The 144,179-nt window shown below is 45.6% G+C and overlaps 4 protein-coding genes across 6 annotated transcripts; 2 read left to right on the top strand and 2 right to left on the bottom strand.

Moving 5' to 3' along the window:
* Nucleotides 1-26,536: 26,536 nt before the first annotated feature.
* smim20 (small integral membrane protein 20) lies at nt 26,537-34,548 on the bottom strand. The gene is made up of 3 exons (XM_084312986.1): nt 34,376-34,548; nt 32,844-32,900; nt 26,537-27,744 (listed from the first exon to the last, which is right to left on the bottom strand). Exons 1-3 carry the CDS (start codon nt 34,482-34,484, stop codon nt 27,704-27,706), a joined length of 207 nt encoding a protein of 68 aa, XP_084169112.1. The 5' UTR covers nt 34,485-34,548; the 3' UTR covers nt 26,537-27,703.
* A 177-nt stretch (nt 34,549-34,725) lies between these two features.
* man2b2 (mannosidase, alpha, class 2B, member 2) lies at nt 34,726-98,226 on the top strand. The gene is made up of 19 exons (XM_084312208.1): nt 34,726-34,917; nt 37,980-38,126; nt 38,230-38,335; nt 39,030-39,202; nt 41,275-41,390; nt 43,722-43,899; nt 58,368-58,566; nt 60,945-61,135; nt 64,419-64,584; nt 65,915-66,051; nt 73,761-74,038; nt 74,673-74,864; nt 80,190-80,433; nt 81,268-81,378; nt 82,535-82,727; nt 86,026-86,169; nt 88,301-88,413; nt 89,077-89,194; nt 97,878-98,226. Exons 1-19 carry the CDS (start codon nt 34,780-34,782, stop codon nt 97,976-97,978), a joined length of 3,045 nt encoding a protein of 1,014 aa, XP_084168334.1. The 5' UTR covers nt 34,726-34,779; the 3' UTR covers nt 97,979-98,226.
* A 365-nt stretch (nt 98,227-98,591) lies between these two features.
* Nucleotides 98,592-133,639, top strand: LOC311226806 (uncharacterized protein). Of its 3 annotated transcripts, XM_084312209.1 has the most exons (8): nt 98,592-98,859; nt 99,364-99,435; nt 99,526-99,597; nt 100,621-100,826; nt 105,771-105,834; nt 106,418-106,583; nt 130,098-130,295; nt 133,301-133,639. In XM_084312209.1, the coding sequence occupies exons 1-8, from the start codon at nt 98,770-98,772 to the stop codon at nt 133,423-133,425; spliced, it is 993 nt and encodes a 330-aa protein (XP_084168335.1). In that variant the 5' UTR covers nt 98,592-98,769; the 3' UTR covers nt 133,426-133,639. The 3 variants fall into 3 exon arrangements, with proteins under 3 accessions (XP_084168335.1, XP_084168336.1, XP_084168337.1); XM_084312210.1 differs by lacking the exon at nt 99,364-99,435; XM_084312211.1 differs by lacking the exon at nt 130,098-130,295.
* A 1,679-nt stretch (nt 133,640-135,318) lies between these two features.
* Nucleotides 135,319-142,505, bottom strand: LOC311227125 (low density lipoprotein receptor adapter protein 1). The gene is made up of 3 exons (XM_084312666.1): nt 142,128-142,505; nt 138,601-139,347; nt 135,319-138,190 (listed from the first exon to the last, which is right to left on the bottom strand). The coding sequence occupies exons 1-3, from the start codon at nt 142,141-142,143 to the stop codon at nt 138,108-138,110; spliced, it is 846 nt and encodes a 281-aa protein (XP_084168792.1). The 5' UTR covers nt 142,144-142,505; the 3' UTR covers nt 135,319-138,107.
* Nucleotides 142,506-144,179: the final 1,674 nt, after the last annotated feature.

The following is a 144,179-nucleotide window of genomic DNA, read 5'->3' as shown; positions in this document are numbered from 1 at the left end:
ACCATCCGTTACACATATATACACACACACTCACAAGGACAGAGAGACAGACACATACACAAGGACTCGTCTCATCGGTTGGGGACGGAGCCAACAGCGGACAGCCTGCGTTCCATCCAAAATTCCATGACTTTCCCAGAATCTCTGCCGGGGCCAAGTCATATATTCTGTTGTCATCCACCACCAGCCTCTAATGAAACCCTGCGAGTAACAGAGAGAGAGAGAGAAAGAGGAAGAGCATGTGTGTGTGTGTGTGCGCGGGCATACGCGAGATACACCATACCAGATACAAATATAGGCGACACGAAAGCGCGCACCACGGAATATCGAAGTTAAACATCCATTTAAGTCATTTCATCCCGTCCCGCCCAGTGGCGTGCGGCAGGATGCACTCTTGACTTATTATTGAATTAGGTCCGTTCTCAGCTCAGACCGCTAATAACAGGATACGCTCCGTGAGGAGGAGAGAGGAGCGGCCCGAGCCCTCCTTCGCTTTCAACATCGGGAACCGATGGCGCGCGGAGGTTCCAACTCAAACAAACCACGCGCGTCACTCACATTCTCCCAAAAGTCCGTTGATGTATTGGATCTCGCACCAGGGCGCTCTCTTCTCCAGTCCTCCGTTGTGTTAGCAAGTGTGTTTTTATTTTATTTTTTAATCTAGTTCAATTAAAGACGTCTATGTTTTTCACACGCAAAACGTATAGTATATAATCTTTCTTTAAAAGGTAACGTCTTGGGGTTTATTGTTTGTTTTTACACAGTGCCCGAGACCAAAGGGAAGGGGGGTGGGTTACCCCGTGCCAGGAAATATGAATACAAATTGGACAGAGAGGTGTATAAAAACTGTTTAAAAAGAGCTTTCCATGGCTTTTAACGGTTGGCGGACGGCTTTGTTAGGCTTCAGACTTTATTTTCACAAATGAACGTTTCAAGTATTAAGGTGCCTCGTAAATCAAGCCTCCCCTCTTTCACCCCCATATTTTCTTAACCCCGTTTCTTTTTTTTTAGATAATCTTTTTCTTGAAGGAACGGCAGGATGATTGCTTACAGTGCTTGGCTCTTTTCACGAGTAAAAAGTGGCTCGAGTCAACATTAGCCCCTGCTGTTTTTAGTGCATAATAGATATTAAAGATCATAATGGGCCTGTAAAAAAAAAATTAAACGGAACTCCGCTATTTAATTTGATTGACGGACAGTGCTGCTGGCGGAGTCCGACAGGGATGGTGTAGTGAGACAGTAATGTTTCATCGTCTACTGTGTGTGTCTCTGTGTGTGTGCTTGTATTGGTCTTCGTTATTAAAGATGCTGTAAGTGGTATTTTCTGGTTAAAACCAAAAGTGTTCAGTAACATGGGTCTCCCGGTCCCTCCGCTCTGCGCTAAATACCTTTCCTGGTATCCCTTCCCACTTTATCCAATCAGGAGAGAGAAATCCATAAAGGACGGTGACGAGAGGGAATACTGGGAACTGGTAGTGGACTTCGTCACATGGTGCGATAAAAACCACCTGCAGCTAAATGTGGCAAAGACGAAGGAACTGGTTGTGGAGCTGGGGAGGAGGAGGAGTGCACCTGTGACCCCTGTTTCCATCAGGGGAGTTGATGTGGACATGGTTGAGGTGTACAATATCTCGGTGTGCACATCGACGGGTCAAATCACGCAGAGGCACTGTATAAGAAGGGCCAGAGCCGACTCTACTTCCTCAGAAGGCTGAGATCCTTCAATGTCTGTACAAGGATGTTGAGGATGTTCTATGAGTCGGTGGTGGCGGGCGCCTTCTACGCTGTGACCTGCTGGGGCAGCGGACTGAGAGCAGGGGACACAACCAGGCTGGATAAGCTGGTCAGGAAGGCCAGTAGCGTGGTTGGGGTGGAGCTGGACTCCCTAGCGAGGGTTGCGGAGAGGAGGAGCCTTGCTAAGCTCCATGCCATCAGGGAAAACCCCTCCCACCCACTATACACAGACTTGGCTGACAGGCGGAGCATGTTCAGTGCTAGGCTCACACTACCCAAATGCAGCACTGAACGGCACAGGAAGTCCTTCATTCCAACAGCCATCAGACTATACAATGCATCACTGTGCCTCACTGCATCACTGAGCACAGAGTTGCAGGCTCCACAACAGGGGGCAGCAACTGCTGCCAGACATTGACCTAGGACTAATAGGAACCCAAGGAGGACAATAACACTACCTTAGGCATACTGCACCTTATGTGAATACTGTGATACTGTGAATAATGTATAGTTCAGTTAGTTCAGCAGAAATGGCCCACCGAGATCCTTTGTTATGCCGGCCACGGACAAGAAAAAAAGCTGCCGCGAAGACGAGGAAAGAGAGCCGGGGTCCGGAACAGACTGAGGTCCAAACGACACAGAACCACATTGCCCAGCATATTGTTGGCCAATGTGCAATCGATAGGAAACAAATTGGACGACATCAGAGCAAGGATCCAATTCCAGAGGGACATTCGGGATTGTAACGTCCTCTGTTTCACAGAAACTTGGCTGAGTCCAGATGTCCCGAATCATGCAATAGAACCGGCAGACCATTTCTTCGTTCTACGAAAAGACCGGACGGCATTAGAGTCACTAAAGAAGAAAGGAGGCGGCATCGCCTTCATGATAAACAAGGAGTGGTGCGATTTAGGCAACACAAAGGAAATGTCTAACCACTGTTCCCCAGACCTGGAGTTTATCACGATAAAATGTCGACCCTTCTTCCTCCCAAGAGAGTTAACGTCCATCATCCTCATCGGAGTGTACATTCCACCACACGCGAACACTGAGGTCGCACTTTCAAAACTTCACGACGAGGTAAACAAACTCCAGGCAGCTAACGTTGACGCGGCCATTTTGGTCTTGGGGGATTTCAACAGCGCGCGTCTTAAAAAGGTGCTGCCGAATTTCTATCAGCATGTGACCTGTCCCACCAGAGGCGAGAACATATTAGACCATGTATACTCGCAATTTAAGAATGGGTACAAGTCACAGGCTCTTAGTCCATTCGGTAAAAGCGATCACGTTGCAATTTTTCTTTTGCCTAAGTACAAACAGTGTCTCAAGCGAACGCCGGTGGTCTCGCGAGAGGTTAAACGTTGGACCGTGACGTCAGTAGAGTCACTCCAAGCAGTGCTGGGAAGCACAGAATGGAGTGTACTCCGTGATAACACAGCCAATATTAACGAATACACCGAAACGGTGATTGACTATGTCTGTACTCAGGTAGAAGTAATAATCCCCACCACCAAAATTAATATCTACCCAAACCAAAAGCCCTGGGTAGACAAATCCGTCCGTGAGGCTCTGAAAGTGCGCACATCAGCATACAACACCGGGCTGGTGACAGGCAACATGGAAGAACACAAGATGGCAAGATACAACGTCAGGAGAGCAGTAATAGAGGCAAAACGGCGTTACAGGGATAAAGTTGAACTTCAGTTTGAACAGGCTGACTCTAGAGGCATGTGGCAGGGCCTCAGAACAATGACAGACTACAAAGGAACCCCCCTCAAACTGAACAGTGACATCTCCTTAGCAAATGATCTCAACTCCTTCTATGCGAGGTTTGAGGCTGTGAATAACAACACCAGCCTACAAACCACGGCAATGGGGGGGGGGGGGTCTGCTGATGGAGACTCAGTGTTCAGGGTAACAGAGCATGAGGTGAGACGGATCTTTAAAAAAGTGGATATCAGGAAGGCAGCAGGACCGGACGGCATCCCCGGCCGCGTCCTAAAAGTCTGTGCCGACCAACTGGCCCCGGTATTCACTGACATCTTCAACCTGTCCTTGGAACAGGCCGTCATCCCCACCTGTCTGAAGAAGTCCACCATCATCCCTGTACCCAAAAAATCTACGCCCGCTTGCCTCAACGACTACCGCCCTGTAGCCCTCACCTCCATAGCCATGAAGTGCTTTGAGAAGCTAGTGAAGGGCTACATCTGTTCCTCCCTCCCCATCAACCTGGACCCTCTGCAATTTGCATATCGCCCCAACAGGTCCACGGAGGACGCCATAGCCCATGTGCTGCACACAGCAGCATCACATCTGGACAAGAGGAAGGGGAACTATGTGAGAATGCTGTTCATCGACTACAGCTCAGCATTCAATACCATAGTCCCCTCCAAACTCATAGCCAAGCTCAGGGACCTGGGCTTGAACTATGACCTGTGCCAGTGGGTCCTGGACTTCCTGACGGGCAGACCCCAGGTGGTAAGAGCCGGCAACTGCACCTCCTCATCCATCACGCTCAACATAGGGGCCCCCCAGGGCTGTGTTCTGAGCCCCCTCCTCTACTCCCTGTACACACATGACTGCGTAGCACAGCGGAACAACAACACCATCATCAAATTTGCTGATGACACAGTAGTGGTGGGCCTGATCTCTGCCAACGACGAAAGGGCCTACCTGGAAGAGGTAGAGAACCTGTCACAGTGGTGTCAGGAGAACTGCCTCTCCCTGAACGTCAGCAAAACAAAAGAGATGATTGTGGACTTCAGGAGGTCGGGGGTCAAGGACTACAGCCCCCTCAGCATCGACGGGGCACCAGTTGAGAGAGTGAACAGTTTCAAGTACCTCGGAGCCCACATATCCGAGGACTTGACATGGACCACACACATTGACAGTGTTGTGAAGAAGGCACGACAACGCCTCTACTTCCTCAGGCGCCTAAGGAAGTTCCAAGTCAGTCAGAAGATCCTTAGGAACTTCTACTCATGTACAATAGAGAGCATCCTGACCGGCAACATCACCTCCTGGTTTGGGAATAGCACTGCACAAGACCGTAGCAGACTACAAAGAGTGACACGTTCAGCCGAACGCACAATTAGAGGGGGGCTTCCCACCCTCCAGAACATTTACAACAAGCGGTGCAAGGGGAAGGCTAAGAGAATTATTAAGGACTCGAGCCACCCGAACAACTGCCTCTTTGAACTGCTGCCGTCAGGCAAGCGATACCGGAGTCTTATGGCGAGCACAGAAAGACTCAGAAGGAGCTTCTATCCCCAGGCCATCAGGCTGCTAAACGAACAATAATCGCTAAACGAACAATAATCACTATGCAACAACCATCAAATGCACACAGCACACACACCCACACGCACACACACACTCACTCAAACAAACAACACACTGCAGCACCCACTCTCCACACTTTAGATCACACAAACACACTTACACTTTATATTTATTGATAAAGGATTTGCACTACAACTCGTACACCTACTGTGAATTGTACCTAAACTGCACCTTGTCCATTTATGCCTTGCACTATATAGTATTGTATATTAGTACACTGCACAGTATTGTATATTGTATGGTAACTACGTCTACGAACATTGTACATATGTCTAAACTGAACACTGTGACCTCTTTTTTTTCTTCTAAATTTTACTATGTTTTTATTTCATACTTATCTTGTCATGCACAGTCTCTGGAGCGCAACAGTAAGAAGCATTTTGTACAAAAGTATTCTGTACTTCTGTATGACAACTATTAAAGAAACTTGAAACTTGAAACTAGTTAGATAGTAAATTATAACACTACCTGATGCATACTGCACCTTATGTGACACTGTGAATACTGTGAATATATATTTCAGTTAGTTAGATAGTAAATTATATTGACCTATTTGTTTACACTGCTTGTGTTGTTTTTACTACCTGTACCCCCCCCTTCCCCCATGCTGCTATGATGCCTCTCAGTATATTTGTACTGTATTTATTTACTGTATATTTTATTCCATTTTTATTCTATTTTACTCTACTCTTATCCTAGGCAACTTGATTTGATTTGTTTTATTATTCTAATTCGTGACCTGTTCTGTCTAAATGTTTAAATGTTGAGCGATTTGCAGTGTCAAATTTCCCACGGGATAATACAAGTATTTCTATTCTATTCTATTCATAGGGAGGTGTAGTGGTTACATCATTATTGTTTCCCGCGCGGTCCACCTGACTTGAAATTGCAATGTATTTCAATGTAATGTAAATGACATTTTCTAAATCGTCTCGTTTAAAACAAATAAAGCATGAACATTGGCATGGTGTACCTTTCTGTGTGTATTCATCCACAATCTATAGCTCAACATGAAACAATTAGCAATTAATCGTAAAAGTAGCAAAATAACAATGTTTACGTCTTCGTTCACTGAGGAACTACACTTCATTTTGGCGATGCTGACTGATGTCACCACAGCGTAGACTCCTGGCTTTAGTCGCAGACCTAGGATCAGATTTCCCTTACATTCCATAACCTTAATAATTCGTACAATGGGAAAATAACTGACCCTGAATCTGTGGCTAGTATCTGTTTCACCCAACACTACAACCATACCATATTTGTATTTATAATTTAAATCGTATTTCATTAATTTGCTGCATATTAAATACTGTAAATACTAATGTAAATCATTGTTTCATTGTACATATTGTGTATCTAGTTTATAACGTTATTGTTTTTTACGTTAGTATCTAGCTGCTTTGCCCCAGAGTGTTCTACCGACAGGCGTTCTACTGGTAAGTGTAGTTCTTTTTAAGGACAAATTAAACAACCTATTTTCAGAAATCTCGCCTAAAGGTACATGCCTAAGTAAATGGAAGATTGCTCCACTTCTACAAGGCCAATTTGCATGTTTGCAGGTATCTAGGAACATCTAGGGACCTGGGGGTATGCATTTCCAGTGTCAGAAATATTGTGTCTGTTACTAGGCTTGAGTAAATTGTAATGAAAAAAGGGAGAATATAAATTATGATTTATTTTTGCATCTGTGCCGGTGAATAACACCATGTTACAATTGTGAGAAAGCCTAGCTCGCTCACTGAGCTCATTCAGCACCTTCTTGAGATCAAGTGTAAAAAATATCTAAGCAAATGAATAAAGGGAAGATGATTAAACAGAAAAAAGATTTGTAGATACAGTAATAAATGATAATTGATTTTAATTATAAATTCATATTTGACCTTGAACTTGACCGTGACCTTATTATGTCCAAATCATACATCTATGGAGAGGGAAAAGGCTCCTCTTTCCAATGGCAGGGTTGAATCTGGATTTAGTCATTTCCTTGCGGTTTTACGATAAAAGAGATATAATTAGCATTTTTTCGATAAATTCGTATTTTCGGTAAATCGTATAAAACATCGGTAAAAATTCAAATATACACTTTGACTACTTTTTTGATAGGGTTATGGTATTTACTCTTGGCTACAATTTTTTTTTTAAACAGAACCTCTTAACATCCAAGGGGACGATTCGCAACGTGCCACTTTGCCGACCTCTATAGCGGCTTGGGTGTGCATTTCTTTTAATACAATATAATTGTCAATTGCCCCTTTCAGGTGACAAAATCCGTTCAGCGGTTCTCGAGTTACATGCTGATATGTGAGGTGTGCGCCAAAGTACACATTACCACCCCCGACCTCCGGGGGCTCTAGCTCCGTCAATCATTTGGCAATCTCGAAAAAAATTGGACAGGGTTGTAGCCAATGAGTGTGGCTTTCCAATGATACCCCATGATATGATAATTGGGGATCTAATACGGTCTCTATTGATCGATTTATGATAAAGAAAAGCAGGGTTCCCCTAAAGGGGGACCTACGGGCTTAACAGGTTATAACTAGGGATGTCCCGATCCGATCACGTGATTTTCACGGGATTGGGGGTGAAGGGGTGATAAAATTATAAATTATTTTTAAAATTTTATTCAACAAACATGACCATGTTCATGTCTTAAACTCATACTGAGGCCTTAGTTTTGGTTTTAAATTACATATCATTCATTTATTTATTGTCGCACAAAGCAGAAGAATTTGCCAAAACAAACGCATTTCCTTTGATTTACACCGTCGCACAACAGTGACGTATGCCGAAAATAGCAGACCTACAAGCTCACAATGCGTCAAATCAGTTACTAATGTGAAAGATCGGATCAGGAAAGATCGGTATCGGCAGATACTCAAAATCACATGATCGGGAGCAAAGAAATGCGATCGGGACATCTCTAGTATAACTAATTTTATTTCAAACAAAAATGCTTAAACAATAATGTTAGTGATAGAAGGGAACTAATTTTGTGCAAAAATGGAAAGCTTGCCAATGTTCATGAGGCAGAATTATTACAATAATACATTTTCCCCAATGATAAATCCCTATACGGGTGGACCGCGCGGGAAACTAAAGTGACGTCAGACTACACCTCCCTATAGCCGGAAAAACACAACGGCTTGCTCATAAACTTTTCCCCCCACCTACAGAGTTCACTAGGATATGTTTCTGACAACATTTTAGGCGATAAATAGGATATGCAACTGATGGATCTTAATTCATAATATTTGATCTGCAACGCCTAGTTTTACAGGAAGTTAGCCAAAATGCAGACACCACTTACAGCACCTTTAATTAAACAGTTCTGAGTGTAAAAGCACAAACTTCCCCTTGTTCTTCTTTTAGGAACACGCCAGCTTTTTGGGAAATTAGCTTATTTGCCATCTATCCTTTTCTTCTGTGCATGCATTAGGCTTAGGGAACAGCTGCACCGTTAACTCATTCACTGCCAACGACGATTATACTCGTTATTGGCCGCCAATCGTTGAACGCCAACAACGAGTATACTCGTTATTTTATCGTTATTTCTTTTATTAGATATTTCTATTAATTACAAGCCCACTGACTCGGGGTTAACATTGGGAATCACATTGAGAATGCCCAGGTGCAATACCGGTCGCATCACACTAGTCGGCGGTATCGAGCACCCTTTATTTTTTTTATTTTTCTCCGTTTTTCTGTTTTTCTCCCCGTCCAATTTAGTCGCCGTGCCAATTCCCCCCCTCCCCTACCTGGCTGTTGTATGCATGTTCTCCTACGAGTCGGTACAAGGGCGTCCCGAAGCCGACCGCACGCTTCCTCCGATGCGTGTGGCGACTGCCAGTGACGTCTTTTCACTTGGCAGCGAGGACTCTCATTGGTGAAGTGTAACGCGTGGGAGGGCACGCTATCTCCACCAAGTCCTGCCCTCGCTGAGCAAGCGCCTAGACCTGACCTGTAGGCGTCGCTGTCCACAACGCCAGATTCCCACCCACCAGCTTCCCACCCCCCTAATACTGCCAATTGTATTAGTATGAACGACCAGCCAAGCTGGTAGCAACGCCGAGAGCTGGGCTCGAACCCAGCATCTCCTGCGTTGGTGACGAGCGCAATCTCCGCTACGCCACCTGACCGCCCACCTCGAGCACCCTTTCTAACATTGTATCCTGGGCTGTGGGATGATCGGGTTACATTTTTTCTTGTCGGGCAAGACGACCGGTTCTGCCGGTTACATTGAAGCCCGTCAAATATGCCCGATCCATATGTTATGGTGGATTATTCCGTCGAGCAAATGGACATTGGATATACCAGATGGCGATCAAACAATTGGAATATTCTTTTTGGATTACTCCCGGACACAGGTAAGGGTGATTTGACGTCAATTTTTGCTTGATCCTGCAATGCTTTCATACTGATCGGGCTGATTTTAGTGTTCAATGCGAATGCCGTTACTGACAATCAAATAATCAGAAACGACCCCCCTCCTCCTTTTTTTTTTAATTTATTTTTTATTTTTTGTGTTTTATTTTTTTATTATTTTTTAAACATAACATCAAATTATACACACAAGCATTAACAGTAAACATCCAATGAAATCACCATTTGAATCATTATAAATGTAGTATACGAGATGTATAATACTTGCTATCTAATACCCTACATACATATGCTCTTGCTCGCTCACCCCCCCCGGACCCCCACTTGGATAATCCATCCATTTTCATTAGTTTCTAACCAGGCACTACAATTATAATAATAATGCAGGACCTCTTTAGGGGGGTCTTTATTCGGCATGCAACGAACTGGACATGCAATTGGAGCGGCACACACAAACCGGGATACACACACACACACACATGCATTGTCTTTCCTCAGTCGCCGATGCGATTGAGTCTCTGCGCTTGACCCATCCCGTCGTCCTTCCCCCCATGGGCAGCCGGGAGCAGATAGGACGTCAACGTGAGCCGCGCCCCGGGGACCAATCCAAGTGCTCCTGTCCATCTTCGTCAAGGACACCACAGCGTTAGCGATCTGTTGTTGTGCATGTTTTTCCATTGGGTTTATCTTATCGGGGGAAACCCTTGCGAGCATGGGGAGAACATGCAAACTCCACACAGAAAGGCCTGGGAGATACCCCACCTGGGTACCTGGCATCATGGAAACCTGGTCCCCAAGCGGGAATCGAACCCTGGACCTTCTTGCTGTGAGGTGACAGTGTTAACCACTACACCACCGTGCCGCTGATATGCTATCTTTTATTCTCTCCACCACTTCTAACCAGATTGCAATGTTGGTTTCACTGACACCTAAAATTCTTGCTGTAGAAATTTCTAGATAAATCACATCGAGATAGGTAAGAACCCATACCTTCCGGCACATTTTTTCCGGTTGAAACCATCGTGATGCTATCAGCTTTTTAGCCGCTGTGAGACCAGATAAAACTAGTCTCTTTAGCTGTATAGGGGCTGCTTACTGAAAAACATCATTCAACAGCAATACAGAGGGGTGTATAGGTATGTTCAGAAATAAGAATTCTGATAATTGCTGGGACACTTCTTTCCAGAATATCTTAACCGGTGGGCAATCCCAATACATGTGCATAAATGTACCCTCATCCCCATTTGTACATAAGGAACATCTGGAGTCTTGTTTAAGTCCCATTCTGTTCAATCTTATAGGAGTCAGGTATGTCCTATGAATGTAATTAAGATTAATTTGTTGATGGTCCGGGTTTCGTGACGCAATTCGAACGTTTGCCCAGACTGCTTGCCAATCAAAATCTATTTCCAAGTCTGGTATATCCCTCCTCCAGACTGAGTCTAGGGGGAGGATTCCATATGAGGACGTTAGTAGGTGATGATAAAAATCAGATACGAAGCCTCTCGATGTCTCTCTTTCATAGAAGAATTTGTGATATCTGTGGTGCTCAATTGGTATCCTTAATGGAACACCATGAGCCTTCAAACAATCCAATAACTGTGCGTAAAAATAATATGTGGAACTGGTGAGGTTACATTTTTTATGTATGTCTTGATAGCTACAAAAACCCCGTTTGTTGAAAACATCTCCCAATGTGTGTATGCCCTGTTTTTCCCATTTGGGGTATCTTATAGGTCGCTTTCCAATAAGGAGTGCATTGTTATTGAATAGGGGAGTATGACTATGCCATTTATGTTGGTTAGAATATTTTTTTTGTGTTTCACGCCATATCCCCTCCTCCTTTCACGCATTCATGATGGAACATAATAGCTATGATCTAGATTTGATTTCGGGATAATAGAGTATACAGGCAAGACATGGCAACGTGTATAGTGGAATCGACGTATACTGCCATAACTAAGCATTTCATGAATGACCCTAGACCGCTCTAAAACCATACTTATATTCACCACGGTATAACACAGGAACATATGGATGGAAAAATTATCTCTTTTTTGCATCTTGACCGGAAGAAACTCAATGTCAAATGACTATAGTATTGTATCCATGGCTATAATATAGAATATAGATTTAGCTCTACAAACAAGGTGACTAACTCCCATCGTTTACAGCGTGGCAGTAGCTACCACAGGATAAGGCTAATCCCCGGCGGTCAATGAGTTAATACACAGGTCACAACATCTTTACAGGAAAGTTTTGGAGTTGTATTTGGAGTTTATTTCGTGACTGTTGGGAACTAGGCTACACTGGCACACCTACTTCCAGTGAATGACGCTAAGCTAGGCTAACGGTGCGGCTGTTCCCTAAGCCTAATGCATGCATAGAGAAGAAACGGGTATGCATCTGCTTGTCTAACTCCAGGGTAGATGGCAAATAAGCTAATTTCCCAAAATGTTGGCGTGTTCCTTTAACACATTCAGAGCCACGCCCCTTTGACCATAATAGGGCTACCTTGCCAATAAGGAAGTCAATGGGAGGTCTGGGAAATTTGCGAAGGCTTAAACTATATCTTAAATTATGGCTATGGGTCTAAAACACCCCTCGCTTATCAATGACTTGCTTGCAGTCAACATGTACGAAACGGATAGTTTTTTCATTGGTACATTTCCGTTTTATACCCTTTTGAATAAGAGTATAGTTTTGGAGAGTTCTAGTAATTCCAGAGAAATTCCGCGATAATAGCCCTTTAGTGGAATACACAAAACACGTTGTAATTTTTCGGCTGATTTATGAATAGTTTTCAAATAAACGCTAGATTATCGATAGTATATGTGTACTTATGCACGCTAGAGAAGCGGGCTGCAAAATCAATTATCCATGCCGTGCTTAGCGCTAATGTTACGCACACACACACACGTTGTGATCGCTGTGAAAAAAACATCTGATTAACCCAAAACTGGTCAAATAGAGTCCTTACCTCACATCAGATGTTCTGCAAAAAGATTAATCCAATTCCTGATCGCCATTCCAAATATTGATCGCGTTTATTGATCCAACGTTATAGTCCAAAACACATAATCTCTGATGCACATGCCCACCCAATCCAATCCAATGATGTGCAATACCATCCGGGAGACGATAGGCGGCGGTATTTGCCCTTTTCGAGTTCAGACCCATTCCCAATGATAACGTCAGGCTGGATCAGAGCATGTGAGCGGCGCGGAGCGGCCGAGAAATCCGCTCTTCGCTCTGGACGGCTTAGTTCCGCTCTCATTCGCCCAAGCCGCTCTACGCTCGCTCAGCGCTCACCTTCATTTGCACATCAAGCACTCCGCGCTCCAGCCTGCTCAGCAGAAAAAAATTATTTTTTTGGAGCATGATGTCAATTAGCTTGATTTGACCAAACTACAACAGTCTGCACCCCCTGGGCCCCTTAACAATTGTTTGTATTGAGCCGTATTGTATTGTACCCATTCTGCAATCTGTTAAATAACATTTTCATCCATTCTACTAGCTTTACTATGCTAATGTACGCTAGCCTAGCCACAATGCTAACATTTATACTGGCAGATCCCATTCACGTTAGCATGTAAGCTAACAACATCAGTGCTCTTTTTGTGAGACTAAACTCTCAGCTCTTTATTCATCAATAAATGAGGCAGAACACAGTGAATGTATCCTTTTTTTTTATTGCACTTTGTTCGTTTCTTGCTGAAAATAAATGTTGCTAAATAGTTCAACCGAGGTGATTTAAAGATGGCGGATTTCTGTTTTGACTTAGCAGTTTTGACTCCCCTCAATGGGGAGCGACGACGCCTCTCTCGCGGACAAACTCAACTCTTTCTACGCTCGGTTTGGTGTAGACGGTGGCGTCGCTGGCTCAACGGCTAGTGACGTCACTGGCGTGCCGGCTGTTGTGGAGGGGGGGGCAACCGCGGGGGGGCGGGGACGCTCTCTCGTTGTCGGAACACAGTGTGAGAAGAGCATTTATGCAGGTGAACACCAGGAAAGCGGCTGGCCCAGATGGTATAACAGGACGCATACTTAAGTCCTGTGCCAACCAGCTAGCCCCGGTGTTCACCGCCATATTTAATCAATCCCTGGCGGAGTCAGTGGTCCCTGCCTGCTTCAAGATGTCTACCATCATCCCTGTACCGAAGAAACCCTCCCCAACATGTCTCAATGACTACAGACCGGTGGCACTCACCTCTGTGGTCATGAAATGTTTCGAGAGGCTGGTCAAGGATCACATTTGTGCCTCCCTCCCCAGTGATATGGACCCTAAGCCATTTGCAAACAGGACAAACAGGCGCCGTCTCCCAGGTACTGCACAGCACCCTCTCTCAACTTGACCGCCAGAAGGGGGGCTATGTGAGACTGTTGTTCATTGACTACAGCTCAGCGTTCAACACCATAGTCCCCACCAGACTGGTGGACAAGCTGATCGAGCTGGGTCTGAGCTCCACCCTGAGCGCCTGGGTACTGGACTTTCTGAGTGAAAGACCCCAGGCGGTCGGGGTGGGGGGTCAGACCTCCAACACCATCACCCTGAGCATCGGGTCCCCCCAGGGCTGTGTTCTGAGCCCCCTGCTGTACTCACTCTACACACACGATTGTGTGGCCAAGTTCAGCTCCAACTCCATAGTGAAGTTTGCAGACGATACGGTGGTGGTGGGGCTGATCTCGGACAACGACGAGAAGGCCTACCGGGAGGAGGTTGAGGTACTGGAACGCTGGTGCCAGGACAACAGCCTGCTCCTGAACATTGGTAAAACCAAGGAGCTGATCGTGGATTATAGGAGAGGACAGCAGGAGACACACACACCACTGATGATAAACGGGGCTACCGTGGACAGGGTGAGCAGCTTCAAGTACCTGGGGTCCACATCTCAGAGGATCTGACATGGTCAACACACATAGACACAGTCGTAAAAAAGGCGAAGCAGCGCCTCTACCACCTGAGACAGTTAAGGAAGTTCAGAGTATCGGGGAAGATACTCCAGTCCTTCTACTCCGGAGCTGTAGAGAGCATCTTGACTGGAAACATCACTGCCTGGTATGGAAACAGCACGGCACAGAACAAGAAGGCCCTACAGAGAGTGGTGCGCTCAGCCGAGCGTACCACAGGTATTGCACTACCTCCCCTGCAGGTTCTATACAACAAGAGGTGCAAATCCAGAGCCTGCAGAATAATGAAAGACCCCCACCACCCCAATAACAGTCTGTTCCAGCTGCTGAGGTCAGACAGATGCCTGCGAACCCCAGCTACTAGGACAGAGAGGCTTCGGCTCAGCTTCTTCCCCCAGGCCATCAGAGCCCTGAACAATGAACACTGAGTGCCACAGAGCACTGAACTTTACACACACAAGCACACATGAGCACACACACGACACGCACGCTGTGCACGCTCGCACACTAGCAGCCACTTTAACATGAGCAGGCACACACTCATGCCGCACACGCCCACACTTATGGCCAAAAAGGAAAGGTCACTTTAAAAATAGCATAGCAACAGTAACAGTGTATTGCACTACCAAAGGATCTAGCATGTCCTACATGCTATGTAAATAACTATGTACAGATACCGAGATGTCCCACCATGTTACCTGCTTGTTACCTGTTTATTGCACAATGTTGTTTTTTATTGGATTCTATTATATGTTGTACCACTGTATTGCACATCGTTGCGGGCAAGACCACCCGCATTTCATTTTATACTTGTATGCCGTGACAAATAAAACTCTTGACTTGACTTGCCTTGACTTGATGTGTAGTGGCGCGTTCACCAGGGGTGTTTTTAGGGTTAGAAAACATTGGGGGCTTCAGCAATTTTAGAGTAATTAGAGACGAATACTGAAGAACTAGATTAGAGGTTCTCAAAGTGAGGTCCAGGTCCATGAGAGGGATCTGGGCAGTCCTATAGAAAATTCAAAGTTAACAGGACCAAATCATCAGTTTCTTATTTATTTATTTAACCTTTATTTAGCCAGATAAAACATTGATCTGGTCCAAGAGGCCCCAACAGGAGTACAAATATACATACATACATATATAATATATATACATATACATACATACACACATATACACCAATAACAAAATAAAAACACAGATTATACACATAAACAAACAAACATATGCACAGCCTATGTACAAAAGAAATAAACAGTTAATCTCTAGTCTTTACAGTTTTCTTCGATTGCATAAACACTCAAATCAAAAGTATTACACAATTATCAAAACATTACACTCAAGGAGCAAAACATAGGCCCAGATTTGCACCCCTATAAGCACAATGTCAGCCTCACACTTTTTGCAAAACAATACACACCGTGATTTGCAAAACACTAAACACACTTGCATTACATTAGACACAGAATGTCAAATTACCACACATATGAGCCAATTGGTTAAACACAGCCATCAGATGCACAAACACACACCATTGCTTAATTGTAGATACACCAATCAGGTTTAAGCACTATAAAAATGCAGCAGGTGAGTTCACCTGTCTTCAACCAAAATGGAAGGAGAGTGAAGTACTGTACACAGAGAACGTGAAAATATACAATTCACCAAACACTACACAAGACAACCAATGATGCAGACTGATGAAAATATACATTTTCTCTCCATATACCCAAATCAGTCAACATGGCAACATGGAGAATCACAACAAAAAATTATCTTGCCAGATCCAGCTAGGCAAAGAGATAATGTCTAGTATTTTCTGTACTCTATTTAAGTTTTTGTTTTACTGTAATTTTAACCTGTACTGGATACAGTATTTTATGTTTGTCTGATATTTGCTGAGCTTACAATGTTATGCACACTGTAGTAGCATGAAAACTGGGACATGTTTTGTTGTGATTCTCCATGTTGAAATGTTGACTGATTTGGTTATATGGAGAGACAATTTTTATTTTTATCAGTCTGCATCATTGATTTGGGTATATGGAGAGAAAATGTTTTTTTTCATCAGTCTGCATCATTGATTTGGGTATATGGAGATAAATAAATTATATTTTCATCAGTCTACAGCATTGGTCTTGTGTAGTGTTTGGTGAATTTATTGTATATTTGCACATTCTCTGTGTACTTCACTTAAAGTATACTATAATCACTGAGAAGTAGAATTGCTAAATGTGTTTTAGGTTAAGCACAGCAGTATGTAACTGGTTCAAACAGAATTAAGTCATATGAAACGTGTGTTTCATATGGTAACAAAATGTAGTTTTTATAAATTAGTGTATAGTTTTGACAAGAGTGTTTAATTTAACAAAGGATCTGAGGTGTTCTGATAAGTGTGTGCGTGGTTGTGCGTGGTTGTGTGTAGTGTTTTGAAACACCGGGCCCTGTTTTCAAAATCAAAATGTTTCAGTCTTCTCATAAAAAAAAGATTCGATTTTGGGGTATTTTCCTGCCTTTGGTCCGCTTTGCATTCACATCTCAAATGAACCACAGCAGGGTTCACTTGCAAGAGTGAATGAGCTTTCACACCACCCCAAACCAACCGGACTATCCGAGGAAATAGGGTTAGATTAAAGCTTATTATAGTTTATCACAGTATCATGAGCATGTCTTTGTCAGTGGACACTGGACATGGGTATGGATGGCTCCAGGTGCTGCTGCGTTAAAGTGCACATCTTCAATACCTATCTCTGTACTATTTAAAAGCACAGTGCAGGACACACTCAAAGGTTATCGCACCTCAGAGATGGCAGTGGACATGTATGACAGGACAAAGGCCCTATGTAATGGCCTTGGGATTGAGGAACATACTACCAGCCAAAGGAGGAAGCAGAAAAGGATGGACGAGTATGTAGTTGAGTCATCTTGTGGCACAAGCTCAGACCTCAGCTCAGGATATCAGCTGAGACAGAGACTGTTCTATCCAGTCCTCGACAGAATGCTGCAAGAGCTTGAGAGCAGGTTCTCATGAGTTGGAGAACAACTTATGAGAGGCATACAGGCATGTCATCCAGCCTCAGACCAGTTTCTCTCAGTGGAATTGCTGCAACCCCTCGCCACACATAACAATATCCAACTACTGCCAGAGGAGATCAGGAAGTGTTTCCTGGCCAGGACAGGCAGAGATGCAGTCCCTACTATCCAAAGTTTCTTTTCCATCCTGGATGATGATGATGATGATAATAATAATAATAATAATAATAATAATAATAATAATAATAATAATAATAATAATAATAATAATAATAATAATAATAATAATAATGCATTTTATTTACAAGGTGCCTTTCAGGACACTAAAAAGAAAAGTCCACAAATCGGTGAATGAAAAAATTATAGGATCAAATGAAAACTACTACTTACTAAAAATGGATGTTTAAAAGTACTAAAAACCAACAGAAAATACCAAACACTAACAAACATTCAGCACAGACAATGAGGATGCTGCCACCAAAAAAAATATATATATATGTAAACAATTATTATTATTATTATTTTTTTTAAAGCTCCGGGGCTAGGAGAAAAACATCCGGGGCTAAAGCCCAGGAAGTCCAGGGCTAACAACGCCACTGGCGTTCACCCTTCTGATTGGTTGAAAATGGCCTTCATGTTTGAACTACATCGCCACCTATTGCTTTGGCATTGTACTACATGTATATTACGTAAGGGATAATGTATAGCTACGAGGTCATTGTCGCAAAATAATTGACCGACACAGAGTTTAAAATACAGAGGCGCCTCGCCGAGGTGTTTTAAACTTCAGTGAAGGTCAATTATTTTGCGACAATGATCGAGTATAGCTATACATTATCCCGCTTATTACATGGCTAACTTACTAACAATATACCTAATTCATTTTACATCGACTCGCAACACTGATTCTGGGCTTCTGGCTCGCTCGTCGCTCCTTCGCCGGCGGCAGCACTGATGTCAGTGGGCTTGATTGCGAACAGCTGCGCACAGCGGTCATTATTGTGGGCTTGATTGCGAACAGCTGCGCACAGCGGTCATTATTGTGTGATAATTGACCGCTGCTAGGGGTAACGGAGCGCTATTGACCAATCACAAGCAAGCATTTCAGCGAATGTGAAAACGCCATGTAATAAATCAGTTTAAACCACTGTGTGATCGTGTGCACTGAGCGGCTTGGAGCGGAGGAGAGCTCTCGCTCCGGAGTCACTCTGACCCATTTTAAAACCCACTCCGCGCTCACTTCAAAATCCACCCGCTCCGCGCACATGCTATGGATGAAAAATGAATGGATATTGCTAATAAAAGAAATAACGATTAAAAACTAGTTTTCTCGTTCCTTGGCACTCAACGCATGGCGAGTTAAAACGACTAATCTCGTCGTTGGCACTCAATGTGTTAAAGGCGTTGACAGACCGGTTCAGCACTCAGAACCAGAGGCGGATGGTATCCCGAGAGAGGAGTCGGTCTGCACTGAAACTCTTTTTGAAAACGTGATTTGAAGGCCCGTTCCGGCGATCCGAACGTAAACAAACGGCTCCCGCCAGGAAAAACAAGACGAGGAGATGTGTTTTCATTCTCTAGCTGAGCTCTGGATACAAGGACTAACACTAGTCGACAGGTCAATGTGAGTTATTGTGTTCGTTGTATAGTTTGTGGCTGTGAAAGGTTTGTACACATCTGTAATTTATATTGATGACGGAGTGAAACAGATCTATATTCTGATTCATGATGGATTAATAAAGCTCTGAGTAGTGTAACACTTCAGGAATGTAAGTGATAATAACACACCACATTCATATGGTCCAAAAAAAGGTTTAAAAGAAAAAACACATTTTGATGCTTTAGATAAACCCAAGTACTCTACTTTACATATGATTACATATGAATAGTACTCATTTATATATTTTATACCCAGTTTAATCACCTGTACATTGTATATATATAATATATACATGTATATTACAATTGCACTTTACTGTTACATTTCGTTAGCCTGATTCGTTAGCATATTTGCCTAAGTCATATTTTGGCTAAATTGTGATATCTGCCTAACTTTACTCTCCTAACACTGGTGCGTCACCCTGCCTTATTGCCTACGTCCTCAGCCTATCAGAACGCTTGTTACAGTCCAAAATCCTTATTGCCTATATCAGAACGCTTGTTACAGTCCAAAATCCGTATTGCCTATGTCCTCAGCCTATCAGAACGCTTGTAAGTCCAAAATCCTTATTGCCTATGTCCTCAGCCTATCAGAACGCTAGTTACGGTCCAAAATCCTTATTGCCTATGTCCTCAGCCTATCAGAACACTTGTTACAGTCCAAAATCCATACTTATGTGTAATACTTATGTGCTTGCTGAAAACGTTTTTTTCTTGTTTTCCGAAAACGTTCAATTATGACATAGGCAATTATGCTATGAGGCTAACGATTTTGCACTCTGGTTGGATGCCAAACCTTCTCGTTGTACTGTACTTGTGCTGTATGATGACAATACATTTTAATCTAATCTGATCTAAAACACTGCGGTTTTCTTACTCAGAAGCCTCAGGCTTAATTCGGGTCTACAAGACTTCAACGGCAATTACTCCACCAAGCATTGTCTTGTCTCGACCCCGAACCCAGACAAACCACTCAATCGTTCCCTCCTTAGGCGATCCATAGTCGGGACGTGAGCCAAGCGAGGTTTAGTCCACTTGAGAGAACACGTGTGTTCAAGACCTCCGACCCCCCCCCCCCCCCCCACCCTGCCTTCTTCGACTCGTTATCAAGTGTTTCTTAATAGCGTTCGGCGGCTTCCCTAAAGAGCCTTGAAGGTCCTTGCTACGGAGGAGCTGCCGTGCCTCCCACGAATACCACGAGAGAGGAGGGTTCAGGCCCTTAGCCTCGATTTGGGGAGTGAATGACCTCTCTGGAACAGAACACACTGCGTCGACTGAAAGGCCACTTTACGTGAGTGAGTGGTTCTTGAGCGCCTCGTGTCATCCTCTGCATTTGTCATTATAGGTGTGTAAAAGGGAGGAGGTGTGGGGGTATGAACCCTTATTTAAAGCCACAATCCGGGATTTAACCGAACGTCCACATCTTGGGAACAGTACAGTATATGCGCATTTGTTTGCTTGAGAGCTTGTCACAGCACTACCTGCCTTATTGCCTATGTCCTCAGCCTATCAGAATGCTTGTTACAGTCCAAAATCCTCTCAGGAGCAGAACAGGAAAAAGCATTTCATATAAAAGTATTCTGTATTTTTGTATGACAACTAATAACGAAACTTGAAACTTGAACTTGTAAATAAATAAAAAAAGCATTTTTATTTAATTTTTAATAACCCACCGTGACTGAAAATACAGGCCTGTTGTCTTTACAAAATGTAAACAAAACCTGTTTACAGCCTCAGAACTCACCCAAAAGCACACTGTGTTCAACAAACACACATGATCAGCTCCCCCCCCCCCCCCAAAAGAAACCGGCTAAGACGATGAATCTCAAAGCGATCAAATATTTTCCATCCAACAAATGACTATGTGAACGAAGCCAGTAGGGGTTTCAGCACAGGAGCGACATACTGCGATCACGGATTGTGCCTTTAACGGCTGTTGTTGTGTGCATAGGCGGCGCGTATATTAAGGCTAGGGGCGGCTATGCCTACCCAGAATATTATGCTCGGAATCTTGAAATGTATATAATATATATGCACAGGCTGCTGGCTAGTGTGTGTCTTGTGCTGCAGCCGGCTCGCTGGCCGAGGTGTCAACGACGAAGGTGTCAATCGGTGGCAGCTTTTAACATTCCAGGTATACAGGCAGTAACCAATCACGCATAGGCTCAGGTTAAATAATGTGGCCAATCACATCATTCACATGATCATCCTGAATCTGATCCCGCAGGCAGAGTAAAGCAAACATCTGTGTTCTGAATTTCAGCCCGCCGATCGCTTTGTAGAGAAGCGAGGAGAGGCATAACTAGCGATCACCTGAGGCTGTATGTTGTTTTATCTTGGCAAACAAGGGCTTGCTCTAAGAGGACATGATGAGAGTCCGAGTTCATCAAATCGTGGAAACCTTTTAGAGCTACTGTATGTACATTGTTTTCAAAGCATGATGAGATCTAAATTACGAAAAACTTTCACTTCATTGCAACTTGTGATTCAATTCTCACCAAGACGAAACGTCGCATTTATCTGCATTAAGGTAAGACAATGGTTCATATATTATTGGATGCCTTCATTTGAATACTTAATTTGCACTATATATAAATGAGTGGGGCTCGCTGTAGTATAGCCTAGTAGTGTGTGTGTATATGAAATCAGAACCTGGACAGTGCGTGCAACCAAAAATAAAAGGTCAAATTTTTCTCGTGCTGCGCGCGAGGGGCGTTCCCAATACAGCCTACCTCGAGCTGAAGCCCATCCGCCGCCTATGGTTGTGTGTGTAAGTGTGTGTGTGTGTGTAAGTGTGTGTGTGTGTGTGGTGAGGTAGAATTTGAAGTCAGATCATTAAAGGTGTCACCTATCAGAAGGGTGAGAGAGGCCCCCTCATTAGAGTAGGTAGCCAAATCTACACACAGGAACGCACAAATACATACACAGACACACACACACACATACGACACACACAAATACTCCCTCCATCTTATTAAATGTTAAACTCTGGCTTGTTTAAATGTACCCCCAAAACGACAACAATAACCAGGGAGAAGTGGGGTGAGGGGTGGGGGAATGAGGGGTGGGGGGGACTAACCACGGCTGCGTCATCCATCATTCATCCCCGGCTGCCGAGGCACGGCGCTTCAATTAGGACCGTGACTGAAACAAACAAAACCAACACACCGCAGAACAAAATGGTCTGCAACGTCTCCAGGGCCGAGCGACGCGGGGAGATGGGCAACCTACAAAACAAAAGCCCATAATGATGCATTATGTGGTCCCGTGTCATGGCAAATTTGAATATAATTAAATAAAAGGAGGTGCAGTACACACACACACACAACAACGGTTCTGATTTCCAGTAAGTTCCGGGGACCACAGTAACAGTCTCGGGGCGGAGAGGACCCAGCTCCTCCTTCTGCGAGAGGAAAGGCGCCTCTCTTTTATTTTCCTGACACACACGCACGCACACAGTGTAACATAAACTAGCTTCAGACCACATTGTCACCGGGGCAGTTTGCCTGCCTGTCTGTCTGCCTGCAGGGATAGTTGGCTTGTGTTTTTTCTTTCCAGACATTGCTTCAGACCTGCTTGCCTGCCTACCTGTCTGTCTGCCTGTCTGCAGGGATAGTTGGCTTGTTTTTTTTCAGACATTGCTGCCTGCCTGCCTGTCTGTCTGCCTGCCTGCAGGGCTAGTTGGCTTGTGTTTTATTCTTTTTAGACATTGCTTCAGACCCGCTTGCCTGCCTGCCCGTCTGCCTGCCTGTCTGCAGGGATAGTTGGCTTGTTTTTTTCCCCAGACATTGCCTCAGACTCACACTATCTGTTTCCACAGCGTTTAGCGTTGCTAACCCAAGAATGTGGAAGGAGCTCCAGTACATTGTTTTCAAGGTCAAGAGAGTGTACTTGAGACGCGGAATGTAGACCCTACTTAATTGTTTGCGGAGAGAGGGAACATTGGATGTGTGTGTGTGTGTGTGTGTGCGAGTGTGAGTGTAGTACGCAAGTATTTATTTGCGTCGTCAACAAACATGACATGACTACGCGTCTCTCAACAACGGAGCACTCAAGCCGGCGGCGGCGCACGGAAGCCGGGGACAAACCACCGCGTCGCCCCGCTGGCGCTTCAGCAGCCTCCACGGGCGAAATAACATATAACGTTACAGCGTACAGTTCCACACTGATGTACAGTGAGTGTCTAATATGGCTGTCGCGAAGTCATTGATAAGCGACAGCCATATTAGACACATAGCCATAATTTAAGATATAGTTTATGCATTCGCAAAATATGAGAGCGCTGTCATTGAAGGGCTTCTACAACGGATATGTGGTTTATGACGTTAATTAATAATAAACACTGTTAGGACTCTTAATAATAAACACTGTTAGGACTATCTGACTCTTAATAATAAACACTGTTAGGACTATCTGACTCTTACTAATAAACACTGTTAGGACCATAAACACTGTGCGGACTATCTGAATCTGACTCTTAATAATAAACACTGTTAGGACTATCGATTCACGCGTCACTACTGTAACTAGAAACTCTGCTGGGTGTCACTGTACATCAGTGTGGAACTGTACGCTGTAACGTTATATGTTATTTCGCCCGTGGAGGCTGCTGAAGCGCCAGCGGGGCGACACGGTGGTTTGTCCCCGGCTTCCGTGCGCCGCTGCTGCGTAGTTGGTTGTTAAAAACGCGAAACATAATAGCGTTACGTTTTCTAGTTCAGCGCATTTCATAACTGTATGGGTTTTGTTTATACTTCAGAAGTGATGTACAGTGATGAGTGAATCTGGTAGTTGGTTGTTAAAAACGGGAAACATAATAGCGTTACGCTTTCTAGATCAGCGCATTTCATAATCAGTCAGCAGCGCTGCCGCAGCTGAACACAAGTTGGTTGGTACACAAGTTGGTTGCCCGCGCTCAGGGGCGTAGCTGGGGGGGGGTAGCTTAGGATGATTCCAAGGGCCCAGCACTGAGGGGGGGCCCCACATTTTTTTTTTTTACTAGACATCACTCAGGTGTATTATTGATGCTCTCATTGATACTATGTTTGTTTCTGAAGTGTGTGTGTGTGTGTGTGTGTGTGTGAGATATATAGAGAGAGAGGGGGGGCTTTGGTAGACTATTGCATTGGTCCATTCATTGAAGATGAACGCAATGTGACATCCTTTACTAGGCTCACCCACCAACAGTGCAGGTGCTGAACTGCTGATCCGAATGTATAGGTAAAAACCATATTATGCGTTTTCACCAATAAAAAAATGGCCAAAAAAATTTCCGCTTACGCGAGCTCGCATTCACTGGGGGCCTACAAATACATTCTTTCATGGGGCCCAGAATCTGGAGCTACACCCCTGCCGCGCTGCCGCTTGCTCCTTGGATTTCATTTGGGACGTGGGACCGACGGCTGCCGGCTAGCGGCAAAAGGGGGCGGGGGGTCGCGGCCAATCAGAGAAAAGCTGAACACAAGTTGGTTGCCTTTAATATTCACGCATCACACACGTTACCGAGCATCCCAGCCTGACAGCTCCTTTGTCTTCATTCGCCGAGTGTTTGAATAGGAGTCTCTCAGCACATTCATCAGTTCTCGGGTTGTTTAGTCACTCTTGTTATTTTGTATATCTATCCTCCTCGCTCTCCTCCGCACACATGGCGGAGGAATGAATGAATGAATGAATGAATGAATGAATGAAAACTTTATTTAACAGATTGCAGAATGGGTACAATACAGTACGGCTCAATACATACAATTGTTAAGGGGATGCAGACCTGAGAAAGACATTTGTCTTGTTTCCATCAGGGTCCCCCATTTTCAATTCATATAGGAGTTTGGGCGAGAGATCAGCTCGTATTTTTGACGTCCGTCCAAACCCCGTCCCGAAGTCTGCCGTTCCTTCAAACCCCGAACGGCACTGTCAACCCCCCCCCCCCCAGTGTTCCCATGGCAATTAGTTAGAAACCTCAGGGCCAATTAGCCTGTCGCTCACGAGCCGCTCGAAGACTTTGTGAAAACTCTTCAATAGGTGGGAGGGGGGGGGTTGTGTGATAGGTTAATGGTCAGGTCGTAAAACTGCTGCCGGGGGAGGGGCGACAATGTCGAGTTCATGTTTGGTTTACGGTGGTTGGTGACCCTATTCAGCGCTTTATGGTCGCGAGTGTCTATCTACATATCCGGCTGAATGGGACGCCATCAAATGGGGACCATGAAAGGGGTCGTTATACATCCCGGGGGCCTTTTGTAAGCCAACGAGTACATGTACGCCATAAAAAAAAAGGAAAGGAAAATGCTTAGCGTTAATGGGAGGTGACCCACGTCCTGTACCGCGGCACTGAATCACCACGGGGCGTGGGGCTTGGCTAGAGAGCGGGACCCGTGTCTCTCGTACCGCTTCTTCCCCCGGGCAGAAGAGACACACGGTGGAATCGAGTGTCTCTGTGTTCTATGGAGTAGTACGGGTGACGCGTCCCCTCAAGAATGCGGTTCTCTTCCTCTGGCCTTTCACTTTTACCCCCCCCTGCCCGCCCCCCTTGGTTGCTTACTTCACTCACATTCAGAGAGAGCTGTCGCCTGAGGAATCTGGAAAACACCAGTGGGGAATGAGAGGAATTTCTGCTCTTCGCTTTTCCCTCAAACCCCCCCTCGACAACCCCTTTGCGCTCTTTACTTTGGACGCCGCTGCGCGGCCAGACTCTCCGGTTTTCCCTTGTTTCTGAGCGCGGCCCAACAATAACAAGCTCTCATAAACAATGGGGCTTGTTGATTGGGGGGTAGAGAGAGGTTGTTACTGGGCCCCGGCCGTCGGGGCTTTCGCTGGCAGCGGCTCCCTCTCTGACAGTTCCTCGGGAATACGAAAAGGGTTGGTTACACCGAGGACTAAAAGATTTAACAGCAGCTTTAAAATGCCCCATCTCTGTTGGAACAGACACCTCCTTTAAGTTATCCGCTGCTCGCTCTGTCTCTCCTCCTCTCTCCCTCCTCTTCTCTCTATATCCCGCTCCTCTTTCCCTCTCCCTCCCTCTTCCCCCCTCCCTCTTTCCTCCTCTCTCTCTCCCTTCTCCATCTGTTGGAACAGACACCTTTAAGTTATCCACTGCTCGCTCTGTCTCTCCTCCTCCTCCACTCTCCCCTCTTCTCTCCTCTCTATCTCCCACTCCTCTCCCCCTCCCATCTCTCTTCTCCTCTCTCTCTGTCCCTCTTTCCTCCTCTCTCTCTCCCTCCCTCTGTATCATTCTTCCAGACACTGGTAGACTCAGAGAACCCTGGAAGGCGATGCTGGTCAGTCAGGAAACCACACAAGGACACAGGGAAACATTTTATTCTGCGCTTTTACAACAGCCACGGACTCATAAAAGAAAGTCTGGATCACATCGGCTATGATTCTGACGGGGAGGAGCGTGGAGCGGTGTCCCACACTCTTCACCACCAGGCAGCCCTATGGACAAAACAGACCCAGTCATAACCCGCCGTTCCAATATTATTTTTCTTTCTTTCTACTTTTTCTCCCCCCTTTTTTCTGTGATTTTTCTCCCATCCCAATTTCCTCTCGTGCCAATTCTCCCTCCCCTGTCCTGATCGTTGCGCGCATGTGCCCCCCACTGGCCGGTCATAGGGAGGATGGAAGCCCATCACATGTCCCCTCCGATACATGTGGAGGCAGCCAGTCACATCTTTTCACCTGCCAGCGCGGTCTCTCATTGGCGAGGAGTAACGTGTAGGAGGCTCACACTGCCCCCGCCATTTTCCTGTCTTTGCTGTGCAGGCGCCCTGACCGACCTGTAGGAGTCGCTGTTTACAACGACCAGACTACCACCCTTCGACTCCCCTCCCGCTAACTCTGCCAATTGAGTCAGTATGACGGCCGGCCCAAGCCGGAGGCAACGCTGACAGCCGGATTCGAGACCGGTATCTCTTGCTTTTGTGACGTGCGCAATGTCCGCTGCGCCACCCAGCCGCCCGTTCCAATATTCGAACAGAAAAATCATAACCCAGTGTCAAAAAAAAAGAAAAGAAAGGGTGTCTAATAACAAAGCTTCAAGCAGGCCATCCTAGAAGCATCTGCCGATCTCCCCCGCTCGTATCACTTTGAGTTTGATACCGTTGCTGTGACATTAGTCATCGTACCTCACGAGGTGATCAAGTTGCATGACCCCTGAGGGAACGACTGATCTGAGTCAACGTGTCTGGAATGATGTATGTAAGAATGCGATGGTTTTTAGAAAACGGGGAAATTAAACACTGTTTTGAATTACCGGAACCCAAAAAGAGCCCTTGGAAATGTCCCCCCCCCCACAAAAAAAGACACCAAAGATAGGCAAACAAAGCATTATACAGTACAATGCCCTTCGGATTATCTAGTAGACGCAGAGCGCCCCGGTGTGGAGGCGAGGGGAACTGCACCCCACTGCATCCATGGCACTCACATTGGCACGAGTTACTACTTCTGATTCACAGCATAATATTAAAGTGGAGTCGATTTTAATTTAGTTGGGTTTCAAACTTTATTCATAGGATAAAGTGAATATGGAACAATCCAAAATCACACATTCTGGCAAGCATTCACTCACGCATACATCACGCATCCATCAAACAGGGATCCTCGTTCTCTCCTCATCGGTCTTCATCGGGTCAGCCGCCGGTGGTCATCACTTTGTGGGCTTGAAGGGATCAGACCACACCTTCACACCTATGACCAAACAGAAGAAATATATATCATAACCGTTAGCTATGTATGCAACACTCGTGCACTTATAGTACTTGTTTAGAATGATAATTGTACACCACTGTAACAATATGAAGGAGAGGAGAAGTTTGTGGGTTAATTTAATTTGTTGGTCAGTCTGTGCATGCAGACGTATGTGTGTGTGTGTCTGTATGTGTGTGTGCGCATGTGGTCAAGCTGCAACACTGGTTTCACTATCCACACACTTAGCGCTGGGTAGTATACTACAGTAGACAGTATATACAGTCTATTTTATGATCATTTTATGTCTATGTATATTTAATTGTATGTCCATTTATGTCTATTTTACTGCTGTGAAGCACTTTGGGCAGCAATTCTTGTATGAAAGGTGCTATACAAATAAAGTTTATTATTATTATATCATTTTAAAGTGGAGATGAAGCATAGCGATAAACACATAGTCATAGCATCAAATTAGTATTTAGATAAACCACAGAAAAAATCACGTTATAAAAATAAGGCGTTTCTAAGAAAAAACGATTTGTAATGTCCATTTATGTAGCATTTATGAACATGGGCGGCGCCATTTTGTTGCTGACGTCACGGTGTTGGTTTGGTGTATACACTGCTGGTTAGCTGCCTATAGTGAATGGGTCAGTCAGTAAATAAAATGTTGCCTACAAAACAACGGGACCGCGTGGTTCTTTTTGTATTGCTCCTGGCTGTTCAAAGTAATTTTACCGTGTGAAAGAGGAAAGTTGGTTAATTTCCACAAACTACCAGTGAAAAATGTTGTTGGCACGTTGGCTCAGGCTGGCTGCACTCAGGCGGCGCGACCAGCCTGTTGGACAGGGAAGGAGAATCTGCAGCGAACACTTCATTGCCTCGGATTATGTTGTTGGGGGTGGGAGGTTTGTCCAGAAGACCACTAATCAGCTGAAGCCTGCCGCGGTTCCCTCGGTCTTCGACAGACAGACCGGCCCAGGCAGTTCAGCGTCGCGGAGCATTTAGCCTGCTGGCTACCTAGCTCCACTTCAACCAGCGTCGCGGAGCATTTAGCCTGCTGGCTACCTAGCTCCACTTCAACCAGCGTCGCGGAGCATTCAGCCTGCTGGCTACCTAGCTCCACTTCAACCAGCGTCGCGGAGCATTCAGCCTGCTGGCTACCTAGCTCCACTTCAACCAGCGTCGCGGAGCATTCAGCCTGCTGGCTACCTAGCTCCACTTCAACCAGCGTCGCGGAGCATTCAGCCTGCTGGCTACCTAGCTCCACTTCAACCAGTCGAGCGTCGGGAGCTCCAGCAGCTTGTCGATGTGCTAATAGCCTGGAGCCAGCTACCGTTAGCTTGCCGAGGCTCCAGCACACCGACAAGCTGCTGGAGCCAGCTACCGTTAGCTTGCCGAGGCTATTAGCACACCGACAAGCTGCTGGAGCCAGCTACCGTTAGCTTGCCGAGGCTATTAGCACACCGACAAGCTGCTGGAGCTCCCGACGCTCGGCTGGTTGAAGTGGAGCTAGGTAGCCAGCAGGCTGAATGCTCCGCGACGCTGGTTGAAGTGGAGCTAGGTAGCCAGCAGGCTGAATGCTCCGCGACGCTGGTTGAAGTGGAGCTAGGTAGCCAGCAGGCTAAATGCTCCGCGACGCTGAAATTCCTGGGCCGGTCTGTCTGTCGAAGACCGAGGGAACCGCGTCAGGCTTCAGCTGATTAGTGGTCTTCTGGACAAACCTCCCACCCCCAACAACATAATCCGAGGCAATGAAGTGTTCGCTGCAGATCCTCCTTCCCTGTCCAACAGGCTGGTCGCGCCGCCTGAGTGCAGCCAGCCTGAGCCAACGTGCCAACAACACTGTTTTTTTCACTGGTAGTTTGTGGAAATTAACCAACTTTCCTCTCTTTCACACGGTAAAATTAGTTTGAACAGCCAGGAGCAATACAAAATGAACCACGCGGTCCCGTTGTTTTGTAGGCAACATTTTATTTACTGACTGACCCATTCACTATAGGCAGCTAACCAGCAGTGTATACACTCAAACATAAACATAAAGACGGACAACACGCTCATCACAGACAAGCTGGATGTAGCCAATTACTTAAACACTTTCTTCACAAACATAGCCACAACACTGGTAAACAAACTACCCTCCCACTCAGGGCAGTATGGGGTAGAACACATAGTAGCATACTACATGAACCTAGGCGTCCACAAAGACGACTTCAAACTGGAAATAGTAACTACAGATGAGGTACTCAAAAAACTGAGCGCCCTCCAACCAAACAAGGCCACTGGCCATGACAACATCCCCTCCAAATTCCTCAGAGACTCAGCAGCAGCCATCACCCCAGTCATCACACACATAATAAACCTCTCCATAAAACAGGGACACGTCCCCAAGGACTTCAAAATTGCGAGAGTAACACCCCTGCACAAAAAGGGCAGCAAATTAGACCCGGGTAACTACCGCCCTGTTTCTATCCTTACATCCATCTCGAAAGTCATGGAAAAAATAGTATACGAACAGATCGAAAAGTACCTCGCGGAAAAAAATCTAATCTACGAATTCCAATCTGGCTTCAGAACATCCCACTCCACTGACACATGCCTTCTCTACTTGAACGACCACATCAAACAAGAGGTGGACGCGGGCAAATACTGCGGCATGGTCATGCTGGACCTACAAAAGGCCTTCGACACTGTCAATCACACCATTCTGATTGACAAGCTAAAAGCAATTGGTTTTGATAGTTTATCAGTGAGCTGGATACAATCCTACCTGGAGGGGAGGGAACAGATGGTGGAAGTAAACGGTACCCTATCCCCCCCCCTCACAGTGAGCTGTGGTGTTCCACAAGGAAGCATACTAGGACCGCTACTATTCCTAATTTATGCAAATGACATGTCGTCAGCTTGTGACTGCAACTTGTTCCTGTTTGCGGACGACTCAGCCCTGCTGGTCTCTGACAAGAACAAGTTACAGGTTGAAAAAGCCCTCAGCTCGGAACTAGGCAAAATCTGCATATGGCTCGCCGACAACAAACTATCATTACACATGGGCAAAACAGAGTCCATTCTCTTCGGTTCAAATAACAAACTCAGCAAGACCGACGGCTTCTCGGTTACAGTGGGTGACAATATTATCACAAGGAAAGATGAAATTACCTACCTGGGTTCCATCCTAGAGGCTAATCTTTCCTGTGACAAAATGGCATCCAATGTAATAAAAAAAGTCAACCAACGAACGCGATTCTTGTACCGGATCTCCTCTCTGGTAAACAAGAATACCCTGAAGACTCTAGCAGGAGCACTCATTCAAGGGTACTACGACTATGCTTGCACCTCATGGTACCAAAGCACCTCAAAGGCACTAAAAAACAAATTACAAACATCTCAAAACAAGCTAGTCAGACTACTACTTGACCTGACTCCTAGAACCCACCTCACCCCTGCCCACTTTGACAACCTAGGATGGCTTAGAGTAGACGACAGAGTACAGCAACTTGCAATGGGCCTGGTCTACAAGATACACTACGCGACCAAGGTACCCATGTACATGTCAAAATACTTCCCAAAGGTCAGTGAATACCACGATCACAACACCAGAGGGAGCTCCACAAATCATGTAAAACCCAGATTCGGCTCAAACAAGGGACTAAACACGTTTCGCAATTATGCCACATCAATGTGGAACGCCCTGCCTAAAGCTGTAAAGGAATGTGAATCACTACCCACCTTCAAAAACACTCTCAAAAAACACCTACGTGAGACTGCAATTCGAAACTGGCCCCTACAAATGTCCTAACCTAGTTGTACAGTAAATGACCAAGTAAGGCTTTGTCAACATTCCAATGTACAGTGTAAAATGTGTGTGTGTCCCCTACCCAACCCCCCCCCCCCCCCCCCCCACCTCCAATGTACAGCCCTCACCCAACCCACCCAACCCCACCCCACCAACCTCCTCCAATGTACAGTTTCTACGCCAAATGTATATACACTCCTTTTCTGGACACTTTTGTATCACAAACAGTACTGTATTTGCAAATCTGATATGTCATAAATGTATAGATGTAGCAGTACTGTCTATCTGTATGTCATGTATGTCATATATGTTATGATGAATTGAAAATGGGGGACCCTGGTGGAAACAAGACGAAAGTCTTTCTCTGGTCTGCATCCCCTTAACAATTGTATGTATTGAGATGTACTGTACTGTACCCATTCTGCAATCTGTTAATAAACTTTTCAATCAATCAATCAAACCAAACCAACACCGTGACGTCAGCAACAAAATGGCGCCGCCCATGGCGAAAACAGGGAAATTATATTTGATTTTTCAGACAAATAAGCAGGATTTCACATTTTATTATAGGACCCTGTCTTACACAAGGTACACAACAAACAAACTAGGATCACATTGTTCACTGCTTCATCTCAAAAGAAAATCCTTGCAGTGGTATTAAAAGAAAAATAGAAAATAAATAGACCACTTTGAATTAAATTACAATAAAAAATGACACTATGACAATTATAATAAAGGATAAACACAGAAAATATGTCACATCACATTGTAAATTGTACTGGAAAAACGACACACCATCAAATACTGTGATATGATATTTTGGTCATATCACCCCCATGTCATACACCCCCCCCCCCCCCCCCCCCACACACACACACACACACACACAGTGCACTCAATATGTAACTATTAACATGAACACCTCTCTCCCAAAGCCAGGAAACCAGAGAAGAAAGACAACACATGCTATGCTCCAGGTCTTGTAGTGACTTTGGGAAATAATTCCCTGCCATATTCACTACAGATTAGAATATTCATGAATTCATAAATCGAGGCATTCCTCTCCTCTTTCGCTCCCCCTCAAATCGCTCCCTTAACTGCGGCTCAAGTCTGGTGGTTTGGCTGCAGTATGTAGTTAGCAGCACGGTGTTCCGTCCTGGAATAATAATACATCGGATTTATATAATTTAGCGTATTGAGCTGTACTGTACTGTACCCATTCTGCAATCTGTTAATAACGTTTTCAATCAATTCAATCAAGCGTTTTTCCAAATGCTCAAAGACGCTTGTCCTGTAGGCGTCTTACCGACTGGTTGCACATCTGCTTGGTTTATTTCTGCTCGATTTAATCTCTGGATTTGTTCTAAAAGAGAAAGGAGAAATGTATTATTTTCAGTTAAAATACGATCGCAACAACAACAACAACAACAACAACAACAACAATTATATATAGTGGTCCATCACTATAGGAAACCAGATCCCATAGTTTTACCTCTTACGTCTATATGAATGAATGAAAACTTTTGCAGAATGGGTACAGTACAGTAGGCCCTACAGCTCAATACACACAATTATTAAGGGCAAAATGGCATCCAATGTAATAAAAAAAGTCAACCAACGAACTTGATTCTTGTACCGGATCTCCTCTCTGGTAAACAAGAATACCCTGAAGACTCTGGCAGGAGCACTCATTCAAGGGTACTACGACTATGCTTGCACCTCATGGTACCAAAGCACCTCAAAGGCGCTAAAAACAAAATTACAAACATCTCAAAACAAACTGGTCAGACTACTTCTTGACCTTACTCCTAGAACCCACCTCACCCCTGCCCACTTTGACAACCTAGGATGGCTTAGAGTAGACGACAGAGTACAGCAACTTGCAATGGGCCTGGTCTACAAGATACACTACACGACCAAGGTACCCATGTACATGTCAAAATACTTCCCAAAGGTCAGTGAATACCACGATCACAACACCAGAGGAAGCTCCACAAATCATGTTAAACCCAGATTCGGCTCAAACAAGGGACTAAACACGTTTCGCAATTATGCCACATCAATGTGGAACGCCCTACCCAAAGCTGTAAAGGAATGTGAATCACTACCCACTTTCAAAAACACTCTCAAAAAACACCTACGGGAGACTGCAATTCGAAACTGGCCCCTGTAAATGTCCTAACACAACCCCCTCCAATGTACAGTAAATTACCAAGTATGGTCTTGTCAATATTCCAATGTACAGTTTTGTTTGTACAGTTGCACAGTGTAGATGTAGCAGTACTGTCTATCTGTATGTCATGTATGTCATATATGTTACGATGAATTGAAAATGGGGGACCCTGATGTAAACAAGACGAAAGTCTTTCTCTGGTCTGCATCCCCTTAACAATTGTATGTATTGAGCTGTACTGTACTGTACCCATTCTGCAATCTGTTAATAAAGTTTTCAATCAATCAATCAACCAAGGGGGTGCAGACCAGAGAAAGACTTTCGTCTTGTTTACATCAGGGTCCCCCATTTTCAATTCATAACATAACATTAGTCTACAGTAATATATACCTACGTTTAAGAGATAGTAAAAAAAATTCAGAGATATTAATTATTTATATAATATATGACCTTTGTGCAGGTTTAATAGAAAAGAAAGGTCAACAGTGCCCCAAAATTACGTGATTTTTTTTAAATCCACAAACCTTATTCACAGATGCACCGTTCTATTAAAGAAAGAAAGAAAACCTAATCCTAGTCTCTCCATTGCAAATTAAGGAAGCGCATAATAGTTCTTATCGGGAGGAATGCATTCACGTGCTAAGTAAGCCGGCTGAACTACTTACTGTAGTCCTCTGTGTGGGTGAGAGGGTAGATGAATATGGGGTAAAATGCGGCGGCAATCGCCGTTATAAAGCCCCCAAATACCAACGCTATATTAGCATTTCTTCCCATTTTTGATGTCTGAATCCACCTCTAAAACGTACAGTGTGTTGTTGTTTTTAAATTGGGTTCCGGGGTAAAGTTCACGCCAGATGCGATGCGAGTTCAACGAGAAACATCGTTCAACGACGTTTGTAGACAAGGAGCTGATGACGCGGCACCGGGCAAGTTTGACCTCTCTGGCTCTCCGTACTAAAGAGGGGCGTGTCCCGTGACCGTCACATGCTGCAGCACAACAATAATAAGGAAGTGCTCACAGCTCAGAGGGATTTGAGCTCCTTTCCCCCTGTTTTTAACAGACGAGAAAATGAAGATTTTCTCCTTTTTAGCACTTTCACTTTATTTGGCTTTCTCGCATGCTGCAAGAGAGGACCAGCAGCAGCCAATTCAGACGTTTGTGATTCCTCACAGTCACATGGATGTTGGCTGGGTGTACACTATTCAGGTAATAGAAGTTGGGTTTGTTAATAATAAGCCACACAAAGTGACAATGGTTGAACATTTGGGCAGCTTGTCAAGTTGTAAACGTTTCCATAGTCACTTCTGTCGGCTCATTTTAATTTAGTTATTAGAACATATAATAGACATTACCCTACAGTTTCAGTTGCATAAGTGCAGTTGGTTCACCCCTGATGCATGTTGATCATTGTCGTGTGTTTTCTATAGGAAAGTATGCACAATGCCATGTGTTTTATATAGGAAAGTATGCATAAAGCCATGTTTTTCCTATAGGAAAGTATACACAAAGCCACGTGTTTCCTATAGGAAAGTATACAAGTATACATAAAGCCATGTGTTTTCTATAGGAAAGTATGCACAAAGCAATGTGTTTCCTATAGGAAAGTATACATTGATTGATTGAAAACTTTATTAACAGATTGCAGAATGGGTACAATACAGTACGGCTCAATACACACAATTGTTAAGGGGATGCAGACCAGAGAATGACTTTCGTCTTGTTTACATCAGGGCCCCCCATTTTCAATTCATAATGACATTTATGACATACACAACATACAGATAATATCATGACATTTATGACATACATGACATACAGGTGTACAGTAGTGTTACATTTGTGACATACAAGATATGCAAATATACAGTACTGTTAAACAGAGATCCTAACAGAAAATATATACAATGGGGAGGAAACTGTACATTAGGAGGGGGTGGGTGGGAGGGGGGGTTTGGACATTTACGGTCGCCAGTTTCGAATTGCAGCCTCCCATAGGTGCTCTTTGAGAGCGGGTTTGAAGGTGGCTAGGGATTCAAAAAAAATACGGCTGTGGGTAGGGCGTTCCTCATTGGGTAGGGAGGGGTTGGGGGGGGGGGACACTGTACAACTGTACAAGCAAAACTGTACATTGGGATATTGACAACCATACTAGGTAATTTACATTGGAGGGGGTTGGGGGACACACACACACTGTACAAGCAAGCAAAACTATACATTGGACTATTGACAACCATTCTAGGTAAATTACTGTACATTGGAGGGGGTTGGGTTAGGACATTTACAGGGGCCAGTTTCGAATTGCAGTCTCCCGTAGGTGTTCCTTGAGAGTGGTTTTGAAAGTGGGTAGTGATTCACATTCCTTTACAGCTTTGGGTAGGGCGTTCCACATTGATGTGGCATAATTGCGAAACGTGTTTAGTCCCTTGTTTGAGCCGAATCTGGGTTTAACATGATTTGTGGAGCTCCCTCTGGTGTTGTGATCGTGGTATTCACTGACCTTTGAGACCGGGTCCTATAATAAAATGTGAAATCCTGCTTATTTGTCTGAAAAATCAAATATAATTTCCCTGTTTTCGCCATTTTAGATGGTGACGTCACTGTGTTGGTTTGGTGTATACACTGCTGGTTAGCTGCCTATAGTAAACATGGATTGTCGGGTCAGTCAGTAAATAAAATGTTGCCTACCAAACAACGGGACCGCGGTGGTTCTTTAACTTCTTTTTGTATTGCTCCTGGCTGTTCAAACTAATTTTACCGTGTGAAAGAGAGAGGAAAGTTGGTTCATTTCCACAAACTACCAGTGAAAAAAACAGTGTTGTTGGCACGTTGGCTGTCTGCACTCAGGCGGCGCGATCAGCCTGTTGGACAGGAAATAAAGATCTGCAGCGAACACTTCATTGCCTCGAGTCGGATTATGTTGTTGGGGGTGGGAGGTTTGTCCAGAAGACCACTAATCAGCTGAAGCCCGATGCGGTTCCCTCAGTCTTCGACAGACAGACCGGCGCAGGCAGTTCAGCGTCGCGGAGCATTTAGCCTGCTGGCTACCTAGCTCCAGTTCAACCAGCGTCCCGGGGCATTTAGCTACCTGGCTACCTAGCTCCAGTTCAACCAGCGTCGCAGAGCATTTAGCCTGCTGGCTACCTGTAAAATTTGTTTGAACAGCCAGGAGCAATACAAAAAGAACCACGCGGTCCCGTTGTTTGGTAGGCAACATTTTATTTACTGACTGACCCGACAATCCATGTTTACTATAGGCAGCTAACCAGCAGTGTATACACCAAACCAACACTGTGACGTCAGCAACAAAATGGCGGCGCACATGTTCATAAATGCTACATAAATGGACATAACAAATCGTTTTTTATTAGAAACGCCTTATTTTTATAACGTGATTTTTTTCTGTGGTTTATCTAAATACTAATTTGATGCTATGACTATGTTTATCGCTATGCTTCATCTCCCCTTTAATAGGATCTATGTCTCTAATTCTCATATTGGCGCATTCTTCCAATTCTCCTCTCACAATATTCACCCTCACTGAACTGAGTCATCTGAAAATGTGCATATCTGTGATGTCAGAGATTTCTCAGCTGCATAATAATGTGGCAGTTGATGTGGCAGTCGGCACCAGGCCACACAGTGGTTGGAGCCCAGCCTCAAAACGGCTTAAGATCTTGAGGTAGAAAAATGCTGTTTTTGAGTACTTGATTAGAAATAAAAAACAATTAATCTTTTTGAAAACAATCTTACAGAGGTGTTCCATAGACTCACAGGAATTGTGTAAAAGTGCCCAAATAGTGAAAGAAATGGTAAAATAGTTCGCCTTTAAACAAACACTTAACACTCACTTTACATTTACACTTTAACATTACATTATATTTATCTATTTATTATTTGCACTACATTCCTACCTCATTTGCATTTGCACCTTGCCTTAAAACAGTTTTTGTACCTCATTGTCTGCATTTTGTACCTCATTGTCTGCATTTTTACTCCATTGTACTTAGATTATATTTAGGTTGTACCTTAGTTTGTATATTGTATTGTATATTGTATAGTGTTATTCCTCTTTTAATGACTTTTTTTTACTGTATGAAGCACATTCTCAGGGGCTCATACAGAACCAAGCATTTCACTGTAATGTACATGTACCTTATACGTGACAAATAAAAACAAACTTGAAACAAAGCCATGTTTTATAGGAAAATATGCTCAAAGCCATGCGTTTCCTATAGGAAAATATGCTCAAAGCCATGTCTTTTCTATAGGAAAGTATGCACGCCTATGCAGCCAACGTGTACAGCAGCATAACCAAGGAGCTGTCGAAGGCTAAACACCGCAAGTTCATCGCGGTGGAGCAGGAGTTCTTCCGGCTGTGGTGGGGAAGCGTGGCCACAGACGCCCAGAAGAAAAATGTTAGTAGATCATAGATCTGTATCCTACGACTTACCAGGCGTTTCTGAAGAAAAGCATAATTTGTTTGACAGGTTTTGTCAAGTCCTGTCTTTCTTCTCCCAGGTGCGACAGCTGGTGAAAGAGGGTCGACTGGAGTTCATAATCGGGGGCCAAGTCATGCAGGACGAGGCGGTGACCGATCTAGACGATGACATACTGCAGCTGAGCGGTAGTGCATATATTTATTCTTTCCGTATATATATATCGGTATATATACAGTAGGGCTGCAACTGTATGATGACAATACATTTTAATCTAATCTGTAGATATTGCATCTTTCACTCGGAAAGACACAATATCTGTTCCTTGTAACACCTCTGTTCTTTAATGCTCTCTGTTCTTTAATGCTCTCTGTTCTTTAATGTTCTCTGTCCTTTAATGCTCTCTGTCCTTTAATGCTCTCTGTCCTTTAATGCTCTCTGTCCTTTAATGCTCTCTGTCCTTTAATGCTCTCTGTCCTTTAATGCTCTCTGTTCTATAATGCTCTCTGTCCTTTAATGCTCTCTGTCCTTTAATGCTCTCTGTTCTATAATGCTCTCTGTCCTTTAATGCTCTCTGTTCTATAATGCTCTCTGTCCTTTAATGCTCTCTGTCCTTTAATGCTCTCTGTTCTATAATGCTCTCTGTCCTTTAATGCTCTCTGTCCTTTAATGCTCTCTGTTCTATAATGCTCTCTGTCCTTTAATGCTCTCTGTCCTTTAATGCTCTCTTTCTTGATTGAATGAACAAATTCGTTTATTTGACAAGTATTCTTTAAGATATGGACAGCTCCACCACATAAATACAATAAAAAACAGAAGGATGGTACAATTCATCCATTCTTTCTCTCACTCTTTTCCGCACGTCACTCCGTTCTGTTCCAGAGGGCCACGGGTTCCTCTACGAGACGTTCGGGGTGCGTCCCCAGTTCTCCTGGCATGTGGACCCGTTCGGGGCGTCCTCCACCACCCCTGTCCTCTTCGCCCTGGCTGGGTTCAGTGCCCACCTCATCTCACGCATCGACTACGACCTCAAAGACTCCATGCAGAGGAATAAGGTCAACCGCTGACACCGCTCTGGCCCATAACACTCCCGTAGCATTTATTTATTATTATTATTATTATTATTATTATTATTATTATTATTATTATTATTATTATTATTATTATTATTATTATTATTATTATTATTATTATTATTATTATTATTTTTTTTTTTTTTTTTTAGTTAGTTATTTATTTATTTATTTATTATGTATTTATTTGTTTATTTATTTTATTAAAAAATTTAATTTTTTAAATACATTTATTGATTAATTAATTGATTGAATGGTTGATTGTAGTACATTTAAGAAACACCATCTTTAGCTGCTTTCTGTAGAGCATTTCAGACACTGAGGTTACCCTCATTTACAGCGATGATGAGCTTACAAGTTCAAGTTTCTTTATTAATTGTCATACAGAATACTTTGCATGAAATGTTTCTGCTTGTGTTGCTCCTGAGAGTGTGCTAGATAATAACAAGATAGTATAAAATAAGTATAATAAGTATAAAATAGACCGGCGGCTGGGTGACGTAGCGGAGATAGCGCTTGTCACCAATGCAAGAGGCTGCAGTCTCGACTCCTGGAGTCAGCATTGCCTGCGGCTTGGACCAGTCGTCATACTAGCTCAATTGGCAGAGCCAGCGGGTGGAAAGTCGATGGGTGGGGATTGGACGTTGTGGACAGCGACTCCTACAGGTCGGTTGGGTGACGCCTGTACAGCAGAGACAGGAAGTATCGGGGGCAGCGTGAGCCTCCCACGCGTTACTCCTCGCCACTGAGAGTCCCCGCTGTCTGGTGAAAAGATGCGACAGGCTGCCTCCTCGTGTACCGGAGGGGACACGTGATGCAAGGCTTCTGTCCTCACTACAGCCGACCAGTGGGAGGCATAGTCTAGCAACGTTCAAGACAGGGGAGGGGAGAATTGAAGGGGAGAATTGGCAATACGAAATTGGGATGGGAGAAAAATTGAAAATAAGGAGAAAAAGTGGATAAAAAAAAAATAAGTATAAAATAGAAAGTCAAGAAGTCAAGTACGTAAACAAGTGTAAACAACAAAATTGTTCAGTGTATCTATATATACAGTATGTACAGCTGGTACAAAAATGGTGAGGTATAGCTTAGCTTTTGGTGCCACCTTGTAGTGGTGAGGTGCAATAAGGAATGATAAAACAAGTTTATCAGCAATTTCATACATTATAGACACAATAAATAAGAATAAACAATAAAAAAAAATCAGCTAAGACAGTTATAAGTCGACACACAGTGGTTGGAGATCATACAGTACTTTTAAATGCAGCAAGAGAAGGAATAACCTTCAGCTTCAGAGTCAGTCGGAGGGCATTCCAGGCGTTGGAAGCATCAAAGGAAAACTGGAGGAACCTTACGGACCTATCTACATATGCATGGTAGATATCCATTAGATAGATAGATACTTTAAAAAGCCATAAACAAACAAACAATAAAAGTCAGCGCTGAAGTGAAAGAGTTCCAATGAATACATTTATAAATAAATAGTGAGCACGGTGTTAAGTAAAAATAATTGCAATATAAAATTGCACATTGTCCAATGGAGGAGGGCAGCCTGCAGCCCAGGTCATGAGAGACAGAGAGAGAGAGAGTGAGAGACAGATAGAGAGAGAGAGGGGGGGGGGGGTCATATGGTGTTGAACAGTCTGACGGCTGTGGGGACAATGGACGCCTTGTACCACTCAGCCCGCGAGCGCAATGATATGAGCCGTCCACTGCGACTGCTCCTCTGTCCTGCCAGGGTCTGGTGGAGAGGGTGGCTGTCATTGTACACGATGGACTGCAGCTTGCTCCGTGTGCGCCTCTCCACCACGGCCCCCAGTGAGTCCACACTCCTGCCAAGAACTGAACCAGCCTTCTTTACCAGCTTGTCCAGCTGCTTGGTGTTCTTGACTGACATGTTGCCTCCCCAGCAGACTGCAGCATAGAAGATAATGCTCGCCACCACTGACTGATAAAATGTGTATAGCATGGAAGCACCTGAGCCTCCTTAGGAAAAACACCCAGATATCCGTTGGCCGGTGTAAACGATCCCTTCTTCTGTGTGTTTGGAGCAGAGGTTGCAGTTTGTGTGGAGAGGTTCCCCCTCGCTGAGGGAACAGCAGGAGATCTTCACACACACCATGGACCAGTTCAGCTACTGCACCCCCTCCCACCTCCCGTTCTCCAACAGGTAGACCCCCACCCTCCCTGATCTTACACCCCACACCCCCTCCCGTTTTCTAACAGGTAGACCCCACACCCCCTGATCTTACACCCCACACCCCCTGATCTTACACCCCACCCCCCTCCCACCTTGTCATGTATTGGCAGAGAGGAGTGTGATTTTCTGTAAACAATCATCGGTTATATGGTGCATTTTGACAACATGCGTTATGTAACGCCACCGTATTGCCATTTACATTTAGCCATTTAGCTGACTCTTTTATCCAAAGTGCCGACCCTATTTCAAACAGTTTCAGGGGACGGTTTCCCAGATGCTTCTGTGTAACAACCGACCATCTGGCCGGTCAGGTTAGATCTATACATGAGATGCCTAGAATACTGACAAAATGTAAAAAAAATATATAAAGGAAAGGGCTAAACTGTTTGTCTTGCACTGTTTATCTATATTTACATTTACCGTCATTTAACTTACAACAAGTCAGCAGGAAGGGTACAACTCTGGCAGCTAAGAGTAAGTAACCTTGTTCGTCAAACAGTGTTGAACTTGAGTGCTACAGTCTTGAGTGCATAGTAGTAAAGACATACTAGTATAATAATAATAAACTTTATTTGTATAGCATCTTTCATACAAAAATTGCAGCTCAAAGTGCTTTACAACAGAAAGAGACAGGCATAAAATGAGCACATAAAGTGCAGACATATAAAATATTTTTTCACATTAGGATCTAACATCCCAATAGGCCGCCTTGTTTATGGTTTGATTCAGTTTAAAAAAGAGACAATAATAAAAAGAATAAGATAGAATATAGACAGAGTAAAATAGTGCAATCAAATAGTAGAATATAATAGACATAAAATGAGCAGAGTGCAGACATATAAAATCACAGTGTTTTACAGTGCAATAAAATAGTTCTGGATTACTGTTTAACAGTTTAAGTGTAAGTTTAAGTTTATTTGCAAAAGGGACAGTGCATATTAATCAACAATAAATGTAAATATGCCAGATTTAGCCAGAAGGCTAGATTTCATCTGTAGTTTAAAGTCGTCTTTACCTTCTGTTTGGTATCCACAGTTTATATAATATAATACCATAGTAGGTAGTATTATAGGCAGGTAGTATTATATTATAGTAGGTAGTATTATAGGCAAGGTAGATTACTTAGTAGCAGAGTGCATGATAGTAAAAGACAGTACGAAGGGACAACGTATTGTATAAGAGAGAGAGTGGCATATGGTCTGTATTGGAATGGGTGACCTGCAGACTTGAACTATAGCAACCTATTCCATCTCTATGTTTAGCAACAAACAAAAGTAACAGTGATGGTTTTTGGATAGAGAAAATGACAACTGCCACCCTAGCTGGTCAAGTTGAATCCAGATAAAGCCCCTGTTCATTTCCTATTGGCAAATGCAAAACAAGTTACCTTGCACTTTAACATCATGAACATTGCCAGAGCTACCAGTCTTTCATTTAATAACATTTAGAAGTTTACTTCTACAGTAATGTTGCCATTAAATCTAGTGGGGAGCAGTTTCCCTTTTAATGTAGAGCTCACTGTAATATAATTTTATGTTTTGGCTTCTCCTCGTTTGTAAAACTCCTGTTTTTCTATGTTCTGAATTCAACCAACAGGGGGCGACATAACACCTCTCCTTATTGGTGGTTCTCAGCCTTTTTGTATGTATAACCCCAAAAACAGAGGAATGCCTTTTCGTGACCCCTAGCGTGGCCAAGCAGAGACGGAGTGGTCAATTTTAACATCAAAGAATGATTATTAGTTCCACTTTTCAGCCTATTCCACTTGATTGATAATTGGAGGAGGGTTTTTAGACTTAAAATATTCATTATTTCACAAGAAAAAACAATCTGTACAGAAGATTACGAACATGTACAATGTATAGAAGCCGCCTATTGTCGGTCCTTGCCCCACAATGGTGGAACAAACTTCACACCACAGTCAGGACAGCTGAAACCCGACACATTTTTCGCCGTCGACTGAAGACCCACTTCTTCAATCAATATCTAAAAAAAAAAATTAAAAAGAAAATTCTTACTGTCATGCACTCTTCCTAAATATACTAACATACACTCAGCACTGTAGCACTCAAGTCTTACACTTTGATGAACATTGTTTCTCAGCTGATAGAGTTGTACCCTTCTCTTGTTGTACAAAACTTGAAAGTCGCTTTGGATAAAAGCGTCAGCTAAATGACCAAATGTAAATGTATTTGTATATCTTTTTGCAACCCCTCCCTGAAATCAACCTAACCTGGGAGAACCACTGGTACAGATGATGAGGATGAGGGAGTAAAACGTGCGTCTGCTCTTCCATCTTAGCTCTGGCTTCTACTGGAACGGTGTAGCCCTGTTCCCGGACCCCCCTAAAGACGGAGTGTACCCCAACATGAGCTTGCCCGTCACCAAGGCGACCATACAGGCGTATGCCAAGACAATGGTGGAGAACATCAAGCAGAGGGCTGGCTGGTTCAGGACCAACCATGTGCTCTGGCCATGGGTGAGTTCAAAGAAACCATCAGTCGCTTCTAACTACATGATGAACATTTCAACAATCAGAAACACTTAATTCACAAATACAATAGATGGTATCAGTGACACAAGTAAGCAGTATACACAAACGTAAAAGTGTATACTGTTTACTTTTCCTCTTACTCATAGTATATATTCAGGTTGAAATTCTTTATTGCCTATATTTATTGCAACTTATAATATAAAACGAAGGGCATACAAATGACTCACAACTTTGTTTACACTGTTTATCTTTCTCGTATTTTTATATTCCGAGTTAATTATATTGTTTACATCGTTTGTTTATTTCTTCCCATATTTTTATATTCAGATCTAATTTTATTGCCTATGTTTATGTCTTTCTACTGTTGCCCTGCCCATACCTGTACCTCTCCTATCTTATATCTAATCTCATCCTATCCTACGATAGACTAGGGTGACCAAACGTCCTCTTTTGCCCGGACATGTCCTCTTTTCACGCCCTGTCCGGGGCGTCCGGGGGGGGGGGGGTTTATAAATTCATGGAAATGTCCGGGGTTTCATTGTTTTTCAGTTTCAGTTTCACGGCCCTTTGCGAGCATCTGAAGGCTCGGGACTGCATTTATCGGCGAACATATAAATTACCGAATTAAAGCGCTATTCGTTGCCGTTCGAATGCCATCTGAATCGCCAAAATCCGTGCCTCGGTTCTCGAGTTACATGCCGATATGTCAGGTGTGCAACTTTTTACATGGCGCGCCGCGCGCCTGATTATCACCCCGACTCCCGGAGCTGCAGAGCCGCAGAGCCAGCGGCGCTCTCAGGGCCGCGCGCTGACGGCCGTGCTGTGAGGGCCGCTCAGCAGCGCCACCCACCCAACGGCTGAATTGCCAATGGCTGAATTGGAGTATTGCACTGTGCGGGCACAGCTGCGAGATCCGCGCGGGGCCAGACTCAAGGGAGTAAATTAACTATACTTTTGCTCACACAATATCTTGAATGAATGCGTTTATTTATTTCGAACATAAATTGAAAATAAATAATAATAAAAAACAAGTAATAAACAGATTAAAAAACAAACAAGCAGGAGTATAGAATGAAGTGTAAACGTATGTATTCCTACCCCCTTGATTGATTGATTGATTGATTGATTGATTGATTGATTGAAAACTTTATTAACAGATTGCAGAATGGGTACAATACAGTACGGCTCAATACACACAATTGTTAAGGGTATGCAGACCAGAGAAAGACTTTTTTCTTGTTTACATCAGGGTCCCCCATTTTCAATTCATCATAACATATGACATACATGACATACATATAGACGGTATTCAGTATACCTTCACACTCTATTATCTTATGCAACTCATATTCAGTCCACAAACTGAAATATACATACATTGTTGAATGAACAGCCTGTTTCTTGAAGTTAGACTCTCCTCTAAATTGTAACCCCCCTCAGAATTTTTGGATGTTACCCGGGTGTTCTGAAAGTCCAGATTAACACTGAAAGTCTGCGTTTATTATTTTGTATAACTTATATATTGTTTATATATATAAGATATATATCTTAACGTCATCTGTTTGCCTAAACGGTATTCTTCGTTCGCCTTATTGTGTCCCATTCTTGACGCTGTAGGCGCCAGGGCGCGCGCCCCCTAGACATGTTTTCTAGACATGTTCAGACATGCCCGGACAAGCCCAGAGCGAGCGCATTGATTCTGTACAGGTGAACAGGCTGGGTCCAACAGGGAACCAGATAGAGTATATTGGGTAGACGACGTGCGGCAGCAGCAGCAGCAGCAGCATAACAGGAAAACTAGCAGAGCGAGAGTGAAAGACGTCTGGTGCAGTTGTACACAGACCGATAGCGGTGTATCGTTATAGAGAGCTAATGGCTACTTAGATACAACTATAATATTGTCGAGCCATTATTGGCACAGTATAGTGACTTGTGTAAGCGAAGTAACGTGGAGAGACTTATAGTTAAACCCAGCGCCGTTTGGATATAACTACTCATTGGAGACCGTCTGCGGGTTCACGTACAAACGAAGCTAGCTAGCTACCATCTATGTCAACAGGCTTTTGGATTAATAGCTATTAACCCTGCCATCGGGCGCTAGGAATACAAGGACCGGTTCCGTACGAGACCCCTTCTCCCAGCGACGACAGGATTATCCGACCAGTCTACAGTTTCTCTGGAGCAGGAGCTCTAGAGAGAAACCATCGTCTCCAGCCACCATCTTGCTTTTCCCTGTATCGCCTCGCTTCGTCTCACTCCCTTCAGAGCTCCACCGGTCGAGTATCCATAGTCTAGGAACTATTCGTTACTGCTGACTTTGTTGCACTGACATTCTAGTATTAAAGGAGAACCGTGATAAATAATATGTATGTTTGCTATTGACATTAAATGATGCTTGTTCAACTTGTATCCCTGTCCCCGCGCAGTCAATGGAGTGTCCGCCATTTTGTCTAACTGTACTGTCTGGCTATTAATATTCTTTAGTAGTGGTTTAATCTAACATATCTCAATACAGTCAGGGTTGTGTAGCCCCTCAGCTACAATTGGTCCTTCGAGCCGGAGGGTATCAGTAATAATAATCATATTAGTGATAATATGGCCAGCGGCGGACACTCTCCAATCGGCTCTCCCCCATTAGAGCGCCCTAGGTGCCAGCGTCAGCCCCCTCCCCACTTGGAGAACTACGCTGTAGATTTACCTCCTAGCTTATCTACGAGGACGTTAAGCAAGGATAACATTAGTAGCTCAAGTATGCCCAACCTTATCGACCTGTCAACCCTAGAGGTAGAGACCCAAGCTAGTTTAAGTGAAACTGACTTAGCTTACGGGGGGGGGACAAGCGGGGCATGACTTGACTATACCCATAGAACGCCGCGCCCCCGAGATGGACCTCGGAGCGCAAGAAGGTAAAGAATGCGCCCCCGAGATGGACCTCGGAGCGCACCAGAGTAAAGAGCACCGCGCCCCCGAGATGGACCTCGGAGCGCGGGAGAAGACAGAGTACAGCGCCTCCGAGAGGGACCTCGGAGCGCGTGAGAAGACCAGGTCACCGCCAAGCCCTGCCAACTCCAAATCACCATCATCAGCGTCATCCCCAAGCGAGGCCGACCAGAGGCTAGCGCAAGTCCTGATCGCCACGATAACCGTTTCAGCGGAAAGAGATCGCCTCCAGGCGCAACGAGAAAGTGAGCGTGAACATTCCAGAGTGGAAGAGAGACGCCTCCAGGCGCAACGAGAGAGTGAGAGCGAACACCTCAGACTGGAAGAGAGTCGCCTCCAGGCTGACGCCACGATGACCATCAGACTGGAAGAGAGGCGCCTCCAGGCTGAAGAAAACATGGAGCGAGACCGCGTCAATGCGCAGCGCGAGGCAGAACGAGACCGCCTACAAGCACAAATGATGGAGCAAGCGCTTCAGAGGGTGACTCCCCACTCTTCCACCCGGAGCTCCCGGAGATCATCACGGCAAGGGTCGAGGGCACCTTCCCCTCCCCGACAAAGCTACACGGGACCCCGCCTGCGGGAAGAACCTGCTTACGTTGCAGAGCAGCTAGCCGAGCGACTACAAAGCCTGACGGAGGACGAGGGAGGACCGAAAGCCCACCCGCACTACTCCATCTCAGACCAGGAGGCTCAGCGCAGACCCGGTCTCAGTCCCGACACGCTGCGTTATGAACCCCCAACACGTCCCAGTGGGGAGTTCGAGCACCAGACGGCACCGAGGAATAGTGCCTGGGAACCCACCCCCTGGTTCCCGCCCAGCACGAACCAACGACCCCACGTACGGGGAGACTCGCCACGGATGCCTCTCCCCCCACGTGCGTCAGTGTCACAGCCATCCATGGCATCCTACATTGGGACACCCACATTCCCAGACTTCACAAGAGAAGACCGAGCGCAGTATACCGAGCTGCGTATGTGCCTAGAGACAATTATGTCCGGAGTACAGGACGAGTCATACAAGTATGCCATTCTCCTTAAGCACCTCAAGGTAACTAGAGCGCACAACATAGCGCTGGCATACTCCAATTCACAAACTCCCTATTCCGACGCCCTGGTTGCCCTCGACGCACGTTACGGACGTACATGGGACTATGTCATTCAGGAGATACGTGAGATCGAACGTCTCCCCCCAGCTAAAGACAACCGAGCCCTGGACGACCTATCCGTCAAAGTACAGTCCCTGGTAGGGATGTTCGGGTCCCAACGAGAGAAGGGGATGTACGAGTTGTACGCCAACTCCAACGTGGAGCGCATATTGGAGAAGCTCCCCCCATTCCGCCAAGAACGTTTTCGGCGGCAAAGAAACTACCGTGACCCGAATGGCCCAGAACAGTCACTCCTGGACCTTGCTGACTTCCTAGCCAGGGAGGTTAGCAGCCTAAGAATTGACACCTTCGCATGGGGTGGCTCGAACATTAAAGAGGGACCGAGGAGGTTTAAAGACCAAAGCAGGCCCATCACCGTGATGCACCAGACCGAGTCGGTGTCACGACAGAAGAGTCACAACCCCCCCGCCAAGGGGAAATGGAAGATCGCATGTCAATACTGCGACAACGAACACTGGCTGTCACAGTGCGACGCATTCAAGAAACTGACCACCGTCGAAGTAAGTCAGTGGATTAAAGCTAACCGCCGCTGCTTCCGCTGTGCGCGCGGCCACATGGCAGCAGAATGCAGCCTTAAGAAGAAGTGTGGCAAGTGTGACGGCGCTCACCTCGAAGCACTGCACGAGAGCAACAAGCGAAACCCAGCTCCACAAAGCAGCTCGAGAGCAGAAGTACTCTACATCGACCCCGCGAAGAGTGGGAGCTCCAGAGTGCTCCTCAAGGTGGTACGAGTACTCCTCAGTCACGGGGACAAGGTACTCGACACCTACGCCGTCCTCGACGACGGGTCGGAGAAGACCCTCCTCCTCGCCTCCGCCACGACCCAGTTGGACCTGCGGGGTCCAGAGGAGACCATGACCCTCCGTACCATTCGTCGAGACTTAAAGACAATCAAAGGTGAAAACGTCTCGTTCACCATTGCAGCGATCGACCAGCCCGAGAAGCGGTACAGCATCAGCAAGGCGTTCACAAGCTACGACATAGGTTTGTCACGCTATGATTACCCCATCCCACAGCTGAGGGAAAAGTACGACCACCTACGCCAACTGCCCATACCGCTCATTAGCGGCGCTACGCTGACCCTACTCATTGGCTCCGACCACGCGGACCTCATTGTCCCAACTGATGCGGTCCACATCGGACCCAGAGGATGCCCAGCCGCGGTCAAGACCCAACTGGGATGGACGCTCCAGGGCCCCCTCTCCGGGCCTTCCAGCCGACCAACGTCCACACGCTGCCTTTACACCAAGGTGAGCGACACAGACGATACCCTCCTACAGCATGTTGAGAGGCTATGGACACTAGACTCGCTGCCATTCAAGAACGAACGCAAGATGGTTCGATCCAAAGAGGACAAGTATGCCATAGCTCTACTCGAGCAGAAGACTACGAGGGTCGAGGTCGACGGAGTGCTAAGATACGCGACCCCACTCTTGAGGCGGGAAGGGATGCCCACTCTGCATGTGCCTAAGGGAGTGACGCACCACTACCTTCAGAGCACTGAGCGGCGCCTCGCCAAGGATCCCTCCCAAGCAACGATATATCGCACTGAGATCGAGAAGCTGGTAACAGCCGGCCACATAAAGAAAATCGATGACCACGAGGCAGAAAGGACGACAGAGTCATGGTACGTGCCCCACCACAAGGTCACCCACAACGGAAAGAACCGCATCGTGTTCAATTGCAGTTATCAGATTGGACAGCAGAATCTGAATAACCTACTCCTGCCCGGCCCGACACTCGGACCCTCCCTCCTCGGCGTCCTGATACGCTTTCGTCAGGACAAAGTGGCCATCAGCGGCGACATCAAGGGGATGTTCCTACAAGTTCGACTGATGGAGGAAGACAAGCCTCTACTGAGGTTTCTGTGGAGAGAGAGGCTCGACGACGAACAACCCTCGATATACCAATGGGAGGTACTCCCATTCGGCACCACCTGCAGCCCGTGCTGCGCCACGTTCGCGTTACAGAAGCACGTGGCCGAAGACCCCGGAGCCGACGATGATGTCCGACACAGCGTTGAAAGAAGTTTCTACGTGGACAACTGCTTACAGAGCGTATCCACGCCAGAAGAAGCAGAGAGCATCCTACTGAAGCTACGAGCTTCATTAGCCCAAGGTGGATTCGACCTCCGACAGTGGGCCAGTAGCGACCCTCAAGTTCTCCGGCGCCTCTCCCCAGAGACCAAGGCCGCGAGCAGCGAGACCTGGATGGCGCACACCCCAGGCGAAGCGCAAGAGATGACCCTGGGCCTCGTCTGGCACTTCAAGACGGACTCGCTTCACTACCGACACACACCTCTGAGGACGGATCAGGAGACGTCCACGACTAGACGGACCACTCGGCGGAGTGTGTACCGAACACTCGCCAGCCAGTACGACCCAATGGGATGTATCCTCCCCTACACCACCCGGGCAAAGATGCTGGTGAGAGAACTGTGGGACAAGGAGCAGGGCTGGGACGACCCCATACCCGAGCACCTGGCTACCACATGGAGAGAGTGGGAGGATGAACTTGTCTTACTCCGCGAGGTGGCCATCCCGCGGAGTTACTTCCCCCCTACAGTGTGGCTGGAGACGTGTCAGATAGACCTTCAGCGACGCCTCTGAAGTGGCGTACGGATCAGTGGCCTACCTGAGAGCCCAAGAAAAGGGAGAAGTCCACGTAGCCTTCGTCCTGGCCCGCTCGAGGATAGCTCCCCGCAAGCAGCAGTCGATCCCGCGAGTAGAGCTCTGCGCAGCTCTGGTAGGCGCGCAACTCGCAAAAATGGTGCAAAGTGAACTCACCATACCGGTGCGTGAGATCATCCTATGGTCAGACTCCATGACCGTGCTCACCTGGATCCAGTCTGCCTCCTGTCGGTACAAAGTTTTCGTCGGAGTCCGAGTAACCAAAATCCAAGACCTGGTAGGAGCGGCATGTTGGAGATATGTTGACACCAAGCAGAACCCGGCGGATGTCATCACACGGGGGATGTCCCTAGCCGACCTCACCCGTCCTAACCCATACAGTGATGGTCCAGAGTTCCTCAAGCTCCCGGAGGAGAAGTGGCCTATCTCCACACCACGGGAGGCGAACCAAGACGAGTCAGAAATAAAGAGGTCTATGTTCTGTGGGCTGAGCCAAGCCCCGGCTCCAACGGACCCGGACCTAGACGACTGTCCAACCCTGGAGAGTGCCCAGAAATGGACATTCCTATGGCACCACCCGGAGCTCCCCCCCACCACAGACCTCAACGCATCTGCCTACGAGGAAGCGGAACTTCTTCTGCTGCAGAGAGCACAAAGAGACTCTTTCCCAGAAGAAATAGATTGTCTGAAAGGGAAAAAGCCAGTCCCCTCAGACAGTCGACTCCTCACCTTAGCCCCAGAGATCGACGCCCAGGACCTCATCAGGGTGGGTGGTCGGTTGAGACGGGCCCCGGACTTGGCTGAGGATGTTAAGCATCCCATCGTCCTAAGCAGCCGACACAAGATAACAGATCTGATCATTCAGCAGTACGACAAGGTGGTGTGCCACGCGGGGGCCGAGCGAGTCTTTGCGGAGATCCGACGGCGCTTCTGGATACTCCAAGGGAGAGAAGCTGTACGTCGATTCCAACGGACTTGCCCGACCTGTCGCAAGTGGAGGGCACAGCCTATTATTCCGAAGATGGCAGACCTGCCTCCCTGCCGCCTCCGACTTGGCGAGCGGGCCTTCCATTCCACGGGCGTGGACTGCTTCGGCCCATTCAATGTCAAGAAGGGAAGAGGAACAGAGAAGAGGTGGGGCATCGTGTACAAGTGCATGACTACCCGAGCTGTTCACATTGAGCTCCTCCAGTCGATGAGTACAGACTCGTTCCTCATGTCATTCCGGAGGTTCCAAGCGAGGAGAGGGACCCCATCAGTGCTATTGTCAGACCAAGGGACAAATTTCCGAGGAGGAGACACAGAACTGAGAGCGAGCTTCCTGACCATGGGTGAAGAACTCAAGATCCGCCTCGCTCCTGCTCAGGTCACCTTCCAGTTCAACCCCCCGAATGCCCCCCATTTCGGGGGAACGTGGGAGAGAGAGGTCCGATCCATAAAGACTGCTATGTACACCGTACTTGGAGCCCAGACCGTGGGCGATGAAGTCCTGGCTACGGTCCTCACAGAAATCGAGGGAGTTCTGAACTCCAAGCCCCTCGGCTACGTTTCAAGCGACGTAGCTGACATCGACCCCATCACCCCAAACTACCTCTTGATGGGGCGGCTGGACCCTGCCCTTCCTCAGACGGTGTACAGACAGGACGAGATGAACAGACGGAGGGAGGATGTGGAGACACAGCCAAGTACTGGCCGACCAGTTTTGGGCCCGCTTCCTCCTACACTACCTACCCTCCCTTCAAGCCCGTCAGAAGTGGGTTAAAGACAGGGACAACCTGACCGTGGGTACCGTCGTGATGATAATAGACCAGTCACTACCCCGAGCTACGTGGCCAGCCGCCCGTGTGAGCAGAGTGATTAATGGTTCAGATGGGAAGGTCAGAGCGGCAGAAGTCATCGTCCAAGGGCGGACTTATACCAGACCAGTAGCCAAGTTGATAGAGCTTCCTGCGTTCCCTGACCCCCCTGACGACGACGATAACCCACCGACTTTGTAGATCACTTCCAACCCCCCCCCAGCCCATTATGGAGAAGTTGACTTGACCCTTAATATTAATCTGTGCCCCACATTTATTTACTAATTAGGTTCAGACTAATTAGGGGGCGGCTGTTCTGAAGGTCCAGATTAACACTGAAAGTCTGCGTTTATTATTTTGTATAACTTATATATTGTTTATATATTTAAGATATATATCTTAACGTCATCTGTTTGCCTAAACAGTATTCTTCGTTCGCCTTATTGTGTCTCATTCTTGACGCTGTAGGCGCCAGGGCGCGCGCCCCCTAGACATGTTTTCTAGACATGTTCAGACATGCCCGGACAAGCCCAGAGCGAGGGCATTGATTCTGTACAGGTGAACAGGCTGGGTCCAACAGGGAACCAGATAGAGTATATTGGGTAGACGACGTGCGGCAGCAGCAGCAGCATAACAGGAAAACTAGCAGAGCGAGAGTGAAAGACGTCTGGTGCAGTTGTACACAGACCGATAGCGGTGTATCGTTATAGAGAGCTAATGGCTACTTAGATACAACTATAATATTGTCGAGCCATTATTGGCACAGTATAGTGACTTGTGTAAGCGAAGTAACGTGGAGAGACTTATAGTTAAACCCAGCGCCGTTTGGATATAACTACTCATTGGAGACCGTCTGCGGGTTAGCTTCACGTACAAACGAAGCTAGCTAGCTACCATCTATGCCAACGGGCTTTTGGATTAATAGCTATTAACCCTGCCATCGGGCGCTAGGAATACAAGGACCGGTTCCGTACGAGACCCCTTCTCCCAGCGACGACAGGATTATCCGACCAGTCTACAGTTTCTCTGGAGCAGGAGCTCTAGAGAGAAACCATCGTCTCCAGCCACCATCTTGCTTTTCCCTGTATCGCCTCACTTCGTCTCACTCCCTTCAGAGCTCCACCGGTCGAGTATCCGTAGTCTAGGAACTATTCGTTACCGCTGACTTTGTTGCACTGACATTCTAGTATTAAAGGAGAACCGTGATAAATAATATGTATGTTTGCTATTGACATTAAATGATGCTTGTTCAACTTGTATCCCTGTCCCCGCGCAGTCAATGGAGTGTCCGCCATTTTGTCTAACTGTACTGTCTGGCTATTAATATTCTTTAGTAGTGGTTTAATCTAACATATCTCAATACAGTCAGGGTTGTGTAGCCCCTCAGCTACACCGGGAGTAAATAGTTTCGTGCTTTAAACATGATTTGTGCAGGTCCCAGAGTTTCATGTCATGTGATTTAAAAAATAGTGTGTTTGTGTGTTCCAGATATCCTACCTTATTGATAATCAAATCAAAATCAAATGTATTTGTAAGGCCCGACAACACACGTTAATGTCCCTTCAGGCCCATGTCCCTTCAGGCTATGGATTTGCGGTGTTTTCCAGCTTAAACAAAAAATATATATATTATTTTGGAATATTGCAACTATACTACACAAAAACGTGAGTACACAAGTTCAACTCATGTTCAGCCCTATGTTACTCATTAGCACTAAAAGTGATTTTTCTTTATTGTGTACGAAACTTCAGAATGTTATCTTTCAAAAGAGACCAGGCGTATGCATGTGCTATAAGCATAAAGTATAAAGATAAGCTTTGCAAAAAAAGTATGCAGTCCTCAAGTTCAAGTAAAAAAAAATTGCCACTTTTCTGGGCGCATGTTATGTGGTTAAATTTGGGATATTGCAACCACTGCAGAAAAATGTGAGTACACAAGTTCACGTTCAACTCAAGTTCAGACCTATATGCTACTCTATTTCATTAGCACTAAAAGTGATTTTCCTTTTTTGCATTAGTAACTTCAGAATGTTATCTTTCAAAAGAGACTAGGCTTATGCATGTGCTATAAGCATAATGTATAAAGATAAGCTTTGCAAAAAAGTATGCAGTCCTCAAGTTCAAGTAAAAAAAAATTGCCACTTTTCTGGGCGCATGTTATGTGGTTAAATTTGGGATATTGCAACCACTACAGAAAAATGTGAGTACACAAGTTCACGTTCAACTCAAGTTCAGACCTATATGCTACTCTATTTCATTAGCACTAAAAGTGATTTTCCTTTTTTGCATTAGTAACTTCAGAATGTTATCTTTCAAAAGAGACTAGGCTTATGCATGTGCTATAAGCATAATGTATAAAGATAAGCTTTGCAAAAAAAGTATGCAGTCCTCAAGTTCAAGTATAAAAAAAGGCCGCTTTTCTGGGTGCATGTTTCCAAGCATATGTTAAAAAATAAAGGCATCTTTGAGTAAACTTTGAGTAGAGATTCAAGATTCAAGAGGTTTATTCATCACATACAGTACAGTACACAAGACATAGTGAAATGAAGGTGGCCATGCGCGCTTCGATTGTGCAAAGTATCATTAAGTATCTTGAGGCTGGGGCCAGCATGTCCCTTTTTGGAAATCAAAATATGGTCACCCTACGATAGACGGTTTTAGTGACGACAATGATAACAATAGCATTACATATAGCATAATGCATATATGTAATAGCATAACAATTCAGTGATAACAATAGCATTCCAACGTGTATTTCCTGTTGTTTGCTAATGCATTAGTTGACAGGAAATATTTACCAAAAACATTTGGGTCCACATTGTTCCCTAGCAACAGGATTCCAGTGAAACCATTTACAAAGGGACAATGGGATCTCCTGGGATTTGTAGAGGTGGCAATGGTCTGGACACGCGTCAAAAACTTGCAGCTCTTCAGTACATAATAACGCACAACAACAGGACCTCACGGTGGTACAGTTTGCACAGCGATGGCAATACACGACAGACGGTAGACTATACATTCAGCATTCAGCTCTACAAATATCTCTATATATATATATCTCTATATATCTCTATATATATATATATATATATATATATATATATATATATATATATATATATATATATATATATATATTCTATACTATGTACAGGGCAACAGTGGATCAAGTGTTCCTTTATTAATCCCCTTGGGGACATTCAAGTGTCATGGCAGCACGGAGGGGGGGGGGGGGGGGTACAGGTAGGATAGGTACATAGAGGTAGGTACATAGGCTCAGGAGGTAGAGCAGTCGCCTGGTAATCGGAATGTTCCTGGTTTGATTCCGGCTCCACTAGGCAGCGTGTCAATGTGTCATTGAGCAATACACTTAACCCTTTCACTACCACACTACAGAAGGTTACCACTTTCACTACCACACTACAGAAGGTTAACCCTTTCACTAACACACTACAGGTTAACCCTTTCACTACCACACTACAGACTGTTAACCCTTTCACTACCGCACTACAGATGGTTAACACTTTAACTACCACACTACATAAGGTTACCCCTTTCACTACCACACTACATAAGGTTACCCCTTTCACTACCACACTACATAAGGTTACTAACCCTTTCACTACCACACTACAGACATGTACCCTTTCACTACCACACTACAGAGGATAACCCTTTCACTACCACACTACAGAAAGGTTGACCCTTTCACTACCACACTACCTTGCATGGTCGCTTCCACCGTCGGTGTGTGAGTGAATGTGTAAGATAAGATATTCCTTTATTGATCCCCTTGGGGAAATCCAGGCATCATAGCAGCATGGGGGAGGGGAGGGGAGGTACAGGTAGTAAAAACAAGCAGTGTAAACAATATAACAAATCAATATAATTAACTAACTGAAATATACAGTATTCACATAATGTGCAGTATGCATAAGGTAGTATTATTGTCCTTTTAGGTTCCTAGTAGTTGTAGTTGGATGTCTGGCAGCAGTCCCTGCCCACTGTTGTGGAGCCTGATGGCCGCTGGTATGAAGGACTGGCCAAGGCGATTAGTTGAGTGTCGGGGGGGTATGAGTCTGTGACTGAACACGTGCTTCTCATCTTGACTAGCTCGTCGAAGAGGGGTGTGAGTGAATGTGTGAGTGAATGGGTAAAATGTGTATGTAAAGCACTTTGGATAAAAGCACTATATTGAGTTTATTGAGTTTATTAGGACCCCCATTAGCTGTTGCATGACAACAACTAGTCTTCCTGGGTTCCACACAAAACATAAAACATTACATTCGACAAGACTTTTACAGAACAGTAAATAAAAAACAGATTTCTGAAGTCCATTTTCCTTCAAGCAGTGACTTCATATCTTCCATCATATACCACTTATTTCAGATTTTCATTTCATTGGAAAGAAAATAATGATATAATAATAATAATATAATAATAATAATAATAATAATAATAATAATAATAATAATAATAATAATAATAATAACGCACATACATATACACACCTGAGATATAACACTCACACATGTGGCAGAGACGTACATGGATACGAGACACACACAAAAGGTAGGATCACAGTCACGTACCTGAGAGATGCACACACACACGTATGAGACATACACACATACTTACGTGAGACACGTACCCACATACACATATCTGAGACACACATTCATACATGTTCTCACGCACACCTACATATATCTGAGACGCATCCTCTCACATGCACTATTGAGAAAGATGGCATCCTGATAGAAGATGCAGCACTACCTGCTCGCAGGTAGATCGGTCTACATGTAACGTATGTGCATCAGGAATATTTATGCACAATGTATAGTAATGTTTATTTTTTTTGTAAGTGCTTTTTTAATTCCATGTCAGTTGTTAATATGTCTTTTGTATGTTTTGTATGTTGTTACGAAAAAGAAAAAGACAAATCTTGGATGTTGCATATTATGCTGTGGAAAGATGTCTTGTGAATATTGAAAGATTTGTGCAAAAATATAAAAAGAGAAGAAGAAGAAGAAGAAGAAGAAGAAGAAGAAGAAGAAGAAGAAGAAGAAGAAGAAGAAGAAGAAGAAGAAGAAGAAGAAGAAGAAGAAAGAAGAAGAAGAAGAAGAAGAAGAAGAAGAAGAAGAAGAAGAAGAAGAAGAAGAAGAAGAAGAAGAAGAAGAAGAAGAGAAGAAGAAGAAGAAGAAGAAGAAGAAGAAGAAGAAGAAGAAGAAGAAGAAGAAGAAGAAGAAGAAGAAGAAGAAGAAGAAGAAGAAGAAGAAGAGAAGAAAGAAGAAGAAGAAGAAGAAAAGAAGAAGAAGAAGAAGAAGAAGAAGAAGAAGAAGAAGAAGAAGAAGAAGAAGAAGAAGAAGAAGAAGAAGAAGAAGAAGAAGAAGAAGAAGAAGAAGAAGAAGAAGAAGAAGAAGAAGAAGAAGAAGAAGAGAAGAAGAAAAGAAGAAGAAGAAGAAGAAGAAGAAGAAGAAGAAGAAGAAGAAGAAGAAGAAGAAGAAGAAGAAACAACTTATATCTGCATTTACAGATGCCAGCCTTCAATTCTCTTAAGGTACAATTCACTGAAATGAAAATAAAAGAAGAATGAATCACATTGATGAGGGCTCGCTCGTGTGTGTGTGCTAAATGTGCGCTGCTGTGCAGGCCATTTACATCATGGCTCACACTATGACGCAGCAGGGCCTCTAGAGGGCGACATTCCCGATAGTTCAGTCCAGTAGACTGAAGGCTGTCGGAGTAGAGTCGTCGCACCACGTCGGTTGTGAGTCAAGTTCTTTAATAGTTGTCGTACAGAATACTTTCATACAAAATGCTTCTTACTGTTACGCTCCAGAGACTGTGCTAGACAAGATAGTATCAAATAACATAATAACACACGAACCCACGTCTCTTGGCCACGTCTCTCTGCAGGGCTGCGACAAGCAGTTCTACAACTCATCGGTGCAGTTCGGCAACATGGACCCATTAATGGATTACATCAACCAGAACAGCAGAGAGCTGGGAGTGACCCTTCAGTACGCCACGCTCAGCGAGTACTTCCAGGCCATCCACCAGTCCAATCTCACCTGGGAGGTGAGGGGCAGTGAGGACTTCCTCCCTTATTCCTCTGGTGAGTGTCCTTCTCTGTGTCCTTCTCTGGTGAGTGTCCTTCTCTGTGTCCTTCTCTGGCGAGTGTCCTTCTATGTCCTTCTCTGTGTCCTTCTCTGGCCTTCTCTGGTGAGTGTCCTTCTCTGTGTCCTTCTCTGGTGAGTGTCCTTCTCTGTGTCCTTCTCTGGTGAGTGTCCTTCTCTGTGTCCTTCTCTGTGTCCTTCTCTGGCGAGTGTCCTTCTCTGTGTCCTTCTCTGTGTCCTTCTCTGGCGAGTGTCCTTCTCTGTGTCCTTCTCTGTGTCCTTCTCTGGCGAGTGTCCTTCTCTGTGTCCTTCTCTGGCAAGTGTCCTTCTCTGTGTCCTTCTCTGGTGAGTGTCCTTCTCTGATGAGTGTCCTTCTATGTGTCCTTCTCTGATGAGTGTCCTTCTATGTGTCCTTCTCTGGCGAGTGTCCTTCTCTGATGAGTGTCCTTCTATGTGTCCTTTTCTGGCGAGTGTCCTTCTCTGGCGAGTGTCCTATGTGTCCTTCTCTGGCGAGTGTCCTTCTCTGGCGAGTGGTATCTGCTGGTGAGTGTCCTTCTATGTCCTTCTCTGGCGAGTGTCCTTCTATGTCCTTCTCTGGCGAGTGTCCTATGTCCTTCTCTGGTTAGTGTCCTTCTCTGGTGAGTGTCTTTCTCTGGTGAGTGTCCTTCTCTGTGTCTTTCTCTGGTGAGTGTCCTTCTCTGGTGAGTGTCCTTCTCTGGCGAGTGGTATCTGCTGGTGAGTGTCCTTCTATGTCCTTCTCTGGTGAGTGTCCTTCTCTGGCGAGTGGTATCTGCTGGTGAGTGTCCTTCTATGTCCTTCTCTGGCGAGTGTCCTTCTCTGGTGAGTGTCTTTCTCTGGTGAGTGTCCTTCTCTGTGTCCTTCTCTGGTGAGTGTCCTTCTCTGTGTCCTTCTCTGTGTCCTTCTTTGTGTCCTTCTTTGTGTCCTTCTATGTGTCCTTCTCTGTGTCCTTCTCTGGTGAGTGTCCTTCTCTGTGTCCTTCTCTGGCGAGTGTCCTTCTCTGTGTCCTTCTCTGTGTCCTTCTCTGGTGAGTGTCCTTCTCTGGCGAGTGTCCTTCTCTGATGAGTGTCCTTCTATGTGTCCTTCTCTGGCGAGTGTCCTTCTCTGATGAGTGTCCTTCTATGTGTCCTTCTCTGGCGAGTGTCCTTCTCTGGCGAGTGTCCTTCTCTGGCGAGTGTCCTTCTCTGTGTCCTTCTATGTGTCCTTCTCTGGCGAGTGTCCTTCTCTGGCGAGTGTCCTTCTCTGGCGAGTGTCCTTCTCTGGCGAGTGTCCTTCTCTGTGTCCTTCTCTGGCGAGTGTCCTTCTCTGATGAGTGTCCTTCTATGTGTCCTTCTCTGATGAGTGTCCTTCTATGTGTCCTTCTCTGATGAGTGTTCTTCTATGTGTCCTTCTCTGGCGAGTGTCCTTCTCTGATGAGTGTCCTTCTATGTGTCCTTCTCTGGCGAGTGTCCTTCTCTGGCGAGTGTCCTTCTATGTGTCCTTCTCTGGCGAGTGTCCTTCTCTGGCGAGTGTCCTTCTATGTGTCCTTCTCTGGCGAGTGTCCTTCTCTGGCGAGTGTCCTTCTATGTGTCCTTCTCTGGCGAGTGTCCTTCTCTGGCGAGTGGTATCTGCTGGTGAGTGTCCTTCTATGTCCTTCTCTGGCGAGTGTCCTTCTATGTGTCCTTCTCTGGCGAGTGTCCTTCTCTGGCGAGTGTCCTTCTATGTGTCCTTCTCTGGCGAGTGTCCTTCTCTGGCGAGTGTCCTTCTATGTGTCCTTCTCTGGCGAGTGTCCTTCTCTGGCGAGTGGTATCTGCTGGTGAGTGTCCTTCTATGTCCTTCTCTGGCGAGTGTCCTTCTCTGGCGAGTGTTATCTGCTGGCGCGTGTCCTTCGTCCTTCTCTGGATACGCAAAGCTGTGTAGCGTCTACTCGTGCTGATCTGCAGGAATCTTTTGAATACTGAGAATAGGTATTCAGAAATACGCTTTTATAGTACAAAAGAAAACAAAAAGAAAATCTGTACCGTCGATTCAGATCAAACTGTCAAACTATTTGACGTTGTAGATTAAATATGACTCGAGATCCAGCAATATCATATCAAACTCGCCGTTAAAAATGTTGACAGATTTCGACGAGCGAGTCACCATTTTCCCAAGATCTCTTCACACGCACGTTATTAACTGTCTTGTTTCAAGAGGGAGGGTTCTTGTCACAGCTGAACTGTAGAAACGGCACTATGTACATATTTAACATGTTCTCAGTGTTGAGACAACCCCTCATTCTGTAAAAACAATGCAAAACACTGGAATATATATATATTTTTTTACAATAGGGGACCTTTAAAATCTATGTAAAATCAGTGCATAATCGTATGTTTCCCAGAACCTTACCAGGCATGGTCTGGATTCTACGCCTCCCGGAACGTTCTGAAAGGGGTGGCTCGACGGGCCGGCTCCCAACTGCATGCGGCCGAGACTATCTTCGCCCGGTACCGAGTGAACTTCCCAGACGGACCCGTGGCCAAAGAATGGGCCTTGGACAAACTGAGGGCCCTGCGCTGGGCCGTCTCTGAGGTGACAAGACCCCAATTATATAAAAAAAAAATATATATATATAATAATAATAATAATAATAATAATAATAATAATAATAATACAGGAATTAATGAGGAACTATATTTCATTAAGGCGTAGGAACAAACTTAATTTGACTGATGTTAACGTTTAGAAGCAGGTAGAAAATGGGGATTTGAGAGTCAAGTTGATAGTACTTTATGTCATTGGGAAGCAAGTTGGAAGCCTGTCTGGAAGGAGTTCCCTGCACCGAGACGTTGGGTCTCAGAGGCTTGAAGAACTGATGGTTGATCTTGTTAACATTTACTTCCTAGGTAACTTAATCATTGTTATTGTTCCACCTTAAAGGTACACACCAACATGGCGTAGTGGGCAAGGCGCTCGCCACGAATGACGGAGATGCTGGGCTTGCCTGTTCGAGCCCAGCGCTCCACATTGCTTTCAGTTTAGCTGGTCGTTCATACTAATACACATTGGCCGTATTAGGGGGTGGGAAACTGATGGGTGGGGATCGGGCGTTGTGGACAGCGACTCCTACAGGTCGGTTGGTGCGCCTGCGCAGTAGAATCAGGAAGTGTCGGGGGCAGCGTGAGCCTCCCACACGTTACTCCTCGCCACTGAGAGATCGAGCTGCGCAGGTGAAAAGATGTGACTGCTGTTACCTCAAGTACCGGAGGGGACTTGTGCTATGTATGACTTAGTCCACATTGCAGCCGGCTTGTGGGAGGCAAGAAACAGCGTTCGTGACAGGGGAGGGTTGAATTGGATGATACGAAATTGGGATGGGAGAAAATATAGAAAAATGGGAGAAAAAGTGGATAAAAAAAAAAAAAAAAAAGTACACACCAACATTATGGGAAATGCACTTTACCGTCTTCTCCAGAGTCAGACAAGAAGATAGATACCAGTTTCCTCTCTGTGTGTTCAGTAGAAAGCAGACCAGCTAGCCTCTCCTCTCTGTGTGTTCAGTAGAAAGCAGACCAGCTAGCCTCTCCTCTCTGTGTGTTCAGTAGAAAGCAGACCAGCTAGCCTCTCCTCTCTGTGTGTTCAGTAGAAAGCGGACCAGCTAGCCTCTCCTCTTGCTGTGTGTTCAGTAGAAAGCAGACCAGCTAGCCTCTCCTCTCTGTGTGTTCAGTAGAAAGCAGACCAGCTAGCCTCTCCTCTCTGTGTGTTCAGTAGAAAGCAGACCAGCTAGCCTCTCCTCTCTCTGTGTTCAGTAGAAAGCAGACCAGCTAGCCTCTCCTCTCTCTGTGTTCAGTAGAAAGCGGACCAGCTACCCTCTCCTCTCTGTGTGTTCAGTAGAAAGCGGACCAGCTAGCCTCTCCTCTTGCTGTGTGTTCAGTAGAAAGCGGACCAGCTAGCCTCTCCTCTCTCTGTGTTCAGTAGAAAGCAGACCAGCTAGCCTCTCCTCTCTGTGTGTTCAGTAGAAAGCGGACCAGCTACCCTCTCCTCTGTGTGTTCAGTAGAAAGCGGACCAGCTAGCCTCTCCTCTTGCTGTGTGTTCAGTAGAAAGCAGACCAGCTAGCCTCTCCTCTCTCTGTGTTCAGTAGAAAGCAGACCAGCTAGCCTCTCCTCTCTGTGTGTTCAGTAGAAAGCGGACCAGCTACCCTCTCCTCTCTCTGTGTGTTCAGTAGAAAGCAGACCAGCTAGCCTCTCCTCTCTGTGTGTTCAGTAGAAAGCAGACCAGCTACCCTCTCCTCTCTCTGTGTGTTCAGTAGAAAGCAGACCAGCTAGCCTCTCCTCTCTGTGTGTTCAGTAGAAAGCAGACCAGCTACCCTCTCCTCTCTCTGTGTGTTCAGTAGAAAGCAGACCAGCTAGCCTCTCCTCTCTGTGTGTTCAGTAGAAAGCAGACCAGCTAGCCTCTCCTCTCTGTGTGTTCAGTAGAAAGCGGACCAGCTAGCCTCTCCTCTCTGTGTGTTCAGTAGAAAGCAGACCAGCTAGCCTCTCCTCTCTGTGTGTTCAGTAGAAAGCAGACCAGCTAGCCTCTCCTCTCTCTGTGTGTTCAGTAGAAAGCGGACCAGCTAGCCTCTCCTCTCTCTGTGTGTTCAGTAGAAAGCGGACCAGCTAGCCTCTCCTCTCTCTGTGTTCAGTAGAAAGCGGACCAGCTAGCCTCTCCTCTCTCTGTGTGTTCAGTAGAAAGCGGACCAGCTAGCCTCTCCTCTCTCTGTGTGTTCAGTAGAAAGCGGACCAGCTAGCCTCTCCTCTCTGTGTGTTCAGTAGAAAGCAGACCAGCTAGCCTCTCCTCTCTCTGTGTGTTCAGTAGAAAGCGGACCAGCTAGCCTCTCCTCTCTCTGTGTGTTCAGTAGAAAGCGGACCAGCTAGCCTCTCCTCTCTCTGTGTGTTCAGTAGAAAGCGGACCAGCTAGCCTCTCCTCTCTCTGTGTTCAGTAGAAAGCGGACCAGCTAGCCTCTCCTCTCTCTGTGTGTTCATTAGAAAGCGGACCAGCTAGCCTCTCCTCTCTCTGTGTGTTCAGTAGAAAGCGGACCAGCTAGCCTCTCCTCTCTCTGTGTGTTCAGTAGAAAGCGGACCAGCTGAGTTTTAAATGGTCCGTATCCACTTCCATTAATTTTTGGCGTCCCATAATCTTGGCATGTTCTTTTTAAGTACATTTACATACAATTAGTCATTTAGCTGACGCTTTTATCCAAAGCGACTTACAAATTGTGAACAATAAGTCAACAGGAAGGGTACAACTCTGGCAGCTAAGGGTCAGTGGCGTTGTTCGTCAAATAAGTGTGTTACACTTGGTGAGTGCATAGTAGTATAGACATATTAGCATGATAGGTAGTAGTATAAGTATAGTAGCATAGTAGTATAGACATATTAGCATGATAGGTAGTAGTATAAGTATAGTAGCATAGTAGTATAGACATATTAGCATGATAGGTAGTAGTATAAGTATAGTAGCATAGTAGTATAGACATATTAGCATGATAGGTAGTAGTATAAGTATAGTAGCATAGTAGTATAGACATATTAGCATGATAGGTAGTAGTATAAGTATAGTAGCATAGTAGTATAGACATATTAGCATGATAGGTAGTAGTATAAGTATAGTAGTATAGACATATTAGCATGATTAGTAGTATAAGTATACAGTAGTAGCATAGTACTATAGACATATTATTTAGCATGATAGATAGTATTATACTGTAAGTATAGTAGCATAGTAGTAAGGTACATAATAGTAAAAAGTAAGAAGGTTATTTATTTATTTATTTTCAGATATTGTTTGAAGAGGTGTGTTTTACATAAATAAAGTGTCGTTTCGGTGCGTCTTCAGGTCCAGCACCATGACGGAATCACGGGCACAGAGTCTCCCAAGGTGGCGGCCATGTACGTGCAGCATCTCACCCAGGCCATGATGGACGTGGCGGAGGTCCTGGCCGCTCTCTTCCTCCTGCCCCACCGCCTCACCATCCCTGGCTCCCTGGAGTACCATAGAAAACGTACGCTGGGAACCTAGAGGCTCAGAGCCCAGCCTCGCAGGGCCAGTACCCAGCCTCACAGGGCCAGTACCCAGCCTCACAGGGCCAGTACCCAGCCTCACAGGGCCAGTACCCAGCCTCACAGGGCCAGTACCCAGCCCCGCAGGGCCAGTACCCAGCCTCACAGGGCCAGTACCCAGCCTCACAGGGCCAGTACCCAGCCTCACAGGGCCAGTACCCAGCCTCACATGGCCAGCCTCACAGGGCCAGTACCCAGCCTCACAGGGCCAGTACCCAGCCTCACAGGGCCAGTACCCAGCCTCACAGGGCCAGTACCCAGCATCACAGGGCCAGTACCCAGCCCCGCAGGGCCAGTACCAAGCCTTACAGGGCCAGTACCCAGCCTCACAGGGCCAGTACCCAGCCCCGCAGGGCCAGTACCCAGCCTCACAGGGCCAGTACCCAGCCTCACAGGGCCAGTACCCAGCCCCGCAGGGCCAGTACCCAGCCTCACAGGGCCAGTACCCAGCCTCACAGGGCCAGTACCCAGCCTTACAGGGCCAGTACCCAGCCTCACAGGGCCAGTACCCAGCCTCACAGGGCCAGTACCCAGCCCCGCAGGGCCAGTACCCAGCCTCACAGGGCCAGTACCCAGCCTCACAGGGCCAGTACCCAGCCTTACAGGGCCAGTACCCAGCCTCACAGGGCCAGTACCCAGCCTCACAGGGCCAGTACCCAGCCTCACAGGGCCAGTACCCAGCCCCACAGGGCCAGTACCCAGCCTCACAGGGTTTTATAGTTACTGCAATTCTTTACACCCCTTTTCTCTAAAACAGAGCAAGATTGAACTATAAAACAAGATAAAACGGATATTGAAAAGTTCAATTTCACTTATAACTAAAATTATCGTTTTATTGTAGTTACTGCGGTTAGCTTCTGCAGGGCAGTCTAGCTGTCGACTAGAGGCTATGTCAATCATTGTAACTTAATGGTAGAATCTGTAATACCGCCAAAGAGCCCGCTTGGTATTCATAGTATAATAAGTTACTATATTATATAGCTATATATATATTATATTATTAAAATATAATATAGCTATATACAGTAACTTATTATAATTTGAATGTCTCCAGACCTCTCTTTGCAGAGCCTGACGTCGCAGGCCCGTCCTCATATCCCCACTCATCTCCAACCCACTAACATCAGACCAAAACTAATAAATGTAAACAAAGTGGGGCTCTTTTGACCAGAGGTCGCCGTTTTGAAGGCATCGCAGATTCTACTTTAAAAAAATAATTAATTTATCAACTTAATTTACTCTGCCACTCGCTCGTTCGTCCTCCGTTGCCAGGCACTCACGAGACGCTGCAGCAACACATCATCGTCTACAACCCCCTGGCGTGGAACATCACCACCTTCATCAACCTCACGGTCACTTTCCCCATGGCGGTCGTCTTCGATGACAACGGGCTGCCAGTTTCGGCGCAGGTGGTGTATCTTTCTGTGCAGTTTGCCTCTTTATACGCTTTATACAATGTGATTTACATGTCTTTTCAGAAGTACAGTGTTAAAAACACAGAATTCAAGGACTGGACTTAAAGAAGTCTTCGTACCACACATTGAATTTGGCCAGGTCTTGCTCGAAAAAGAGATCTTTGATCTCAAGTGACTACCTGGTAAAATAAAGGTTAAAAAAAATCAAGAATCAAGAGGTTTATTTGTCGCATACATACCAGGGCATACAGTGAAATGCGGGTGGTCATGCCCGCATTGATTGTGCAATAATACAATAATAAAAATAGGCATAGAAAAAAAGAAAATAGATAAGACACAAGATATGCATGATAAAAAAAAAGACATGCTAAGTTCCTGAGAAACTGGTTCCTATGTACACTACTACCTGTATACAATATAGGGATGCACGATATAGGGATGCACGATAATTATCGGGTCGATAATTATCGGGCTGATATCTGCAATTATGACGTCATCCCGATAAACCCGATAAAATTATTTAAACTTTTTTCTTTTCATGTCAACGTTCACACGCACAATATATGCTTACTTAGGATTTGACTTGATTCAACAACAAAGCTGTCGGGGGCCGGGGCAATGGCAAGCCGAAAACGGTCGAAAATGTGGTTATTTAAGTTTGGATATTTTTTTTTATATATAACTGAGGTAGGTAGATTAAATTTTTAGAGACTAAAGTACCGAAAAAAGGTACCATTTACATTTACATTTACATTTAGTCATTTAGCTGACGCTTTTATCCAAAGCGACTTACAAGTTCTGTACGACAAGCCATCAGGAAGGGCACAACTCTATCAGCTGAGCAACAATGTTCATCAAAGTGTTGAGTGCTACAGTGTAGGTTAGTTTATTAGGACAAGTGCATGACAGTACGGTTAGTTAGGGTTAGATTTTTTTTTTTTTTTTTTTTTTTTTTTTTTTTTTTAATTCAGATAATGGTTGAAGAAGTGCGTCTTTAGTCGACGGCGAAAGATTGGACGTGATTCGGCTGTCCTAACTGGGGTGGGTAGTTCATTCCACCATTGTGGGGCAAGGACTGAGAATAGGCGACTTCTCTTTGATGACCCTCCCGGAGCTTGGATAGGAGTAGGTCTGAGGCGGCCAGAAGATGCAGAGCGTAGGGGTCTTGAGGGTGTGTAGTTAGAGACCATTGACCGGAGGTAGGCGGGAGCGGTTCCCTTTGCCGCACGGTATGCTAGGTCGAGGGCCTTGAAGCGGATTCGTGCAGCAATGGGGAGCCAGTGCAGGTCCCTAAGAAGTGGGGTGACATGGGCCGACTTCGGTAGGTTTGAGATCAGGCGGGCCGCTGCGTTCTGAATGAGTTGAAGAGGCTTAGTGGCAGTGGCCGGGAGGCCAGCGAGCAGTGCATTGCAGTAGTCGAGGCGGGAGATGACTGTTGATTGGACGAGGAGTTGGGTGGCTTCTTTTGTCAGGAAGGGGCGTATCCTTCTGACGTTGCTCAGGAGGAATCGGCAGGTTCTGGTCGTCGCTGCGATGTGAGCAGAGAAGTTCAACTGGTCGTCGAGGACAACACCAAGGTTCTTGGCGGTCGGGGACGCAGTCACAGCTGCATTCTCGACTGTGATTGAAAGGTCGGTTAGGGGGGAGGATTTGGCCGGCAGGTGGAGCAATTCTGTTTTGCTTAGGTTCAGTTTGAGGTGGTTGGACGTCATCCAGGCTGAGATGTCGGACAGACAGGCCGAGATCCGCACAGAGACGTGGATATCTGAGGGAGGGAAGGAGAGGAAGAGTTGAGTATCGTCGGCATAACAATGGTAGGAGAAGCCATGAGACGTGATAATGTTACCCAGTGATTTAGTGTAGAGGGAGAAGAGAAGGGGTCCTAAAACCGAGCCCTGGGGGACACCCGTCCGCAGGGGGCGGGTGGCCGACAGGGTCCCTCTCCATGACACTTGGTAGGAGCGGTCATTGAGGTATGATGACAGCCATGTCAGCGCAGAGCCAGCCACTCCCATTCCTGCGAGGGCCGCAAGGAGGATCTGGTGGTTGACTGTGTCGAAGGCTGCAGATAGATCTAGGAGAATCAGGACAGAGGAGAGGCCTTTCGCTTTTGCTAAGTGAAGTGCCTCTGTGACCGCAATGAGGGCTGTCTCTGTGGAGTGACCAGTCCTGAAGCCTGACTGATTAGGGTCTAGGAGGTCATTCTGTAAGAGATAAGTAGTAAGTTGGTTGGATACAGCACGTTCAAGTGTTTTAGAAAGGAAGGAGAGAAGAGAGACAGGACGGTAGTTGCCTATGACAGTAGGGTTCAGGGTTGGTTTTTTTATGAGCGGCGTGACTCTGGCTTGTTTTAGGGAGGTGGGGACCACCCCCGAGTTGAGTGAGGAGTTGATGGTTGCAGTTAGGAATGGGAGGATGTCTGGTGCTATGGTCTGGAGGAGTGGGGAGGGTAGCTGGTCCAGCTGGCAAGTAGTCGGACGGTTTGACGTTACCAGTGTCAGGGTCTCTGCTTCTGTAATGGGAGAGAAAGATGACAGAGTGAAGGATGAGGTTCTCGATTCAGCATTTGGAATGGGTGGGGGTTGGGAGAAGGAGCTGCGGATGTTCTCCACTTTTTCCTCAAAGAAGATCGCAAAGTCTTCGGCAGAGAAAGATGAGGGAGGGGGGGGTGGGGGAGGAGGGAGGACATGGTAGCATGCAGTTTGCGAAGATTCTTGGCAGAGGCCTCGATCCTATGGTGGAAGAAAGAAGCTTTGGCATTAGTGATGGTTTTGGAGAATGTTAACAAGAGGTTGTGATATGTGTCGATGTCAGCAGTGAGGCGTGACTTTCTATACTTCCTTTCAGCTGCTCTCAGGACCTGTCTTTGTTCTCTCACTGGATCTGTCAGCCATGGACTGGGTGGGGAACGGCGGGCAGGTTTCTCAACGAGGGGACAGAGCTTGTCGAAGGAGGTTGCCAGGGCTGAAAGGAGGGTGGAGGTTGCCATCTCTGTGGAGAGAGCAGAGAAGGTGTCACTCAAAGGTAGAGCGGATAGTATGTCAGAGGAGAGGGTGGAGGGGGATAGGGAGGGCAGGTTGCGTCTGAGTGAGACTGTTTGAGTTGGGGTGAAGACCTTTCGGTTAAGCATGAGAGTTAGTGAGAAGGATATGAAGGAATGGTCAGATACATGTAGGGGAGTTACCGTGGTGTTAATGATGCTGGAGTTACGGGAAAATATGAGATCCAAGGAGTTGCCTGCTTTGTGGGTGGGAGGCATGGCAGTGGGAGTCAGGTCAAACGATTGTAGGAGGGAGACTACTATGACTGACTGAGATGAGTCAGGCAGGTTGAAGTCGCCCAGTAGAAGGAGAGGGGTACCATCTTCCGGTAAGGAGCTAAGAAGCATGTCCAGCTCATCTGTGAAGTGATCGAGCGGACCTGGAGGGCGGTAGAGTGTAACAATGGTGAGATTGAAAGGATTAGAGACAGATACTGCATGATATTCGAGAGAGGAGAGTGACAGTTCTGGGAGTGGTGTTACGTTTGTAGCCCATGAAGGAGATGTCATGAGGGCAGTGCCTCCACCCCGTCTGGAAGGTCGAGGTGTGTGAGTGAAGTTATAGTTTGTAGATAATGCTGCAGGTGTTGATGAGTTATTGGGGGTTATCCAGGTCTCAGTTAGAGCCAGGAGCTGCAGATTTAGACTATGGGCGTAGGCAGTAATGAAGTCAGCTTTCTTGACTGCTGATTGACAATTCCATAAGCCTCCCCGTACTGTGACAGGTGTATTAGTGGCTGTAGGAGGGTAGGAGAGATTAGCCGGGTTACTAGCAAACTGTCGTGGATGGGTAGAGTCAGTTCTGGAGGAGCAGATTGTGGATATAGGTATGAGACACATTGTATTGTCGAGAGTGGCAGGGAGGAAGTAGAGAAATAGCAGTGTGGGAGGGAAATATAGGATTATGGTGTACTTAGCACTGGGTGGATCGGTGGATCCCTCGGCGGTGAACTCCAGGATAACTCCTCCTCTTTGTCCCTCTTCGTTTCTCGACGCTTCGCTGACGCTACACCAGCAAGCCTTTAAATCACTATCACTAATTAGTGCTGTCTTAACACCTGGCCCTTAATGGGGGCACTTAACTAAACAAAATGGCCGTTTTAAACACGCCCCTTTAATCAAGTCAGCTGGTTCCTCACTTTTAAGATTCACTAATAAACTTAAAATGGCTTACCCTAGTTTTCAGTATAAAGCAATGTTTCTCAGTGAGAGTGTCCTGTCCTTCCTTAACAGAGCCCAGTACAGAGTGACTTCAACACAGTGTGGACCTCTGCTTTTAAACAGGGCAGGCTCTTAATGGCTCACTCAGCAAATCAGATGCTACTAGTAAACAGGAAACAGTCCCTTAATGGGGGCACTTAACTAAACAAAATGGCCGTTTTAAACACGCCCCTTTAATCAAGTCAGCTGGTTCCTCACTTTTAAGATTCACTAATAAACTTAAAATGGCTTACCCTAGTTTTCAGTATAGAGCAATGTTTCTCAGTGAGAGTGTCCTGTCCTTCCTTAACAGAGCCCAGTACAGAGTGACTTCAACACAGTGTGGACCTCTGCTTTTAAACAGGGCAGGCTCTTAATGGCTCACTCAGCAAATCAGATGCTACTAGTAAACAGGAAACAGTCCCTTAATGGGGGCACTTAACTAAACAAAATGGCCGTTTTAAACACGCCCCTTTAATCAAGTCAGCTGGTTCCTCACTTTTAAGATTCACTAATAAACTTAAAATGGCTTACCCTAGTTTTCAGTATAAAGCAATGTTTCTCAGTGAGAGTGTCCTGTCCTTCCTTAACAGAGCCCAGTACAGAGTGACTTCAACACAGTGTGGACCTCTGCTTTTAAACAGGGCAGGCTCTTAATGGCTCACTCAGCAAATCAGATGCTACTAGTAAACAGGAAACAGTCCCTTAATGGGGGCACTTAACTAAACAAAATGGCCGTTTTAAACACGCCCCTTTAATCAAGTCAGCTGGTTCCTCACTTTTAAGATTCACTAATAAACTTAAAATGGCTTACCCTAGTTTTCAGTATAGAGCAATGTTTCTCAGTGAGAGTGTCCTGTCCTTCCTTAACAGAGCCCAGTACAGAGTGGGTACCGGTATCGATTCACAGGTACCGGTACCGTATCGGTTCAAATGTGAACGGTACCCATCCCTACTGACAAAGCACAATACCTGTTGGTTTTTAGTTCACTCATTGTTCAGGGAAACACATTGTTAATGACATTGACGGATTGTGAATTTTGTGATTGACTCAAATTATATTTATTTGGAAAAATAAATATAGTCACTTTATTTGAAGAGTCAAAACTGTTCTCTTGGCTTTGTTTTGTTCATAGTAGTAACGCTCATGTCATGATAAATCTGGTTAGGTCAACACTACAGGAATATACATAAAAAAAAAAAGTATAATACAAATAATTTTAATATAATTAATTAATTAATAATTAATATATATATATATCGGTTATCGGTATCGACCTTGAGGAGCAGAAAGTTATCGGTATCGATATCGGGGTCAAAAAAATCAATATCGTGCACCCCTAATTTGAACTCTAAACTATACTATACAATACCTCCTTCCTTTAAAGTGACTTTTCCATTTTTAAAGTGACGTTTTGTTTAAAGTGATTGTTTTAGCATTGCAATGTAGTCATGCAGCGAACACACACATGCGATGGCCGACACGTAGGAAACACACATGGATTTTTTGGTGGGTGCCGATGACATTTCCACTCTGCGCTTGACTCATCCCTGCAGCCGGGCGCAGACCAAGTGCTCCTGTCTGTCTTCGTCAGGGACGCAACCGTGTTAGCGATATGTTCTGCACGTTTTTCCATTGGGTTTATCTCTTTCTGGAGGGGAAACCCTTGCAAACATGAGGAGAAAATGCAAAGTCCACACAGAAAGGCCCGGGAGATACCCCACCTGGGTACCTGCCAAGGGAGGGGGTAGCCTGGGTGTTTTCTCCAGAGGGAGGGGGTAGCCTGGGTGTTTTCTCCAGAGGGAGGGGGTAGCCTGGGTGTTTTCTCCAGAGGGAGGGGGTAGCCTGGGTGTTTTCTCCAGAGGGAGGGGGCAGAAATGGACCCCTCAATGCTTTGTCCCCAAATACAAAACCATTGCATGTTCTTGCATGTGTTTAATGGCGGCTATGCAGTGACAAACAATACTACATTTTCCAGTTGTCCTTTTTTTAATTTATTGTTTTTCTTTTTTTTTTTTTTAAATCTTTTTCCCCCTCCTTTTTCCTCCGTTTTTCTCCCATCCCAATGTTAGTCGACTCGTTATGCCAATTCCCAATCCCCTTCCTGGTCGCTGCACACCTACCCCCCACAGTCGGTCTGGGAGAGTGGAGGCTATCACGTGCTTCCTCCGACACACGTGTAGCCAATCAACCGCTTCTTTTCACCTGGCAGCGCGGACTCTCACTGAGAGGGTGTAACGTGTGGAAGGATCACACTACCCCCCTTAGATCCTTTCCTCGCTGAGCAGGCGCCCCGACCGAACTGTAGGAGTCGCTGTTTACCACGACCAGGACCCATCCACCAGCTTTCCCACCCCTAACACTGCCAATTGTGTTAGTATGAACGACCAGCCAAGCTGGTAGCAATGCCGAGAGCTGGGCTCGAACCCAGCGTCTCCTGCATTGGTGGCGAGCGCCTTGCCCACTACACCACCTCGCCGCCCTTCCAGTTGTCCTTTTAACACTTTGTGCGCCATTCGCGTCGTACAACCGGTTTCAAGTTCATGTGAATTCTGCCAGATCACGGCGTACAACGTTATTGTGATCATATTTCATATGTATGCCTTGTATGATGCTGTGGGACTCAGCACAACTCTGCAACGCTTCAACACTGCCACCTGGTGGATGATCGGCGAGTTGCCAAACCGGATATGCCTGTTGCATATCGGTGCGTCTCCTACATCCGTCCGGCCACTCGCATATCATCCCAGGACTCTAGCCACACACAGTGGATATGGATCGCTGCCATAACTCAATAATCCACATGATTTGGGCGTGTATTAGTATTATACAAACCGGAAATGGATCGCCTCGATCCCCATCAAATAACTGGGATCTGTTTGCTCCAGTATCATCGCCCCAACGGTAAGAGGAGGCTGCCGTGACTTTCAGCGTTTTTGTTTATCATTATCGATGCAAACTGCTCTGATCTATATATCACCCATACTACATGAAGCATTTAACGACGATCACGGAATTATAAACGACCCCCCCCCCCCCCCCCCGTTCACCCGCGCATGATCAGTCATAACGTTTAGGACCATGTACAGTTGAAATTTTTAATATAGCTTGGATCGGTATCAAACGGCATTTGATAATCTATATAATGCATTTATGCCTATATCTCACGTTCTAGGAATTACTGCAGAAAACGATAAAAACATATTTATATTCTAGACGGTATTTTTGTATGAATGTGTGAATGAAAAAGTAAAACGTTCCGACATCCTGAACGATAGATAATCGATGTTGAATGGGCCATAGTAATGTATTAGCAATACAATTAAAAAAGTTATAGCCCTGCAAAGAAGGTAAACATCTCCATAGACTTAGACTGGTGGCAGTGATCAAACATTGATGGATATAAGCGTGGCAGTTAAAAAAAATAAAAAAATCCAAAGAAATCTCTTGTGTCCGTAACAGATTCAGAGGACGGCGGAATCCAACACCACCTACGACCTCTTCATCGTGGTGGACCTGGGGGGTCTCCAGCACAGGAGATACCTAATCAAGTTCTCCGAGAAGCCGTGCTCCGGGGGGTCCAGGTGCCGCCTCACCCACGCGGCCAAAGTGGTGCCGTTCGAGCGGCTCGGCGTCGGAAACTGGTCTAAACCGGGGAGGAGGCTCCTGCCTGTGATGAACGACTGTTACAAGCTCATGTTCGACCAGAACACCAATCTGCTGCACAGCATCACCGACAAGTAAGGTTTTAGACCCAGGAGACATCAAATCAGCTAGCGCTGTTTGTGACATTAGTCATTACAATCCAGAGAGGGTGTGTAGTTAAATGTAGTAAGTTGGGATGTTTGGGTCTATGCCAGGCTAGGACTGTTAGATATTGGGTCTATACCAGGTAGAACAGTCGTCTGGTAATCCGGAGGTTCCCGGTCCTCCTGGGCAGCGTGTCGAAGTGTCCTTGAGCAAGACACTTAACCCCTAATTGCATGGTCTGCCATCGGTGTGTGAATGTGTGAGTGAATGGGTCAAATGTGAGGAACATAAATGTAGCCATTTATATTGGGTCTATACCAAGCTATAATTGTTGGATATTGGTACTGCACAAGTACAGTACAACGAAAATAACTTTGGCATCCAACCAGAGTGCAAATGTAACAGTAAAGTGCAATAGTAATATACAATGTACATGTGATTAAACTGGGTATAACATATATAAATTAGTACTACTGAGTAATAGTGCTCATCAGATGTATGTACAGAGTTGTATTGATATGATACACTCAATACTAGACATCCTATTGTCTTTTCTATCGATATCATCTTGTCATCACTCACTGACATTGTGACCCTTTGACCTACTTGTGACCTCCTGACCAGATTTAAAAACAGGAAAGTGAAGATGACTCAGGACTTCTGGGAGTACCGGGCTAACGGAGACGTGAAAGCCGGCCCCATCTCGGACAACTACGTCTTCAGCGCCAACGGTTCGGCCACGAGGGCCTACAAGGCCGTGAGGATGGAGATCGTTCCCGGCAAGATCGTGTCCGAGATCCGACAATACTTCTACAGGTGAGGGAAGAGCGGCCTCAAGTTACTGTCCACGTTTCAGTGTTTCTCTTTGTGTTTGAAATCTGTAAGTGAAGGAGAGTGCTGTTTCATCAAGCTTGTTGTCCCCTTGTATCTCTCTTCCTTCCTTCCTTCCTTCCTAAATGGTGAATGGTGCATTTATATAGCAGCTTTTATTTAATAAATTTGTTTTACTATTTTAAAGGTGACATGCATTATAAATGTCATTTTTCAGTCTCTAGCATTGTATTATAGTTCAAGTTTCAAGTTCAAGTTTCTTTAATAGTTGTCATACAGAAGTACAGAATACTTTTGTACAAAATGCTTCTTACTGTTGCGCTCCAGAGACTGTGCATGACAAGATAAGTATGAAATAAAAACATAGTAAAAATTAGAAGAAAAAAAAGAGGTCACAGTGTTCAGTTTAGACATATGTACAATGTTCGTAGACGTAGTTACCATACAATATACAATACTGTGCAGTGTACTAATATACAATACTATATAGTGCAAGGCATAAATGGACGAGGTGCAGTTTAGGTACAATTCACAGTAGGTGTACGAGTTGTAGTGCAAATCCTTTATCAATAAATATAAAGTGTAAGTGTGTTTGTGTGATCTAAAGTGTGGAGAGTGGGTGCTGCAGTGTGTTGTTTGTTTGAGTGAGTGTGTGTGTGCGTGTGGGTGTGTGTGCTGTGTGCATTTGATGGTTGTTGCATAGTGATTATTGTTCGTTTAGCGATTATTGTTCGTTTAGCAGCCTGATGGCCTGGGGATAGAAGCTCCTTCTGAGTCTTTCTGTGCTCGCCATAAGACTCCGGTATCGCTTGCCTGACGGCAGCAGTTCAAAGAGGCAGTTGTTCGGGTGGCTCGAGTCCTTAATAATTCTCTTAGCCTTCCCCTTGCACCGCTTGTTGTAAATGTTCTGGAGGGTGGGAAGCCCCCCTCTAATTGTGCGTTCGGCTGAACGTGTCACTCTTTGTAGTCTGCTACGGTCTTGTGCAGTGCTATTCCCAAACCAGGAGGTGATGTTGCCGGTCAGGATGCTCTCTATTGTACATGAGTAGAAGTTCCTAAGGATCTTCTGACTGACTTGGAACTTCCTTAGGCTCCTGAGGAAGTAGAGGCGTTGTCGTGCCTTCTTCACAACACTGTCAATGTGTGTGGTCCATGTCAAGTCCTCGGATATGTGGGCTCCGAGGTACTTGAAACTGTTCACTCTCTCAACTGGTGCCCCGTCGATGCTGAGGGGGCTGTAGTCCTTGACCCCCGACCTCCTGAAGTCCACAATCATCTCTTTTGTTTTGCTGACGTTCAGGGAGAGGCAGTTCTCCTGACACCACTGTGACAGGTTCTCTACCTCTTCCAGGTAGGCCCTTTCGTCGTTGGCAGAGATCAGGCCCACCACTACTGTGTCATCAGCAAATTTGATGATGGTGTTGTTGTTCCGCTGTGCTACGCAGTCATGTGTGTACAGGGAGTAGAGGAGGGGGCTCAGAACACAGCCCTGGGGGGCCCCTATGTTGAGCGTGATGGATGAGGAGGTGCAGTTGCCGGCTCTTACCACCTGGGGTCTGCCCGTCAGGAAGTCCAGGACCCACTGGCACAGGTCATAGTTCAAGCCCAGGTCCCTGAGCTTGGCTATGAGTTTGGAGGGGACTATGGTATTGAATGCTGAGCTGTAGTCGATGAACAGCATTCTCACATAGTTCCCCTTCCTCTTGTCCAGATGTGATGCTGCTGTGTGCAGCACATGGGCTATGGCGTCCTCCGTGGACCTGTTGGGGCGATATGCAAATTGCAGAGGGTCCAGGTTGATGGGGAGGGAGGAACAGATGTAGCCCTTCACTAGCTTCTCAAAGCACTTCATGGCTATGGAGGTGAGGGCTACAGGGCGGTAGTCGTTGAGGCAAGCGGGCGTAGATTTTTTGGGTACAGGGATGATGGTGGACTTCTTCAGACAGGTGGGGATGACGGCCTGTTCCAAGGACAGGTTGAAGATGTCAGTGAATACCGGGGCCAGTTGGTCGGCACAGACTTTTAGGACGCGGCCGGGGATGCCGTCCGGTCCTGCTGCCTTCCTGATATCCACTTTTTTAAAGATCCGTCTCACCTCATGCTCTGTTACCCTGAACACTGAGTCTCCATCAGCAGACCCCCCCCCCCCCATTGCCGTGGTTTGTAGGCTGGTGTTGTTATTCACAGCCTCAAACCTCGCATAGAAGGAGTTGAGATCATTTGCTAAGGAGATGTCACTGTTCAGTTTTAGTAATAGGAGTTAGTATCAATGTGTTTTTGTGTCGAAATACCATATTGGTGGATTGCTCTGATTCAGCTCAGATCATTTCCTGCTCCAGTAAATTAGGCCATCCTGATTTGAAGGCCTGAGTGACGTCGCTCAGGCTCTGGGTAGCAGACAGTGATGTGATTGGCTCTGTGGTTGTAGCTAATGCCCGCCCACAATCTACCTAGACTAGACAGCGAGTGGAAACCACTTCCTCATACTGCGGCAGATTGAAACCCGACACCTCTGCATAGATAGAGAGAGAGGGAGAGACAGAGAGAGAGAGAGGGAGACAGAGAGAGAGAGAGAGAGAGAGGGAGAGAGAGAGACCACTGTGCAAACACACGCGCAGGCCCCCCCCCCCCATTCGGGAGCACAAGCTGCCGCGCGGTGAAAGAAAAAAAGAAGAAGGGAGAGAGGGAGGGAGGAATGGAGGGAGGGAGAGAGGGGGCCTTATCAATAACAGCCTGTCGTTTCTCTCTCTCTCTCTCTCTCATTCTCTATCATTCTCTCTCTCTCTTTCTCTATCATTCTGTGTGTCTCTCTCTCTCTCTCTCTCTCTCTCTCTCTCTCTCTCTCTCTCTGTCTACCAGTCGCAGACTGTGTGGGCTGACTGTCACTCAAAGTGGTTATGGGCGGAGCCAGGCCATAACAGCTTGAAATCCTGAGGCTGAAAAATTATGGTTTTGAGTACTTGATTAGAAATATAAAACAATGCATTTTTTGGAAAAAAAACCCTTACAGATGTCTTCAATAGACTCACAGGAATTGTGTAAAGTTGCCCAAATAGTGCTAGGAATAGCAACGCATGTCCCCTTTAATACATTGTGTACATTTTAATTTGTACTTTGTTAGCTGTGACCAGCAGCTCTATAGACCCATTCGCTGTATACGCACGCATCACCGGAGCAGAAAGGAACGTAATCCTGGTCAGAACAATGGGGCGTCGGGGCAGACTACAATATATTTGCATTTGTTAGCCATGCTAGCGATCTAAACAATCAATCCATTCCTAAGCTAGATATGTAAAAGGTGAAAGACTCACACTCACAGCCATGCTGATTTGGCAAAATGACATTCAGCCATTTTCGTTTGAAACTACTTTTAGTCGGGGGAGTGTCATGGTTTCTCCATAGAGCGGAGCCCCATGTATTCTTTTAGCGCAGCAGATCGCGCAGGTCCAGGGCAACTTAGTCACATGACTCGGTTGGTATTGCTGATTGGCTCGAACACGGTATGTTTGTATACAGCGAATTAATGAATGAATGAAAACTTTATTTAACAGATTGCAGAATGGGTACAATACAGTACGGCTCAATACACACAATTGTTTTTTGATCCACTTTTTCTCCCATTTTCTATATTTTTCTCCCATCCCAATTTCGTATCATCCAATTCAACCCTCCCCTGTCACGAACGCTGTTTCTTGCCTCCCACAAGCCGGCTGCAATGTGGACTAAGTCATACATAGCACAAGTCCCCTCCGATACTCGAGGTAACAGCAGTCGCATCTTTTCACCTGCGCAGCTCGATCTCTCAGTGTCGAGGAGTAACGCGTGGGAGGCTCACGCTGCCCCCGACACTTCCTGATTCTACTGCGCAGGCGCACCAACCGACTTGTAGGAGTCGCTTGTTCACAACGCCCGATCCCCACCCTTCAGTTTCCCTCCCCGTAATACGGCCAATGTGTATTACTGCGGACGACCAGCTAAACTGAAAACAATGTGGAGAGCTGGATTCGAACACGCGAACCCAGCGTCTCCACATTGGTGGCGAGTGCCTTGCCCACTACACCACCTAGCCGCCCCCAATACACACAATTGTTAAGGGCATGCAGACCAGAGAAACGTTTGTCTTGTTTACATCAGGGTCCCCCATTTTCAATTCATAGTGACATTTATGACATACACAACATACATGACATCATGACATTTATGGCATAGGGACATACATGACATACTGGTATATAGTACTGTTACATTTGTGACATATATGATACGCAAATATACAGTACTGTTACCCATAGATCCTGACAGAGAGTATATACATATGATGGGGAGGAGACTGTACATTAGGAGGGGGTGGGTGGGTGGGAGAGAAATATACATACGGTGGGGAGAGAATATATACATACGGTGGGGAGGAGACTGTACATTAGGAGGGGGTGGGTGGGAGAGAAATATACATACGGTGGGGAGAGAATATATACATACGGTGGGGAGGAGACTGTCTATTAGGAGGGGGTGGGGGGGTTTGGACATTTACGGTGGCCAGTTTCGAATTGCAGCCTCCCGTAGGTGCTCTTTTAGAGCGGTTTTGAATGTGGGTAGGGATTCACATTCCTTTACAGCTTTGGGTAGGGCGTTCCACATTGATGTGGCATAATTGCGAAACGTGTTTAGTCCCTTGTTTGAGCCGAATCTGGGTTTAACATTGTTGTGGTCGTGGTATTCACTGACCTTTGGGAAGTATTTTGACATGTACATGGGTACCTTAGTCGTATAGTGTATCTCGTAGACCAGGCCCATTGCAAGTTGCTGTACTCTGTTGTCTACTCTAAGCCATCCTAGGTAGTCAAAGTGGGCAGGGGTGAGGTGGGTTCTGGGGTTCAGGTCAAGTAGTAGTCTGACCAGTTTGTTTTGTGATGTTTGTAATCTTGTTTTTAGCAGTGGTTTTAGCAAACAGGTCTATAGATCAGTCGGTCGACAAACATTCCCCCACACTCTAGCGGCCACAGGTTTCACCCAAGGAGGCTGAAATTTGGCATGGTGGTCAAGTGTGTGTGTGTTCGTGTGTTCATGCCAATTGGCTAAAAGGGGTGTGGCAGTGGGAGTCGCAGTTATTGCGAATTCATACTTGTTTTTGTCAGACTACCATGTATTACCATTTTCTAAATCTTCTCATGTGCCAAAATAAAAATCCACTCTGGTGCTATTAAAGGTCTGTTCTAAACTTCTACTCACGTTGGCTTTACCCACTTTATCTCCTCCTCCTCCTCCTCCTCCTCGTCCTCCTCCTCCTCCTCCTTCTCCTCTCCACCCCAGGGAGGAAGGGGACAAGGACCACGCCTACTCCGTCACCACCCGCGTCCCCACGGGCTTCAGGGACTGGCTGCTGTGTCACCGTCTGGAGCAGCGCTATGCGCTGGGCCCCCTGTTGGTCAACAGCGAGGTCGTCCTCCGCACCAGCACCGCGCTGAGGAGCAACAGGACCCTGTACACCGATGACAACGGCTATCAGATGATGAAGAGGATGTACAGGGAGTTTGCCAATAACACCGTGGCTAGGGTAAGACCTGGGAGGAGTCCAGTTCACCATGACACCTTGGCTAGGGTAAGACCTGGGAGGAGTCCAGTTCACCCATGACACCGTGGCTATGGTAAGACCTGGGTGGAGTCGTTGTTAGTCGTTCTGCCAATTCCCAATCCCCTACCTGGTCGTTGTGTGCTCTGCCCCCTACCGTCGGTCTGGGAGGGCGGAGACTATCGCATGCTTCCTCCGACACATGTGTAGCCAATCCCCACTTCTTTTCACCTGGCAGCGCGGACTCTCACTGGGAGAGTGTAACGTGTGGAGGACACTACCTCCCCCAGGATCCGATCTCGCTGTGCAGGCGCCCCGACCGATCTGTAGGAGTCGCTGTTTTACAACGACCAGGACCCACCCTCGCCGGGTTTTCCCACCCTCTAACACTGCCAATTGTGTTAGTATGGACGGTCGGCCAACCCGGAAGCACCACAGCTGGATTCGATCCCATTGTCTCTGTGGTGGTGGGCAGACGCTTAGACCGCTGCGCCACCCGGCCGCCCTCCCTGTCACTACTTTTAAGGACTCTATTGCAGAGTTGTTTACACACACCTGCAACAACTGTCATCCAGCCTTTCAACTGTAATTTGTCTGTTCTGCTTCACGTATTCACGTGTTTGTTTTGATGTGTACCTCGTCTGTCTCTTTTCTATTTTATCTTATTTTTGTCCCCTTTCCCTGTTACCCTTCCAGAGTCATATAAAAACGACTAATCGACTAACGAAGTCTTGATTGACTAAAGACCAAACAGACTATATACGACATACTATGATTATAATATGACACATACGCTGTATCCTATGCTATCCTCTCCAGAACTACTACCCCATGGTTCGCACGGCCTACATCCAGGACGAGAACAGCAGACTGGTCCTCCTCAGCGACCGACCCCATGGCGTGTCCAGCCAGGCCAAAGGACAACTAGAGGTGGAACACACACACACACACACACACACACACACACACACACACACACACTTACACACACACACACACACACACACACACACACACACACACACACACACACACACACACACACACACACACACACAATGTTTGTTTATGTGAAATATGGGGACATTACATAGACATACATGCATTCTGTAACTAACCCTAACCTTATCCCTAACCATAACCTAATCATAAAAACCATAACCTAACCCTAACCATAACCTAATCATAGCGATAAACCTAACCATAACCTAATTTGTGTTATGGGGACACCCAAATTTGTGCCCATAATGTTTTTGGTACCCATTGCATGAGTGTGTAAACAGGTCAGTGTCCCCTGTAGTATAGAATTACAAGTACACACACACACACACACACACACACACACACACACACACACACACACACTTGCGTTTTACTATACTTGTGAGGACATGCATGAATTCCCCCGCCTCTTACCCTGACGTTAACCATACGGACTACATGCCTCACCCTAACTGTTACCCTAACCTATCCCCTAATTCTAGCTATATCATATACTGATAGGGTGTACAGACCCTCATCTGCACCTTGATTACACTGCTACTTTCTCATATTGTTATATTCAGAGTTAATTAGATTGTTTACACTGTTTGTTTTTCTATATTCATATCTATATTCTAACTTTATTGACTATTTATGTCTTTCTACTATTGACCTGCCCATACCTGTACCCCCCCCCCCCTCCTTTGCTGCTGTGACGTCCCGAATTTCCCCATATGGATACATTTTTAAAGATACATTTTTTAGCGTTTATCGCTTTTTACTACTGGGCAGTCCAGTAGAGAGAGAGAGAGGAGGAACGGGAGACAGAGTGGGGGGAAGACATTCGGCAAATAACGACGGGTCCGGGAATCTAACCCGGGTCGGCCGTGCCACGACTCAGCACGTTATGTGGTTCGCCACTGGGGCGCCCCCCATGTGGATCAATAAAGGAATATCTTATCCTATCCTATCTTACCCTTAACCCTAAAATCAGCAGGTGGACTCTCACAAGTATAGTAAAATGCGTTCACACACACACACCTCCAATCCTATCTTGGCATTACTGTGTTACCTGTTACCTCACAGAGCTCTCCCCCCCCCCCAGGTGATGCTCCACAGACGTCTCTGGAACAACGTCCCGATGAACCTCGGGTACAACCTGACGCTGAACGACAGCTCTGTGGTGCGTCCCACCCTGTGGATGCTGCTGGGCTCCGTCAACGGCACTGCCCGTATCTACCAGAGGGAGGCGCTGCTGCTCCAGCACAGGCCCGTGGTCATACCCATAGACCAGCCGCGTGAGTCCCCCTTCTGCCAAACAGCTCTCCTGGAAAACCCGTTTTTTTAAAACATTTAGTTTTACACTGGGAGAAGCCCGGTATGGTGACTGCAGGGAACCAAGCTGGTGTTGGAAGAGTAGTCCCTGATAAGTGATATGAGTAATGCTACCTGAGACCTAGTAGGTTTAGGTTTAGGTTTACTTTATTTGTTCAAGGGGGACGGTGTACATTAATAAAACATTTTACAGATGTAAATGCACCCAATTTTAGCCAAAAGGCAAATTTCCATTGGCAGTCCCCCTGCCAGAAGGTACAGGCAAAAATCCTGTGTAAAAAAAAAAAGGGTTAGTAATAAAAACAGAATAAAATCAAGATAAATAACATTAGAATAAAAACACAACAAAAGCACATAGACATAGTAGGGATACAGGTCACAATACAGTCATGGACACAAGGACAGAGCACATCATGACATATTAAGAGACCCAGACATAGACATACGCACCATATCCACACACACGCATACACACACAGACACCTCAGTGTTGACAGTTCTGGTTTTCAATGAGCCATTCCCTAACCCTGCACTTGAATGAATGGTATGATGTGGACACTCTAATTGTTTGAGGAATTGAGTTCCATTGGTTGGATGCTCTGTATGAGAAGACGGCCTGGCCAAATACACTTTTTTGGAAAGGGATTGTACAGTCCCCCCTTGCCGCACCTCTAGTGTTCCTGGTTGAGGCAGACTTGAGGTTGATCTCCTCACTGGTAAACAAGAATACCCTGAAGACTCTGGCAGGAGCACTCATTCAAGGGTACTACGACTATGCTTGCACCTCATGGTACCAAAGCACCTCAAAGGCGCTAAAAACAAAATTACAAACATCTCAAAACAAACTGGTCAGACTACTGCTTGACCTTACTCCTAGAACCCACCTCACCCCTGCCCACTTTGACAACCTAGGATGGCTTAGAGTAGACGACAGAGTACAGCAACTTGCAATGGGCCTGGGCTACAAGATACACTACACGACCAAGGTACCCATGTACATGTCAAAATACTTCCCAAAGGTCAGTGAATACCACGATCACAACACCAGAGGGAGCTCCACAAATCATGTTAAACCCAGATTAGGCTCAAACAAGGGACTAAACACGTTTAGCAATTATGCCACATCAATGTGGAACGCCCTACCCAAAGCTGTAAAGGAATGTGAATCACTACCCACTTTCAAAAACACTCTCAAAAAACACCTACGGGAGACTGCAATTCGAAACTGGCCCCTGTAAATGTCCTAACACAACCCCCTCCAATGTACAGTAAATTACCAAGTATGGTCTTGTCAATATTCCAATGTACAGTTTTGTTTGTACAGTTGCAGAGTGTCCCCCACCCACCCCTCCTACCCAACCCCCCCCCCCCCCCCCCCCCCACCAACCCAACCACCTCCAATGTACAGTCCCCCCCCCCCCCCCACCTACCCAATCCAATGTACAGTTTCTACGTCAAATGTATATACCCTTTTTTCTGGACTCTTTTTGTATCACAAACTACTGTATTTGCAAATCTGGTATGTCATAAATGTATAGATGTAGCAGTACTGTCTATCTGTATGTCATATATGTTACGATGAATTGAAAATGGGGGACCCTGATGTAAACAAGACGAAAGTCTTTCTCTGGTCTGCATCCCCTTAACAATTGTATGTATTGAGCTGTACTGTACTGTACCCATTCTGCAATCTGTTAATAAAGTTTTCAATCAATCAATCAATGAAACCGGACAAAGTAGGAGGAGCCAATCCACACTTTATTTTAAAAACTAGACAACTAGACAGTAAGCCTAAATATCACCTTTACCCAGGTGGCATTCCCCTTTGTTCAAGTTTCAAGTTTTGTTTTATTTGTCACATATAACACTTGGTTCTGTATGAGCCTCCTGAGATTGTGCTTCATACAGTAAACGAGTAAAAACAAGAATTAAAGTCCCTACAATATACAATATACAATATACCAACCAACTCTTTGGCTGGTTGGTTGTTGTTCCACTTTGGCCTGGAGACTCTTAGCTGGTGGAGTGTATTTGGATAATAGCATGCGTCTGAATCTGACCACGACTGCTCATTGCACATAACCGATAGGGCGTACAGACCCTCAACTGCACCTTTGTTTACAAAAGTAAACGTAAAAGTGTATACTGTTGGGGAGCTCCAGTAGCTCACCACGTACCGCGAGCGCTATTTCAGCGCCGTGGACAACCGTGCTCGTCACGGATCTGGGGCTTAGCGAGTTCGAATCCCGACTGCAGCCGTGCCTTTCCCAGAGTGTCTTCCCCCCCATCTGAACCCTTTCAGCCTGTTTCTGTCGGTCATCCTTGACCAGTATAAATGTGATAAACACATAAAAGAGCCAGGGGAATGGCCAAAGTTTAAAAAAAAATAAAAAGTGTATACTGTTTACTTTTACTCTTACTATTCAGATTCAAATTCTTTATTGCCTATATTTATTGTAACGTATAATATATCCGATAGGGCATACAGACCCTCATCTGCACCTTTTTTGTTTGCACTGTTTATTTGTCTCCTGTTTTTATATTCAGAGTTAATTATATTGTTTACATTGTTTATTTTTTCAAATTTTTTTTATTCAGATCACATCTTTTATTGCCTATATTTATGTCTTTCTACTATTACCCTAGTAAAACTATTACTCTTTTTTGGATGCAGGGTGACATGTATATATTTTAATACATTAATATAACAGCAGATATTCCTTTATTGATCCCCTTGGGGGAATTTGGGCGTCATAGCAGCATGGGCGAAGGGGGAGGGGAGGATCAATAAAGGAATATCTGCTCTTATATTAATGTATTAAAATATATACATGTCACCCTGCATCCAAAAAAGAAACCGATACAAAAATCTGAGAAATGTACATGTTCGTCGTGCACTCGTTCACCAACTCATTCACCAACTTTGATTGATTGATTGAAAATGTTATTAACAGATTGCAGAATGGGTACAATACAGTACAGCTCAATACACACAATTGTTAAGGATTGGAGACCAGAGAAAGACTTTCGTCTGGTTTACATCAGGGTCCTCCATTTTCAATTCATCATAAACTCATTCACCTACTGTCCTTATATTTGCGGTTTCATGCTCCTTCTCGCCGTCTATGGTTTCCTCGAGGACAGACCGCATAATTACGCCTCTCTGGCCGTTCTAAAAACGGATTTTTTTTCTTCTCTTCTTGAATCCATGTTTCTGTTTTTTTTAATGCTGTAAATAAATGGCCTGGTCCTCGTCTCCAGGGAGCGCCTGGCTGAAGAAGGAGCTCCAGGTGTCTCCGGTGCAGCCCGTGGTCCTGCCCGCCAACCTCCACCTGCTGACCCTCAGCATCCCCGGCTGGACGTACAGCTCCAACCACAGCCTGCACGTCAGCCACCTGGACGCAGGTCAGCTACACGGACACATGCACTATACATACTATACCTTTCTAGGCCTGTCCCCGACTAAGGATTTGTATAGTCAACTTCGATAGGCCGAAATTTGCCGATAATCGACTGGTAGTCGACTACGCCCCAGAATGCAAACAAATATAATAATTTTAATTTAAATTTTTTTCCATTTGGGCTGTGGGGGTGCTTAATGACTGAAGGCTTCTTGTCCTCTGCGAAAGCATGCAATTGGTCCACTGATGGATACATCTTGATATTTGTCTAGTGTGTGAAATCCTCTTTCAATCCAATCCAATCCACTTTATTTATAAAGCACATTTAAAAACAACAAAGTTGACCAAAGTGGTGTACAAGTCCCACAACATAAGATAAAAACATAAAAAATATAAAAGCACACAATAAAAACATATACAATATGTCACATAAAAAAGGCAGGTCTCTCAAAAACTGTTTAAAAACCAAAAGCCAGGGCAAATCAATGTGTTTTGAGGCGTGATTTAAACACCTGCAGAGTGGGGGCCTCCCTAACATGCAGTGGCAGCTCATTCCAGAGCTTTGGGGCTACCACAGCAAAAGCACGGTCCCCCCTAAGCTTCAGCCTGGACTTGGGAACAGCCAAGAGGAGCTCGTCAGAGGACCTGAGGGACCTTGGGGGAACATAAGGTTCCAGCAGGTCCGAGAGGTAGCCCGGTGCCAAGCCGTTCAAACATTTAAAAGCAAACGGTAAAACCTTAAAATCAATCTTAAAACGCACAGGAAGCCAGGGGAAATGTGCTCCCACTTACGTGTTCCCGTTAGCAGACGGGCAGCGGCGTTCTGAACTAGCTGCAAACGAGAGAGGGAGGCCTGACTGACGCCAACATATAAGGCATTACAATAGTCAAGGCGAGAGGTCATAAAAGCATGGATGACAGTTTCAAAAACACTACGGGATAAAAAAGGTTTGACCTTGGACAGCCTCCTAAGTTGGAAAAAGCTCTTTCCCACCACAGCATTGATCTGCTTGTCCAACTTAAGGTCACAATCGAACTTCACCCCTAGGTTGGTGACAGTTGGCTGCACAAAAAGTCCAAATCACCAGGAGGAGACACATGCACATTGCTGGGACCAAACACCATGACCTCCGTTTTACTGTCATTGAGACGTAGACAATTTAATGCCAACCATGCTTTGACATCATCAAGGCATGCTAACAATGGTTTCACCGGGTTGCTATTGTTCCTTTTCAATGGCAGTGCCTCTGTGCCAGTTTTCTTAGGCAGTTAGCCTCGCTGGTATGTGCGCCATTAGCGTTAGTCACGCTTCTATGCCTCTTTGCTTTTGGAAAGAATGATTAAAAAAAAAAAAAAAAAAAATGTTTTTTTTGCATTTGACTAAGAGGTTGGTAGTCGACTACGGCTCCTTTTGATCGATTAGTCGACGTCAGCCTTATACCTTTCCCATCATCATAATAAACTTTATTTGTATAGCACCTTTCATAGAAGTGCTTCACAGCAGTACAAAAAAGACGATGAGCACAAAATTGACAAAGGTGTAGACATAAAATAAGTATAAAATAGATAGCAGTAAAATAAGTCAAGGTAAGGCATATAAGATTAAATCAGATAGTTTTTCTTAAGATCTGACATCTTTATAGGCCTCTTTCCCATCACGTGTAGTGTATACACTTCTTCAATCAATATCTGAAATTTGAAAAGGATTTTACTAGTATGTACTGTGCTACTAAGTCATCTACCTTGCCTATATTACTACCTACTGTGCTAATATGTCTTTACTACTATGCACTCAAGACTGTAGCACTCAAGTTCAACACTGTTTGACGAACAATGTTACTTACCCTTAGCTGCCAGAGTTGTACCCTTCCTGCTTGTTGTACGTCAGCTAAATGACTAAATGTAAATCTAAATGTACATGTCAGGCCACACAGTAGAAGATTATGAGGTATTTTCTTTTAATGATATATATATATATATACAGTAATATATATATTTTTTTATGAGCCATGCAGGGCATTGATATTGTTTCATCTTCTGTGAGGAGAAAAATAATGCATTTGAAAAGCAGAAATGGTTGGAAATACAAAATACTAAAATGTGCCATCAATCGGTTTGACTGGTCTCTCCTGTAGGTGAAGAGTCGCCTTCAGAGCTGGACTATGATCGGATCCTGTTGAGAATCATGCATCTGTACGAGCAAGGAGAGGACCATGATCTATCTAAGCCAGTCACCATAAACATCAAGGTAATGTACACACACAAACACACACACACATGTCATAATTTAAGTTTTACAAATTGGTTTAGAAAATTAAAGGAACTCACCAACATTATGGGAAATGCACTTACCATCTTCTCCAGAGTCAGACAAGAAGATGGACACCAATTTCCTAGCCTAGTTTAGCACAAATGAATGGAAACGGCTATGGACCATGTATTCGCTTCTTCCTTTGTGCTAAGCTATCTATCTTCTTGTCTTTTAGAAGACGGTAAGTGCATTTCCTATAATGTTGGCGTGTTCCTTTAAATGAAGGTGGGTGATAGTGGCTCAGGAGGTAGAGTGGTTGTCTGGTAACCTGAAGGTTCCCGGTTCGATTCCGGCTCGTCCTGGCAGTATGTCGAAGTGTCCTTGAGCAAAGACACTTAACCCCTAACTGCTCCCGAGGCATGGTTGCCTCCTCCTTGGTGTGTGAATGTGTGAGTGAATAAGTGAAACACACAGGTTGTTAAGTGCTTTGGATAAAAAGCCCTATATAAATGTCAAAGGTGTCCCCTACATTTGAATGTTACTAAACAAACTGTGTTATACAATGGACCATATATTTGTTATTATGGTTGTAACGTAACATGTACTGGTCAATAGATAATGTTTGTTTTCTTCTTCGCTGGTGATTCCCTATGCGAACAGGAACTTCTGAAGGGCATGGGGGAAGTGAGTGTGCTGGAGGAGCGTTCGCTCACGGGAACCTGGGATATCGCTGACCTCCAGAAGTGGAAGTGGAACACTGCAGACGACTTAAAAACAGGTGACAGAGATATATATATTAGTGCTGTCAGGCGATTAAAAAAATTTATCTAATTAATTACAGGATTTGTAATTAATTAATCTAATTAATCGCATTTTAATCGCATAACCATTTTATGCCTGATATTCTATATTCTATAATCATATTTCAAATTGCATGTGTCCAGATGGCAGAATTCAGTACTGTATCTACAAAACCTTCTGTTTAATCATCTTTCATCTATTAATTTGCTTAGATTTTTCAGGTCTGGTCAATTTGAGCATAGTGTTATTCACAGTCAAAGATAAAAAAAAATTAAATTTATATTCTCATTTGGTTCATTACAATTTACTCAAGCCTAGTAACAGACACAGTATTTCTGACACTGGGAATACATTCCCTGAGATCCATAGATGTCCCTAGAATCAGATACCAAGAACATGCAAATGGACCATATAAAAAATAAGTCTGTAATGTGTATTCTACGTTCTTATGGAATGAATGAGATAAAAAAAAAAATGATTAAAAAAAGAAAGAAAAAAAAACTTTTTTTTTGTAATTAATTTTGAGTTAATTTTCATAACGCGATAATTTGCTGTGTAATTAATTAATCTAATTAACGCGATAAACTGACAGCCCTAATATATATATATATATATGTTCTGTAGTCTCTTTAATGTTTGTTACTTAAATAAAGGAATTAGAACGGCGCTCAGGGTTGCAATACTCCTGCTAAAAACAAGATTACAAACATCACAAAACAAACTGGTCAGACTACTACTTGACCTTACTCCTAGAACCCACCTCACCCCTGCCCACTTTGACAACCTAGGATGGCTTAGAGTAGACGACAGAGTACAGCAACTTGCAATGGGCCTGGTCTACAAGATACACTACACGACTAAGGTACCCATGTACATGTCAAAATACTTCCCAAAGGTCAGTGAATACCACGACCACAACACCAGAGGGAGCTCCACAAATCATGTTAAACCCAGATTCGGCTCAAACAAGGGACTAAACACGTTTAGCAATTATGCCACATCAATGTGGAACGCCCTACCCACAGCTGTAAAGGAATGTGAATCACTACCCACTTTCAAAACCACTCTCAAAGAACACCTACGGGAGACTGCAATTCGAAACTGGCCCCTGTAAATGTCCTAACCCAACCCCCTCCAATGTACAGTAAATGACCTAACCCAATAATACACGAGACCCTCTTCTTGGAACCAAGTATGGTTTCGTCGATATTCCAATGTACAGTTGTACAGTTTCCCCCACCCCGCCTACCCACTCCCACCCCACCTACCCAACCCCCCCCCCCCCACCCCACCTACCCAACCTCCTCCAATGTACAGTTTCTACGTCAAATGTATGTACTCTCTTTTTTAGACTCTTTTTGTATCACAAACAGTACTGTATTTGTAAATCTGGTATGTCATAAATGTATAGATGTAGCAGTACTGTATCTGTATGTCGTGTATGTCATATATGTTATGATGAATTGAAAATGGGGGACCCTGATGTAAACAAGATGAAAGTCTTTCTCTGGTCTGCATCCCCTTAACAATTGTGTGTATTGAGCTGTACTGTATTGTACCCATTCTGCAATCTGTTAATAAAGTTTTCAATCAATCAATCACAGCACGCGTTGACTTATAAACTCACCAATATTATGTAGTTCCTACTAGTCAATATTATGTAGTTCCTACTAGTCAATATTATGTAGTTCCTAGTCAATATTATGTTGTTCCTAGTGTAGCTAAGGGGCTACACAACCCTGACTGTATTGAAATGCTAGATTAACCACTACTAAAGAATATTAATTAGCCAGACAGTATAGGTACACAAAATGGCGGACACTCTATTAACTGCGAGGGGACAGTGATACAAAGTTGAATAATCACTTTAATAGTAATAGAAAGCATACATATTATACATAGCGCAGATCTCCTTTAATACGATAATGTCAATGCAACGATGTCAGAGGTAACGATAGTCCTGAACTACGAGTACTCGACCATTGATGCTTGGAATGGAGTGAGAAGAAGCAAGCAGCACGGGGAAAGCAAGATGGCGGGTGGAGACGGTAATTCTCTGGAGCTCCTACTCCAGAGAGCCGCAGACAAACTTGGGATAATCCTGTCGTCGTTGGTGAGGAGGGTCTCGTACGGACCGGGTTCCTGTATTCCTAGCGCCCGATGGCAGGATTAATAGCTATTAGTCCAAAAAGCCCGTTGGCATGGTTGCTAGCTAGTTAGCCCTTGTACACTTAGGCCAACCCGCATGTCGTCTTCAATAGGTAGTTAAATCCAGAACGCCGCTGGGTTCAGCTATAAGTCTCTCAATGTTACTTCGCTCGAACAAGTCACTATACTGTACCAATAGTGGCTCGACAATATTATGTGGTATCTAATTAGCTGTACAGCTCTCTGTCAAGATACGTTGCTTGCCGTCCTGTTACTGCTGCTGCCAAACATTTCTTCTATAACACACACTCTGTCCAGGCATGTGTTAATCTGGACCTTCAGAACACCTAGTCAATATTATGTAGTTCCTAGTCAATATTATGTAGTTCCTTGTCAATATTATGTAGTTCCTTGTCAATATTATGTAGTTCCTAGTCAATATTATGTAGTTCCTAGTCAATATTATGAAGTTTCCAAGTCAATATTATGTAGTTCCTAGTCAATATTATGTAGTTCCTAGTCAATATTATGTAGTTCCTAGTCAACCTGAAAGCATGTCAGTCGCCATCTTGGTCCTTAGCACTATATACACCAATGGCTAAATGGACCTCAAACCCTGCCCTCTTCACAACTGTTGCTGAGGAAAGCAACAGTTGTGATTGTAGGATCATGAAAAGGGGGTGGAGTTTGACATAGGTTTGACATTGATATTTGACTAAAAGAAACATCAAATTCCATATATCAGTGTCAGTGTGACAGCACCAATGTAGTTTGTGTACATGTTAAGTAGGCCTATGACTTGACTACTATATATGAGTGAGTGAGTAACTGGTACAGTTTCTAAACATATTAGTTGTGTATCAACTCGCATGGGGTACACTTACAAAATAATAAGTGTTACGAAGGATCAGATTAAACCGAATATATATATTTATTGATTGATATATATTGCATAATATTTGTATATCGTCTGATATCCCTTGTGTATTCTTTGTACATATACACGGAATATCCCTTTAACCTAGTACAGACCATAATATTTCGTTCTCCTATTGGACAGCGGTCCCCTAGGCGCCACTGCCATACCCCCAAGGCCTAGTTCAAAGTCACCGCCAAAGACATGCCTGGACATGAACGGCTCTGCGCCAGAATACGAGACAGGAATAGGGCTGGTACTAGTTTCTTCGCCTAACGTATAAATATGGCGCAGGTGAATACAGAAGTAGTTCGAGTTACCCAAGTGAAGCCTCACCCACGATACAACGTGCGGTGAAGTAGGGCCCGTTTGGCCCCAAATAGAGCATTGAGACCGCGTGCGAATTGATAGCTGAAGTATCAGAGTTTAACGCTGTACCGTCGAGTTCGACCTATTCTATTAATTCAGTAATAGTCTATTTATGTATAGTGTATCGTGCGGCTACCGTTCTACAGTGACCAGCATCACCAACGTTTCCTCGTACCAGCTAGTGTGCTTATCCAGGCTGGGCAGCTTAACCTGGCGCCTTCACCCGAGGAGCCCTAGACGAGGACCGTGTGGACATGTACACTGGATAACCTACCCGACGACTACATAGCCCTTTTCGGCTGGATTATATTTGCTTTGGTCCTGTAACTGATGGAGCGGAGAATCGTCTACACCCACAATTGTGTGGGATTTACCCTGTGAGGAGCATCGTCGAGCCCGCCTCTAGGACGCCCGAGGCTGGCTAGCTTTCTTCAATGCGGAGCTGCATACCGGAGAATAGCTGCTGCTTTCGTCTGCCGATCAAGGGAGTAATGTACCGTCTCCCGTAGCAGGAGCTTATTGAGTCCCCGTTGATCCAGACTTTGCTACCGACAAATCCTCTCCCCTTGCTGGCCTACAACCGGAGGGACCCTACCAGTATCTCCCGCTGCCTTACTAGTGTACCATAGATATAATTCCTAAGATACAGGTGGTATTCATTATCTCCTGCGTAATATGATAATGGACTTACGTTATTGATTTACTCACGCACATTCTTTCGCCTTATAAGCGCGACCCTACGTAAAGTATTGTTATATACTATCATTGCTGCTAATAAATATTATTATAACCCAGTTTTCTGTGGAACCGTGTCATTGTGGGAAGTGTTCATCTGATATACCTGTGTACTGTATGGCCAGTAGTAATGTACATAAGACAGTAGTGGTTTAATGATACCATACTTATTAATACAGTCAGGGAATTGTACCCCTCAGTTACAATTGGTCCTTCGAGCCGGATGGTAATTAGCGTAATATTAATATAATATTAATATTAACATGGCCGATGATGAACACTCCACAAACGGTTCTCCCGAGCTAGAACGCCCGCAGCGCAGACGGCAGCCACCTCCCTATCTAGAGGCATACACTGTCAGTCCAATACCTAGCTTTAAAAAGAAGTTAAATGCGGATAAAATAACTAAAGCGGATAGTAAAAGTATGTCAAACCCTACCGAACAGGCGACCCCGCCAGTAGAGACCCTAGTGGGTTCTAACGTAACTGACCAAGCTCACGGGGGGGACCAGGAGGGACATGACATGACTTTACCCCCCGCCGACGCCAACGAGGTAGTCCCCGGAGAGCTCCAGGATAAAGAAAGCCCTCCAGGGACGGAACCCGACCCACTACCAGAAGAGACGCACACCCAGGAGACGGACCTCCTCGGAGCGCGACAGGAGAACGGATCTCCAACGAGCACTGCCAGAAGCCGATCACCTCCGCCTGTGTCTTCCCCCAGCGAAGCGGACAAGATGCTGGCGCAGGCACTCATCGCCACCCTGGCAGCCTCCACCGAACGCGATCGACTTCAGGGTGAACGCGATCCACTCCAAGCGCAACAGACGAGCGAGCGCGAACAAGCTGCAGACGAACGAGAGCGCCTTCACGCGCAACTCCAAGCGCAAGCCCTCAGTGAACGCGAACATTCTGCAACCGAGCGAGAGCGCTTCCAGGCGCAACAAAGGAGTGAAGACGACCGTATAAGACTGGAGACCAGACGCCTTCAGACAGAAGAGAACATTGAAAGAAGCCGCGCCGAGGCGCAGCACGCCGCCGCCAATGCGCAGCGCAACGCCGCCAATGCCCAGCGCGAAGCAGTGCGTGAAGCCGCCCATGCCCAGCGCGAGGCAGAGCGCGACCGGCTGCAGGCGCAGCTGATGGACAAATTGATTGCCATGGCGACACCCCCTCACTCCGCACGGAGCTCCCGGAGATCGTCACGACAAGGGTCTAGGACACATTCCCCTACCCGACCAAGCGACCCGAAACCCCGCCAACAGGAGGATCCTGTCCACGTCTCCGAACCCCCTCCCCGGCCGGTCCATACGAGACCCAGCAACCGGGAAGAACCGGACCACGCCGAGAGACTGAACAGAAGACTCCAGGACCTAGCAGAGGAGGAGGAGGAGGAGGAAGAGGAGGAATGTCAAGCCGACCAGCAGCAACATACTCTGGACCAGGAGGCCCAGTACAGCCCCGACCAGCAGCAACGTACTCTGGACCAGGAGGCCCAGTACAGCCCCGACCAGCAGCAACGTACTCTGGACCAGGAGGTCCAGTACAGCCCAGACGTCAGCCCCGAGGCACTGCGCTACAAACCCCCGACTCAACTCACGGGTGAGTTTGACGCACCGTCAGCACCGAGGAACAGCACCTGGGTACCCGACCTTCGGTACCCACCAAGTACCAGCCCAAGACGACACGCACGGGGAGACTCGCCCAGGAGGCCTCTCCCCCAACGCTCACCGATGTGCCAGCCATCCATGGCATCATACCTCGGCACACCGACGTTCCCGGACTTCACACACGAGAACAGAGCACAGTACACAGAGCTACGAATGTGCTTAGAGACAATGATGTCCGATGTACCGGATGAAACGTACAAGTATGCTATCCTACTCAAGCACCTGAAGGTGCCCAGAGCGCACAATATAGCGCTGGCATATTCCAACTCTACTACCCCATACACCGCGGCTCTAGTAGCCCTCGACCAACGTTATGGACGCATATGGGACTACGTGATACAGGAGATAAGAGACATTGACCGTCTCCCCCCAGCCAGAGACAACAGAGCATTGGATGACCTCTCTATCAAGGTACAGTCCCTGGTAGGGATGCTGGGGTCCCAAAAGGAAAAGGGGATATACGAACTGTACGCTAACTCTAATGTAGAGAGGATATTAGAGAAGCTCCCCCCCGCCCGACAAGAGCGTTTTCGGCGGCAGAGAGACCACCGTGACCCCAACGGCCCAGAGGCATCCCTCCTAGACCTGTCTGAGTTCCTCGCCAGGGAGGTCAGCAGCTTACGACTGGACACGTTCGTATGGAGTGGACCAAGCCCAAGACCAGGACCTCAGGGATCAAACGATAACCGCCGGTCGGTGACCGTTATGCACCAAGCCGAATCAGTACCGCAGCACAAGAACCACAACACCCCCTCGACGAAAGAGGAGTGGAAGATTGAATGCCAGTACTGTGAAGGGGGACATCGGCTGTATCAATGCGACACTTTCGGGAAGCTGACCACGGACGAGGTGAGTCAGTGGATCAAGGACCACCGCCGCTGCTTCCGCTGCGCGCGCAGCCATATGGCAGCTGAGTGCCGTTTGAAGAAGAAGTGCGGCAGGTGCGGCGGCACCCACTTGGAGGTCCTGCATGATATCAACAAGCGTCCGCCAGGACAACAAAGTGGGCCCGTCACGGTAATGTACCAGGCCGAGGCGGTGGCACCAGTACCAAAGATCCACCAGACCGCTCCCTACTGTACCGACTGCTACAGCAGACACTGGGAGTCACGGTGCTACTCGGACGACCGCGAGTCGGCCACACCGCCACACCGACCCTGCTCATTCTCCCAATTGAGGCGGCCCACATCGGACCCAAAGGATGCCCAGTCGCCTGTGGCTCCCCGACTCGCTTAATGACGACCATGACCCCTGACTTTGTGAACTGCCCTACCCTCACAACGGACATTGAGTAGTGGACAGTGCGGTTAATCTGTCTCTGCTTATCTAATTAGGTGGGACTAATTAGGAGGCGGCTGTTACGAAGGATCAGATTAAACCGAATATATATATTTATTGATTGATATATATTGCATAATATTTGTATATCGTCTGATAGCCCTTGTGTATTCTTTGTACATATACACGGAATATCCCTTTAACCTAGTACAGACCATCATAATATTTCGTTCTCCTATTGGACAGCGGTCCCCTAGGCGCCACTGCCATACCCCCAAGGCCTAGTTCAAAGTCACCGCCAAAGACATGCCTGGACATGAACGGCTCTGCGCCAGAATACGAGACAGGAATAGGGCTGGTACTAGTTTGTTCGCCTAACGTATAAATATGGCGCAGGTGAATACAGAAGTAGTTCGAGTTACCCAAGTGAAGCCTCACCCACGATACAACGTGCGGTGAAGTAGGGCCCGTTTGGCCCCAAATAGAGCATTGAGACCGCGTGCGAATTGATAGCTGAAGTATCAGAGTTTAACGCTGTACCGTCGAGTTCGACCTATTCTATTAATTCAGTAATAGTCTATTTATGTATAGTGTATCGTGCGGCTACCGTTCTACAGTGACCAGCATCACCAACGTTTCCTCGTACCAGCTAGTGTGCTTATCCAGGCTGGGCAGCTTAACCTGGCGCCTTCACCCGAGGAGCCCTAGACGAGGACCGTGTGGACATGTACACTGGATAACCTACCCGACGACTACATAGCCCTTTTCGGCTGGATTATATTTGCTTTGGTCCTGTAACTGATGGAGCGGAGAATCGTCTACACCCACAATTGTGTGGGATTTACCCTGTGAGGAGTATCGTCGAGCCCGCCTCTAGGACGCCCGAGGCTGGCTAGCTTTCTTCAATGCGGAGCTGCATACCGGAGAATAGCTGCTGCTTTCGTCTGCCGATCAAGGGAGTAATGTACCGTCTCCCGTAGCAGGAGCTTATTGAGTCCCCGTTGATCCAGACTTTGCTACCGACAAATCCTCTCCCCTTGCTGGCCTACAACCGGAGGGACCCTACCAGTATCTCCCGCTGCCTTACTAGTGTACCATAGATATAATTCCTAAGATACAGGTGGTATTCATTATCTCCTGCGTAATATGATAATGGACTTACGTTATTGATTTACTCACGCACATTCTTTCGCCTTATAAGCGCGACCCTACGTAAAGTATTGTTATATACTATCATTGCTGCTAATAAATATTATTATAACCCAGTTTTGTGTGGAACCGTGTCATTGTGGGAAGTGTTCATCTGATATACCTGTGTACTGTATGGCCAGTAGTAATGTACATAAGACAGTAGTGGTTTAATGATACCATACTTATTAATACAGTCAGGGAATTGTACCCCTCAGTTACAATAAGTCAATAACATTTTAAGTCAAGCTAACAGCTGAATAAGATCTCATTGTAGAAATAACTATTTGGATGATAGGGTTTTTATCCATATAATGTGTTCTCATTTGTTCTTGTTTCCGTTTCGTCTCTCGCAGAAAACAAAAGGAGTCGCAGCTTTGGACTTGAGGCTTTCAACGTGACCATCTCACCCAAAGAGATCAGGACGTTCTTCGTCCACTTCAAGTCCAACCGCTAGGCTGAACCATGTCGTTCTTACGTCTTCTGGGAAGATAGCCAACCTGTAGACATGCAGCTGTTTACATTCTGTTTAGAACTCCATGATTTCAGTATTTTGCTGCACATGAATATTTGCACAGAATTCTTGCACTATCTTGTTGATTTATTATGAAGAAGAGTGGACGTTATGGACAGGTCGATGAAGTGTGCTCTCCTTAATTTTGAATCATATGCTCTTCATTCTTTGGAATTTCTTGCCAAATAAAATGTAGCCTATTTTTTCACAAGTTTTGAGATGTTTTTATTAATCAACCTTTTTTTCCACGTGTGTTGTGTTTTAATTAGTCTCTCATGGAGAGATTGTCTTTGCAGCAGCAGGCGGGTCGGTTTCGATCTCTGCGTTTCTCTTTTAACTAAACGAACTGATTTTTCTGATTAATTGAAAATGGGGGACCCTGATGTAAACAAGACGAAAGTCTTTCTCTGGTCTGCATCCCCTTAACAATTGTGTGTATTGACTATTGAGCCGTACTGTATTGTACCCGTTCTGCAATCTGTTAATAAAGTTTTCAATCAATCAATCAACTAAATGGGGATGATCCCTTAGCGCGGCATAAAGCCGACACCCGAGAGAGAGCTCAAGGAATAACAACAACGGGGAATGTTTTTTAGAATCCAATATCTTGTGTCGGTGGGAGAGTGGATTTGGGACATTGAAAAGGGTCGACTCCTCTGCAGTCCTTTAAAATAATACTTTATTATTAAGAATGAACAACGTTATCATCATGATTGCGATAATATGGCACCGTGATGAGTGCACATTATAATAACGCATTATTATGCCAGCCGGCGAAGTACACGGATTTCCGCAAATATGTGTACAAGATGAGCGGCAGTAGTGTAAGTATAGTATCACACGACAGCATTTATTTAATCTATACTGTATAGGATGACATCCACTGTCCACACATGTGCCGTTTAGAAATGCAATTGAAGGAAACACGTTTTATAACGTTTGTTTAGAAAAGAAAAAAGCACGTTTGTTTTTAAGAGGGTTTTCTCGTGTATTGCTTTTCGAATGTATTGGGCTATAGAATATGTAGGCTTCGGGGATTTATTATCGAGATATGGCTTCTTGGATGCTAAAGAGAGGTGTTGCTAGGATACTAGGCGCGGGGAGGGGGGGCTCTGAGCCCTAGGGTGATGGGTGTTGAGGTAATAGCATGTTCTGTTCTAGTCATATGATATATTGGTCTATATAGCCTATACTTTAGACGTCATTTCTAGGTGAGAAAGGCAATTATTTGGACATTAACCAGGATATAGGCTAATGCAATTCACAGGAATCATTTCTAGCTTTAGTTTATTAATTAGTAGTGACTGTTTATCTGTCTTGCTGTACAGACGCGCGAGAGGGAGCAAAAGAGGAAACTGCAGCATTTTCTGACTGACCTGGCCTTACTGGGATCACTGCAGGTTGGGTTCTTCTTGGCCTGCACAGGCTGCATGAAGCGCCAAATATACCCCGTGAAACCATCACTTTCATCACCTTGTTTCTGTGTTTAGGGTTTCAGATACTTCCAGCCTTGGCTCAGGGGGAGAGAGGAGCTGCTACTCACAGTTGTCAATGAGGATCTGGTTGGTAGCTAATCAGGTTTTTTTTCATAGCTATAAGAAATGTTCCTTGTTGGGAGGGGCTACGTTCACACTGCAGGCAAAGAGTGGCCCAAATTTTCTTTTGCTCATATGAAATCTGTTTGAAGAGCACAAATCACATTCTGATGTGGTCCTAAATCAGATACAGGTCCGATTTGTTTTAATTAGCCGGCCTCCACTGCATTAAATTTATAAATTATTAAACCATAAACTGTGACTTCAGTGTCCTCCATGTTTACGTCCGTCATCGTTGTGGTCCATTTCCGTATACGGGTCAGTTCAGGAGAGTTTTGGTGGCACTTTTCTCTATTTTCTGCCAGTTATTAATGTGTTGCTGCCCCCCCCCCCCACCCTTCTCTCTTTTTTTTATAAATTTTGTTTTTATTTAACCTTTATTTATCCAGGCAAGCAATTAAGAATAAATTCTTATATACAAAAGCAGCCTGTCCAAAAAGCAAAGGCCTTTTGTGGGAAGCGGGGGTGGGAGGCTGTAACAAAAACAAGGTTATGTACATGCATACATGTACACACGCACACACACACACTCATGAATTATTAATTTATGTCCTCATAAATCACAAACAAGAAGGTGAGGGATGTTGTAAACATTGCGGTCAGATATTCCTATTTCTGTTTCAGTGTGCTGCTCAGCGTCGTACACAACCGTAGTCCGTAGGCCAAAATTAGGCATATAGAACAATAACACACACACACACCGACACAGACAGACAGACACACACGCACACACTCTCCTCATCTGTAAACTCTCACACACATGGCTCCTCATCTACAGGCATCCCTGTAATTAGATTAGATTAGAAATTAGATTAGATTAAAATGTATTGTCATTATACAGCACAAGTACAGTACAACGAAAAGAAGTAAGCATGCATAATAAGCATTCATTCACTCACTCACTGCAACTCCACTCACACACCTGTCCCTCGTTCCTTGTCACATCCAGTGATAACGTCCTGTACTGCTACATCGTTTCTTCCTCCGCAGGGCTGGCACTCCCCAGGCTTCGCGGTGTCCCGGGCCTCCTCCTACGCCTCCAGCAGCGCCAGCCACAGCAGCGACGTCTCCCCCAGCAGCAGCTCCCCCAGCCTGGCCAGCAGTAACACCAGCTCCCCCCTGCCTGGGGAACCACCAGGCCCACAGCACTACCAGCCACACACGCGGACCAAGATCCAGCCGCCATGCGCTAGCCGGTGAGGCGTGTGTGTGTGTGTGACTGCTTGTGTAGTCTTTGAGTGTGTCTTTGAATGTGCTTTAGTTGCTCAATGATGTTGACTTAAAAAAACAAAAGCCTATATAATCTGCATCATTTTAAAAGCTGCCGCAACCTGACCTGCTTAATCCCACTTTACAGCGCACTCCCATTAAAACTACAGTCGTAAAAAAGAATCTTCTCACATTCACCAGAGAAAACACCAACCAAGACAATTATTAATCCCCAGGTGTCTTATTCTCCTGTCGCACGCAAACCCAGTTGTGTAGGTGGTCAAATACAAATGTGGGTCGACTACAAAGTCCAGTTGGTGACCGGCTGCAATAAGTAGAACAAACAACCAACATAAACCAAAAAAATTATGCCACGTACTAAAATGTCTGCTAAGAATTCCTATCAAAGCTTTGCGTATTTAAAAAGGAGTGTAAAGTGAGTTTAGGGTTAGAGTTTAAGCTGCCCCTCCCCCAGTGTAAGCCACTCAAGGGCGTAGGTTGGGTTGCGACACCTCCCCCATGAAACTTTGAGAATCAAACACTTAATTTTCTGCATTCTGGTGTACTTTTGAACCAATCTGTGCCTTTTCTGCACCAATCTATGGTGGAAAATGTCTTTATTTACGTAAAGGAAAAGACAACATTCATGTACCCGCTGACACAAAGATAATGGAATATAAGGCAGTAAGGCTCTCAGGCGTTCTGTATTGCTTTCAAATATTTATCCTATTTATTCTATAGTTACAGGGAAGAAGGATATATAAACGCTTTGACCCCCTTATCTTTTTTTAGACCTCTTTTGGGGAGGGGTTGTCGTTCATATTAGCTATATGTTTTGAGGGGGACAAATATTGAGGGGGACATAAACCTCTGCCTAAGAAGCCACTGATTATGTCCCGCTGTCCCCCAAGTCCCCCGTGAAGCTCGTCGACCGCACCACCACATGCCTGCCGCAGACCTCTCTTCTTGCCACATCCCGGCCGCAGATGTATTCACCGGTTCCATTCATTCCCTCACGCTCCGCTGGCCCCGGGTACGTCCAGTTCCTCCAGCCCCTCCTCCTCGTCCCGGGAAGAGCCGGAACGGTGAATTATTGACACAGATCAGAACAACAAACATTAGGGCCGTCACACATGCCTGGTCCTGGTTGGTCCACACACACAGACACACATACACACATACACACACACACACATATATATATATATACACAGACACACTCACATATATACACACACACACATACACAGACACACACATACACAGACACATATACACACACATACAGACACACACATATACATACACATACATACACAGACACACACATACACAGACACACACACATATATACACACACATACACACACACATACACAGACACATATACACACACATACAGACACACACACATATATACACACACATACAGTATATACATACACAGACACACACAGACACACACATACACAGACACACACATATATATACACACACATACATACACAGACACACACACATACACAGACACACACACATATATACACACACATACACACACATACAGACGCATACATATACACATGCACATACACATACACACGCACACACTTGGGATCTGTAAACCTTCACAGACGGCTCCTCATCTATAGGCTTGCTAGTGGTGCATGCAGCCGCACGTGCACACACGCACACACACACACACACACACACACACACACACACACACACGCGCACATTTGAAATGGTTTATTTATTTTAGCAAAGGGACATAAACAATACGGATGGCCGATACCCAGAGACCTTTCAGCTCCATGCGGTATGGGCTTAACAGTCGGGTCGGTACAAACAGCAATAGAGAAGAAAATATCCAAACGGGACACAGAGACGTTTTTGGAATGTTCATAAGGATTCTATATTTTAGAATTTTGGGACAGACTTTGAAAATAGACAAATTGATCCCCCTTGCTAGGACTTGAAGTTGTTTACACTCACCTGCAACTGTCACCCAGCCTTTTAACTGTGATTTGTCTGTTCTGCTTCATGTATTACACACTGTATCTTGTATTTTATTTGGTTGTTTGTTTACTGTGTGTTTTTTTTTTTTGAACTTTCTTTTATTTTGTGTCATAATGAACATCACATTGCATTAATCATACAGTATAATATACTTGATTCACATAGTCAATGACATTTGTTACTCAGGCTCTTCCCTCTTATTCATTTTGTTTTCAAAGTATTCAGCGTAATCAAAATAAGCTGTATAATCCGAGTACGCCTCATAAACAACCCAGTGGGGAGGGATTTTTACAATATTTTTTTTTAGGATTTTTTGTAGGATAAGAAACGAAAAAATAAATTTAGCAAAAGGAAAAAAAAATAATTTAACAGATAAAAAGGACAACAAAAAAAGAAGAAAAAAAAAGAGAGGGCGTCAGGAGGGTCAGACTCATGCTAGTGTATCTCCAGGTACAAGGTTACAAGTGACCATCTCTGCATAAACATATCTTTTTTCAGTTGCAATTGTGCAGTCATTTCTTCCATTGTATACATCTGTCTCAGTCTCGTGGTCCATTGTTTGATTGTCGGTGGTTGATTTTGTAGCCATGCCATAGTTATCATTTTCCTTGCTATTAACAGTATCACTCTCAAGATATATAACGTATCTCCATAGTATGTGCCTTTCGGTATACATCCCAAGATATAGTACGATGGATTCAGAGGTAAGTCAAGATCTAGAATGGTTTTAATCTCATTTTTGATATTCACCCAAAATGTCTGCACCCTTGGACAGTCCCAGAAAATATGTGTATGATCTCCGATCATTCCACATCCTCTCCAACATAGTGGTGAGGACCCACCAGCAAATCCGGAGAGAACTTGAGGAGTCCTAAAGTACCTGACCTTGACCTTCCAGTCAAACTCCTTCCACATTGGGCTATTTGTGATTTTATGATTGCTTGAATGGCTGTCCTCCCATTCTTAATTTTCTATAATCACATTAGCTTCCAACTCCCATTTTTCTTTAATATAGGTGGTGTCTCCTGGATCGTCTAGTTGTAACATGTTGTAAATATTGGATATCTGCTTTCTTTCCATCAAGTTTTTTTCTATTGTGTTAATAAAGTACCGCTCCACATTTGTTGGTGGTCTCTTAATTGCTTCCCACTCACTGTGAGTCATTACATAGTGTCTTATTTGAAAGTATCTAAACAAGTCTTTCGAAGGTAGATCAAAACATTGCTGTAGTTGTGCAAACGATTTAAAACAGTCTCCTTCCATTAATTGATTGATAGTAACCAGGCCCAAATCCGCCCATTTTTTAAAACCCCCATCCTCCATAACTGGCCGGAATTCTGTATTGTCTGCTATTGGCATGGCCCTAGATATTGATCGTGGACTGTGTGTTTTAATGATTTCTCTCACCTCTGTGGTGTATGTATCGTCTGTCTCTTTTATTACATTTCTTTGTTACCGAGGCCCTTTTGTCCTCTCACCAGACCATGTGGTGGAAGTTTATAATATAATGTGAGCAAATAACAATTTTCTGAGTCCAAAGTTGAATAAAAATTAGATAGATTTATTCCCTCATATGGCCATACAAGGAAATGCTCAGTTCATAATCAGAGACAGTGTAACACAAATGTCTGACCGAGAAGTGAGAACGAAGTCTGGTTGAACATACAATTAATACATGCATATGACGTAGGAGGCTGGAAAATAACAAGGATGGTGGTTAGAATGATCAATACTACGACTATGTTATGGCTGTCTTAAACGGAAAACAGAGCAGTTCCCACAAGCTATGTGGCTTATGGGCTATATGGCTCTTAAAGAGACACACACACATTACATAGCTGGCCACAGTGAACCAGTCAAGCTGTAAAATGATAAAACGATATCTCAACACAGATCCATAATGACATGATAATATATTCCACCACAACCGTCATTGGTAAACAAGAATTTATTCTTAATTGACCTGCCCGGTTAAATGAAGGTTCAATACAAACATTTTATAAATAAACCGTAGCCATTGTGACTTGGATCATTAGAATGTTCAGTGTTCTCAAAACTCTAATCTAAGGGTTAAAGGGGCGACAGTGGCTCAGGAGGTAGAGCAGTCGTCTGGTAAACTGGAGGTTCCTGGTTCGATTCCCACTCCTTCTGGGCAGCGTTTTTCCGTTTTTCTCCCATCCCAATGTTAGTCATTATGCCAATTCCCAATCCCCTTCCTGGTCGTTGCACACTTACCCACGCCTACCGTCGGTCTGGGAGGGCGGAGACTATCACATGCTTCCTCCGACACATGTGTAGCCATACCACTGCTTCTTTTCACCTGGCAGCGCAGACTCTCACTGGGGGAGTGTAACGTGTGGAAGGATCACACTACCTCCCCCAGATCCTTCCCTCGCTGTGCAGGCGCCCCGACCGAACTGTAGGAGTCGCTGTTTACAACGACTAGGACCCACCCCACCGGCTTTCCCAACCGCTAACACTGCCAATTGTGTCAGTATGGACGGCCGACCAAGCCGGAGGTACCGCGGCAGCTGGGTTCGATCCCACTGTCTCTGCGGGACGCTTAGTCCGCTTAGTCAGACGCTTAGTCCGCTGCGCTACCCGGCCGCCCTGCTTGAAACAACTTTTAGTCAGGGGAGTGTCATGGTTTCTCCATAGAGCCCCATGTATTATTTTAGCGCAGCAGCTCGCGCAGGTCCGGGACAACTTAGTCACGTGACTCAGTTGGTATTGCTGATTGGCTCGAACACGGTATGTTTGTATACAGCGAACAGGTCTATACAACGCTGAAGCGGCTCTGGAAATTAGCCTGTTGTTACCCAGCCTATTGCCTTGAATACTGATGGTGTGTGTATGTCAAGTCAATTCAACACACACACACACTGACCTCTGGCCTCTCCCTCTCTCCTCAGGGGACCCAGCAGTGAGGAGCATCTCCTACCAGCATCTCCCAGTGAGAGAGAGATGGCAGTGCCTGTAAGTCATTACACTCACTCCACTGATCTACGGTGACGGAAACATCTGTGATGGAAGGTGCCCGCTTGATAACCTCCCCTCCTCCTCCTCCTCCCCCAACATCTAAACAAAGTTCCTATGTATGTATTTATCCTAGACTAAGGGATAAGATTAGATTAGATTTAAATGTATTGTCATCATACAGCACCATACAGTACAACGAAAAGAGGTTTGGCATCCAACCAGAGTGCAAATGTAACAGTAAAGTGCAATAGTATTATACAATGTACAGGTGACTAAACTGGGTATAAAATATATAAATATGTACAGTGTAGTATTAATATGTACAGTGATACAAGTATAAAGACACTTTGGTAGTAAGTCATACTGGCCAGCAGTGTAACTAGTAACAGTCGGTAAGGGATATGTACAGATATAGGATCATAAATAACATAATATCCTGTGTATTATTAGTAAAACAGAATAGTCTCCTACAACCTTATAATGATGACTTATAGACCCTGGGAATTAGATGATAAATGTCAGATGTCAGCCTCTCTCGCCTGATAGGCTTCTCAGATTCCCTCGGCTTTCTCCCGCTCAGGATGTGAATTGCACTCTATTCCTATTGGCCGGCTACGCCAAATACGCCCGCCCCTATGCCTGGATCCGGTCCAACCACGAGCGCCTGGTCAACATCGGCGGCACCGATTCGCTGGTGAAGGACACGCCCATGAAACTCAAGTCCGTCACGGAATGGCAAACGCAAGGTATGGAAACAATGCAAGGAATTCCCAGAGGCCAATTATCGTTGTCTCAATGAGACTTTATGGACAGATTTGATAATTGGCCTATTTTCCACAAGCTAAATCCAATGCAGATGTCTGCGTCTGATTTACCCCTTTATTTGAGACAAAATCTCCCATTGAGTGTGGAGTGGTGTCGTGTAAATTTGAGATAGTTAAACATTGAATGCTGCATATGGAGCATGTCTAGTCCCAATACAGATAAACAGGATGAACACACATTCACTTTAGGTTTATTTACACTTTATTTGTTCACTGTCCTCCAAATTTTAATGCAGAATCGACGATTGCAGACACCAGGGCCCCGTTCCCCGTACCTGGATAACTGAGTTAGCCGGATAATTTCCAGTCTAGTCTGACTTAAGCCGGACCTTTCCATTCCCCGACGCTCGATTGTCCAAATCACCTTGACAACAGATCAAAAAGTTTGAGCCTGGTCGAGAGCAGGGTTAACTTCAGTTAGCCGGATGAACCATGGCCACGCCCCCGCAAATAAATGACAGCTCGCTTCCTGAAATGATTCTCACAGTCTAGAGATCCCATTTATACCATTCTGAATTATGTTTCTGTGCTTCGTTTTCCTAGAGGGGGCTTTTGAAATGTATAATAATAGAACTAAATGCTGATAATAAATCATATTGAGCCTATAGATTTACTTTGTCCTAAATAAAATAATGCACGTCATATACGGCGCTCGGAGTCGCGATACACGCTGCATGTGGTTATTTTAATAACGGCGCATTGCAAATGTGAATCCCGCGGGGATATTTTTAATGAATGAAACCTATCGGCCGTTTGGCTCTGATTAGTTTCATATATTCTCCGCTGTAGATTTGCTTAACGGAGCGCCCGGATTGTGTTTCATTCAAGCATAAAATTGAAGTGTCTATGCGTGGATTGTGGTTTTTGTGTGATATTGTAACTGGGATTAGAATGTCTGATGAGATGCGCTGTTTGACGGATTTGAGAAATTGAATGAGCCGTTGACGTCACATTAATGCATTTGAGAATAAAGAGATAAAACTTCATTCAAAAGAAAAAATATTCTAAACACGGGTCTCTCGTCCATTAATGGATAAACAATGAATATATCCCGTCTGGCACAGTGGCACAGCGGTAGTGCTCAATCCTGGCAACCGGGCGACCGGTGTTCGAAACCCCGCGTTTCCAATATAATTTTCTGGAATATAATATTAATGATTATACGCAAAAGTAGCCTAGTTTTAAGTTAAAATATTATAAATCTACATGCATTGAGGATGTCATTCTTTATATAGCTCTCAACGTGCACCAAATTGAATTATTCCTACATTGCAAAAAGAAGGAAAAGACTAGGAGAAGTGGGATTCGAACCCGGGCCGTCTGCGTGAAAGTCAAAACCACAAACCGTCACACCACAGTGCAGATAAGTAAAAGATCCACCATACATCAATCAATGGGTAAGAGAGCCGTATCCTTATTCTGTATAACAGTTTAACTAATTATTTTCGCTAGCAAGATCTCATTTGATTATTCAATCCATAAACCTACTGCCAGCAGGCAAGTTTAAAGAAATATAATCTGATTGATTGGGGTAATGAGGGACTTAAAATTAGCCTATAGATAACGCATTTAACTTGTCGGCGAGGCTATTGAGCCGTACTGCAATCTGTTAATAAAGTTTTAAATCAATTAATCAATCAATGCCGTTAGAAAATCAGGATCTCTGCTATCGATACGTGCTGGCTTTTCAACTGAAGCGGCCGCGCGCACTTATCCTGGGTCTCAAGTCTGGTTCGAGTTAACGAGACTGAATCCACCTTCGAGGAACAGGAAAATCCCGGCTTCAAACATCGGGTTAATTGAATCTGGATAATGGGACTCTTGATCGACTTAGTTGAACCAGGTACGGGGAATAGGGCCCAGATGGCTTTGTTTTCATGATGTGTTTACATTTGCGGCTGGGTGGCGTAGCGGAGATTGTGCTCGTCACCAATGCAAGAGACTCTGGTCTCGAATCCCGGTGTCAGCATTGCCTGCGGCTTGGGCCAGTCATCATACTATCTCAATTGACAGAGGTAGCGGGTGGACGTCGATGGGTGGGGATTGGACGTTGTGGACAGCGACTCCTACAGGTCGGTTGGGTGACGCCTGCACAGCAGAGACAGGAAGTATCGGGGGCAGCGTGAGCCTCCCACGCGTTACTCCTCGCCACTGAGAGTCCGCGCTGTCTGGTCATGCGACAGGCTGCCTCCTCGTGTACCGGAGGGGACACGTGATGCAAGGCTTCTATCCTCACTACAGCCGACCAGTGGGAGGCATAGTCTAGCAACGTTCAAGACAGGGGAGGGGAGAATTGGCAATACGAAATTGGGATGGGAGAAAAATAGAAAAATAAGGAGAAAAAGTGGATAAAAAAAAATTATGTTTACATTTGTAACGTTTGTATTTTACAGAATACAGACCCTAAAGATAAACCTTTATTTTGAGTTGAGCACCTCAGACGAAAAACCATACGGTATAAATCTATTTGATGTTTTCAGAGAAACAATGTTTTCAAACTTTATTATCTAAAGATGGTACGTTTGAGTGTTGTGTTCACTTATAGTCAATGACAGTAGAGGTTGAGTACTTTTATTATCTAAAGATGGTAAGTTAGAGTGTTGTGTTCACTCATAGTTAAAGACAGTAGAGATACTTTATCTAAAGATGGTAAGTTAGAGTGTTGTGTTCACTCATAGTTAAAGACAGTAGAGATACTTTATTATCTAAAGATGGTAAGTTAGAGTGTTGTGTTCACTCATAGTTAAAGACAGTAGAGATACTTTATTATCTAAAGATGGTAAGTTAGAGTGTTGTGTTCATCCATAGTTAAAGACAGTAGAGGTTGAGTACTTTATTATCTAAAGATGGTAAGTTAGTGTTGTGTTCACTTAGTTAATGACAGTAGAGGTTCAGTACTTTATTATCTAAAGATGGTAAGTCAAGTCAAGAGTCACTTTATTGTCCCATCAGCTGGGACATTTGTCTAGGGCTTACACCCATACTGCAGCCACAGACACATACATACAGACTTGACGCAACTGACTCCAAACAGAGGAGATAAACAATATAAAAAATACAATAAAGTACCTGCACAGCAGGATGTCTGGCAACACCACATATATATAGTAGTAGTATCTATAATATAACGACCAAATATCGGTTATTTGATAATTGCCGGCCATTTATCTGGCACTATTTAAAAGTTTAACTGAGAGTTAGTGTTGTGTTCACTTATAGTTAAAGACAGTCGAGGTTGAGTACTTTATTATCTAAAGATGGTAAGTTAGACTGCTGTGTTCATCCATAGTTAAAGACCGTAGAGATACTTTATTATCTAAAGATGGTAAGTTAGAGTGTTGTGCTAAACCCCGGACCCAGCCACGTCAGGACCCCCGTCAGGACGCGAACCCAGACGCGACGACTGGGACTGGCACTACAGGATGCAGCGATGGCTTCGGGTGCCTACTTTCCACCCGACGCCGGAGCAATCAACCCACCCGACGCCGCCGCAGAGGAACACACGGGAGGACGAGACGGGAGTGAAGGTACCGGGGATAATCAACTTGACGGTGGCGCAGGTAGCCGGCAAGCTAACACAGCAAACCACCGGAGCCAGAGGACCCTACCCTTCCCCCACCGAAAGCCACCCGGTCAGCGAGACATCACCAGTGCCACAGCAGGGAGCCGGAACACAGCCCCTGCCCCCTCCCCACGGAATTCCACCACCAGACGGAATCAACACAGACGCCAGCAGATGAACCAGGACATCACAAAGAATCACACCCACCCCCCCCCCCCCTCCCACACACGGACCAAATAATAACAACACAGCCCCACCCCCCTCCCGTCGCGGGACACCCACCTTGATCAAAGGATCCCCCACCCCCCCTCCGGACATCACAGAGCCCCCCCCCCCCCTTCCCACAGAAGAAGAACCCTACCTTTATCTCAAGGATATAGGCAACACAGCAAATAGAAACGGTCTTCATATTTTTCATCTTAATGTAAATAGCCTCAGGCACAAACTGGCAGAAATAAGGCAACATTTCATTAGCGGTAAGGTAAACATACTATGTTTCTCTGAAACTAAACTGGACTCATCAGTAACAGACCCGGAAATTGAATTGGAGAACTATTCTTTAGTCCGCAATGACAGGAACAGGCATGGAGGAGGTGTCTGTATGTACATCCATAAAGACACCAAATTTATTAACTGTACAGACCTAGATCATGAGGCTATTGAAACTGTTTTTGTAGAAATTCTATTTGAAAGGGCTAAATCTGTTCTAGTCGGCACAATTTACAGACCGCCAGACCAAAATGGCTTTTATGATGTGTTGGATGCGTGCTTAGCTGGAGTTGAGGATGCAGAAATGATTCTTATTGGGGATTGGAACACGGATATGCAACAAAAAGATGCACCGTCTTCAAATCCTACAATAGGTTTTGTGATCTGCACGGCCTCAGCCAGCTAATCACACAACCCACACGTGTGTGTGAGTCAACTCAGACTACCATTGACCTCATCCTGACCTCTGACAAGTCCAAGATCGCCAATAAAGGGGTTATAGCATGCGGGTTAAGTGATCATTATATGATATTCTGTACCCGCAAAAAGCTAAAACAAGAGGCTGGCTGTCACAAAACAGTCACATCTAGAGACCTCAAAACCTACTCTAGCGAGGCCTTTAACCTTGAACTGGAGGGTCTGGACTGGTCAGATGAGCTCAATGGTACACTGGTTGAAGAAACATGGCTTGGCTTCAAAACCAAATTTTCAACGATGCTAAACAACATGGCCCCCCTAAGAACCACCAGGGTAAAAAATCGCGCGGAGCCGTGGATGCACGCTGAAATACTGACCGCTATGAAAACCAGAGACAAAAAATGCTCTGAGTTTCGTAAAAGTCAGTCAAAGCTTACCATAAGCACGAGCAGTGAACTCCAAACCCACGTGACTGAACTCAAACTGGAAAGAAACAGACTAAGAAATGATGTAAACTCCATGATCAAAACAGCAAAAAAAAAATTCATCAATGACAAAACCGAGGAAAACAAAAACAAACCACGTGAGCTTTGGAAATTACTCAATAACCAACTAGGCTGCAGTCAAAAACTTAAAACCAGATTCTCAAACATAAACATAAAGACGGACAACACGCTCATCACAGAAAAGCTGGATGTAGCCAATTACTTAAATAGTTTCTTCACAAACATAGCCACAACACTGGTAAACAAACTACCCTCCCACTCAGGGCATTATGGGGTAGAACACATAGTAGCATACTACAAGAACCTAGGGGTCCACAAAGACGACTTCAAACTGGAAATGGTAACAACAGATGAGGTACTCAAAAAACTGAGCGCCCTCCAACCTAACAAGGCCACTGGCCATGACAACATCCCCTCCAAATTCCTCAGAGACTCAGCAGCCGCCATCACCCCAGTCATCACACACATAATAAACCTCTCCATAAAACAGGGACACGTCCCCAAGGACTTCAAAATTGCGAGAGTGACCCCTCTGCACAAAAAAGGCAATAAATTAGACCCAGGCAACTACCGCCCTGTTTCTATCCTTACCTCCATCTCGAAAGTCATGGAAAAAATTGTATACGAACAGGTCGAAAAATACCTTGCGGAAAAAAATCTAATCTACGAATTCCAATCTGGCTTCAGAACATCCCACTCCACTGACACATGCCTTCTCTATTTAAACGACCACATCAAACAAGAGGTGGACGCGGGCAAATACTGCGGCATGGTCATGCTGGACCTAGAAAAGGCCTTCGACACTGTCAATCACACCATTCTGATTGACAAGCTAAAAGCAATTGGTTTTGATAGTCTATCAGTGAGCTGGATGCAATCCTACCTGGAGGGGAGAGAGCAGATGGTGGAGGTAAACGGTACCCTATCCCCCCCCCTCACAGTAAGCTGTGGTGTTCCACAAGGAAGCATACTAGGTCCGCTACTGTTCCTAATTTATGCAAATGACATGTCGTCAGCTTGTGACTGCAACTTGTTCCTGTTTGCGGACGACTCAGCCCTGCTGGTCTCTGACAAGAACAAGTTACAGGTTGAAAAAACCCTCAGCTCAGAACTAGGCAAAATCTGCATATGGCTCGCTGATAACAAACTATCATTACACATGGGCAAAACAGAGTCCATTCTCTTCGGTTCAAATAACAAACTCAGCAAGACCGACGGCTTCTCAGTTACAGTGGGTGACAATATTGTCACAAGGAAAGAAGATATTACCTACCTGGGTTCCATCCTAGAGGCAACGACGAAAGGGCCTACCTGGAAGAGGTAGAGAACCTGTCACAGTGGTGTCAGGAGAACTGCCTCTCCCTGAACGTCAGCAAAACAAAAGAGATGATTGTGGACTTCAGGAGGTCGGGGGTCAAGGACTACAGCCCCCTCAGCATCGACGGGGCACCAGTTGAGAGAGTGAACAGTTTCAAGTACCTCGGAGCCCACATATCCGAGGACTTGACATGGACCACACACATTGACAGTGTTGTGAAGAAGGCACGACAACGCCTCTACTTCCTCAGGCGCCTAAGGAAGTTCCAAGTCAGTCAGAAGATCCTTAGGAACTTCTACTCATGTACAATAGAGAGCATCCTGACCGGCAACATCACCTCCTGGTTTGGGAATAGCACTGCACAAGACCGTAGCAGACTACAAAGAGTGACACGTTCAGCCGAACGCACAATTAGAGGGGGGCTTCCCACCCTCCAGAACATTTACAACAAGCGGTGCAAGGGGAAGGCTAAGAGAATTATTAAGGACTCGAGCCACCCGAACAACTGCCTCTTTGAACTGCTGCCGTCAGGCAAGCGATACCGGAGTCTTATGGCGAGCACAGAAAGACTCAGAAGGAGCTTCTATCCCCAGGCCATCAGGCTGCTAAACGAACAATAATCGCTAAACGAACAATAATCACTATGCAACAACCATCAAATGCACACAGCACACACACCCACACGCACACACACACTCACTCAAACAAACAACACACTGCAGCACCCACTCTCCACACTTTAGATCACACAAACACACTTACACTTTATATTTATTGATAAAGGATTTGCACTACAACTCGTACACCTACTGTGAATTGTACCTAAACTGCACCTCGTCCATTTATGCCTTGCACTATATAGTATTGTATATTAGTACACTGCACAGTATTGTATATTGTATGGTAACTACGTCTACGAACATTGTACATATGTCTAAACTGAACACTGTGACCTCTTTTTTTTCTTCTAATTTTTACTATGTTTTTATTTCATACTTATCTTGTCATGCACAGTCTCTGGAGCGCAACAGTAAGAAGCATTTTGTACAAAAGTATTCTGTACTTCTGTATGACAACTATTAAAGAAACTTGAAAATCTTTCCTGTGACAAAATGGCATCCAATGTAATAAAAAAAGTCAACCAACGAACTCGATTCTTGTACCGGATCTCCTCACTGGTAAACAAGAATACCCTGAAGACTCTGGCAGGAGCACTCATTCAAGGGTACTACGACTATGCTTGTACCTCATGGTACCAAAGCACCTCAAAGGCGCTAAAAACAAAATTACAAACATCTCAAAACAAACTGGTCAGACTACTGCTTGACCTTACTCCTAGAACCCACCTCACCCCTGCCCACTTTGACAACCTAGGATGGCTTAGAGTAGACGACATAGTACAGCAACTTGCAATGGGCCTGGTCTACAAGATACACTACACGACCAAGGTACCCATGTACATGTCAAAATACTTCCCAATGGTCAGTGAATACCACGATCACAACACCAGAGGGAGCGCCACAAATCATGTTAAACCCAGATTCGGCTCAAACAAGGGACTAAACACGTTTCGCAATTATGCCACATCAATGTGGAACGCCCTACCCAAAGCTGTAAAGGAATGTGAATCACTACCCACTTTCAAAAACACTCTCAAAAAACACCTAAGGGAGACTGCAATTCGTAACTGGCCACTGTAAATGTCCGAACACAACCCCCTCCAATGTACAGTAAATTACCAAGTATGGTCTTGTCAATATTCCAATGTACAGTTTTGTTTGTACAGTTGTACAGTGTACCCCACCCACCCCACTCCTACCCAACCTCCCCCCCCCCACCCACCCAACCACCTCCAATGTACAGTCCGTCCGTCCGTCCCCCCCCCCCCACCTACCCAATCCAATGTACAGTTTCTACGTTTTTTGACTCTTTTTGTATCACAAACAGTACTGTATTTGGGTCAATGACGTGACGCCTATTTTTTCTGTCCCACTGAATTTCTTACCTTAAAAAAAACATAAAAATTCATAAAAAGATTACATGTATCTCTAATACCTTCCCCATATACAGACCCACTCTAACTCCTCCAAACATTTGAGTTATTGGTAATTTTTCTGCTATCTGAAGTGTCAAATGTCCATGTGGGGCGACCGTCCAGCATTGACTTCTATTTGGACAACCGGCTTAAAATCACTTTAAATCTATTTAAATATTTCCCTTGCCCTATTTGGCATAATTTCAAACATGTTTTGCATTCATTGACAAAATTATGAAGCATTTGCACATATACTTCCATCATAATATACAAACGAATGTTGTCCACATATGTTAATTTTATGAAATATCATCTGGGGCGACCATCAAGAAAACACAATTGTGGGACTTTTATTTTGAAACCACCTCAAGGACAGGATGTTGCATCAGCCAGTCACATGTGAGGGACCCAGAGAAACAACTAGCAGGTTAGTAAGTCTCTTTCATATTGGCAAATAACTCTCTTTTTTAACTGCTGTAATGTAGTTGCCACTTTTGGATGTCTTGTGGGACGACCGCCCCAAAACTGTGAATAATACGTTTGATCTGAAAATCTATATTTTGATGATGAATTTGATAGTGACATGTGGTAAGAGCTAGCTAGTTTGGTTTCTATAGCTAATGGTTAGCCTGTAATATTTGACTGACCTTAAAACATCATCTGGGCGACCGAGTATCATGTGGGGCGACCACTGCTGAGTGTTTTAGATGATAGATATATGTCCTGTATTTGTAGTTTCTGTATATTTATATTTTATTCATGATTTATATACATAAAGTTCTTTGTTTTAGCATAACTCTTTGTATACTTTAACATATATTTTTCAACATTTCTGTAATTTTTCATTCCTATTTAGGAATTAATGTTTCTTTTTTAGTATTGTACAATCTTACGAGAATTTATTTTAAACGGTATAGCATGACATTCCATTTAGGTAATTGTACATGTATTAGTCATGTTTAACTAGTTTAACCTATTTTCTAGATGGCACAAACAAGCAAACAGAAGACTGCTCACTACAGACAGCGGGTCAATGCAGACCCTACAGCAAGAGCCGACTATCTTGCCAGGAAAAGAGAAGGTAAAAAAAACTATAGGTAGGTAACATGCAGTATATTTTTCTCTGGTGTATTTCAAACTGTCATGTTAGTAGGATTAGGAATGACCTTTTCTGTAATATCTTGAACTTAAGTTTGTATGTAATTTAGCCCACCAGAATCAGTATCACAGTATACACCATTGTTTCAGCTACCAGAGAAGAAAACAACAGGGCAAGATTCCATATGTGAAGTCAGATGAGCTACCGGAGAGGGAGAAGGCTGCATCCAGAGGTTACAGGGAGAAGGAAAAAGATGGAAAAGGCAATGCTGGACCTGACACCACCATCCATGGAGAACACTCCACCAGTTCTGGCTGGTGTCGAAGTAGAGAAGAGCAGCAGGGCAAGCTGTGGTGGATCCCCTACCTCTAAATGAGGATTTGAATCACTAACATTTACTTTGATTCTACAGTAGGTTTAACATCCCTTGAAACCATAGGTTATATATCCAGCTCATGATCAACAGTGACATATTTCAACAATAAATGTTCAGTGGATTGCACTGTGCAACATCTCCATTATAATCTGATCAAAGTTTGTTTCGTGTTTGATATATCTTTGGGGAATGTTGACTGTAGGAGCCAAAGCTATATTGTATTGTATGAATGTTTATGTTTATTTTTATAACCTTACATTGACACGGCATTAGGAATATTGATTGGATTTAGATAGTCATTGAACCGTCTTATTTTGTCATAATAGAACATTCTAGAACATTTGTGAAGTCACAGTATGATGTCATGACTGAACGTTCTAGAACATTTGTGATGTCACAGTATGATGTCATGATCAAACGTTCTGGAACATTTGTGACGTCACAGTATGATGTCATGACCGCACGTTCTAGAACATTTCTGATGTCACAGTATGATGTCATGATCGAACGTTCTGGAACATTCGTGATGTCACCGTATGATGTCATAACCGAACATTAATAATTTAACTAAATGTAAAAAATATCAGTGTTTTGTTTTTTGGTGTGCTTCTTATTCTAGGTGTTCAGGTTGCCTGATTTGTTAAAACATGCACATGTACCTCAATTTGAAATGCCTGCAGTTTACCATGAGATAATATAAAAGGAACTAGGGATGGCACCAATCCGATACTCAGTATCGGTATTGGTCCGATACTGGCCAAATTCACAGGATTGGATATCGGAAAAAGTATTTTCCGATCCGATACAGGCCGTAAAGCATGCCATCACGTGAACAGTAGTAGCGTGACAACAACGTTAGCATTAGCTAAACGTAAGTCAACTTGTTAGCAGCGCGCCGTGATCATGTCAGCTGTGTGGAGTTATTTTAAGCTCAAAGAAGAGAAAGGCAAAACAGCCTGTGGTGTTATGCTAATGTGTGTGCATTAATACGACAGAGTACAGGCCACCGTACTGGGGTCACAGACAGGTACACAGGGCAGAGTAGACTAAGAGCGGATAATAACAGACCTGTGTGGTGGAGCTAACAGAATGAAGACATGCACAAACAAATACAGAGGACTCGCATGTATACTACTTGTGGAATAACACGACACAGCCAAGTGTAATATCTGCGACGCAAGTATTTCTAGGGGTGGCAGAAACACTGGAAACTTCAACACCACACAACACTTGCAGATTAATCATGGAAAGGGAGTATGCCGAGTTCATACAATTTTGTTTGTTTGTACAGTGTCTCCCCCCCCCCCCCTCAATGTACAGTTTTGCTTGTTTATACAGTGTGCCCCCCCCAACCACCTCCAATGTAAATTACCCAGTATGGTTGTCAATATCCCAATGTACTCAACCCCCCCCCACCCAACCTCCTCCAATGTACAGTTTCTACGTCAAATGTATATACTCCCTTTTCTTGACTCCTTCTGTATCACAAACAGTACTGTATTTGCAAATCTGGTATGTCATAAATGTATAGATGTAGCAGTACTGACTATCTGTATGTCATGTATGTCATATATGTCCTGATTAATTGAAAATGGGGGACCCTGATGTAAACAAGACGAAAGTCTTTCTCTGGTCTGCATCCCCTTAACAATTGTGTGTATTGAGCTGTACTGTATTGTACCCATTCTGCAATCTGTTAATAAAGTTTTCAATCAATCAATCAATCAATATGTGCAACGAATGCCAAGAGGAAAAGTTTTGTCGCAGCAGCTAACATAGCTGGAAACCATTCAGAAGCGAGAGAAACTCCCTGCAGACAGTAACAAAGCAAAGCTGAAGAAAACCGGGAAAATAACCACATTTAGTGTGCTGGACGACCAGCCCCTTTCCGTTGTTGAAAATGTAGGTTTCCGATGCTTAGCCTCACTTCATGTTGCCAAACCGTCATTATCTCTGACACGGCTATCTCAAATAAGTACAATGTTGTTTCTTTTTCAAATGTAGCCAAGAGTAAAGACCCTAACCCTATCAAAACAGCAGTCAAAGTGTATTTTCAGCACTAGACGCGAGGACAGGAAGCAGTCATGAAATCGCTGTAGTCTTAACGTATTAACTAAATAATTTGAACAAAATAAAAAGCAGCAGCACTATTGCATAACTGAGTCATGTGTGGTATGTATTTCTTCCTTTAGGGGAGTTTTTGATGTTTTATAGATGGCTAGGTTAAACACAGGTTTTTGTTTTTTAAGGGAGTATCGGATGGGTATCGGTATTGGCAGATACTCAAGGCTGTGATATCAGTATCGGACATGAATAAGTGGTATTGTGCCATCCCTAAAAGGAACTGATACAACTGTGTTGTAGTTGTTTAGCGTTGATTTCATCCATGCAACTATGTTGGTGGTTATTGTTTATTGACTCTATAGAACTGTGTTGTGGTTTAATTTTTATTCCATACATACAACTCTGTTTACCTTTTATTATTGACTTAAATTGTTAATCCCTGTCCAATGTGACTACCATCACAAAAGTGATGCTACTTAACCCACCTTCTCGGTCTCATACATTGACAAAACCAATGATGATATGAGGACATGAAAATGGACATTTGTGAAATGTTCAAGTTCCTGAAGCATGTAATGTGTATTGCACTTAAACTTTTTGAATGTTTAATGTTTTTAACATTTGTGATATTTGAATGTTCCTGACGAAGCTTGTAACCTACTGTGCCAAATGATTGACGGAGCTAGAGCCCCGGGAGTCGGTGTTGTATTTGTACAACACTGTGTACTTCGGCGCACACCTCACATATCGGCATGTAACTCAAGAACCGCTGAACGGATTGTGTCACCTGAAATGGCTATCGACAGGCAACAAATAGGGCTTTAATTCGATATATATATTGTATTAAAATATATGCACACCCGAGCCGGTAGAGGTTGCCAAAGTGCAGGTGGGAAAATCTTCCTCAAGAGGGCTCGCATGTTAACATGTTTTACTTTTGTGATATTTGAATGAATTGAAGAATATTTTTGTTGACCACTTGAAAAGATTGTAATAAAAACATTGTTCAGTTTTCTTTTGTCTGAACTGCATTGTGTAACATTTTAAATAGACTTTTAACTACTCTCATCATTTGGGGCGACCATTTGTCATGCGGGGTAACCAATGATTGTCAATAACTGTACTAAATTCAAAATAGAATATCCATCAGTTTTGGCTCAAATATTAATCACTGGTATACTATGCTTAAGTGGATAATATCTGTACACATTTTAAATCAGTTTTATGGGTTTTAGAGCATATATGGGTATTGTAACTGCATTACGAGGGAGACACTGCCATTATAGAATAAACTTGTGAAATCATGGTTTACAAAAAATTAAAGGCCACACAAGCCTGTCTTTCTTAAGATGTATATTTAATTACTGATACCTGTTAAAATATTAGTAATGTTAAGGAAATATATTAATTTTGAGATAAATTACGGTCGCCCCAAATGACTTTTATTAAGGCCATGTCCTATTAATTCAACTTTAAAAACACTAAAATCTCTTAATTTGGGGTTTTTGCATAAATGCATGTATACACTACATTCCAAATGTTTGAAAAATGGCCAAATATATCCTTATTTTTTGTATTTTAAAATTGGCCTATTGAAAAGTCTTATCCGTCAATGACCCATTTGCAAATCTGGTATGTCATAAATGTATAGATGTAGCAGTACTGTCTATCTGTATGTCATGTATGTCATATATGTTATGATGAATTGAAAATGGGGGACCCTGATGTAAACAAGACGAAAGTCTTTCTCTGGTCTGCATCCCCTTAACAATTGTATGTATTGAGCTGTACTGTACTGTACCCATTCTGCAATCTGTTAATAAAGTTTTCAATCAATCAATCAATCAATGTGTTCACTTATAGTTAATGACAGTAGACGTTGAGTACTTAATTTCTAAAGATGGTAAGTTAGACTGTTGTGTTCACTCATAGTTAAAGATGGTCGAGCCAGAGTACTTTATTATCTAAAGATGGTAAGTTAGACTGTTGTGTTCACTCATAGTTAAAGACAGTCGAGGCCGAGTACTTTATTATCTAAAGATGGTAAGTTAGAGTGTTGTGATCATCCATAGTTAAAGACAGTCGAGGCCGAGTACTTTATTATCTAAAGATGGTAAGTTAGAGTGTTGTGATCATCCATAGTTAAAGACAGTCAAGGCCGAGTACTCTCTGGTGATGTATCGCATGCACACTCCAAGTGATTTTGATTGATTTTAGAACTGCAAATACACAGGCCGTCCAAAACATTTCAAAACCGACTTATATGGTTCTTCGGTGCAAGGGTTATGGTTTCTGTAGCTGAGGGGTACAATTCCCTGACTGTATTGTTAGATATGATATTTAATACCACTACCTCATGTACTTTAACTTCTGGCCACCCAGTACAAGATATAAGTATGATGAACACTTTCCCACCTGATGAAACGAACCAACACAAATGTACCAAATCGAATATTTAATACAGCAAAGGGTGTATACAACATTCACTTAATTACATTTATGATTTGAAATATTGAATATGCACTTTTATGGCAAATGAGTATTCGTAGGTAAATCAACATTGAATGTCCAATCTCTGGTTGCGCAGGGAGTAAGTATACAACTTGGAATATTTAGGAAACGATAGCGATGGTACTTAAATGATTATAGCTGGATACACTAAGGGGGGGGGGGGGTCCCGCTGGTTGTAAGACAGTAGGAGGGGGGGGGGTTAGAGAAGCCGCTGGCGGTATCCCATCTGGCCGACGGTGTCTTGGGAGAATCCAAAGTCTTAGACACAGTGCCCACAGAACCTCGGGCAGCAGACGAATACAGCTGGACCCTCTGTGGAACGGTATCTGCCGGTCCACAACGGAGAGACGTGGTGCGACCTCACGTGTAGAGCGCCGCCTCACCTGGAGTCCTCTCCGGGGGGTAATTCCAACACTCGACAGTGTTGGCCTTTATCCATGGAATAATCAAAGCACACAAAGCATAATCCAAGAGCCGTGGAAGGCTCGCCGTCGTCGGGTAGAGTAATCCAATATACAGGTCCAGTCGCTCTTGACCCGGAGCTCCTCGGATGCAATCACCACTAGGGGTCTGACCAGCCTGGATAAGCGTCCAGATAACGTCAGGAACGATGGGGGTACTGATAACTGTAGAACTCGAACCGAACGATGCACCATACATAAATAGACTATTATTAGCTTAATAGAATACGTCCAACTCGACGGTATGGTGCCAAACTATGACCATTCAACTATTAATCTACACGATATCTCAATGCCTATTCTGGGCCAAGTAGGCCCTACTACACCGCATGTGCTTCGTGGGGAGGCTTTTGCGTCTGTCACTCTGTTGGAGGGTAAAGAACTGGACTAAAAGGAAGTTCTACTTTACGAGCGCCATATATATATGCGCTGTGAACAAATAGTACCATTCGTATTTCGCCCGGCATATTACTGCGCGGAACCGGGGGTTGCCTCGACATGTTAGGCGGCACGATTGAACTTGGACCTAGGGGTATGGCAACCTGGCGCCAGGTTCTCGTCCAATGGTAGAATGAAACTATTATGGGCTGTTTAGTAGAAACGGGGATATTCAATGCATATTGTACAAGGAATATACAGGGGATATCAAACTATATACAAATACAATTAAATATATATATATAAATAAATATATATATTCGGTTTAATCTGATCCTTCACAACAGCCGCCCCCTAATTAGTCCCACCTAATTAGCTAAGCAGAGACAGATTAACCGCACTGTCCACCACTCAAGGTCCGCTGTAAGGTCAGTCAACTCACAAAGTCATAGGGTCATGGTCATCATCAATAGTATCTGGGAGTCGGGGCAGTTCTATGAGCCTCGCCACGGGCCGTGTGTAGGTGCGCCCTTGGACGAGTACTTCAGCTGCTCGGACCTTGCCATCGGCACCGGTGATCACTTTGCTTACGCGGCCAGCCGGCCACATAGCTCTGGGGAGTGACTGGTCAACTATCATGACGACTGTTCCTTCTGTCAAGTTGTCTCTCTCTTTTACCCACTTCTGGCGGGTCTGTAGAGACGGTAGGTAGTGAAGTAGGAAGCTGCTCCAAAACTTGTCAGCTAGTACTTGGCTGTACCTCCACAGTCTTCGGCCGTTCGCTTGTTCGGGCCTGTACATTGTCTGGGGTAGCGCGGGGTCCAGCCGCCCCATTAGGAGTGTGTTGGGGGTGACTGGGTCGACATCTGCTACATCACTGGAGACGTAACCGAGGGGCTTTGAGTTCAATACTCCCTCGATCTCCGTGAGGACTGTCATTAGGACTTCCTCTGCCACAGTCTGGGCTCCGAGTACGGCATACAGGGCTGTCTTTATAGAACGTACTTCTCGTTCCCAGGTTCCACCGAAGTGGGGTGCGTTCGGGGGATTAAACTGGAAGTCAATCTGGGCTGGAGCGAGGTGGGTCTTAAGTTCTGGGCCCATAGCTTGGAAGCTCTCTCTCAGCTCTCTTTCTCCGCCTTTGAAGTTGGTCCCGTGATCAGACAACAATGTAGACGGTTGTCCTTTCCGTGATATGAATCTCCGGAAGGCCATAAGGAATGAGTCTGTGCTCATGGTCGGAAGGAGCTCGATATGTATCACTCTGGTGGTCATGCATTTGAATACAATACCCCACCGCTTCTCGGTGCCTCTTCCTCTCTTTATATACAACGGGCCAAAACAGTCCATGCCTGTGGAGTGGAATGGCTTGTCGCCGATTCGGAGGCGACAGGGGGGTAGGTCAGCCATCCGTGGTATGCTGGGCTGCGCGCGCCACTTACGGCAGTCTAGACAGGTTCGCTGGAAGCGCCGTACTGCTTCTCTGCCTTGCAATATCCAATAACGACGTCTGATCTCCGCGAAGACTCTCTCTGCTCCGGCGTGGTGCACATCCTCGTCGTATTTCTTTATGATCAGCTCTGTGACCTTGTGTCGGCTGTTCAAGACGATCGGGTGCTTAATGTCATCTGGTAGATCGGGGGCTCTCCGCAGGCGACCACCCACTCTGATGAGATTATGTGCGTCACTCTCTGGTGCCAGGTGAATCAGTCTGCTGTCTGATGGGACGGGGTTTCCTCCCTGTAGACAGTCTAGCTCATCGGGGAACGAGTCTCTCTGGGCTCGTTGTAGTAGAAGAAGTTCTGCTTCTTCGTAGTCAGCTGCTGACATGTCAGTGGTGGACTGAATCTCTGGGTGGTGCCGCAGGAATGTTCTTTGTTGCGCACTCTCTAGGGTAATGCAGTCATCTATGTTCGGGTCTGTGGAGGCGACAGTGCTCAGTCCACAGAACATAGGCTTCTTGTTCTCAGCCTCCTCGCTACTTGCTTCCCTCGGGGTGGGCGTAGGCCAATCTCCTTCCGGGAGCTGGAGGAATGCTGGTCCGTCACTGTAGATGTTGCGACGGGTTAGGTCATCCAGGGACATTCCCCGGGTGATGACGTCAGCTGGGTTGTGTTTGGTATCCACATACCTCCAGCTTGCTTCTTCCGTTAATTCTTGAATCTCGGTGACTCTGACTCCCACGAAGACTTTGTATCTGCATGAATCAGACTTAATCCATGTGAGTACTGTTGTGTAATCTGACCACAAGATTGTTCTATGCACCGGAATGGTGAGTTCACGTTGGATTAACGTGGCTAGATGCGCTCCTGCGAGGGCTGCGCAGAGCTCTAGACGTGGGATAGATTGTTGCTTACGTGGGGCTATCCTTGAGCGGGCCAGTATGAAAGCAGTGTGTATCTCTCCTCCCATCTCTTGGGCACGCAAATAAGCAACCGATCCGTAGGCTACTTCGGAGGCATCGCTGAAGACGTGTAGCTCAATCTCGCATGTCTCTGGCCTCACTGTGGATGGGAAGTAGCTGCGGCGTATATTGACACCTGGGAGTGAGCGAAGTTCCGTCTCCCACTCTCTCCATGTTGAGGCAAGGTGTGCGGGTATTGGGTCGTCCCAGCCCTGGTCCTTGTCCCATAGTGCTCGTACAATCATCTTTGCCCTGGTGGTGTAGGGTAGAATACATCCCAGCGGGTCATATTGTCTGGCGAGTGTTCTGTACACACTCCGTCTGGTGGTCGGTATCGCCGCCGACCTTCCTTGCTCTGGAGCCAAGGGTTTGTGTCTATAGTGGAGCGAGTCTGTTTTGAAGCGCCAGACTAATCCTAGTGTCATTTCTTGGGCTTCTCCTGGGATTGTCGCCATCCAGGTCTCGCTGCTGGCAGCCTTGTCTGCGGAGGAGAGGCTGCGCAATACGTGCGGGTCACTGCTGGCCCACTGCCTGAGATCAAAGCCTCCTTTGATTAGGGAGGCGCGTAACTTGATTAGGAGAGCCTCGGCTTCTTCTTGAGTCGAGACGCTTTGTAGACAGTTGTCTACGTAGAAACTGTTCTTCACACTGTGTTGGACCTCTTCATCTGCTGCTGGGTCCTCTGTGACGTGTTTCTGTAGTGCAAATGTAGCACAGCACGGGCTGCATGTGGTTCCGAAGGGGAGTACTTCCCACTGGTAGATGGATGGGTTCTCATCTCCGATCTTCTCTCTCCATAGGAACCGTAGCAGAGGCTTGTCCTCCTCTACTAGTCTCACTTGCAAGAACATCCCTTTGATATCCCCGCTTATAGCCACCTTGTCCTGGCGGAAGCGCAGTAGCACGCCTAGTAGGGAGGGGCCGAGTGTGGGGCCGGGCAAGAGCTCTTTATTCAGATTTTGGGATCCGATCTGGTAGCTGCAGTTAAACACAATGCGATCCTTGCCATTGTGATGGACCTTGTGATGCGGCACGTACCATGATTCGGTCGTCTGATCGGCCTCTTTAATGTCAATCTTTGTTACGTGTCCCGCTGTGATTAGCTTCTCAATCTCAGCTCGGTACACACTCTGTTGAGCGGGGTCTTTGGCTAGGCGCCGCTCTGTGTTCAGTAGATAGCGCTCCGTGGCGTCTTTCTTTGCGTGAAAGGGGGGCATTCCCTCTCGCCTCAGGAGTGGAGTTGCGTATCTCATCACTCCGCCGACTGTGACTCTCTTTGTCCCCTGCTCGAGTAGGTGGATGGCGTAAATGTCTTCTTTAGAGCGAATGTCTTTCTTTTCGTTCTTAAAGGGCATTGTCTCTAGGGTCCATAGCCTCTCGACATGCTGCAGGAGAGTGGTGTCTTCTTCTGTCGTTCTGGAGTGGAAGCAGCTAGTGGCTGCGGTTCGGTTGAGAGATTTAGCGAGGGGGCCTTGTAATGTCCATCCTAGGCGGGTCTCGACTGCTGCAGGACAGCCTCGGGGACCTGTATGGACCCGGTCAATCGGGACTATGAGTTCTGCATGGTCGGAGCCTATCAACAGGGTCGGGGTAGCGCCGTCTATGAGCGGGATAGGTAATTGGCGCAGGTGCACATATTTATCCATCAACTTGGTGACAGGGTAGGTGTACTGCGAGAGTCCTATTTCTTGGCTGGTGAAAGCATTTGTGATCTCGTACCGTCGCTCTGGCTGCCCGTTGGCTGCGATAGTGAAGGAGACATTCTCGCCCTTTATCGTCTTTAAATCTCTTCTTATTGTCCGAATCGTCATTTCGTCCTTGCTCCCCCGCAGTCCCAGTTGAGTCGCAGCGGAGGCGAGCAGAAGGGTCTTCTCTGACCCGTCATCAAGGACGGCGTAAGTGTCCATGACTTTATCCTGGTAGCTCAATGTCACACGGACTACCTTTAAGAGCACTTGAGCTCCGTTGCTGCTGGCGGGGTCAATGTACATGACACTTGCCTTGGTGCCGCTCCGTGGTGCAGGTATAGGCCGTCTTCCGTTACTATCGTGTAGTATATCTAGATGGGCTCCATCGCACCGGCTGCACCTTTTCTTTAGGCGGCATTCGGCTGCCATGTGGGGCCGCGCACATCGATAACAGCGCCGGTTGGACTTTATCCATTGGCTCACTTCTTCTGCATTCATCTTTGTGAATGAGTCACATTGTGACAGCCAGTGTTCTTTCTCACAGTAGGGACACGCTATCTTCCACTTCTCCTTTCTCGAGGGGGTGCTGTGACTCTTACTGCTCGGTACTGACTCTGATTGGTGCATGACAGTCACCGATCTTCTTCCATCACTTATTCTCCTGGGTCCCTCTCTGGAGCTTGGCGTGCTCCGCCCGAAGGTGTCCAGTCGTAAGCTGCTGACCTCTCTCGCCAGGAAGTCGGCCAGATCAAGGAGGGATGGCTCGGGGCCGTCGGGATCTCGGTAGTCCCTCTGCCGCCGAAAGCGCTCCTGTCTTGCGGGTGGCAGCTTCTCCAAAATCCTCTCAACGTTAGAGTTGGCGTACAGCTCATGCCTGCCCTTCTCCCGTTGAGCTCCCAGCATCCCCACCAGGGACTGCACTTTGATTGACAGGTCGTCTAGTGAGCGATTGTCTGTGGCTGGGGGTAGGCGGTCAATATGCCTTATCTCCTGGATTACGTAATCCCATATACGTCCATATCTTTGATCCAGCGCTGCAAGGGCCGCTGTGTATGGGGTCGAGGAGGTAGCATAGGCTAGCGCTATATTGTGCGCTCGTGGTACTTTCAGGTGCTTCAATAATATTGCATACTTGTGGCGTTCATCAGCGACATCCACCATCATTGTCTCTAAGCACATCCGGAGCTCCGTGTACTGTGCTCGACTCTCATAGGCGAAGTCTGGGAATGACGGCGTGGATGGCGGATACATCGGCGAGCGTTGGGGGAGAGACCTCCTGGGCGAGTCCCCTCTTGCGCCTCGCTGTGGGCTGGTACTGGCAGGGTACCATGGCCCGCTGGTCCAGGTACTGTTCCTCGGGGCTGGTCGTGCGTCGTGCTCACCCGTAAATAGAGTCGGGGGTCTGTAGCGCAGCGCCGCGGGGGTATAGCCTGGACTGTATGGGACCTCCTGGTCCGGTGGAGTACTGTGCTGTCGTCGGGCTTGGTTTTCCTCTTCTCCCTCTTCTTCTTCTATCAAATCTTCTAGATCTTGTAATCGTTTATTTAGCTTCTCTGCAGTGTAGGCCGCTCCTTCCTTGTAGCTGGGTCTCGCTTGGACCGGTATGGGAAGGGGGTCTGCGGGGGGTCTAGACTCGGTCTGTTGGTCAAGTTCAGGGTCGCTTGCTCGTTGCGGTGACGCTGCTCTTGACTGCTGTCTCGACGAGTTCCTTGAGCCCCTGGCGGAGGGAGAGGGAGTTGTCCTTTTGATCAGCTGCTCTATTAGTTGCGCTCTGCGTCTCTTTGGGCACCGGCAGCGGCGCGCTCTGTTTCTCTTTGGGCACCGGCAGCGGCGCGCTGGGCGTCGGCCCGGTCTCTTGCCATATTCTCTTCCATCTGGAAGCGTCTCATCTCCAGACTTGTGCGCTGTTCTTCGCTCCGTTGCTGTGCTTGGAGGTGTTCGCGCTCGCTGGTCGCCTGGGCTTGGAGACGTTCGCGCTCGCTAAGCGTCTGTGCTTGGAGCCGATCGCGTTCGGTAGAGGCTGTCAGGCTGACGAGGAACGCCTGTTGTAGTATCCTCTCCGCTTCGCTGGGGGAAGGCGGTAGTGGAGGTGAGCCGCTCCTGCGTGAACCGCTCCTGGGGGTACTCGTTGGGGAGTCCTGGAGCTCTAGTTCCTCGGCGCTCTCCTCTTCTTCTTCCGTGCAGAGTTCTCTCTCTGTAGGGTTGTCTTCCTCCCGGGGCGTGTCGGGGACTACTTCTTTAGTAGTGGCGGGGGGTAAAGGCATGTCAATTCCCTCCTGGTCCCCACCGTGGGCTTGGTCAGTTACATTAGGACCTACTAGGGCCTCTGTGGTCGGGGAAACCTGGTCGTTAAGGTCAGACATAATTTTACTTTCTACTTTTACCACGTTTACCGTTTGTCGAAGGCTAGGTAGTTGACTGACAGTGTAAGCCTCTAAGTACTGAGGTGTCTGTCGTCTGCGCCGCGGGCGTTCTAGGTTAGGAGGATCGTTTCGTGGAGTGTTCATCATAGGCCATTTCGATATTAATAACACTATATTAATATTACACTAGTTACCCTCCGGCTCGAAGGACCAATTGTAGCTGAGGGGTACAATTCCCTGACTGTATTGTTAGATATGATATTTAATACCACTACCTCATGTACTTTAACTTCTGGCCACCCAGTACAAGATATAAGTATGATGAACACTTTCCCACCTGATGAAACGAACCAACACAAATGTACCAAATCGAATATTTAATACAGCAAAGGGTGTATACAACATTCACTTAATTACATTTATGATTTGAAATATTGAATATGCACTTTTATGGCAAATGAGTATTCGTAGGTAAATCAACATTGAATGTCCAATCTCTGGTTGCGCAGGGAGTAAGTATACAACCTGGAATATTTAGGAAACGATAGCGATGGTACTTAAATGATTATAGCTGGATACACTAAGGGGGGGGGGGGTCCCGCTGGTTGTAAGACAGTAGGAGGGGGGGGGGTTAGAGAAGCCGCTGGCGGTATCCCATCTGGCCGACGGTGTCTTGGGAGAATCCAAAGTCTTAGACACAGTGCCCACAGAACCTCGGGCAGCAGACGAATACAGCTGGACCCTCTGTGGAACGGTATCTGCCGGTCCACAACGGAGAGACGTGGTGCGACCTCACGTGTAGAGCGCCGCCTCACCTGGAGTCCTCTCCGGGGGGTAATTCCAACACTCGACAGTGTTGGCCTTTATCCATGGAATAATCAAAGCACACAAAGCATAATCCAAGAGCCGTGGAAGGCTCGCCGTCGTCGGGTAGAGTAATCCAATATACAGGTCCAGTCGCTCTTGACCCGGAGCTCCTCGGATGCAATCACCACTAGGGGTCTGACCAGCCTGGATAAGCGTCCAGATAACGTCAGGAACGATGGGGGTACTGATAACTGTAGAACTCGAACCGAACGATGCACCATACATAAATAGACTATTATTAGCTTAATAGAATACGTCCAACTCGACGGTATGGTGCCAAACTATGACCATTCAACTATTAATCTACACGATATCTCAATGCCTATTCTGGGCCAAGTAGGCCCTACTACACCGCACGTGCTTCGTGGGGAGGCTTTTGCGTCTGTCACTCTGTTGGAGGGTAAAGAACTGGACTAAAAGGAAGTTCTACTTTACGAGCGCCAGATATATATGCGCTGTGAACAAATAGTACCATTCGTATTTCGCCCGGCATATTACTGCGCGGAACCGGGGGTTGCCTCGACATGTTAGGCGGCACGATTGAACTTGGACCTAGGGGTATGGCAACCTGGCGCCAGGTTCTCGTCCAATGGTAGAATGAAACTATTATGGGCTGTTTAGTAGAAACGGGGATATTCAATGCATATTGTACAAGGAATATACAGGGGATATCAAACGATATACAAATACAATTAAATATATATAAATAAATATATATATATTCGGTTTAATCTGATCCTTCACAACAGTTTCCATCTGCACATTTCCATATGCAAGCCAAGAACTCCTCAAGAACACATGTGAACAACATACCCGGAATTGGCCAGATAAATCCCAGATTGCTTAAAAATAAAAAGGAAAAAAAGGAACTACTTTCTCTTCTCTCGTTTCCCTGTAGGAGTGCGCGTGTGGGACGTTGTGAGTGAGCTGGTGTGCCTGTGCACGATGCCCTCTCCCTCCAACCCCTTTGCCCTGGACGTGCGCTACGTCAATAGTCTTCCCCTGCCCGAGAGGTTCCTGGTCTCGGGGGCTCTCCTCCACTTCCTGGAGATGTACGTGGTTCACGGGAACCGGGATGAGTTGCACTATGACAAAGGTACGGTGAGATACGCTTCACCCTGTTTGATGCCACGTGTTCTAGACTCTTTAAAGGGGCACTTCGCAAAAAAAACAATGCTGATTTATTTTGCACATAATCTCACACATAAAATAACAGTTTTGCACACGTTCATTTGTTATTGAGAGTCAACTGTGACTCTGGCCACCAGTGATGTCATCGGAGACATTGTATCAGCTCTGCTTAAACTGGTTCCCTCGTACCTAAGTGTGCTTCTGTGCACAAAGCAATATAAGTATGCCCTTCGTTCTCAAGCTGTTCTAACACTGGAAGTTCCCCATATGAGAACTGAATTGGGAAAAAGGGCTTTTAAATATGCTGCTCCTTCATCTTGGAACAAGATACAGGAGGACCTATAATTACCAGGACTGGTCACCCTCGGAGAATTCAAAGCCATTTTAAAATCCTACGAACTCAGTTCCCTTGGTCAGTGCAACTGTGTTTGATCATTTGCCTGTTTGATAACTTGCCTGAAATTGGAGCTTGATGTAAATGTTTTATCTGTATTTTATTGTGATGTTCTTTTTTATGTTGAAACTTTCTGCTGCCTTGCTTGGCCAGATCGCTCTTGAAAAAGAGATTTTAATCTCAATGATGCTTATCTGGTTAAATAAAGGATTTGATTGATTGATTGATTGTGTTGTGTTCATTACAACTCCATGAAATGAGATGAGAAAATAGCAATACCTTGTCTTATAGGGAACTGCTACCTTATCATTACATTGCGCTGTATTTAACTCAACACAAGGATTCAATGTCCCTGATGACATCACCGGTGGCCACATTCAAACTCATCTACTCTCAATAACTCAAACTAAATTAATGTGTGCAAAACTGTTTAGTGTTTTTGGATGTGTGTGAGATTATGTGCAAAATAAATCTGCATCGTTGGTGAAGTGTCCCTTTACGTTAATTTGTTTGATCAAGTGTAATTTGTTCAATTAGGTGTTTATACATTACACCCCAGCAGTGGCGTAACTCTCTCTCCAGGTGTGCGGGGGACAGATTTGTGGGCGTGGCGAGTGACGTCGCTGGGGGGGGTTAGGGGGGCCCCCCCCCTCCCCCTCTCTACCCAGGGGTGCAATACCGCATTTTCCCAGGCGGTGGCGCCATTTCTCCATGTAAACGACACACTGAGCTCATACATACAGAATTTCCATTGCATTCAGAGATCTCCAGGGTTCAAACAACCAAAACACAATTATCCTCCTCTAAACCAGTAGGAACGCCTTTCATCTCTGATGGCTCCCATTGTGAAATGTATTTACAATACAAGGATGTTACAATACTTCCATTGAATATGACAACAACAACAACAACAAAAGCTACCCAACCTCCCCCAATGCACAGTTTCTATGTCAAATGTATATACTCTTCTTCTGGATTTTTTTAGTATCACAAACAGTACTGTATTTGAAAATCTGGTATGTCATAAATGTATAGATGTAGCAGTACTGTCTATCTGTATGTCATGTGTGTCATATGATGAATTGAAAATGGGGGACCCTGATGGAAACAAGACGAAAGTCTTTCTCAGGTCTGCATCCTCTTAACAATTGTATGTATTGAGCTGTACTGTACTGTACCCATTCTGCAATCTGTTAATAAACTTTTCAATCAATCAATCAATCAATCAATCAATAGAAGTTATGTTTATTATTGGTCAAATTATTCATAGTCTTCCCCTCATGTAAATATTTTGGGTTTTTATCTTTTTAACCAGAGTTATACTGCAGTTTGTAACGTAATGGTCTTTGCTATGGCAAATTGCTCTTAGAAATGGGAGTCAAGCAAACTTGTTAAAGTGTACAGCATGTGAATCAAATGTGGGATTGTTGTGACAAAGCTACAGCATAGAATTCTAAAGAAGCAAATCAAAATCCTTACTCCTGATTCCCCCAAAACACAACACTGCAGTAAATGAACTCATGCTGAAATTCTTCTTTCAACATGAGATCACTGCAATAACCAGAGGAACGTGCCAAAAAAACAGGGTCCAACTCATCTGTGAACTAAAGAGCACTTTCAAGCATTTCTAATTGCCACTTCATCTGCAGAAAATGAAATGTCATGTTTATCTCCAATCCAGAGAGTTTCTCACACCAAGAAAACCTATTTTATCTTTTAGTGGAATGAACATTGCCGGCATCAGAATACATTTGACTTCTGGTCTTCATATAATCTATCAACAAAACGGGGGGAACAGAATGAAGAACAATTAAAACAATTTGCGATCATGAAACGTTTGGAGTCTAGAATATCTGATGAGTAATCGGTAAACATTATTCTTTTAAGTATAATTTTCTTCTTCTATGTCACACACACACACACAGGCACTCATGGGGCGGGGGTGCACTAAGTGCAAGCCCAGATAAGTACTCGCTATTTGCATATCAATAGCGCCGGTCGTATTTAACACACCTGACGACCGGCGCTATTGATATGCAAATAGCGAGTGCAATCCCAGTTGATTTCAGGAACGCACCACTGCACACACACACACACACACACTGCTGGTGTCGTCACTGCTGCTGGTTTAGCTCTATAGGCAAGGGCAAGAATGCGACCCCCATCTACTGCTCTTTGCATAATAATATGACAGGTAGTCAGACGGGGGGGGGACATAACTGCATTCTGAAAAAATGCAGGGGACACATTCCAATGTCCCCCGTGGGAGTTACGCCCCTGCACCCCAGGAACATAAAAACAGCGTGTGGATTCTATCTGTATGAATTAAAGGCAGGGGATGGACCATCTTGAGTTACAACAGGGATGATTCCACAAATCTAAGATGACAATATGAATGATAGCCAGCAGATGGTGGTATTGGGCTATGTTATGAAGAAAAAGTCTCTCTCTCTTTCACCCAATTTATCTAACTATTATCTATTTATGACTTTTGTTTACGCCTCTGTAATCCATTTTCAAAGCATCGCTATGTCCTGCATTAGCCGACCTGTCCGTTCTCACTTCTCTTTCTCTAGTGGTGGAGGAGGTGAAGACCTTGAGGCGTCTGCATGTCCGGTCGCTGTTGGAGGTCCAGAGACTCCGAGGGGGCGCTCGGCCGAGAGGCAGTCACGCCACGGAGACCTCGTCTGAGGACGAGTGAACCAGAACCCCGCCGGAGCGCACGTTTACGCCCCACTCGAGTCCCGGGGCTCTCCTTTTGACTTTGCACCATGAGTAACTGATTGCATCACGCCGTGTATCGATGCAGCCGCGCCGAGTGGCCACTTTGGACTCATCGATACGTGAGAGTTTCACGCCACGTCGGAGAGAGACTGTGTGGAGTCCGTTTGAATGTCATTTTCATTTGGATGTACTGTCTGAATGTGTTGTTGTTGTTCAGGGTGTCGTTTAAATTAAACTCGACTTTGAAGAAGTCTTTATTCATTGTACACATTGCAACGTAGTCATGCAGCAACACACATTCTATGGGCGACACACACAGGAAACACACATGCATTTATTTATTGGTTGGGTCTTTGTGCTTGACCCATCCCGTCGGCGTGTTGCTTTTTAACACCGGAGCAGTGCAAGAATGTGACAATTTGACCATGTGACCGCGGCAACGCGGGAGAGCGGCAGTGCGGAAATAGGCTGTCTCTAAGACAAACTCTAACCTTAACCAGCTCCTTAACAGCGCCTAAACTTAACCGTTCTAACCTTAACCAACTCCGAAACAATGCCTAACCTTAACCTTAACCATGCCTAACCTTAACCTTAACCATAGAAAGAATATTGCCATTCTCTAACCTTAACCAGCTCCTTAACAGCGCCTAAACTTAACCGTTCTAACCTTAACCAACTCCGAAACAATGCCTAACCTTAACCTTAACCATAACCATGCCTAACCTTAACCGGCGAAAGAATACACGTTAAAAAAAAAATCATGTTAAAAAATTTGATGGGATTCGAACTTGTCAACAACGGACCGCAGGACCGCTGCGCTGCCAGGTGAGCTGAGCGCCGAATGAAAATCATGGCGGATTAGGGCGGTTACATAATGCCGCAAGCTCTGCCGCTCTGCGGTTGCCGCGCCTGCCGCGGGGCGTGTCGCAGCCAATCAGGGAAAACGCGGAAGCAACGGCAGCACTGCTCCGCTGTTATTAAGCAATAGGCATCCCGTCGTCCTTCCCCTCCCAAGGGCAGCCGGGAGCAGACATTGGTTGCGGTGTGGGGCCCAATCCAAATGCTCCTGTCTGTCTTCGCCATCTGTTCTGCATGTTTTTCCATTGGGTTTCTCTCTTTTTCTGGAGGGGAAACCCTTGCAAGAACTGGAAGAACATGCAAACTCCACACAGAAAGGCCCGGAAGATACCCCCCACCTGGGTACCCGGCAACCTTGTCCCCAAGCGGGAATTGAACCAAAGACCTTCTTGCTGTGAGGCGACAGTGTTAACCACTACACCACCGTGAACTCATTAAAAGAGTTCCAACGACTGTGGTCCCGTGTAAACATTATGTAACCCCCTCCCAAAATGTATCGCGGATTAGGACAATGGACGTTGTTTTCATACAGGATGTCCTCGCTGCACTGTGTGCTAATATACTCAAAGCGGTCGTGTTGAACACAGCACAAATGTACACAGGAGTGTTGGGTCACCGTAGTCGGACAAAGTGGCCCAAGGCAGAAGAACTTGTGGAATATATATATATAAGTATCCTGGGAAATCAGTCTCATGACTTAGAGATAAAAAAAAATCCCAGGACCTCTTTGAACCCTGTACCCAGCTTATACGCACAGTGGAATTCTGTTTTTTCTTCAGGCCAAATTTAAACTTAAAAAAAAAAGATACAAGTGCTCAGGATTGTACATAGTTCCAGCCGTGTTTGAGCTTGTCTCGTTTATCTTGCGTCTCGTTCATCATGCAGCAATAACACGAGGTGCCAGCTCGTCGAGATATTTTTAACCTTTTCTTGCGCTTACAAGTCGTAGATACATGGGAAAGGACACACTGGGGAGAGAGTCATTTACATAACTGCAGACACGGAATTGTATACAAAAAAAGTTTATTATTCCATAAAATACATACACATTTATATATGTACACAATGCCATATAAAACAGTACACTTGACAATTTAAAATAAAGACTTGAAGCAGGCACTTGGGATTCCTTTGAGATAGGGAACGTGCCGTTTGTTGCACACTGATATACATCACGACAAAGAGTACACAAAATAAAAATTAACTTAAAAAAATAAAACATTGACCCGAAATTAAAACAAAAACAGGCACCCTTTACTGTAAAAAAAAGAAAAACGAGCAGTTATCCCGAGTTTATCTTCGGTCATCATAGTGAGTAGTTGCCAGACAGGTTGTGAAATTTGGATGTTTGCCTTTGGGTCAACCCAGTCTTCCTCTAAATCTCCCTGTGTTAACATTGTAAACCTGAGACAGCGATTCTTAAGACTGTCTTATGTAATACCTACTGCACAGTGATCTCTTAAAAAAAATTATAAAAAGAAATACATGTCCTTTTCCAAAATAGGAATCTCGCACCCTCAGATGTGTCCTTGTGTGTTCTACGGAGACCGTACATCATCTACAGATACCGTATATCGTCTATTGAGACCATACATCGTATCCAAAGTGAGTTTCATAGGCCAGTCACGCGCGTGTGGATAACCTAATAGTAGCACAGGGTCTAAGAAACTCGTAAAGTTTGATATATGACGTACGGTTTTTATGACCATTTACCTCATGAAGACGCATTCCGATCATATCGGGACATTCCCGTTTTGGAAAAGGGACACGCATCAGTGTTTGAAGGCTGAAACACTTAGCCGTATGGGACCGTATTGGAGCCTGGTGAGGACTCGGCACAAGTCTCAAAAGTGTATCGATACTAAAGAGAGCAAAACGACGGCCTGTACTAGTCAACATCATGCCAGACGATGTTTAAATAGGGCATGGGTTCCAAAAAAAAAAGGAAAGTGAACCCGTCCTTTTAAGGAATTGTGGCACTTTTTGAGACTTGAGTAAATGTTACCTCGCTAACGGTTCCGACTCACTGGCTGTTGTCACGTTGTGGAATGTACTGACTGGGCTTGGGAATGTGCGTGTGCAAAAGAAGAGAGCCTGTGTGTGTGTGTGCGCATGCGAAAACAGACAGGCGTGTGTGTTTCCCCTGGGACTCGCTAATGCTACTAAATACAGCAAGTCATGAGGCGAGGAGTGGCCGGAGACGAGGAGGGCCGTGGAGGCGCGCGGGTCGGAGGCTCACGAGAAGATTCTTGATCTGAAATGTCCCCAATCGGAATGCAGGTGCACGGCCGGACATTCCAAACAGAGGCTCCACATGGGAACACAGTGTTCCCAGTGTTCCGACACACACACACACACACAGAGAGAGAGAGAGAGAACTAAGAGGAGGCACTTGCTCAGATCATGGCCGAGTGATTTTCCACATAAATGCTAATAAATTATCAGAATGGCCATCGCTGAGGAAACCTGCTCAAGCAGGATGCTCCTGCCGTTCTTTTTCTGGCCCGCCGCCACAGACTCTTGCCAAGTGGCACGGCGTAACCGCCACAAGTAGCAAGGCCCGTCATACGAGTCGAGGGGGGGGGGATGAACACGGGAAAGAAATGAAGAAAACCTAGGTGCGGATTAACCACAATGCGAATAAACGGGAGAACTGTGTCACGAATCGTTCGCCCCGACGGCTAGTGGTGCACCTGGAATATAGTGAAAGTAGTAGAAAAACAATCTTGTTATGACATTAGTCCTTTCAGATGTGCCACCGCATGTGCCGGATAGAATTTAGAGACCTGAACATCCAATGATGGAACAATGGCTACTGTGCGGAGTTCTGGAATTCCGTGAGAGAAACATTCCAAATGAACGTGCATCTGAAAGGGTTAACTGCATTTCTGTTGGAAAAAGAAAATAATCAATAACCATGGCACTAGCAGCAGTCCATGTGCTTTAACTGGGGCGAAACGAAGCCTAGAGCTTTGTTTTTGTTTTGTATGACATGCCTAAAAGTAACTCTGCCACACACGCACACGATTGTGACCTTGGCCAAGACAAATATATATTGTCACATTGTAGGCTATACTCCCACATGTAGCCTCCTCCACCCGACTGAAAAACAACGTAGAGTACATTGAAGAGAAAACTGCTCACACCACAGGGTAAAATCAACATGAGTACATCTGACAACTTGATAAAAAAACAAACCTTCAGAAGCAGCGCAGGACGCTTGACTGTCTTTATCCAGTTTAGGCTGTAATTCTGTTTAACATCATTTCGGTAATGGCTGTGGTTTTTGGCAATATCCTAGTTGGGTTCGAGCCTGGGTATCGAGCCTTTCTTGTCCCTTTCAACGGACCGAAACTTGGCGGCTCGGGAGTATCAAGGAGACTCTTCCACAAAAAAAGAAAAAGAAACGGATCACCTAAAGTGGAAACTAAATGGTCCCGCTTTGAAGAAACAGCTTACCGCCGGTCACAAGTCCCCCTAGCAGCTGTTGACAAGTCAACAATGGCGGCTGTCATCAGCATCTCAAAGCTATACAAACGCATTGTTTGCTACTCTTGCAAAACGTCAACCGGTCATGTTGCCACTTTTCAAATCCCTCAACCAATACTCGCTGATTACGGAAATGTCCCCTCAGGAGCAGAAAAACAAGAGTCCCTCGTACGTCCATTTATGGACCTTTCCCTCCCCTCTGTCCTTCCCTTCGTCTGTCCTTCCCTCCCCTCCCCCACTTCAGTGGTTGCGTGGTCCTTGAGGTTATCAGGTTAATGCGGTCCCATTTCGAAGGGCGTCGGGAGCGCTGGTTCAATTCCAGCTGTCTGAGGCAGACCCTCGTCTGGTGATGGCCCTGAGAGGGCTGCGGGAGATGGAGCCCCTCTTCCAGCGAACTGTAACACAAAAAGACACGAGTCAAAACACACCCTTGTTTATGGTCACCAGTCGCCAAAATACTGGCGCGAATAAGGAGTGCATGCAGGCATTCACATACTTAATTGAGGGCCATCAACAAGCCCCATTCCATTTCCATCCTGTGTGACTGAGGGGGCCGCCCCGATCTAGCTATGATGTTGCCGCTAGCCTAAATAGTTGCTTGCCTAAGCAGCATTGCTTTCAGTGAATATTTCCATGTTAAAAAGGTCTGTGGTGTTTTTGTCCCACACTTGAGGAAAGGAATCAAGTACAAGAGTGAGGACAAGTACTTCACAGACCATCAAAGGCTGAGATGCAGCGACAACCACTTATTTTAGACAACCGCCCTGTTCTCCCACCCCAGTCCCAGTGCGCTAAGCCGCCTCACCTTTGCCCAGACTCGTGGGTAGCGTGCAGCTCTTGGGGGACGTGGGAGTGTCGGCCATCTCCTCGCCTCCCTTCCCAGTCACGTCCCCCCCCGCGGGCAGGGTGGCCGACCCGTCCTGCTGCCAGTCGCTCAGCGCCCGCTGGAAGGAGTGCGCCAGGCACGCCGTCATGTCCCGCGCCCGCTCCTCCCGGCTGCACCAGAACACGCGGCACTGGAGCTGCTGCCCGCGCTGCTTGCAGATGTAGAGGAAGACGTTGGGCCGGCTGGTGTCTGCGGCGCAGTACGCTATGTCCTGCAGGTAGGTCTTGGTGAGCTGGCGGCCCGTGCTCAGCTCCTTGACCTCCACGTAGCGCGGGCGCACCACGAGGGCGTGGTCCTTGCCGAGCTTCTTGCCGGCGGCCGCGCCCGCCTCCAGCAGGCGGTCTATGGCCTCCTGGGCCTGCTCGCGGTCTAGGGAGAAGATCTTCTCCGTGCCCAGGTAGTGGACCTTGAAGATCGGGTCGCCGTGGGACAGGGACTCGGTGCGGTCGCGGCGGAAGCGGCGGCGCAGGGCGGCGGGGGAGTTCTTCAGGGTCTGCATGAGGTGGAAGGTGCCGAGAGACATGGTGCGTCTCAGGCCGGGCTTTGGGGGAGAGTGGGGGTCGGGAGCAGGTGAAACGCCGCTCCGCGCGGCACAGTCCTCCTCAGGCTTGCTTCCGCTTCTCCACCGGTCTTCTACGAAGGGAGGGTAGTTGCCGCGGCTCTTATCTGGAAAAGGGTGGCAGGGGGGACAGGTTGGTTAGCAGGCCGCTTTCAAAGGACGCATAAATGATTGAGCTGAACAGACATCCTTACGTAGCTTTGCTGATGAGTGAAAGTACATGTTTAACTTTTTCTTGACACCAACACTGATTAGCTTGAAGAACTAATTTGTTTGATTATCTGCTGTCCAGTGGGGTCATTGAGCCTACATCTTTATACTAAACAAGGGGCAGGCGGAACACATTAAACCAAAGTGTGGGGGAACAAAAAGGCCACCCAAGAAGCAGGGCAGGATCAGTTGTGAGCGTGACGCAAGCAGAGCATGTTCATATACCACCACAGATGCCAGATATAAAATATTGACCAGTACACTGGGCCTTTTGTCTCGATAGGAGAATTGAACATACAGTGCCGCTTGCTCTCATTGCATGACTAATTAACTGGAAATCTTCCAAAAGCAACCGTTGACCATTGCCCCAACATCCCGAGTACTGTAGGCTACTTCCTGTTTTTGGACTCAAAACACCTATCATCACCAACAACATCATCAATCATAGGCACGCTCTCACGCCATGTTTATTAAGCCAAGACTGGGTTCACCGAAAAGCACCCTTCCTCATCCCTGAAAAGACCAGGGTCTCCCTCATCCCACAAAGACCAAGGTCTTCTTCATCCCACCCAAACACCAAGGTCTTCCTCATCCCACCCAAACACCATGGTCTTCCTCATCCCACTAACACCAGGGTCTTCCTCATTCCACCCAACACCAGGCTCTTCCTCATCCCACCCAAACACCATGGTCTTCCTCATCCCACCCAAACACCAGGCTCTTCCTCATTCCACCCAAACACCAGGCTCTTCCTCATTCCACCCAAACACCAGGCTCTTCCTCATTCCACCCAAACACCAGGCTCTTCCTCATCCCACCCAAACACCATGGTCTTCCTCATCCCACCCAAACACCAGGGTCTTCCTCATCCCACCCAAACACCAGGGTCTTCCTCATTCCACCCAAACACCAAGGTCTTCCTCATCCCACTGTGTGTTCCAACAGCTGAGCTGCTCTTGGGAGGAAACCCAGCCCAGCCCGCTCCCCGGTGAGTACTGGGAGAAAAACCCCAATGGTGAGACTAACCCTCCGCGCAGACACACATCAAGAAACCATCAAGAAGAGTCCCACGTGAGAGGAGGGGACACAGCGAGCGCATTCCAGAGTCCGGCTCCTGCGACCCAGCTAGCCGACGGGGGACTTTATGTAACCATCCCAGCTGGCCTCCCATTGTCCCGCGGCCTCCCAGTCAGAACCTCGACCATTGTCCCGCGGTCTCCCGGACCCTCGACCACTCTCCCCACAGCAGCACACACCGCCACCATTGTGTTCTGCACTTTATTTTTCCCCCCTCTCTCTTTTCTTGGCCATTCTTTCAACATCCTCCAGGCACCTCTCAGAAGTGACTCGGAGGGAGAACCGCCGACTGTTCCGAGGTACAGACCCATTGTTAGACGAGACCGCTGCAACGGAAACAGCTTTGCTGCTGCTGCTACACCCCCACCACCCACCAGCACCACCACCCACCCCAAATATTTCTCCTAAAAACAATGGCATGCTTTGGTGAGTGTGTCACATCACAAGAGATGCAAGCCGACCCGGCGGGACCGGCACGTAAACAACACACAGGTATGTATATACGCGCACGGGTGTGTGTGACATAACGTCCAGAGGCAGAAGCAGAAGCACGGTGAACACCACCTCGCGGCTTCGGGTTCGAGATAAACAGTCGTTTATTGCCACTTAAAATCAGAGGTGGAAAGGGATTTATCTCAGGATAAGGACGTAAAGAAATGACATTCAGGTACACATACGTGTGTGTACAAAACACACAGGCACACAGAGAATACATTCACTGTGGATAAAGGGTTATAAATAAAATGTACTAGTCGTCTTGACAGCTGACATGTTTACAAGTTTGTACACACACGACACTGACTCAGTTCAGCATGTCATGCATGTTTGGGTCTGATTGCATACACTGTATATCTGTGGTTATTTTTGAATGAATGATGTCCACTAACAAGAGCAGTAGTGTCAAAGCCCACTGACTGATCTCAAGTCAGTTGCACACACACACACGCAGGGGGTTTTGGAGACCTCTGGGATTGGGAGTGACGTTGGTCGTTGGGGATTTTCAGTTCTCTTCAGTGTAGGAGTTCCAACAGGCGACGGACGTGACACGAAAAGCACCCTCACTAAAGAAAAGGTATCTTGGTGGTGGTCATTTCAGTATGGTACAGGCCATTGTATAAATAATTCACCATGGTAAAGGTTATACCCTGACGATGGTAATATAATGGTATTCAGATTTCGTTTTAGTCACTATCATCATCATCATCACAGAGACCACAACAAATATGCAAATACCATGATACTTTGTGGGGGGGGGGGGGTATCATGATAACGTTACTTTTTTGTGAGGGTAAACAGTAGCAGCATACACACTGCAGTCTCCTGTCACGAAAATCCTCACGAGATGCTAAATTCCCAATTAGCTTTAGTAAAAGATGATTGATTGTTTGAACATTTTATTAACAGATTGCAGAATGGGTACAATACAGTACAGCTCAATACACACAATTGTTAGGGGGATGCAGACCAGAGAAAGACTTTGATGACCAAAATACAATTATTCAAAACGTACTCCAGTGTCAAATTTGAGGGGGAAAAAAACAATATAGCCCAAAGAAACCATGACATGATTATTCTTATGTTGAGGTGAAGCTGGTTTTACCTGGCCACAGTTTCATGCAAACGACGTCCTCTGGCGCTTGAAGTGAACAAGGGCGCTCAGTGTTCTCCTCCGGACAGGTGGACTTATTGGCTACTATCTACTGATTGATAGATAAAAAAAAGCCTATAATTTAATTTCCAATTACAATTAATTCAACAACCTGGTCGTTATCCTCTGCAACAACAACAGGTATCGGCCGCTCCCGTCTCGCTTCTTGATGAATAAAAACATTGACTCCCCGCGATATGATGCGCTTTCAAACGTACGTATCGAAGAAACGCAGACCGCAAGATCGCTTGTTTTTGCCAGTAAAATACTAAAAAGTCATGCGCTCATTATCTCCTCCTCGTCGTGTTGTGTGTGTTCAGTGATACTCAGACAGACTGGACCTGAATGACTCAAAGCGCGTCTGACACAAGCCTTTTGAACCGCGTGGGCGCGCGTAATGTCTGAGGACGCGCGTCTGTGATGTGATGAGGTGAGAGAGAGAGAGAGAGAGAGAGAGAGAGAGAGAGAGAGAGAGAGAGAGAGAGAGGGCGCGAGAGGGGGGAGAGAGGGCGCGAGAGGGAGAGGGGGGGAGAGGGAGAGAGAGAGGGGGGAGGGGGAGAGAGAGGGGGGGAGGGAGGGAGAGAGAGAGAGGGGGGGAGAGAGAGAGAGAGGGGGGGAGAGAGAGAGAGGGGGGGGGAGGGAGAGAGAGAGGGAGGGGGGAGAGAGGGAGAGAGAGGAAGGGGGAGGAGGAAGAGCCGCCTGAAGGAAGTGGAAGAGACATGAGGGCATGCATGGGAAAATGAGCAAAGTGAAACAGGGGAGGTGCAGAAGGAAGATCGCCTGGTCCTGAATCCTATTAATAGTTTAGGCCTACTTCCCTATAACTATCTGTAGCCTAAGGCTGGGCGACATGATTACTGGAATATTTCAATATTATATTATTATACAGTGAGCTGTGGTGTTCCACAAGGAAGCATACTAGGTCCGCTACTGTTCCTAATTTATGCAAATGACATGTCGTCAGCTTGTGACTGCAACTTGTTCCTGTTTGCGGACGACTCAGCCCTGCTGGTCTCTGACAAGAACAAGTTACAGGTTGAAAAAACCCTCAGCTCAGAACTAGGCAAAATCTGCATATGGCTCGCTGATAACAAACTATCATTACACATGGGCAAAACAGAGTCCATTCTCTTCGGTTCAAATAACAAACTCAGCAAGACCGACGGCTTCTCAGTTACAGTGGGTGACAATATTGTCACAAGGAAAGAAGATATTACCTACCTAGGTTCCATCCTAGAGGCAAATCTTTCCTGTGACAAAATGGCATCCAATGTAATAAAAAAAGTCAACCAACGAACACGATTCTTGTACCGGATCTCCTCACTGGTAAACAAGAATACCCTGAAGACTCTGGCAGGAGCACTCATTCAAGGGTACTACGACTATGCTTGTGTAGCAGGGTGGATTATCCCTGCTTCGTGGGAACGGGTGTGCACAGCCACTGGGTAGCGAGACACAGTAGAGCTCCGTCTGACTGCACCTTCGTCTTTGGGCCTGGAGCATCAACTGGAGGCCGGCAGTGGGAGTGGATGGGGCCCGGGATTTACCAACCTGGTCTGGTACTCTGGTCTTCCTCGCCTTTCCGGGGCGGTCAGCAGTACTCCCCAACTCGCTCTCACTTCCCCCAATACCTCCTTTAACCCTCCCACACCTAGTGACTGAATTGTAAATAAATAACTTAGTTCCTCCCGCAAGCAGTACCCTCCCTCGGTGACATTAGAAACCTTATAGTGGAAAGGGGGAAGTTGGATAGGAAGGGGTTAATTGTATTAACGTTACCCACACCAAAAGAGTTAATAATAGGCTCAGGAATGGACACGCACACAGGACTCCCATCTACGTTCTTTATCCTTATTTGTACTGTGCAGTTACAAATAGTCAATAGTAAAGGGTGGTTCTATGTCTACTTCAGTTGTAATTCCATCTCTTGTAACAGTAAGAAGCATTTTGTATGAAAGTATTCTGTACTTCTGTATGACAACTATTAAAGAAACTTGAAACTTG

Source organism: Notolepis coatsorum (genome assembly GCF_963971535.1).
Source record: "Notolepis coatsorum genome assembly, chromosome: 4".
Taxonomy (NCBI): Eukaryota; Metazoa; Chordata; class Actinopteri; order Aulopiformes; family Paralepididae; genus Notolepis; species Notolepis coatsorum.
Note: the sequence above shows the minus strand (reverse complement) of the source record. Positions and strands in the feature narration are given on the sequence as shown.

Coding starts and splice junctions, on each gene's coding strand:
- smim20 (XM_084312986.1), bottom strand. CDS start 34,484: ATGGGAAGAAATGCTAATATAGCGTTGGTATTTGGGGGCTTTATAACG. Junction 32,901..34,375: donor CACCCACACAGAGGACTACA/GTAAGTAGTTCA, acceptor TTTCTCTTTTAG/AACAAATCCAGAGATTAAAT. Junction 27,745..32,843: donor AGCAGATGTGCAACCAGTCG/GTAAGACGCCTA, acceptor GTTTGGTCATAG/GTGTGAAGGTGTGGTCTGAT.
- man2b2 (XM_084312208.1), top strand. CDS start 34,780: ATGAAGATTTTCTCCTTTTTAGCACTTTCACTTTATTTGGCTTTCTCG. Junction 38,336..39,029: donor TGACATACTGCAGCTGAGCG/GTAGTGCATATA, acceptor GTTCTGTTCCAG/AGGGCCACGGGTTCCTCTAC. Junction 89,195..97,877: donor TGCAGACGACTTAAAAACAG/GTGACAGAGATA, acceptor CGTCTCTCGCAG/AAAACAAAAGGAGTCGCAGC.
- LOC311227125 (XM_084312666.1), bottom strand. Junction 138,191..138,600: donor ACCCACGAGTCTGGGCAAAG/GTGAGGCGGCTT, acceptor TTTGTGTTACAG/TTCGCTGGAAGAGGGGCTCC.
- LOC311226806 (XM_084312209.1), top strand. CDS start 98,770: ATGAGTGCACATTATAATAACGCATTATTATGCCAGCCGGCGAAGTAC. Junction 100,827..105,770: donor CAGCCGCCATGCGCTAGCCG/GTGAGGCGTGTG, acceptor CTCTCTCCTCAG/GGGACCCAGCAGTGAGGAGC. Junction 105,835..106,417: donor AGAGAGAGATGGCAGTGCCT/GTAAGTCATTAC, acceptor TCTCCCGCTCAG/GATGTGAATTGCACTCTATT.